Below are 144,179 nucleotides of genomic sequence, written 5' to 3' on the forward strand. Positions count from 1 at the left end.
ACAGCAAAGAAAAGAGACCTAATGCTTAGGTGGGTTGGGGGAGCGCCGTCACAGAAGCAGAGTGGGATGGGGGTTTGAGGAGGGGAAACAAGAAAGGGGGATAACATTTGAAATGTAAATAAATAAAATTACCAATAAAAAATTTAAAAAGAGAAAGAAAAGAGACCTAGTAAGACAAGGGAACAGGAAACACTCTGGAGCACAGTGGGGGAGGGGGGCAATTAGGAACAAAGTGTGGTGACACGTATGGGTGAAAATGCCACCATGAAAACCATTGCTTTGTGTGCTAACTCAAAAATAAAGTTTGAAAGATATGAAAACCTAAAAAGCAAGTCAGTGACTTATAAAATTCTTGAAGCGACTGAGGAGTTAGGTACAGGGTCTTCTAAGTGTCTAGTAACATTTTATTAATTCTGAGTGGTACACACACAGATATTTCTATCACTGCTGTTTAACCAAACAAATACATATTAATGTATAAATGTAAGAAAACTATAGAGTTTACAGTATTCAATTATTGATATAATCCACAGGAGAAAATGCTCACAGCACATTATCAAGATGAAGATGTGCATGTCAGAAAGGAAAATTTTGATTGACATAGTACAGTATATAAGTTGAGTAGAAGGAAGTTAGTTCAAATACACAGATATTAAGTCCCCAACCAGGGGACTCCGGGCAAGATCCCTGTGAACTGGCAGTCAAGCTCAGTGGTAAAGCACTTGCGGAACAAAAGCAAAAGAGAGAAAGGAGAAAGAGAGAGAGAAAGGAAGAGGAAGAAAAGGAAAGGGGAGGGGAAGACAGAAAGAACATATCTACAGTGACATTCTTTTCTGATTGAGACAGTTGACTGACAATCCCAGCAGGAATAAGCTTAGTAATCTGACCGAGAATTACATAAGGCATAACAGCCAACAGTTTTTTGAGGGCAACACGCCAGCCACTGAAAACATGATTTCCCTGTATCAATTCCATGAATTTCAAAATTATTATTTTCATTTTAAATGTATTTATTATGCCAAATTTTAAAGGTATTTAACCCACAAGGAAAGAGGTTGAATAACTGTATGTAAGGTCACACAAGTGTGGGTGACAACCTGACAAGAGATTGTGCACAGAACCCTTACGTGATATTGTCACAACAATACGCAGGCCTAAAAACATAGTATGGGTCATGCCATTCTACTCATAGTGCAACCAGTAACCATGGGAGCCAGCCAAGTGAAAGAAATCAAAACAAGGAGACAGACGGAAGGCTTAGGGGCAAACCTAAGAGCAAAGGACCAGCAGACTTCAAAATGTACAACACGATGAGACAGGAAGAACCAAATTTTCAGTATCTTCGGGTCAGCTCTTAAGAAACAACAAAGCCTTTGGCAGGAAATAAGCGAGCTGTCTAGTCAGCTGGTCATCCATCGGGACATCCTCCGCAGACAGGACTACGCAGGATGCTACACTCGAGGAAGGAGATACAGATCCACAATGCTGCTCAGCAACTTTGAGAAAAGGCCTAAAGGATAATTAATCACTTGCACAGGAACCCCAAATAATTTAGAGCTCTGCCTCAGGCCCCACCTGGAGCCAACCTCTGAGTGTGACAGCCTGGCCATACTAATGTGGGCTGGGTCTGTGGATGGGCACTGAGTTCCTGGTACAGATGGGTGCAGCTGTACACATGCTGTCTACTGCATTACCTGCATCTATGGGCAGAAAAGGAGCCCGAGACCCCAGCCCAGAGGATTATTTTGAGGCAGATCTAGAGCGCTAAGTAATTACCCTGACTTCCGGTTCCTGACAACTGGATTATCCAATCCAGATTCGTGCACACAGACTCAAAGCACCGTACCTACTTGGTTAGCACACAGGTTTGCAGTTCTACGTCAAGCTAGCAAGCATTACCTGACCTTTGGACATTCACCCACCACCTTTATGCGCTTGCCCCATTTACATATTATTTCTAATGGCATTTACATTACATTTAATATATATCTACTTTTTGACATATATTAGGTCCATCCCAAGCAACAAAATCCACGAAAGTGTAAATGAGACATATATTTTGTTAATGCATCCGAACCAGTATCTGTCTCCTAAAATGACGGCCTCTATCTGCCTGAGAAAAGTAAAGTATCCTTCGCCGTGTTTGCAAAGATATGCTCTGTGTGTCCCAGGGAATTGTCCTGATTGCTACCTACCTGTTGGTAGGTGTCATCAAAGAAAGAGAGCATGAGCAAATAAACCTGGGATATGCTAACGGAAGCAAACTTTAAAGTGTTGCTGCCTAAAAATGTTAAATTCCCTGGAGCCTTCAGTCGCTTTGTCTCGCAATGAGATTCTTTAACAGAACTTATGAAGTTGATCTGGCCTTGACATTCTCTTTTTTGAGACATTCCCATTGAAATGATGCTCAGAGCTGCATTAATTTCAAAACGATACAAGCTCTTTTTCGAGCCCTTAAATGAGAAAAAACAGTTGTTCTTTTTAATAATTTATTATTCCTAGTATTTGTGAATAAAAGAAGTAGAAGGAAAGAATAACTTCTTTCTAGCATTTCCAAAGAGTTCGCTTCTTGTAGTAAGGTAACTCACTTCATTCGTGATAAAACATCTTACAAACTTGGGACTTCCAGAAATACATAAATTCTATCGATAAATTTGAACGACCCTTGAAATGAGCAGCGAGACTATTAATTAGCAAAGTCTCTGATATAAAATGCATAATACAAAAACTTAGATGCTGTGTCCCATCTTCCACAGGACCCCAAGTTGATGCTAATCCCTCACGCCCATTCTTAATCTGCCCTCATAGAAGAGATGCACAAGGGGCTGAGTGCCTAAGGGTCTTTAATGCCCTTAGCATACTGTGGCCCAGAGTTTGGTTCCCTGCACCCACACAACAGCTCATAATCCCCTATAATCCAGTTCCAGAGGATCTGGCATCATCTTCTCTCCTCTGCAGGCTCCTACACATACCTGGTGCACATAAACTCACACAGGGTCACGCTATATGCATAAATAAAATTAAATAACTTGATTTTAATTTTAAAAAGAATACATGAAAATTTTCTTACTTCATTTTCATCTCAATGGAAATTCATCTGCTTTCTTGAAGAATCTAAGGAAGTCTAACAGTGTGTGCACTAACACATACCCAATGTACGTATTAAAGTCATGAATAAGCAAACTCCTGGGGTGTGGCTCCTCTAAGTTCTTGCCTAACATGTACAAGGTTTTGGTTTTCATCCCCAACACCACATAAACTAGCGGTAATGGTAGACACCTGTAATCGCAGGAGTTGAGCAGTGAAATCAAGAGAAGCAAGAGTTCAAAGTCATCCTTGGTAACAATGTAGCAAGTTGGGAGGCAAGCCTGGGAGAACAGAGACGGAGAGAGAGAACCAAGCACAGAGGAGGGGGGGGGAATTACGTTATTGTTATTAGAGGTAACCATAGCAATGACATTTGTTGACAGAGCAAAGAACCTAGATCCTATGCCCAGTAAAAACTCACAGCACAAGACTTTCAGGAAGTCACACACTTAAGAATGGCTGAGGCTAGGTTGCTCCCCCACACCCCTTTTCTTCCTACTACAAATGCCTTCCTATAACAGAGTATTAGGAAACCACTCTCCTCCCATCTCCTCCCACTGCCATCCTGAAGAACTTTCAGAAAGTCTTTCTAAGGCTCAGTATACATTTCTGTAAATTACTGCTGTTTACTCCCCTTGTAGAGTTAATAAAGATAAAATGAAGGTCAAAATGCAGTCCCCGAGTATAGGCTGCACATGTTCAATGATTTTCCACATTAACATGAACAACACAGGTAACACATACGTCTTTGCCATTATGCACCGGCCCAACCTATGCTGGAGAGTTGATTTGGACTGTGTTTGTGAACCGAACAAACCCAAGAGTCACAAGGAAGTTCAATGGTTTAACTGTCACAGAAATCAATATCAGCCCCATCAGCAATTTCACAACTGGTCGCCGTCTATGCATACCACAGCAAATTAAAATACAGGCCATCGTATCAAGTTGAGGACTTTGTGCTTCCTGCTTCCAGCAACAGTTTCTTGGGGGTATAGAGAGGGACAGTGGGTAGATAAGACAAATATGCCACTGCTGGTCACAAAAGTGTCACCTGTATTCAGTTTGGTGAGATGTGGTGCTTTTCAGTTGCTGGTGGTGGTGGTGGTGGTGGTGGTGGTGGTGGTGGTGGTGGTGGCGGCGGGGTGGCTTGATTTATTTTTTAGGGTGAGGTACTTAGGAGTAGAATAGTCCTGTCATCCAGTGATCAGTAACACATGCTCCCTGTCACAGAACGATTGATCTCTGTGACCTTAGAATAATGACTTTGGTCTGCTTTGTCACGGCAGCCTCACTTGCTCGCTGTGAAATGAGGAGGGGGGAGAGAAGAGGAATTACTCAGTAAGTACTTTGCACATTTCCTTGTGTTCTTCCTTGTGCTCTAACATGATCTAGTGTTCACTAACGGTCAGTTGTGAAGACCGTTAAGGAACGGTGAGAAAGGAAAGCAAAACAGGGAAGAGGCAATGAGAGAGGAGAAGAGAACAAAGATGCTGTAAAACTCGGCCAGCTTGTCTCTGAAAAATACTGTTAACCACTGTTTAAAACCCTGGCTGTCTGAGTTCCTAGGCAGCTGACTCACAGTTCACTCCACAAATGCTCTGATACTGGAGCATGATGGGAACATCCCTGCTGCAGAGCATTTTCTCCAGGGGAATAGCAGCATTGTGGGTAAGCTTCCAGAGCAAACTTATCTTGAATTTTCAGAAAGGCAAACAGGAGATGTGAGACAGCCGACTTCTCTACACGAAAAATGTCACACAAACTTACATAACAGCTCAAGGATCATAGGTTGGTACCAGCTCTGCAAAGAAAATTATTCTCCAAGGACCCTGTCTTAGTCAGGGTTTCTATTCCTGCACAAACATCATGACCAGGAAGCAAGCTGGGGAGGAAAGGGTTTATTCAGCTTATGCCCACGTTGTTGTTCATCACAAAAGGAAGTCAGGACTGGAACTCAAGCAGGTCAGGAAGCAGGAGCTGATGCAGAGGCCATGGAGGGATGTTACTTACTGGCTTGCTTCCCCTGGCTTGCTCAGCTTGCTTTCTTATAGAACCCAGGACCACCAGCCCAGGGATGGCCCCACCCACCATGGGCTGGGTCCTTCCCCCCTTGATCACTAGTTGAGAAAATGCCTTACAGCTGGGTTTCATGAAGGCATTTCCACAAGGGAGGCTCCTTTCTCTGTGATAACTCCAGCTTGTGTCACGTTGACAACCAAAACCAGCCAGTACAGATCCTAAAAGCAAGCCTCCTCACAGCTCATTTGGGATTACCTGCAAAGAGCATACACGTTCTGATAAGAAAAACATTCTTGAAGTCACTGAATCATAAATCTTTCTCTAAAGGTGAAAGTGTGGGTAAATCTACAAAAGGGGAAGTTGTAACTTGTAACAAGCAAGCTGTAACCTGTAATAAACAAGTATAACTTGTAGCAAGCAAGCCGTAACTTGTAACCTGTAACTCTTCTCATAAATACCGCGGTAGAAAAGTGAGGTAACAGACTAGTGGAGCTAGCTCTCAGCCCTGGGCAGAGAAACCTCTTTTTGCAGCAACCATTAACTAATGCAAAAAAAAAGTAAGTGATCCTTGAGCACTCAGCCCTCCACAGGCATCTGTGTCACCCCTTTAAGGATGATCAAGAAAGAACAGAAAATGTAAGAGCTGAATGATCTGGAGGAGAGTCTTGAACCATTGTCTCTTGGTATAAGAAAGTCGCTGCACTCAGATTCCCAGCAGCCAGGGTTGTCTGCACAGAGCCTGACTGCATCTGTTAACATTTGTTTATGGAAGATCTCATGGGAGTCCATCAATGAAAGTAAATTTTCTCACCAAAATAAATAAAAGATATGGGTGCCAAAATTATCTGAATAATCACTTAAATTTCTCTTTGTAATTTTCATATTTAACTATTCCTAGCATATTTATGATTAGGCCCAGAGAAAAATATGGATACCCACAGATGATAATAACTCTAATAGTGGGTTATTAGATATTGTTTTAGAATTTTTTTATTTTAATGAGATAAACTTGTTTTTAAAATGACTATGGGTTACAGGAGTGATCTACAACCTTAAGCCCAGATTTTAGTTATTTAAACCTAGTGAGGATGGGAGACTGAACAAAAAGAGAGAGCTAAGTGGTATATTTGAAGGTGCAGCTTGGGCTAGGAAATACAGAGGTTGTGAGTATAAGTTTGGGGACCAGGGAAGCCTATAATAAAATCTTTGCTATGCTATTATCAGTACTGTAATCCTTAGTAATTTGTTCAACCTCTCTATACTCGGTAAATCTATGCATGTATATACACATACCCATATTCCTTCCTAAATATAACCTGTTTAGACCTATGATATTATTTGCATATCTGTTTGCTACTAGACGATGTCACAGTGGACTGTGCCACCAGACAGAAAACCTGGTAAGGTCGAGCAGATTCAGGAACCCCGGCAGTTCTCATAATTGAGAAAGGTAGGCATTTAAATCTACTCCCGACCATTTTCCTGTCCTAGAACACGTGACCATGAAACCTATTGAGAAGACTGTAGAAAGCAGTCACATAGGGACAGCACCAGAAGTCCTTCCACATGCAGATGAGGCATCCCTAACAGATAAGACCAAGCCAATAGAAAGGATCTGCCGCTCGATGCCACTCCACCCCCAAATGTTTATAAGGTCCCATCCACAAGGTATAAAGTGCACAAGTTATTTGTGATCGTCTGAGACTGCCTGTCTAACTGAGCTGTAACACTCCAGGGAAGAGTCTTCTCTCCAGAAGATTTAAGTCACTGGACCTCTACCTGGCCCAAACAGCTGGGTATGCGAGTCACTTCCTGCTCCATGGCCCTGACTTTGGCCCCTAGCTGCCCATTGCCTTCTCACCGCCTACTAGCCTACTACAGAGTCCAGAACAGCGCCCTTCCCACCCCCACCCGCCATCCCCAGTCCCCAAGCAAACAAACCACAGACTACTAATTGTTGCGCCCTTCCTTGAGAACGCCCACCTCTCCTGCTCCCAGCTTTCCTCAGTTTCTTCTGGTTCTTTGTGTAGGATTGAGGCTTCTTGGGCTTTTTCCGTCCCCTCTATGGTGTCATCCTTGTTCAGCTCATGTCTGGGCACATAATTTTATGTGTAAATATTTAGTTTTAATAAATTCTTTTCATCTATGTCAACAGTGCTTGCTGCAAGAGCCAAAGACCCCATGATAAACCCCAATGCCAGACATGAAAAGCCCTCTTTTGAGTTGTTGGCCAAGTCTGTCCAAGAATCTCCCAAAACATGCAGCTTCTTACTGTTTAATTTTGTTACTCCCAGGAAGTGGAAGGTAAACCCTCATTGCTGTGTATCTTTTAACGTGTTATAAAACAGAGATTTGGGTGAAGAGAAACTGAAATCGAATTCAAAGATCCTCCCTCCTCTGGAAGAGATTATTATTATCTGAAATAATAATGTAGTATCTGTATTATCATCCCCCCCATATTTTGAATTAAAACAATAAAAGAGGAGAAAGCCATTCCTTCGCAAAGTGCAGCTGTTGGAGCAGGAGGCAGCCTGAAGCAATCACTTGTGGAGAGCTGCCCTCCCAGCAGGAGTTGGTTGACACATAAAGACAGTGAGGGAGTCAGTCACAGCACTGACATGTGTCACAACTCCAGGCAATAAACTCAGCCTGAAGCTCACACTTAGGAAATGAAGGCATTGAGAGGAGCCCACACTTGCACCACTAAAAAGGTTGGGGCACCATTAGGATTACAACTGTGTACGCCTCTTTCCAGACCCAGTATCAGGTCAGCGTCCTGTCTGTAATCCACTGAACCCACTGGAAGGCAAATGTGTCTAAGGTTACTTTATTATTGAGGAAGATAGATGCATTTGTCCTGTTTTGAGTCATGAAAGACAACTGGCTTCCTGTTATTTTTACCTGCGTGAATGTTAGTGCATGGGGAATGCCCTAAGATCTCAGGAAAGGGTTAAAGCCACAGGCTGCAGAGATGGCTCAGCAGATAAGAGCTCTTGCTTCTCTTCCAGTGGACCAGAGTTCGGATCCTAGCACCTTCACCAGATGGCTCACACTGGCTCCAGAAACACTGAAAGCCTCTAACCTCCTCAGGCACCAGCGCGTGCCCATAGTCCTCACACAGATGCACACAGACAGGTAGCTAAAAGTTAATAATAAAATAAATTTTAAAAGAGGTTGTGGCCTGATCTGATTCATCTTCCTGATCATCCCTTTCATCCAAGGAAGATCCAAACCTGTTCAAGCTCGGGCCAGGTGAAGTGCGTGTGGGTGGCAGCCTGCCTCACACAGTCTTCGGTTTTAAATGGCTTCTTACTTCAAGTTATTGACTTGAAAGAGTAGCCAAACAACTGACTAGAAAAGGACAATCAAACCATCAGTTCTTGAACTATTTCATCCTCCAGGGAGGGATGAATGACAGTTTCAAAGGACAGAACCTTCAATGCAGAGAGGTAGGGAGAAGACAGAAACTGCCAGGGAGAAGAAAGAACACAGATTAGAATAAAGATCTCTTCATTGAAATATACAAACAATAACAAGAGTTGCCCACAGGATTATGGCAAGTCTCTCCTTTTGCAATGTGGATTCCTGGCAGAATGTGAAGGAAACTGGACTCCACTGCCCCAGTTTTCCAAACCAAGGAAATAAAATGTTTCCCAAACTTTCAATGCTCCCTTCCAAGTATTAACCCTGCCTGACCCTGCTTAGCTTCCTAGCCAGAAACATGCTGAAGACAATATGCCTGAAGATGAAACTTTCAACTTTTACTTCCGAAGACTTGCTTTAAGTTTTAAGGATGCTGAACCAGGGCAGGAGAGATAGTCAAAAGCACTTGCTGCTCTTGCAGAGGATCCAACTTTGATTCCCAGCTTCCACAGCCTTCTTTCTGGGACACCAGGTCCAGGGGGGTCCAACTACCTCTTCTGGCCTCTACAGGCAGCAGGCACACATGTGGTGCACAGGCAGAGGTGCAAGCAAAACACCCATGCCCATCCGCGTTGAAAATAAATACATCTTAAGGAGAAAGAGGAGGCAACTTCTTACGGTACATAAGAAGGGACACTGTGTTTTTTAAAATGGTCAACCAAAAGAAGGTATAGGTAAGCTTCATTGCATTTTGTTTTAGCTTTGTAAACTGGATTCTCATTTTCTGTTAGCTGAAAGCTATTGGGAAGAAAGTTTAAAAGGCCTCAGTTGATAACACAACCAATAATAGACACTGATTTATCTCAACAGTATACCTCAAGATACTTAATAATCTTGCTTTTTGGGCACGTTTTAAACAAGATCTCACAACAAAGCCCAGACTAGCCTTGAACTCAATCTTGCCACCTCAGTCTTTCAAATGTTGTGAATACAGGTCTAAACCTCTATGTCCAGCTTAGTATACTCCCCATCATGAAAAATTAACACCACCAACTTTTAACTAAAATTTTCTCTGAAATTTCATAACTGTACACAACGTGTTGTTATTCTCTTTCCATGCCCTCTCTTACTTACCTCCTGGATCTCTGTCTCCCTCTCAACCAATCCCTTTTCCCTTCCCAACCAATCCCTTTCCAAGATTTATATCTAGTTTAGCCAAGGCCATCTGTATGAACTGAAACTATTTCCTGTAGCCTGAACTACACAGATCTTAACTTGTTCATTTCAGGAGCTTCAAGAGGAAAGAAACTGGAAAGAATATGTTAGCAGGCTATGGGAAATGCTACCTTGTCCCTTCACCTTTTTTCCGGACAGCCAGTTAACATGAGTAACAATCATGCAATATGGCTAGTGAGGAATGGGGTGTAGGGTAGTTTTTGGTTTTATTTTTCTGTTATTGATTTGTGTCCTATGCTGACACCATTCTAGAGATTACTACCTAAAGGACATACAGACACCAAAAAAAAAAAAAAAAAAAAAAAAGAAAAAGAAAAGAAAAAGAAAAGAAAGAAAGAAAAAGAAAGAAGGAAAAACCCTACGACATTAGTGGTAACAGTAGACTCAAAAAATGAACAATCAACACCCCCTTTTTTAATCGGGTAAGAATACTTTCCTTTGTGATGTTCATGAAGAAAAGGTTTGCACACGGAATGTATTACTATGCCCACATATTCCCTTATGCAAGTAAACACAATTCTGAGTACTTTTCTAGCTGAAATCGGGTTCTCTCATTACTTGTTTGTTTCTGAGACTTGCTGAAGAATCAGATAAATTCTTAGCAGATTTTTTTTATTCATAAAGTAACACTAGAGGGGTACCTACTTGTCTCATACAAGATTCAAGCCACCTAGTTACCCTGTAAGATGATGCTAACCGTGAGTGTTTCCGATGGAGTGAGGTTTTTCAAAGAATTTGAATTGTTTGGAAAACCATAGTACACTCTCTTGTGTAGTGTTTAAAGGATCTAATGACACGGTTTTAATTGCCCCCTGGTGTTTTCCGATCTTAAATTCTGTTTTTTAGGACAATAGTCGATAATTAAGAAATGATCGTTTCTCATCAAAGAAACTGAACAAACTATAAACCAAAGCGTGGGGAAAGGCAAATAGACCTTTTCTGAGTTAACAAAGAGGCAACGCCTGGAAAAATCCGTTTATTTGCTTGAGTTTCAAACCCCTTCTCATCCTGCAGGTGAACGCGGCCAGCAGAAACCTAACCAAGAAAGGGGAAGGTGTTGCCAGCTTGTTTCAGCTCAGAAGCCCTCCTGAGGAAGAATGCTCTCTACAGTTGAACAGTCCCCTCAACTAAATCTCAGGTGTAGCTGAGGGCCACGAGTCTCCAAAAGAAAGCCCTAAAACTGCCACCTAAGCGAGAAGTTGCAGTTCCGTGTCGCTCGCCTTTCTCCCCGCCCGCTTTGGTGCCCTATTGAACGCAGCTAGGGCACTGCCAAGTAACTCCTTTTATGGTGAGAGGATGGATTCTTCGTCTTCTCCCCGCCCAAGCCTGGTACCTACTCACCCGTCCACCCATGCCTCTGCCAAGTCCCACCCGGAGCGCTCGGGCGTACACACCCATGGACAACCACACACCCACTTCTCTCCGCTCTGGGACTCCCGGGTAGAGCCCTAAAGCAATCGTCCCTACATCCCAAGAACCATCTGCGGGTGGAAGGTGCGAGAATAAACACACTCCACCCAGCAGAGCAACGTAGATCAGACACCGGTCCCAGCATCATTCAACTAAATGCCCAGCTCGGAGTGACAAAGCTCGAGCTGGGGTTTCCTGGGGAATCGGTCCGCAGGATCTCCGTACCTCCGAGGGAGGGAAGGCAACTGAAGCTGCACCCACAGCCCGGTGGCACCCCTGCAGGTCCCTGCAGCCCTCTCCAGCCTCTCCGCCCCGCCCTCCATCACCCGGCTCCCGGGCGGTGCTAGAGGAAGTCTCGCTCCGCCCCCTTTCCATGTCAACCAATGGAAGCCCGGGCCGCGCGCTGACTGTCTCCGCCCCCTCCAGGGAAACTTGCGGGTGGAGAAAAGTTTGTTCAGAGGCTGGAAACGCGGAGAGCGAAGCTCGAAACCCGGCAGCGGGAGAGGAAGATGAACAGCTCCAGGTCAGAGCCCCAGGCCCAGTGGACCCCGTGCCGCCCCCAGAGCACAAGGAGCGGCCTCAGCGGTAGCCGCCTTCTCCGGTAGCTGTCCGTTCTGCCCGCGGCTGGGGAGGAGGGAGCCGGGACCTACGCTCCGTTCCACCTGCACGCGTGGCGACACACCTGGACGCTGACCTCCCGCGCTAGACCTGCGGGCTCTGCAAGCAGAGACTGGTCTTTGAAAGAAGAAGGGGTTCGTAAATCAAACAAGAAACCCCAGACCGGTCTTCACTGACCCATCCCCGCTAGCCTCTCTTGCTTTCCAAGCTTTTTTGAAAGCGAGATACTCTGACCTCAGTTCCGGAAAGTTGGCAGCCTTCGATCCCCGGTTCCGAGAGCGGCAAAGGCTTGACAAGTTCCGCACTGCGTGAGAAGAGACTGATGGCTGAGGTTGGTGGTAGGTCCAGAACGACTGAGGCCTGAACCGTGGGGCGCACCCCACCCTACAGGTAAGTCTGGATGGAGGTCTTTGCGTGGTCAGGCGCTCTTCCGGGAAACCAAAGAACAGAATGTCCCATAATGTCCCAAAATGTCCGTAACTTGTTTCGATGAGAATTTTATCCACTCTGTGGGGAATATCACTAGAGAGTCACTTTTCCCTTGAGAAGGGTCTTGCTCATCTTGACGAGGGAAATGAGCTGAGTATGGGGGTGGGGGTGGGAAAGGCAGTTACCAGCTTATAAATATTAATGTCAGCAGAGTGGTGCTCTTGACAGAACGGATCCAGAGCTTAGGGATTTAAGTAGCTACAGTTAAGTGAGTCGCTACGGATGAGGAAGTCGGATCTGGTTGCTCTCCTTGTCCGCGACACAGCATTTTTGGCCAAGGGTCGAACACCTTGCAAGTTGTAAATGGCTCATCTTTCCTTCTCCTCTCTCTAGATACCATCCCTAGATCGATCCGTGAGCTCCAAAGCTGTGTACTACTGACCACCATCATGTCCATCCCCGGAGTCAACGCGTCCTTCTCCTCCACTCCGGAGAGGTTGAACAGCCCAGTGACCATTCCCGCAGTGATGTTTATCTTCGGGGTGGTGGGCAACCTGGTGGCCATCGTAGTATTGTGCAAGTCGCGCAAGGAGCAGAAGGAGACTACCTTTTACACTCTGGTATGTGGGCTGGCTGTCACTGACCTACTGGGCACATTGTTGGTAAGCCCAGTGACCATCGCCACATACATGAAGGGCCAGTGGCCCGGAGACCAGGCATTGTGTGACTACAGCACCTTCATCCTACTTTTCTTCGGCCTGTCGGGTCTCAGCATCATCTGTGCCATGAGCATTGAGCGCTACCTGGCCATCAACCACGCCTACTTCTACAGCCACTACGTGGACAAGCGGCTGGCCGGCCTCACGCTCTTCGCCGTCTATGCATCTAACGTGCTCTTCTGCGCACTGCCCAACATGGGCCTGGGTAGGTCCGAGCGGCAGTACCCGGGGACCTGGTGCTTCATCGACTGGACCACCAACGTAACGGCCTACGCCGCCTTCTCTTACATGTACGCGGGCTTCAGCTCCTTCCTCATCCTCGCCACCGTGCTCTGCAATGTGCTGGTGTGCGGCGCGCTGCTCCGCATGCACCGCCAGTTCATGCGCCGCACCTCGCTGGGCACGGAGCAGCACCACGCGGCCGCTGCAGCAGCGGTGGCTTCGGTGGCCTGTCGGGGTCACGCGGCCGCCTCCCCAGCCCTGCAGCGCCTCAGTGACTTTCGCCGCCGCAGGAGCTTCCGGCGCATCGCGGGTGCAGAGATCCAGATGGTCATCTTACTCATCGCCACCTCTCTGGTGGTGCTCATCTGCTCCATTCCGCTCGTGGTAAGTGTTTGGGGCTGGGGCCCACTGGACCTTTCTCCCGCGTCCATCCGCCTTCCTGCTCCCCTCCTTTCCCCTGAATCCTTGGGGATTCCGTTTTCTCCAGTTCTGGGCTGAGAACAACCACTTCAAGGCTTCTCTAAGCAGACCCAGGTTTTTCCTTCTAAGCCCTGACCTTTAAGAGACTCAGCAGGTGATTTCCCCCTACGTCCCCCGAATTTATTTCCCCCGAAAGCATGAGTTCTGAGGTCCCCTGGACAACCCCCTACCCAGGTTCCCCGATTGACCCATGTTTTTCTTTGTATCTTCCCTGAACCTTCAGGCAGGATCAGCTAGATGGGGGGTGGGGACGACACACTAGCGTTACTTACTCTAGCGCTCCACTCTGTGGCCCAGAGTCAGCAAACTAAGGGAGATAAAACTCAGTTGAATTCATTTCCGTAGGAGAGTGTGGGTTCAAGCGTTTTGATTTCTGCAACCCTTTTACTTTTTCCTAGATTATGCAGCATTTTAAAGTTAGAATAGACGAGATGCTTTTCCGTTTAAAAAGCCTAAGGACTCACTTCACAGAAGAGTCCTTAGAATAATCTTGCAGACACATTCATGCTGCTCCCTGCCCCCACCCAGCCCCCGCCTCCCTTAACCCCTCCACCACCTACCCACCCAAAACCTTGAACAGACTCTTGAACTGGGTATGGTCCAAATTCAAGTTCCTTATTCTTTTTGCTAGCTAAGAAAGCATGACGGACTAGTTGGTGTGCATTGTGCTCTAATTCTCAATGACCAGGAGCGGTGCAGTTTCTCCGTGTTGGAACTCCAGTCCCCACCACTGTAGTATTAGTGTCTTGCTGGAACACTTCTAATTTGGACCTTTGTGGTGCATCTGTTGGTGTCTTGGTGTGCTTCATCTCTGAGGAACACACTCTTTAACGCTGCCTTCAGTAATGTCTAAAATATTATAAGCAGAGAGGAGCAAAACCTAAAAGTTCTCTGCTTTTACATGTTACTGACAGAACGCACCAGAAACAAATCAATGGTCAAGCATTATTCTTCATCTAGAATTTATCTTGCTCTGAGCTCTATCTCTCAAAAGACTGCATTCCTAGAAATTCTAAACCACCTATTCAAAAAGAGATTGTTGTCTATGTCTGGGGGGGGGGCAAGTAGCAATAGAGGTAAAGGCTCCTGTTCTTTACTTTCTCTTATTAACACCACCAGGTATCTTTGATATAGAAATATTTTTATCTCTTACAAAGGTGACTGTAAATGGAAGAAAACTTAGTGGCGACTGAGAGCCAGCATACAGTAGCTTCTTGCCAATGTGTATAAACAGACGTAAATAGGACTGGTCAGAAGAGCCTCGAGGCTATCTCGGAAACTAATGTAATTTACAGAGTTAAGTTACACTCAAAATGCATAAATATATTTTACTGTCTGTAATGGCAGCTCAGAATAAAGGGAGATCTGGAAGGGAAGAGCTGGGGCCTCTAGTCTCTACCTTCTATTTTATGGGACAGTAAAGGACAAAGTAAGTAGCTGTGATTTACAGGAGGTCCACTTCACAGAACAGAGGACTCGGAGCTAGGCCATTAGTAACCGTGCACAGGCTCTCCAAATGTTTTGGTTAGAAGTGAGCATGTGACGCTACAATTCACACGAAGCTACCAATAAAGTATCCCCCTGTGTCATCTGGGGAGGCGTACAAAACCAATTCTATGGGCTAGCCTGGCCCTCGGGTTCAGGGACATTTATGACAAAGCCTGAGTGTGTGAAGACCCAGAGCTGTATCTACAGCTGCCGTGTCCATCACATTTTAACTGAAAAATACTGTGGAAAGTCACTGCTGGGTAGAGGATATTAAGTAACAATCTCTGAGCACCAAAACTGACTCAGCTAAGGGGGGAATCCTGCTGGTCAGAACCCTGCTTGCTTTCCTGAGAAATAAGTAATCAAATAAATAAGAGTAGCTTCTGATTGCTAACCTTGAGTTTGGGCTAGGCAAATCTACTCTTTCCGAGACAGTTTAAGTAAAAACAGTTTGTGACAAGTACTGAGGAGCTATGGAGCCCATGTGGTCACCCGCAATGCAACGCTTACTGAGAGGACCGAAAGAAACTGTCACAGTTAACAGTCTTTCTTGGCTGTTTTTACAGCCCCGCCCCCATATTCTGGGAATGCGCGAGATTGAAGCTTTGCAAACTCTCTGTCAGTTAGAGCAGTTGGGCGCACATGTTTTCAGTTCAGAGGGAACTGGTGAAATGTCTGCTTTGACATTATAGAATGAGACCGAGCGCTCATCCCACCGGAGGGAAATGGAAGCCTCCGGGTCACTTCCAATGCTTTAGGATGGCCACCCGGCAGAGCAAATACAGCTGACTTGGACTCAGAGAGCCACATCCAGTGTATGTACCAACAGGCGGCCACTGCAAAGCACTCGAGTGTGTGTCTAATGGAGGTGTGGGGAGAAGAGGCTAGATGAGGTCTTAAAGAACAGTCGATACTTTAGTATGGAAAGTGAATTTTAGTTTGTTATGCAAAGTAGAGCTGAGCTTGAAAACTAGAGCTGAGAGAGACTAATGAAAGTGTCAGATCTGCAAAATTCTCCAAGTGGGTCCTAACCAATGGATAGAGAAAGTGGAAGCATACACTGTAGCCCAGGCAGCGTTTGGTAGGAACATGGTTCTTGTCGCCGTGTCCTTTCTGCTATTAATAACCGGTCTCAGGGTTGGGTGGCTATTGCTGTTGCTGAATGCAGGAGATGGTGAAGAAATGAAAGACAAGAAATTAAAGCATGCTTAATATAATATCCTGCATCCTTTAGAAACATGAAATGAACAAACTCCTAAGGTCATCATGTTAAGTACTGTAGCTAGATCAATTTCTGGTACTTAAGGTTGCGGTTATAATGCTAATGTTGAGACAACAGTCATAATCAGACCTTTTGCCTCGGGGCTAAAGAGCCAGGCTGTCAGATTTGGAAAGGCATTTTCCCCCACATGCAGGAAGCCGGGGACGTATTTATTGCTTATTTGTTTTTTCTTTTATTTTTTCTTCTTGCTTGGAGCAAGCAGGAGTACGGCAAGCTAATTAATCTTCTGCCTCAGTCAGGTGAATTTTCCATCCTTAGGGAAATAGTTCCCTGCGTTTCTCTGGCTGCTTACTGGAAAGTCTATAAAGGCATCACCAACAGCCTATAAAAGCAGATGAAAACCGTAAACAGGAACACTTTTTGTAGGAGGCAAACTGGCAGCGGGCCCATTAAACGATCGCATGAGCGAAAAGCACACGCGCAGGTAACAGGAATGTGATTAATTTAGATGCCACTGCAGCAAGACCCATGAGATCCATCGCTTTTCTAAAAAATGCGACTACGTTTTTAAAAGAACTGCACTTCCTAGAAGCAATGTTTGAGTCAGAGAGTGAAATGGCAGGACCTTTAGGAGCACTCGGAGGACTGCCGAGCAGTACAGAAAAACATGGTTTGCCCAAACCCAGCAGCTTGTTGGAATCGACTCAGAGGGCTGGGCTCCTGTCCCTGCCGGCTCCACCTCAGTTTCCCCAGCAACAGAGAAAGAACTGTGTCTAACTGGATGGCCCTGAAACGGATCTGTCTTCAGTTCTTCTCATCCTCTTTACTGATATCTCAAGCTTTGCTTCTATTGAACATCTCTAAGAGGACCTTTTCTCCCTTAGAGCTGAAGTGCTGAAGCTGTGAATTAGGGGACCAAACAAACTTTTAAAATAGGCTCGCAATGCAGATATTAACCAGTAGGGACTGAGTAACTTGCATGCAACGAATGGCCAGTTAGTGGCCTAGAAGGAACAAGGAATACAGACTCATACCTGCACTCAGTTAAGAGCATGAACATTTGTTTTACAGGGGTGTGGTAAGAACTTCTAGTAACAGCTGTGTTAATTCTAGGCTCTTCACAAGGCAGTGAGAGATAACAGAGCACACAGAGATAATCCCTTTCCTGTGCTTGCAACAGAACAAGTAGCCCCATGCTCAAATCCAGTTAGAGCCTGCCATTTACTGGACCGTGTTTCAATTCAGACAATCGATTATTCCATTAGTCAAGAGTTCAATATTTCGATTCAACATTCCCTTCAAGCAGGTTATTCTTAAGTATGTTTTTAATGCCAGCCACCAGCTGTACCCCAAAGCTGTGTTTTACCTGCAGTCATCAGTAGTCCATGTTTCCACACATGGGTTAAAAAGAAAATAGTAAGTGATGAAATATGTGTTAGTCTAGGTGTTGTTCCAAGCACTTTAAGAATTTATGCTCAGCTCAGAGTTTTAAACCCAGCCCTAGGGAGACAAAGGTAGCCAGAGCTCTGTGGGTTCCAGGCCAGCCTAATCTGCAGAGCAAGTTTCAGGCCAGTAAGGGGTACATAGAGGCCCTGTCTGAAAACAAAACCAACAACAAACAACAACAAAAAACCCCAAGCCACTTAAGTATAAATGGTAAACACCTACACATCACAGCCAAACTACGGAAAAGTTTGTCCAGTGTCAAATCTTAGGCCTTTCTACCACAGTATCCTACATCCTCCCATTAACTTTCCTGCAGTCATACCTTCTAGTTTTTATTGGATCCTCTCCAAGCTCTATTCCAGCGCTCCTAGGCTTAATGTCTAATCAGTCTTAAGACGTTCAGACCCGTAGAATTGCTGCCAACATCAGGCACAAGTTACATTCGCAAGGTCTGCAGCTGCTCGTGGTCTAAAGTGGGAGAACGGAGCCTTGTTTACATCCAGCGAGGTTTTCAGGATTTTCTCCCCTTTCCAACTCAAAGGTTCTATTCTATCAGCAACAAATGCTTCCATAACTGCAGACCGCCTGGACTTCTGCATTTATATAACATCTAGGGCTTGCTGGAGAAGGGGTGTGAAAAGTATCCTTACCTCCCCACAGGGCACTGCTGTAGATGATTCTACCAACCCTGTCACTGCTCTTCAGGGACAGGAAAGCAACTGGCCCTTTGGAGTTGGTTTCTTGTTGTTGTTATTCTTTGGTTTTTCGGTTGGTCGGTTGGTTGGTTGCGCAAGACAGGGTTTCTCTGTAGCCCTGGCTGTCCTGGAGCTCACTCTGTAGAGTAAGTGGACCTTAAAGTGAAGCCAGAGATGCTATACTTCTTCAAGTGCTATAAAACGCACAAAGGTTCTGGGTTTGTCTCTTTTTCTTTCCTCTTTCTTGACACCACACTGAGCATTGGAGGCAAAGTCAAGCTTGTTCCATTTGATTCCCTGAAAACAATTCGAAGGACTTTGAGAAATTTTTATATGAATTTAGAATTTGGAAGTACTTATTGAATTTATTCTGCAGTTTTGGGAATTAGGCCTCAGGCTTTATGCATGCTAGGCAAGTGCTGTATCCTATCCTAGCCCAGAAAGCTATATTTTATACTCATCCGTATGCTACCCTTAGGAGCGCTCATTTACTGAAAGACACTAAATGACCAGACCCTGGGGCCTGTGCCAATGATAAGCTCCCCTTACCCCCAGCCCCAGTGGAACTCCACAATAGAACTTTAAATGTATACTTTGTTTACATTCCCTTCTGTAGTGGTCTGATTTAATTATGGCTGGAGATAAAATTAAATGCTACATCACTCATTTTTGTTTTACAACAGTGACTTTTTAAAATATCACAGAAACTTGAAAACAAAATGTGAATTCCTCCTGCATTCCTTTAAGTGACTACAGCTTTTTGTTTTACCTGTTCAGAAATTTCCTCTTCTCGGAGGTAACCGTGTGTCCGTTGAGGTTTCGGTGGAGAAGCTACCAATATAAAAACATATTAATATACATAATTCAAAGTCGAAACTTAACCAAGCCTCTGTTCTGAAAGCTTCTTGGAAAGAAAGTATTGGAAAGTCTCTGCAAAGACCAGTCCAGGAGACACAGCAGTAGCCGCTCCGGGGTAGAGCAACACTGCCCTCTAGAGGCTTAGGATGTCAGGTTCCCGCAAACCCTGCCACAGACAGTGCTAACCAGTGGGTTCCAGCCCAACACTTCTTTGACCTTTAGAAACATAATGTGGAGTGTGAATAAAATAGAGACCACATTGCTTCCTAGCAATGACTCCATTACTAAGGATAAATTTTCAGACATAAATCCAGACTGGTAGAACAAGAAAACAAGATGAAGCTTGTCTGGAAAATAGAGCCCAGACCAGACCTGATTATCAGGAAGATAGAGAGCTTGCAGAGTTCCTCAGCACCTTCAGGTCTCTAGTTTATACCTCCTCATCCCAGCCCTTGGGAAGATGTGAGAGGAAGATTTCCAAGAGATTGAGGCCAGCCTGGTAAAGATCACACACACGCACACATGCGCACGCACGCACGTACGCACGCACGCACGCACGCACGCACACATGCGCACGCACGCACAGCCTTTCAGGAAATCTGAGAAAAGAGGGGAAATTTGCTCAGCTGCTGAGTAGCACCAAGGACTTTTTTGTTTGTATGCTTGTCTTTGAGGCACTGGAGAACAAATCAAGGGTCTTGTGTGTGCTTCACAAGCATTGTCCTAACGAGCACCATCGCAAGTCCAGGTTTTTACTAGTATTTGTAAAGATTTTGTTCAACTAAGAATGCTTTTCAGTTGTTCCGGCAGAGACTCTAAGACCATTTTAAGACAAATCATCATATCCTGCTATTTAGTTTACATCCTTTTTTCTTTTACTTAGCCGCCTTCAAGAGAACAAGATATGAATGTCATCTGAAGTCCAGTTGACTCTTTTATTCTACAAGACTTGCAGTCCATAATCCTTTCTCCCAAATCTTTAGAACTCACCATTTCTTGGCTCCTTGCAGAGTAGTTGTTAACATATTGGAGCAGACAGAAGTTTAGGTTAGGTCAAGTTTTACAACCAAATAAATATATTTCCAAAACCAGTGAGAAAAAACAATGACAAAGAAAATTACTGAGAACGTTCTGACCAAGGGCAGATGGGCAGTTGCCAAATTGGGATTAACAAAAGAGACAGAAACTGTACCATTGGCTTAGATCACCAAGAAATAAGATGTATCTAAACAGAGTTTTACAAATTAATTTAAAATGTCTTTAATTTTTTAAGCTTTTACCCAAATTGCTATTTTTCTTAACATATCCATGCTCTTTCCTGGTAAGCAATACAGTCTGAATCATTTATTATTATTATTATTATTATTATTATTATTATTATTATTATTATTTTATTGTTACTAAACCTCAAGCCCACAACAGTGAAATCATCAAATCTTGTCACAAGCATTTGTTTCTAACTGATATAGGCTCTTCATGAGTATTCTTTCTCCCTTTATAACATTTATTCCTCTTCCCTAACTACGAGAGTTATCCTTACCTAAAATAATTCCCACAAACGGGCAATGATTATGATCTCAAAGCTTCCTTTTACCTGGGTTACAAGTAGGTTTTACCACATACATTAGGAACAAACTCAAGAGTAGTGACAAGCACTTTCTCCACTAAAGAATTAGATAACATTCCCTAGGCTTACGATAGCCTTGCTCATTTCCGTGAATCATCTGGCTTTCGAAGATGACGTATCACTTCACTCTTCCGTGACTCTGCATAGGGAGCTTTCTCTCTGCTGAATCTTATTTCCTTCCTTGGGAAGCTGGCAGATTGCCCCTCCTCCATCAAAACCCAATGTTGTTGCTTCTCCAAAAGGACTCTTCCCATGCCTGCTCACCTGCAGTAGCTGTGCCCTGTGTGCACTTTTCCTGGTCCTGTTGGTTGCTGTGTGGTGATGGCTGATCTTCTCTCCCTGTCCTCTGCACTACATACATTGCTATCTGCCTCCAAGTGGCGTGGGGCATCTCATACAACTGTTGCTTCCCAGAAACTGTCATAATACCTCAAACATTGTACGTGTTCATCGTTAAATGATGAGATATGTAAACAAATATTGTTGAGTCAGTGCACGATTTTAAGAGTAGTTTTTTTAACTGTTCCAATTAAGGTTCCCAAATAGCAAAGCTTCTAGGGTGTTCTGGTATGTAGTCCGTCTATTTATACCATGCCTAGTACATGGTAGGCTGCTAAACATGGCTCTTGCCTTCATAGCTTAAGCTGCACCACAGCAAGTTGACATCCTTACTAACCTGTTTGCACACTGGTCTCCGAGTACTTGCCTACTAGCTAAAAGGCTTTAGAAACCCAGAGGAGGGTTGCTTCTCATTGGAGTTGTGGAATGTCAGTGAATTCAGCTGAACCCTATCTTTTATTTTTTTTTTTTAATTGGGTATTTCTTATTTACATTTCAAATGTTATTCCCTTTCCAGGTTTCCTGTCCATAAGCCCCCTAACCCTCCCCCCCCTCTATAAGGCTGTAACCCTCCCCATCCACCTCTCCCTACCCCCCTACACTGGAGGTCCAACCTTGGCAGGACCAAGGGCTTCTCCTTCCATTGGTGCCCAGCAAGGCCATCCTTTGCTACCTATGCAACTGGAGCCATGGGTCAGTCCATGTGTAGTCTTCGGGTAGTGGTTTAGTCCCTGGAAGCTCTGGTCGGTTGGCATTGTTTCTCTTATGGGGTTGAACCCTATCTTGAAAAGGTTTTAGCAGCTGAACTGCACAACAGGACATCGACTTCAGAAATACTGTTCTGGGACAGTCTGGAGGAGGGATAGGAGAGATGGCGGATGGAGGCATTTGGAGTTTGCTGTGATGTTATCTCCAGTGAGAAATGCTGATAAAGACAAGGTTAGAGAAAGCTCTGGGTTCAGAGACAAGAATACCAGGTAGCTATTAGGGAGAGCAAGGAGAGCCAGGCCTGACTCCAAGCAGATACCACCTCACTGGAAACATACGATTCTCCAGTGATTCTGGGTGACAGGAGATACTGACGGTGGGTCAAAAGTACAAAGTATTTTCTCTTAGGGTAAAGCATAAGCAACTCGGCCTTTTGTAATGGTTACACCGTTGACCGGCTTACAGAATTAGTCTCTTAAAATACAGTAACTGGCTTGTTGTGTAGACCGCTGTTGCAAAGCAGGCATTGCCACCTAAGAGCTGCTACATCACGTCACGTTGCAAAGGTAAATTCAGCACTTAAGTATTTTGCCAAATTGCCTAATTATAAAAGCTCAACATGGTTCTCTCGTCTACGCAGGTGCGAGTGTTCATCAACCAGTTATATCAGCCAAGTGTGGTGAAAGACATCAGCAGAAACCCGGATTTGCAGGCCATCAGAATTGCTTCTGTGAACCCCATCCTGGACCCTTGGATCTACATCCTTCTTCGGAAGACTGTGCTCAGTAAAGCCATAGAGAAGATCAAGTGTCTCTTCTGCCGCATTGGTGGTTCTGGCAGAGACGGCTCAGCACAGCACTGCTCAGAGAGTCGGAGGACATCTTCTGCCATGTCTGGCCACTCCCGCTCCTTCCTCTCGCGGGAGTTGAGGGAGATCAGCAGCACCTCTCAGACCCTCCTGTACCTGCCAGACCTAACTGAAAGCAGCCTCGGAGGCAAGAATTTGCTTCCAGGTACGCATGGCATGGGCCTGACCCAAGCAGACACCACCTCGCTGAGAACTTTGCGAATTTCAGAGACCTCAGACTCCTCCCAGGGCCAGGACTCTGAGAGTGTCCTGTTGGTGGATGAGGTTAGCGGGAGCCAGAGAGAGGAGCCTGCCTCTAAGGGGAACTCTCTGCAAGTCACGTTCCCCAGTGAAACGCTGAAATTATCTGAAAAATGTATATAGTAGCTTAAAGGGGGGAGAAAGCACTGTTTTTGGAATCTTATAAAATCCTGTGCAATAGACATACACGTGTTTAGCTGTACTCAGAAGGGCTGTCTTCATCTGGGACTCCTAGAGAACATTCGAGCTCCTGAGGACCCTTCAAGGCTGCACATTGAGGCCCTTGAGTGCCCAGGCCTGAAGCACATTGGCTGTCGTTCTGATGTGACTCAAGATTATGGTTGCAACTTGACAGCATTTTCTACTGGACAGGAAGATGGCAGAAGCTATGCTATTTTCATAGCAAAAGAGCTTCAATTTGGCACATACCAGGGGTCCAGCTACTGGAAGGGCTCTACCCCATACTCTGAGGACTACCTTACAGCTGACTTAAGTGTCTCACTAAAGCATGAAATGTGAATTTTTATTGTTGGAAATATAATTTAAGGTATTTATGTTCTTCTCTGTGAGAAGGTTTATTGTTAATACAAGGTATAAAAAAACATATGATACGCCCTCTCCTGCCAATATAACCAGCTAATATTGTTGATGTTAATTTTTTTCCATAAACAAGTTGAAGCCAAGGTGTTGAAAACAGAGTGAAACTAATATCTATAAAATAGATATAAATTTTTAAAATAGTTTAGTATCATCAAAGAAAAATATTAAGATGTGAAAAATAAACATCCTAAAATATATTTTCCAAGCTATATATAATAATGAAAAGGTAAAAACATAATATTACATTTATTTATCCAGGAAACTGTGATTTCAGGAGCACCTAACATTGCTGGTAAATATTTTCACCCTTTGTCCCCACAAATTGGTATTTTTAAAGATGTAACATACTATTTTTAAAAGTCTCTAGCTACCCATTAGGAAAGTGTATAGTATAAAACGTCTAAGTAGCTTATTCTGTCCTGAAAGCCTGTGTAGTTACTCTCTAGTGTGGTTCCCTCTCTGGTGTTGGTGTGTGTGTGTGTGTGTGTGTGTGTGTGTGTGTGTGTGAAGACACACTGACAGTTTCGTGTAACTCCCAGTAATACTGTACCTGTGTTTGGAGGAGCTTTCTCAGAGAAATATCAAGCATGTTTTGTTGCTTAACGTGTCCTTGTGAACTGCTTGGCTGTGATTAAATTCTGAGCCTGACACTGATATGGTTTTAAAGAGTAGCTGAACAGACTGAAATTATTATGGAGATTACAATAAACAATTGCGTTCAATCTGAGTTCCATAGTCTCAATCTGGAAAACATCAACAGATCTTTTCCTTGCTGTTTTGTTTTGGGACACCTACATCATTTTAAACTTAAAGGGTTTGGGGTTGGCTGGTTGGCTGGGTAGCTGGTTTGTTGGTTTTGTTTTGCTTGAATTTGGAAGACCCTTTTATTAGATTTTAAAGAAAAACTCCAAGGCAGCAAATTGTAAATCTCACCGGCTGCCCAGGAAGGAAGGGAGAGTAAAGGCTGTGCCATTCAGTCCAGTGGGCATGGATGTCAGCCACATCACACACAAGCAGCTGCATGGGAGGAAGAGGCACTTTAGGAAATAAGGAACCCCTAAGCATACCCAGGCTCTAGCCAGCATCTGAAAAAATAAAAAAGGAAAAAGTCACGCTTTTCTGGGTGAGAACTCCAACAGATGGGCAGACCCAAAAGGAGTTTGTGGCAGCCATGAAGCGACTGAATAGACAGAGGGAATTCTGGAAAAGTACACGGAGAATGGATATTGTCTCCTGAGTTAATCCTGTTGGCCCGATCAGTCACCCGATCAAGGGACCATATATATCCTCAGGAAGTAAGGTCCACCTTAAACTGTGCTAAAGAGATAGGAGGGATTGATTATCCCCTTAACGAGGTAAATTAAATTTTTTAAACTGATTTTTAAACATAATTTTAAAATATTATTAAATTGTCAAGCACAGTATAAAAAGCCTTCGGTCTACTTACTTAGGAACCACGATCCAAGTGACAGACTAGTACTCCATTTCACCAGTTTATGTCACTGGTGGGAGAACCAATGTCGGGCTTAACTAGCTTCATGTTCAAGATCCAAACAATTATCACCAACTATTGACATTAGTACTTCCTATTTGCTTCCTCTATATCAGTGTTCCTAAGACGTTTGCCTGCATACGTCACCTATAGAACCTGTTTTTTTTTTTTTCTTCCTCACTTCCTGCTCTCCCCGCCTCCCTCCCACCCTACCCCCATTGCTCCAGAATCCTTCTCTATGGTTCAGGCTGGCCGATAACTCAGGTGGTGTGCTGAGATTACAGAACTGCACCAGCACACCCAACACGGTTCCAATTCAGTAGGTGTGGGGATCTACATTTCTAAATCATTCCCAGGGCACACCGATGCTGCCAGTTTTAGGAGGTACTTTTAACGATTGTCTTTTTTTGTTTTGTTTTGTTTTTTCCGGAGCTGAGGACCAAATCCAGGGCCTTGCTCTTGCTAGGCAAGTTCTCTACCACTGAGCTAAATCCCCAACCCTTTAGGAGATACTTTAACAACAATCAACCTAGAGGCTTGAAGTCACAGTTTACTATTTGCACATGCTCAGAGACATCTCTAGAGAGTAGCAGAAAAGAAAGACATTATCTTTGCAGGCCTTGCCTCAGGGATTTTAAGGTAAGAACGGCTCAAGAAAGGAACGTGAAGCTTAAACTTCCAAAGTTCTGTTACCATCTGAACCAATGCCTAATTGGTTTCAAAAAATGTGTGTTAAACTGGATTTTGTTTTGCCTCCACGAACATGATCCATAGAGGCCATCCATCCCTAGATTTATATATAAACTAATGTGTATATAACTTCACCTATGTCCATGGAGCAAGCAAAAATCTCATTCATGAATTAATATTACTAATAAGCAAGATATATCTCACTCATGTTTACCTCAGATTCGCTCTCCAGAACACTGATTTGGCTTACTCTTGTTTACTGAAACATCATATACTATGACATTTATTCTTTAATAGATACATCCTTTAAAACGTTTCAGTATGTCCAACTAAAAAAGCGCATCGATCACTGATGTCCAATTCCCAAACATTTTCATCATCCCAAGAAGGAATCACATGCCCCTTGCAATCAACAGCCATTATTCTCAGCCCCTTCTTGAAAATCTGTATATGTCTATTGATTTCTCTATTGTGAACATTTTCTACAAAAAAAATAATGTAATAGCTGGCATTTCTGTTGTCCACTTTTATGGTAGAATAACATTTTCATGAGTCGCTAATATGACATTAATCAGTACTTTAGCCCTCTTTATGTCTGAGTAACAGCCCATGAGATGGATACGCCATTTTTCTAATTGATCAGTTTTCACTGATCTCATTCTTCGGCTATTGTAAAAATGCTAAGAACTTTTCTGTGTATAAATGTTTTTAATCCTTTTGGGCTCATAACTGAATGAAAGTGCTGGGACAAACAGTAATTCTAAGTTCAGTGTTTTGAGGCAATGTTGAACTGTTTTCCACATGACTATACAATTTCACATTCCCACCAGCAACATATAAGACCCCGATTTTTCAGTAACCTTGTCAACATTACTGTCCCCATTGATTGATATTTTGAAAGCATATACATATAGAAATTGGCTACTTTTCTATTTCAGAGAAATGTCCATTGAAGAATTTTAATTTTTAGTGGTTTATCTGGGTACAATAATCTTCCAAGGCTGCCACAATAAATACTATAGGGTATGGCTTAACCAACAGGAATTTATTTTCTCGAAGTTCTATTGGCAGGGTGTTGGCAGGGTTGATTTCTCTTGAGGTTTCTCTTGTTGGTTTGACAACTTTACCAATATATTCCCACATGGCCTTTGTGTGTATTTCCATTTGTATGAAAATCTCCACTCATCCCACCCCACCCCATTATAAAAAGATCAGGCACCCTGGAAAGGATCTCATGTTGATATCCTTCCTGTAAACACTTAATCTACAAATATAGTCATATTAAGGACGTTGAGAGTCAACAAATGAACTTGAGAGATATACAATTTCATTTATTGTTGAATTTAGTATATACTTTTAAGAGCAGCCAAGGGAAAGAAAACCATCATTGTTCCGTCTCTAGTCCATGGTGGACTGTAAGACTTAACAGCTACATGGTAAAGACTGTTGTGTTGCTCTGTTCCTTGCTGTAGAACCCTTGCTCAGACTACTTGGTTTTAGATTTCTACGTGAGAAAATTCTGATGGCCTAACTGTCTGGTACAGAGTCCTGTCTTGTCTAGTATGACACAGTGAACAAGAGGGTAAATGCAATCACCGGGTCAAGTTTGAGAAAGAAATGTGATCGCTAAAACTGTTGAAATGCAATGGGCCAGGAGTCTTGGATCATTGGTATTTCCCAAATGGCACACATTTCTCTCCACGGGCTTCCTTGTGGAGACACAACACAAAGGGCCATGGTAAAATCCAGGCACAACAGTATTTACTGTTAGCTATACTTTTTAGCTTTGAATATGAAGTTAGAAAAATTCATGCAATACTAAACACTTATTTTCTATAAACTACCTGAACTAGTCTCAGGACAAAAATTAATGAAATGATCTCTACCATCCCCCTGCATCATACCTTCTGACTACCAGATCCAAGCCTGAGCCTGACTCTGAAGTTTCGATCACATGATTGCTTTCCAGGTCCAGGAGAACAGGAACTAGACAACAAAGCTTTACAGCAAGAGAGACCATCTAGCAACACTGGACATGCAGCTGCCATGGTCCACAGTTGGACCACTTTAGAGCCAAGCAAGTATCACATTGGGTAAAGGAAAAGAGCTCGACCTCTAGTTCTCAAATCAGCATCAACATCTCTGCCATTCATTCACTCATTCACTCACTCAATACTTTGCTGTGGCACTCTCTCCAGTCCTACCATGGAAAAGGGGGACAGAAGAGAACGTGGAACTTACCTGTGTCTTACAACGTGCAGTCACAATGTCAACAATTACGTGAGTACTTTGCTTTCTCCAGAAGCATAAAACAGAATCTAATTCAAATGAGAACAGAATTCCATGCATGGGGAGAGCAGTCAATGACCACTGTGCAGCAGACCAAGGACAAAATGTAGCCACATAGAGGGAGAGAACACTAAGCCATGCCTAAGTTTTTGTTTTTAAGATAGATAGTTTGATATTTAACATTACTAAATTATAAATTTATTAAAGTTAGAGAGGTTTTGTAATATATACATAGAAATCAAAAAATGCTTACTGATTCCAGGAAAAACAAGGAGGAATGCAGGAATGAAAAGATAAGTATGATATACCTCAGTCCACTACACGTAGCAATTATATACATAGTCATTAAACAATGAATATAGACTGAAGCAAATGACAATGGATTACATGGAGACAGGTAGTGAATAAGCATGCCACAAGCTAGACCTATGTACAACAAGAAAAATTAATAATGTCTTACTTATAAACATTAATAAAAAGACAGTAAAACCATAAAAAGTTTGAGAATACCAAGTACACTAGAGATTTTTCCACAGTTGGTAGAAGTGCAAGATTAATATAACTACCTTGAAAATTAAATTGCATAGTAATTTGGGAAACAAAACATACCAAAATATGTCTTAATGCAGGGCAGTATAAGATACAGCAAAACTAAACAGTTCATTGGTCTCCACTGGAGAATGCTAGGGAACCAACACACTGTTTTTCAAATGCTAAACCATAGGAAGACTTGTTTGTGGGAACATGGACAGAACCAAAGATCACTCCATTAAGTGAGGAAGCTAGATTCGGAAAGATAAATGCTGTTCTTATTTCCTTTAATATGTAGGACGGAGAGGGAGAAAGAGAGGGAGAGAAAGAGGGAGAGGGAGAGAGTGAGTGTGGTTTGGGGGTATCTGTGTGCAGAAGGTGTGAAATATAAAATTAGAGGACCATGGGAGGAAGAGATCTGAGGGAGGCCATGTGAGTACAACAGTTCATGGACTGTATATGACAAGAAAACAGAAAGGGGGACTACCTGGGCTGAGGGAAGGAGGAGCAAGGCGGTCCATGAGGAGGAATGAAGAACAAGAACGAAGTACAATGGCATATGTGTGACAGGGTCATAATCATACCAACCATGTTGTGTGCTAACTTCACATTTGAAATTTTAATGAGGAAAAAAAAAAAGAACCAGGTCTTTACTCCTAAATGGCTTCACTAAATAAATTGTTTCCCAGAGAAAGAAAATAGAGTTGATTTAGGGAGTCTGTTCTCAGTTTTTTCTGGGAACAAAAGACAATCAGAATTATTACTGAGATTATGATCTCTAGTGAAATAACGACCTAGATTGGATGGTTAATCTCATCAACTTGATGCTATCTGCAATCACCTGGGACACAGACTTCTGGGGTGTTTGTAGAAGCACCCACTCTAAATGGAGGTGGCACTGCCCCCTAGGCTGTAGTCCTAGACTGAGCAAAGAGGAGAAAGTGAGCTGAGCACCAGAACTCAGCTCTTTCTGCTTCCTGACAACAGATGCGATGTGACCTTAAGCTCCTGCCACCTTGCGTTCCACTCCAAGGTGGACTCCATCTTCAAACGAGAAGCCAAAGCAAGCCCTTCCTTCAGGTTTGTTTGTGAGGTGTTTCACCTCTGCAACAAGGAAAGTACACCAGAAAAGGGCAATCGGTACATGCTGGTATTTAACTACCACCCTCCTCCCTGACTACTGCTCCCACTAAGAAATGAACTGACCAAACCTCTAGATCTAACAACCAATGTATAAGCAAAATGACACCCTCACAGACATTCATGCAAGCAAAACACCAATGCACATAAAGTAACCAAAAAAAAGAACGAAAAGATCAAGGGATTTGTTGCAAGATTGTGTCTCCTAGAAACATTAGACGCTACATTTATAAAGCCCCACCAACATGACTGACCAAACCTAGAACAGGGATGACACCGATGGACATGCCGTACTGGACAGGGGAAAAGCCGCAGGTCTCACTCCTCCATAGGCAAATACAGGCAACTGAGGAAAGCTAGGAGCAGATAACTGTGTATCCAGAGTCAAATGCACTAAAAACACACAAGTAACACATACAATTAACATTATACAGCCTGGACAGACTATATGAAAGAATGTGTGTGTGAAAGTCAGTGAAAGAGCCCACAGATTGAAAGAAAATGGGAAGGGGTATCTGAGAGGGTTAGAGAGAGGAAGGGAAAGGAAGAAATGATGTTGTGTGCTATAATCTCAAAAATCTTTTTAAAGTAGTAGGGGACAGGAATGAGACTTTAAAATAACAAAGGACTGTAAGGCATATCAACGTGGCCATGAAAGGGCTCTTTCAGAACTTTAACAGTATCATTCAATATCACATAATACCTGCACTATAGCTATTTTTAAAACTAAATTTGTAATTAAACATCTCCCAATGAAAAATCCAGGCCTAAGTGACTTCGTGTGAAATTTCTATTAAGTATACAGAAAAATAATTACACCTAGAAATGTTCTGAGAAGAGAGGGTAGAGGTGCTTCTCATCTTAGGGTAATGCAGCATAATTCCTATTTGAAAATGAACACAGACATTAAAAAAAGACTACAAGCCACTATCCCGTTATGAACAGATATAAAATCCTTAATGTGATATTACCAAATTGAATTGAGCAATACTTAAAATGGATAATCCATCATGACTCAGAAAATTTATCCCAGATGTAACTGATTTAACATTTGTAAAATAAATATACTTTATCACAAAAAGACATAATTTACTTTATTTATTTATTTATTTATTTATTTATTTATTTACATATATACTTGCTTATTATTTGAGCTGTCCTGGAAGCCACAATGGTGCCTCTGCTCCCAAGTACTGAGAAGACAAGCCTATGTCAGGTAGAGACAAATTGTTTTTCTATGAGCAGTGCTAGACATCAAAAACTGAACCTCAATTTTTACTATGTATTATATATAAATACATATAAAATGAACTTAACAAACAACAAAACTAGCAACAAAAAGCTAAAACTAAAAATATATAGTAGAAAATATAGAAATTCTTTGTGACTTAGAGGATCTCTCACCACATAAGTACAACTGAAAAAGGAAAAGAAAAATGTATATACTGGACTTCATCAAAGTCTAAAGTGTCTACTTTCTGAATAGTGTTTGAAGAAAACTACGGGAGAGAAAATATTCACAACAGTAACTCATAAGGAATTCTTATCCAGTGTTAGTTATACAACTGAGTAAGGAAATCAAAATTTAAAATGGGGAAATTTGGATCTATACTTCTCCCCAAAAGATAATGCCAAGAACATTCACAAAAAACAGCACCAGGCACTGGGATGCAGGCCAACCGGAAGTGCTGACCGACCCCGGGGCTCAATCCCCAGCATCGTATGAACCCGGTGTGATGGTCCACACCACCTATAATCTCAAAACCTGAAGGGAGGAAAAAAGGGAGATCAGTAGTTCAAGTTCATCGCCACCTACACTGCAAGTTCAAAGCTGGCTTAGCAGAACATGACCCTGTGTCAAAAAGGGAAAAAAGGAAGAAATGAAGCCCCACATCCCCAGAACACAACATCCATGAGCCCGGCTAACCGAGAAAGATGGACAATGCCAAGACCGACAGAGGTGTGAGAAAATGAGCACGGCTCCAGCAACTGCTGAACACAAAGGAAGGGTAACTTTGGAAAACAGTTAGGGAGATTAATAAAGCAAAACAGCAGAATGCCCATCGTGACCAACAGCTAAGCGGTTGTACACTGCTACAAGAGAATACTAAGGAGCAGGAGACATCACTGACACGAGCAACGACACGGATCAACTGAGCATGAAGAACTTCGAACACGCATGAGTACATAGTGTATGTCCTTTTATTTATTTATTTATAGTTCTATAAAAGTAACGTCTAACGTACAGCCACAGGAAGCAGAGAGCGTACCAGGGTGGAGGTGAACCGGAGAGCTTAAAATGTGTGCAGACTTTGGGTGGATATGGAACTCCTCGTGGTGGCAGTGCCGGTGGAGATGTGACAACCCTCAATCGTCACATAAGAAAATACAAAAGTGAGCACAGGATACTGTACCTCGCTGCACATTCCTCCCTTCGCCTTTCTGGCTTCCTACCATTCCAAGCAGTAGACCTTCCGCAAAGGTAGGCAAGTCATCCTGTTGTTCATTTTCAATAAAATTTCCACAACTTAAAAAAAAAGCAAAAATTAGGATTTCTACATTTTGGTTTTTTTTTTCTAAAATTCATGCTTACTTTAAAATATACTCAATCTTTATTAGTATTTAAGGGGGTCCTAAAGGATCCTAAATGAGTCCAAAGCAAATACTAGCATTTAAAGGTGTCCTTGTGGCCTCTGAACTACCTAAGAGAAGACCTGGGGACCACCCAACGACTGCATATAACGGCCAGGTAATACTGAACCTAAGGTTATAACGAGAGACCTCACAGACCTACTGGCAGCTCTGAAGCTCAGGCGTCATCCTCCCCACACCCACCAGCTCTTCACTGCTCCCCTTCACAAAGCAGATAGAAGAGACATGACCAACCCAGAGAACAGGAGAAAGGGACTGACCAGTACATCCTGTCCTTCATCTCCCCAGGAGGTGGGGGGCAGACCAGGATTCCTTGGTTAGTGGACTTTCTAAGAAGCAGGATGAAAGGAATTCATTCCTACCTAACCTGCCTTACCCAACAAAGTCCGTTCACATTGATCAGTCCCCCACCACCCTCCAATACAACACAGTAACACTTACTAAGGAACTGTGTACTAGCCAAAGGGCCAGCACAGCTCCTGCATTCATTCAAATAGTCCTATCAATTCTGCATGTGGCTAGGGGACACAACTTCAGATAAAAAAATCTTCATTTCACTTAAATTGACTTCGTAAAAAGGTAATTTATAAACTGCCATGCTTTATTACTGGGGGTAGAAGTGAGTTTCTCTAGCCTACAATGTACAATCATAAACTCATCTCATCTCAGAAAATGCCATTGCAGCACACACACTGAAGGAAGACGATAATCACGGTTCTTGTGTTAACTCCTAACTCATTTAGACGCATGCCGTGTCATGAAACCCCAGCCTAGAATGTCTGTCACCGAGTGCGGTTTGAAGGGTTTCTGACTGAAGGAAATGTAAGAGCTGATTAATAATTAATTCTCTTAGTGCTGGGAAAGTGAAGTCGGCCTGTGAGTCACCATGCAAAGTATAACCTGCAAACTGACAGAGCTGAGCTGTCCGGCTACAATCATGAAAATACCAGTTTTCCGAGATAACTCCTTTTAACCCCTCATTAGTTTGAGCTAACAGCAATTTAAAATATTTACACGTTTATGCCATCAGCAGCCTGTTTTGTCCAGCTGCACAGATGTGAGTTATGTCTCCCTCATAACTTTCCCATACTGTTAGATATTTAAGATACAATGTTTTATACCCTAGGCACCTGCATCCGAGAGATTAACATGAGTCTCAAGTTTTCCGGCATGGTCTCAATGTGTAATGCTCGAGTAAGTATCTACACCATACAATTTGACGCCAGAACAACACAAATCCATAGTCAATATAATTCTATCACTGATGCTATTGTTTATGATCATTTATTAAACATAATTATTGCTATGAGTATCATTTTCTCCAGATTCATAAAATTTGAGTTTTATTAGAATTAACGTCTTAGTGAACTTTTATATATTGTTGCTCATACCACAGCAAATTAACGGATGTGTGTCTCTTCCTGCATGGAAGGTTCTTTACCTTTTGGGGTCTGGAGAAATGAACCTTTCCTTCTTCTTCATAACTCATTCTCCCTTTGCCCCGTCTCACATCTATTTTGTGTCTTATACCTGGATAGTAGAGGACTAGCATGGCCCACCAATACCAGCCAGTACAGTTGAACAACAGGCTCATCAGTGCGGAGCGGCATGCAGGCCATGTGGGGACTTGGCTCTTCTGAGGTTGAGGCATAGACTCTATGCCAAGAACAATCTCCAACTGACAACCATCTTTCAGTATCACAAGCAGTAACTTCAGATAAAAGACTAACTATAAAGATCTTTTCAAAATTCAGAAGAAGTGAGAAGAAATATTCCTAACTAAGACAAGCTCTTCCTGGAACTAGCTAGCATGTATGAGGAAACGTGCAAAGTGTCTAAAAAAAAGGTACAAATGTAATTTTCAAAATCTAAGAGGAAACTCTCCAAGACACGGATGGAAAACTAGTCACAAATCATATAGCAAACAGACATTTGTATGTAACATATCAAATGTGACATATTCAATTCTCTAGGCATCTAGCTATTCTCTGATAATATCCCTTGTTATTTAACAAAATATTTTTTTAATCATTCTAAAACTCTCTGCTATCCTGGGGCTAATTATCTGAAGATATAATTAGGGGGGTGAATATAATACTTAAGGAAACTGCTGATTCTCTAACTTTGGAAGAAAAACTAGAGAACATTCCATTAAAATACTTTCAAAAATATCATCCTCATAAAAATACAGACAATATTTATATGTCTCAACAGTTTTTGCTAAGATTACATAATACAACAGAGATAATTTTTATCTCTAAAAGAAAATGTTACATCAATCATAACTGCCTGAGTATCAGAGTGAACAGCACCTGACAGTCGCATATGTTTGTACTATAATATATGAAATAAAAACAGTAATTCATAGCAATAGTATTGGTTTGTGACCGTGACTCAGAATTTCTAATAAACTTTTTCTTGAGTTGTTTTATTTTTCGACTGTTTTTGCTTTGTTCTGAGGCAAGGGGCTTGCTATGTTGCCCAGGCTGGCCTTGAACTTACAACTCTCCTGCCTTAGCCTCTTCAGTGCTGGGATTATAGGCATTAGCTACCACACCACGCACTGAACTCTTCCTTACCGTATCCACCTCATACTTGTGGGATTATACATTAATCCATTCCCGCTCCTTGCTTGTCAGTCACATACTGACACTTTAATAACTTTGTCTTTTTACTTTTAAAGAGATTTGATACTGATTTGAACTTGTAACTATTTTTTTCATTTCACTGAATAGTTCCCCAAAAAGCTATTTAGAAAGATGTTTTTAAATTGTGCACTATAAAGTTGCAAGCAAGAGGTATTAGTCAGCTCTGGTAGATCATACTTGTATCCCCAGCAGTCTAGATGCTGAGTCAGGAAGATAACCTTGAGCTAAAGATAACCATGGGCTAAAAGTAAGAACTTGTCACTAAAAAACAAAAGCCAAAAAGGGAAAAAAGGTTTTCAAGGTTCTTCATACTTTCAAAAATAAGAACAAAAGGTATGAGGATCTAGCTCAGTGGTGGGTGCTAATCCAGCGGGCTAGTTTAGGTTAACCTCCCCACTAAAAGAAAAAGGAAAAGAAACTCTTTTTTGATCAGGATAATGCAGGAGTAGACTTTACTGACAGATAATCTGCAAATGCCATCCATCTTTACAAAGGACTGACTTATGGTAAAGATGACTCCATCTTGAAGAGGAAAGCGAGTCCATCGCTGACACACAGTATCCAGTTACCAAGTACTGAGGGACTTACCACTCCTTAACTTCAGTCAAAATGGAAGCACAAATCAGAACATTAGGACAACAAGAACAAAATCTTCAAAGAAATGTTCAGGACATATACATTTGCATGCATTTTTAGGCAAACTTCAAATATTTCAAATATTCACATATAACATATTCAGTGATAACTTTGAATCCAAATGAATGTCAGAAATATTCATCTTGATGAAAACTTACACCAGTGAAGCAAGAAAAATGGGGGGATGACAGCAGCAGATTCACAGGAGGGGAAGAAGCCGCACACTTCCTCTATCACAAAGCAGTCTCCATGTGGGCACTGCAGTAATGGCCTGTCTAGTTACACTATTCAAGAACATCCTTTCCAAACTGCGGCTTTAAGGAAACTCCCATACGGTCAAGTCAAATGCTTCTCATCAAAACACATTTCACCTAAGATGCTAACCTTAAGTATATAACACAGTCCACTCACTGAGAATAATTCCACAACTTGATTCTGGTATGTTTCATCTAAAAAACTCATTTTAAAACAGGATCGTTTTTCCCTTTTCCTCCAGAGTACATATGCCTATGTCATTCATCTAAGCATTAAGTAGCAACCAAAAAAAAAACAAAGAAAGAAAAGGTTCAAACACCTTTTCATTGTGTATGGCTTCATCGGGCTTTGATAAAGACAGAGCCATCTGGGGCGGAAGAGCCCTCTTCCTTCTCGTTTACTATCTCCACTGTCCCAGAAGCTGACACAATAACCATTGTTTTATTTGCAGACGCTGACTTCTGTTTTTCCGCCACAGCGGCACAAACAGCAACAATCTCATCGCTCTCAAAGTCATAGTCAGGGATCGCCCCTGGTGAGAGGTCTGGTCCTTCCGGTGGAATTTCCTTTTTTTCAATCCTCTGTGCTACCTTCTGCTGTTCCTGGAGCTTTCTCGCCCAAGAAAGGTCTTCCTTCCATATTTCAGGGTTCATTGGATATATGTGCAGGGCTACTTGAAAACTTCGAATTGCCTGGGAGAAGAGATTTTTTCATTTGGGTTATTTCTAAAAACCAACAAGTTAGGTAGAATTATATACCTTCAAGTAAGTATGGTTATATATGTGTACGTACACACACACAAATATAATTTTTACAATTAATCTTTTTAAAAAGACAGGCTGTCATAATAACTAGATAATTATGGTACAGAAAACACATACAAGTGTAAGGGAAAAGACAAACAAAATGCTGGTGTTTAAAAGCCCCTAAATCGAGGGCACTGCTACAAGGGTTTGAGCTTCTTTTTTTTTTTTTTTTGGTTCTTTTTTTCGGAGCTAGGGACCGAACCCAGGGCCTTGCGCTTCCTAGGTAAGCGCTCTACCACTGAGCTAAATCCCCAGCCCCAGGTTTGAGCGTCTTAAAAGCATCATTAACTATGGCCACATGAGATTTATCCCTCGGATGCTAATCACACAGTTCAGTATGGGACAACTAGTATAATATACCACATAATAAAAGATAAAAAAACATACAGTTTGTACCAATATATGAAGAAATGCCATTTGACAAAATTCAGTATCTCTTTAATGATTAAAATGGTAATGATATCTAAGAACAGAGAGAAGTAAAAGCCATACACAGAACACCCAAATCCAACACCACACTCACCAGTGAAAGACTTTCCAGCAAGATCAAGAATGAGTCCAGCTCTTCCTAGCTCTTTTTTTTTCTTTTTACTTTTAGAGACTATAATATAATCACATCATCTCTCTCTTCCCTGGAAATGCTCTCATATGCACCTCCCTGTTCACTTTCAAGTTCAAGGTCTCTTTTTTCATTAATTGATATTACATGTACATATGTATGCATTTATTCCTAAATGTAACCTGCTCAGTCTATATAATGTTACTTTTATGTTTGTTTTCAGGGATGACCTTTTAGCATTAGACAACCATTTCTTCCCATTTCTACTCATGACTAAACTCTAAGTCCTAGCCAGAGAATTAGGAAAGAAAAATAGATAGATCATTCAAAACTGGGGTGTGGGGAGTAAAACTGTTCCTGTTTGCTGATGATACAATCTTACAGACTCTACCCTGCACAAAACTGAACTCCAAGTGGATCAAAGACCTCAAAGTAAAACCAGATACACTAAATCTAGTAGAACAGAAAGTGGAGAATAGCCTTGGCCTCACTGGTACAGGAGTCAACTTCTTGAACAGAACACCAATGGCTCGGGCTCCAAGATCAAGGATTGATGAACAAGACCTCCTGAAACTGATAAGCTTCTGGAAGGCAAAGAACACTGTCATTAGGACAAAACAGCAGCCCACAGATTAAGAAAAGATCTTCACCAACCCTGACAATAGACAACCCTGACAATAGTTCAACCTGACCTAGAACTAATAATCCAAAATTTATAAAGCACTCAGAAAGTTAGACACCAACAGCCCAAATAACCCAATTTAAAAATGGAGGAGAGCTAAACAGAGTTCTGAATGGAGAAATCTTGACTGGCTGAGAAACAAAGAAATATTGAAAGTCCTTAGTCATGGGGGAAATGCAAATCAAAATGACTCTGATATTCAATCTTACCTCTATCAGAACGGTTAAAATAAAAACTCAAGTGCCAGCACGTGCTGGTGAGAGAGTGGAGCAAGGTGAACACTCCTCCACTTCTGCTGGAAGTTCAAACTTGTCCAGCCACTTTGGAAATCAATTTGGCCGTTTCTCCAAACACTGGGAATAGTTCTACCTCAAGACCCAGCTAAACCACTCCTGGACATATACCCAAAAGATGTCCCACCATACCACAAGGACACTTGCTCAACTCTGTTCACACAGCTTTATTCAAAATAGTCAGAAACTGGAAACAACCTAGATGTTCCCCAACTGAAGAATGGATAAAGAAAATGTGGTACATCTACACAATGGAATACTATTCAGCTATTAAAAATAAATACATCATGAATTTTGCAGGCAAATGGGTGAAACTTGAGTATATCATCTTGAGTGAGGTAACCTAAATCCAAAAGGGCATACATAGTACAGGCTCACTCATCAGTGGGTATTAGCCATAAAATACAGGATACTCACGCCACATCCCACAGACCCAAAGAAGCTAAACAAGGAAGGCACAAACAAGGATACTTGAATCCCACTTAGAAAGAAGAATAAAATAGTCATAGGAGTCAGAGGGAGGGAGAGAACTGGTTGGAAATGGGGGAGAAGTTAGGTTCAGGACCAGGTGCAGAGAGAGGTGGGGGAGATAGCCAGACGGCCATGAGAATGAATGGAAATCTGCAGCTGGTGGGAAGTTGGGGGTAAGTATATTGAGGATATACCAGAGACCTGGGATAGGGAAGGTTCCCAAGAATCAATGAGGCATGACCTTAGCTGAGATTCACAGTAGTGGGAATATGAAACCTAAAGAGGCCACCTCCTGTAACCAGCCAAGAATCCAAGTGGAGCAATAGGGACACCAACCCAATCTACAAAACTTTCGACCCAAAATTTACCCTGTCTACAAGAAATTCAGGCACAGGGGATAGAGCAGAGACTGAGGAAAATAGCCAACCAATAACTGGCCCAACTTGAGATCCATCCCATGGGCAAACACCAATACCTGTGACCTGATCCTAGGCCTCCCTACACATATGTAACAGATGTACAGCTTGGTCTTCATGGGGGTCATGAACAACTAGAGTGGGGGCTATCCCTAAAGCTGTTACACATCTGTACTGGCTGGTTTCGTGTGTCAACTTGACACAAGCTGGAATTATTACAAAGAAAGGAGCCTTAGTTGAGGAAATGCCTCGATGAGACCCAATTGTAAGGCATTTTCTCAACTAGTGATCAGGGGGGTAAGGCTCAACCCATTGTAGGTGGTGTGGTCCCTGGGCTGGTAGTCCCGGGTTCTATAAGAAAGCAAGCTGAGCAAGCCAGGGGAAGCAAGCCAGTAAGTAACATCCGTCCATGGCCTCTGCATCAGCTCCTGCTTCCTGCCCTATGTGAGTTCCAGTCCTGACTTCCTTTTGTGATGAACAGCAATGTGACTGTGTAAGCTGAATAAACCCTTTCCTCTGCAACTTGCTTCTTGATCATGATGTTTGTGCAGGAATAGAAACCCTGACTAAGACAACGTCTGTGGAATCTGTTCCCTTAACCCAGCTGTCTTGTTTGGCGTTAGTGGGAGAAGAGCCTAGTCCTGCAGAGACTTGATGTGGCAGTGTGAGGAGATACCCGGGGAGGGCCTCCACTCTCTCACCTGGGAGAGGGACTGTAGCAGGGGGGGAACCGGGAGGGGGATAGAGTTCAGGGTATAAAGTGAATAGAATAAAATAATAAAAATAGTTACTGTTCACAAAACAGTAGTACAGTGATGCAAAGAAATACCAAATTATGCAAATGAAACACCTATTACAAAAATTGTCACAGTATTAAAACCACTAAGTAAAATGAGACTGGGGAAAATAGGGAAAACATCAGGAATTGAGACTTTTAGGCAGTGTGTATAACAAACAGCCACCAAGAAAATCAAAAGGTGACAATGACCTATGCCACAGTTAGCAAGGCAGACCCAAGCTAATTTCAGCACTGGAGGCTAAGGGCCACAAGAGTGAGCAGAACCGATGTTCATGAACAACTACTACTCGTTTCCCTGCTCTCCTTTCCCTTCCAACTTCTCCAGGAAATCGTAAATATTTTTCAGTGATCCAATTCTTTGTTGTTGTCGTTGTTGACCCACTTTCCTCCATGTTCTTACTTTCTCAATCCTGTCACCCTAAACTAGAGTTCTCCTAACCAGCCTTTCCTCCTCTGCATTGCTAGTCCTGTTTGCTCAGTCTGGATGGATGCATTCCATGCAAGTCTTTCCTAGAAAGCAGGAAGACGCACTGATGTGAAGGGGAACGGGGGAAAGGATGGAGGGAGAAGAAGGTGGGGAAGACAGCACTAAAGATATGTGAAGGATGTCCTCAAGGGCCATTCTATTTCATGAACCTACAATTACAGACAATGCGGGCTGGAGAGACGGCTCACAGGTTAAGATCACTGACTGCTCTTCCTGGGTCCTAAATTCCATTCCCAGCAACCACATGGTGGCTCACAACCATCTGTAATGAGATCTGATGCCCTTTTCTGGTGTGTCTGAAGACAACCACAGTGTACTTATATATAACAAATAAATGTCTTTAAAAAGAATTACAGACAATGCATATTCGTGTCTCTGTACACATGTGCATACATGGCTTAAATACCATTATGCCACTCGGACTAATAATGTTCCCCTCAAGAGCCATAGACTAAGAAAAACTCCAGTACCAGGCATGAGAAACTCATGGTGTTGGTCAGAGTAGTCCAAGAGACTCCCAGAACATTATAGGGTATTGCTATTGCTTTTGGTTGCCTCTCAGAGGTGGAACATTAACTCCCTATTGCTGAAGAAATCATAAACTTCAGAGAGAAGACTCAGAAGAGCTGAGCTAGATCTGACCCAAAAGTCCCCTCCTGAGGATGAGCTTCACAGCACTGGAGGGGAGTATGTAAACTACCAGTGGACGGGAAGCAACCAAAAGTCCTATTTGCTGTGATGCCTCGGAAGCACTACAACCATTAGCATGGCCAAATATTCCTATGGTTACAATAATGATATTCGTATCTTGGTGGTAACTAATGGTGATCTCATAGGATTTATTGCCTGCTCAATGATGCTTGGTACCGGAAACCTAGCCAACTTCCTGAGGCTACTGAGGTCACTGGTCTCAGAGGAAACCTTGTCCTGCCACTTTAACAAGTCAGCACAATTATAACTGCACTGTAGATACTTATCCTTATACCCACAAGTAAGTGTAGCTCTCACCACTCATTAAAGAAACTCCTCTTTGCAACAGATGGAAACCACTACAGAAAACCACAAGCAGCCACAATACATGAACAACTGATCAGCAGGCGCCCAGCCTCAATTCAAATCCACAACTCGACTTCTGAATCTCAGGCCCAGGGGCCATCAAGGAAGAGGGGGACAAAAGACTAAGAACCGGAGGACTAGGAAATCTACCTGGAGACTATTTCCCAGAAAGAACAGAACAGCTTCACCCATTAAACCTCAACAATCTGGGTGCCTCAACAAGACCAAGTACACCTCCACCAGACACAGTGATGTGGAAGGGGTAAAGCACACAGGACCCACCACTACCAAAGGAACTACAGACACATAAGGAATCCTGAGAGGAGGAGAAACAGTCATCCAGGGATCAGCATCTTGACTGGCTATCCAACACCAAGTGCTCAGTCCTGAAATCACACCAAGCAATGAACACCAAGCGAATTATATACAAGTAGATTTATATACGTGTAGATTTACATATACTATTTATGTGTGTTTATATGCAGAAACAATATAATAAAAAAAGATCATGAATTTGAGAAAGAGCAAGGGGAAGGACATGGGAATGGTTGGCTTCAAGAAAGAAAAGGGGAAAACAATGTAATTAAACTTTAACTTTAAAATGTCAAACTAGAAAAGGATGAAATACAAATGGCCAATAAACACAAGAATGTTATTCCTCATTAGCTATCAGAGAACATAAACCAAAACTCGGTGAGATTCCATCATGAAAAGCATAGAGGTTTTTAGGAAAAACAAAGTAACTTACTCGACACTGATCTATCATCTGACCCAGCTTTGATCCAGCTACACCACTCTGGGTATTTACTCAAAGGACACCAAGGAGACATGTCACAGAGATTCTTACACATCAATATCTATGCAACACCTCTCCCAACAGCTAAGTAGGGAACAACCCGGGTGTCCAACATCAGAGCAGATGAGGAAAAGGTGGAAGAAGAATGATGTCATACTGTTCTCAGGAAAATGAATGCAACCATAGACAATCATATTAAGTGTATCAAGCTGAGCTCAGAAAGACAAACATCATATACGTTCTCTCATCTAATGTTCCTAGATTGTATACAGTCTCATAAAGTCATCTATGCATATATTAAATGACACAAAAGTAAGTCAGTCTAAGGGAAGAAAGTGCACTCGCAGGGTAGGGTAAGGGAGACACAAGAGGGTAGGGAGAATCCAGGAGAGCAGGGTGAGGCAGTAAACAGTAACATGCACCTGTAAAAATTTTATTTTGAAAATTAAAATATACTTCAATTTGAGTATTATAACAATCTAATTTCCTTACCAGGACTATCTCTCCTAATCCAAGCTGAGCTCGACCTAAAGTTTGCCAAGACTCCCATGAGTGTGGGTTACGCTTGACAGCCATTTCCGCCGCATGTACTGCTGGAAACATTTCATGAAGAGACATCAGGACCTGTGTGCCAACCAGAAGACGTATAAACAAAACCTGCCATAGCGCTTTAAGATAAACCGACAAATCCTGGCTGACGATCACACACAGATGATGATTTTCCTTTACAAAGTGTATTGTAATCTGACACCCAGCATTTCCACGACTTACTCCCTGCTTTACATCCATTACCGGAAAGTCTACACTTTTCTTCACTCCCAAAATAAATGAAAATATAAACCGTCTCTATGTCCATGTGGTCAAAACCAAGATGTACTATGTACATGTACTTTTTAGGGAACACAGGAGTCTTGCTACTAAAACTAGAAAACAACGTTTGTCTACCCAGCACCCCGTCCCAAGCACATATCTACCTGTTGAGAAGATGAGACAGCCTGTAGACCTCAGAACTGAGGTTTTCAAGTCATGGAAACCAGAAAATGTACAGAACTGGAGCTCGGTGCTTCACTTCAACCCATGGAAAACAGCTTACCTCACTTAATCTTTGGGTCCATGAACGTTTTGGAACATTCTTGACACCATTCTTAGGTTCTAAATTAAACTCTTCATATATTTCACTATAAATCTTACCTTAATCTGCACATATTTTATCCGTGAACCTGAAAGCACGCAAGAGAAGGCTTCACAGATCTGCTTTAGTGGACCTACTTTATTTGGATTCTTCGTCTGTGAAAGAACTCGAAGCTGGTAGAGCGGTTACTCTCGTTCCGGAGTATTGTGGGATAACACTTGTTAACACTTGTTAACAGAGATGAAGGCTCGATTGCAATAATTCACTGTTTGCCAAAGATTATACTTAATGCTCTTTTAGAGACTTTGCTATTTTAACTTTGAGTTTCTCTGTGGAGCTCAAGCTGGCCTGGAAGTCCCCATTCTCCTTGTGTTAGTCTAAGTGCTGGGATCACAGGCATGTGCCACCACACCCAGCTGTTTGAGACTTAAATACTTCTTAGATACCTAATTCAGGGGCTCGGAGGCTTTCTGTATAGAATTTTTCCACAAAATATTAGAAGTGTATGTCTAATATGTCAGTTTTACTGGTGGTAACTATGCTGGCCTTCACCACTTCATCTGTACGCTTGTTTTTCATCTGTCTGTATTTACTTTTTGGGCAGATGTGACGTGAGAAGTCCATGTCCACTCATAAGCCTCACTTAAGTTACTGTGCCATTGGTTTTTCGAGGCCTAGGGAGGTTTAAAGGTTTGTCCCTTGGTACTTCTTTTGGGCAACAAGCCCTGGTGGGGATTCCTTCTCTCAAGCAGATTCAGCTACGCACTTACTTCTAAGATTAGCGCATGAAGAAATAACTAGCGTGGGTGGGAACTCTGGAAGGAAACCCTAGTACACTAACTCACTGCATCTTAACATTTGTGCTTCTTTTAAACGATATATCCCAGAAACCCTCAGTGCAAGATCTGGTCTACCAAGAAATCCAGCTTGAGATCAATCACAAAGTTGGATTGGGTTTTTTGTTTTTGATTTGTTTGTTTGTTTTTTATCATCCTGGCTTTTGTAGTTACTTGTTGCTTATTTTGAGACAGGGCCTCATGTAGCCCAGGCTGACCTTGAACTCAGGGTGAGACTAACCTCTGGTCTTCCTGCCTCCACCTCTTGAGAGCTGGGTTTTTGGGCCATGTACCACCAAACTACATTTATAGGGTACAGGGAATCAAACCCAGAGCCTTGTGCCTCATAGACAAGCACTCCGTCTACTGAGCTCCACCATCAGTTCTGATATTAATCACAAAGTTAACATAGTTACATGACTTCCTATAGCAAATGTTCTAATAACCTATTCAAGTAAGCCAAGATTAAACCAGAAAAGGCATTTCTAGCTTTTCTTTAAATGACTAAGTAGAAAGAACCATTATGTAGTCTTTATCAGGTCACAAAAATTATTTTTAAAATGTTAACAAGAATAAACCAAAAGAAAAATCCTGGAAAATAGAAGAAATGAATTTAGTTACTGAAAATGTAACGACTAGTTCTTCCGATGAAGCTGGTCTCCTTCATCTCCTTCTAGGAGCGTCTTCTCTTCAGTCTCAGCGGCAGGAATATCGTGGGTAAGTGGTCCTTCATCTTCAACAATACCTAGACCAAGTCGGAGGACCCTGGAAATCCTGTTGGCATGTGTCTGAAGCCACAAGTACAGTTTCGGGCAGAAGATGACCAGATCCTTCAGCGCTGTGTCATATCCAAGTAACTCACTGTTGAACTGTCTCTTTAAGGCTTGGTCTTTCTGTATTCACTGTCCACTCATGTACTTGGGACAGACATTCTGGAGAAGTTACCAATAAGTTTGATATGACTACCTTTTCCAACTTTATTTCCAAGGGTTCTTTCTATAATTTTACAGAAATTTTGTCTTTTTCTCTCCCTATTTTTTTCCTCTTATTTTCTGGAAGTTCCATGCTCTCCCTCTTGGTGGCTGACACTAAAACCCCCTGCTCAGATTCCCTCAACTGTTGGATATAGTATTCATCAACAGGCTTTACTGTTCGTATCATTCCCCAAAGGCCAAAGTAACCACAAGTTCTTGGTGACGGAGTAGATGTCTTTCTGGCTTTCCTTTACTCTGGTACAGCAGTCCTAGACAACCATCGCATCCCCAGAGCAGATGGAGTTCTACAACAGCTCTGGAAAGTTCTTGCAGTTTTGAGTCTTCAACCATTTCCAAGTTATATTTTTCAAGAACTGCTCATAAAACTTTATCTTCTGCCAGTTTAGTGGACAGTTCTAAGCAATTCTTGACCAAATTCATTTTGATAACATTCAAAATATTGCTTTGTTACAACTTATCATAGGAACTGCTTGGAGGGAGATCTTTGGAATATGCCTCCCCTGTAATGACAATCATATACTCAGGGATTAACTTCTTCAGGTACCCATGATAGAAACAGTAGGCATACAACTTAATGTGATTCTTTTTCCTTTTTCTTTTTTTCCTCTGCTTTCAAAGAGACCAAAACCATGTCTTGGGATAAAAACAAGCAAATGCCCTTCAACAGAAAAGTGCTTCCCTGCCAAGCGTGCTTCCCAACCACTGGCCAAGCACTTGTAGACCTGTCCACATTCATTACTAATATCCTCAGGATTTCTGCCCCAAACAGGATTGGTTTTGCTGAGTGATTTTTGATCGATGTACCTTTCCTTAGTCTTCTTTTTCTTGTCACCATTTGTCTTAGTTAAAGGTTTCTATTGTTGTGAAGAGACACCATGATCACAGCAACTCTTGTAAAGGCAAACATTTAATTGGAGCTAGCTTACATTTCCAAGATTTAGTCCACTGTCACCAAAACAGGAAGCATGACAGGATGCCAGCAAAAATGGTGCTAAAGAGGTAGCTGAGAATTCTACAACTGGATCGATCAGCAGACAGCAGAAAGGGAGTATCACACTGGGCCTGGCTTGAGCACTTGAGACTTCAAAGCCTCCCCCCAGTGACACACTTCCTCCAACAATGCCTACTCCAACGAGGCAACACTTCCTAATAGTGCCACTCCTAGGAGCCCATGGGACCATATTCTTTCAAATCACCACACCATTCTCCTACCCTCCCTCTTCTTCACTCCTACCCTCCTCCTTCTTGTCTTTTTCCTCCTCCTCCTCCTTCTGAATGAACAACTTCTATTTAAGGTTTGTCACCAGACTTTTCTTGTCTTCAGTCTCATTGATCACTGATTTTCTCTACCATACTCCTCTACAAAGGAGTAATAGGTTAGCCAATAAACAGAGACTACTTCTTCTTATTTTTTTTTTATTTTTCCTCCAAGTACTCAGTTTGGTCTTCTTTTGGAGGTACAATAGCCTTTGTTCCAAGGTCCATGGAGTCCCCGTGACAGTCTGCACTGTAAATGATCACTGCGATGAGGATTCCCAGGTATACTGGTCACCATTCTTACTGTGGGTGCTCACAGTCACTTTCTCAGCAACCAAATACACAGTAAAAAACTAACACCAAAGTGGCCAACCTCAGAGATATCTGCATCAGCCTCAAAGCCGCCATGAAGGCTCCAGTCCCAACCTGGCACAGTACCAAAGCTGTTGATCAAGTCATCCCTGGTCATTCTCATTCCAGCATCCACAACAGTCAGAGCTTAATCCTGTGTGCAGAAGTAGAAACGGATACAGAGCCCCTTCCCAAAGTCTTGTTTCTGTTAAGCTCTCACATTTAATTTATCCAAAGCACCTGAAATTTTTGAAATGAGCCCCCTAAAAAGATCTCTTTGAGAAATTATTAATAATCGAGTGACATTAACTGGGCAATTTGTACAGGAAAGCAGTCTCTTCCTCTTCCACTAGTCAGGCTTAGGTCTGGGTCTCCTCAGGCATCTTCGCTGAGTGACTAATACATGTTCAGTAGCAGCTCGGGATGCTGAAGCAATGGACCCATAACACTTTTTAAGTATCTTCGAAAACACAATGAATTTTCATTTTGAAAAAACAAAAAGAGGTAGAGAATTAATTTATAAGCAATGTAGAAAGTTTGCATCTATTTAAAAAGTAACTAGTAATTTTATCTATATGTTATATCTTCTTAAAGTTAGGTTGAAATAATAGTTGAGCTCATTGCAAAAGCAAATGCATTTCTAATTTTATACACAAAACAAAGCTATATATAATATGCTAAAATTTTTAAAAACACTTGTATTAGAATGGAGAATGAGAGCGCAGACAAATGTCCATCGCTGCTCACTGAACAGTCGCAGAACAATCACATAGTAAAAGTCAGATTCCTTAGCATTATTACCTGTGACTTCATCTCATAAAGGGTGGCGTCCTCGGGGGTTAGCTGGAGTGCTTCATCCCACTTCCGAATCGCCTCCTGATACCTGTAGTTGTTAACGTTACATCAGCATCATGTTTTAACTCTTTCAGAGTACACGGTAAATTTGAAAATAATCACTAAGAAAACTTTCTATTAAAGATTGCTAATAATGCTGTTTAAAAAGCATAGGGAAATTAAAGAAATGAAAGGAGAAAAAAACAAGAGAAAAGGGCAAAATATAAATAAGAGATCTTACAAACTGCCTTCTAAGATTCCGGAGCCTTACCTAGCACAAGGAGTCAGTCACCTGAGTCAATCCCTGGATCCACCTAAAGGTGGAAGTAGAGAACTAACTCTACAAACATGTCCTCTGACCTACACACACACACCCTAGCATCAACATCATCATCGTCATCGTCATCATTATTATTATCTGAAAGATTTATGGGCTGAGAAGTTAAATGTCTTTCTTTTTTAATTGGCTTCAATGATAGGATATATACTCCTAAGGATTTGTCTTAAAAGCTTGCAACCCAGTTTCACACCTAGGTTCACACCTATACTTATGCATAGACACTTGGTCCAGATGGTGGCACTATTTGGAAAAGTTGTGAAACCTTTACGACATAGCACCTCAGTGGGGAATGGATCACTGAGCAGGCTGACCTAAAAAAAACCCCTTTCCTCCCCAAATTTTTTTTTCAAATATCTATTTTGTTCATAAATAAGCACCTACCAAGCTTAAGAGATGGGTAAAATGTGCCCAAAGTATGCAGATAACTTCTAGTATGTTGTGGTTTGATGGTGTCATGTCCCTTAAAGGGACATATACTTATGCATAGACACTTGGTCCAGATGGTGGCACTATTTGGAAAAGTTGTGAAACCTTTACGACATAGCACCTCAGTGGGGAATGGATCACTGGAGGCTGACCTAAAAAAAAAATTTTTTTTTTTCAGAGCTAAAAATTTTTAAATACCAGCCCTGCTTCCTGCCTCCCCTCTTTGTTGTGTTCCACCAGGGTATGAGACATGAGGAGTCCCAACCGCACACTCCTGCCTCAGTGGAACCACTCCCGCCATGCCTTCTCTACGACGATGGGCAGCATTCCATCAAACTGGGAGCTAAAATAAGCTCTTCCTCCCTAAAGTAGCTTCTTGTCAAGTCTTTGGTCACAGCAACAAGACTAAGTATGAATGCATACTACCACCTTCTATCTTAAGATTGATAGCCAGGTATTCAATTAATATCTTCAACTGTAGTCTCAAACAACAAAACTAACTCAGCAACTCTAAAATTGTCCTTAGTACACTTAATGCAAAGTCTTCAGAGGGAGAGCACTGCTCCCTCTGCTCCCTAGGCAATGTTAATGAGCACTGCTCCTATTTCCAAGTACTTGAACACGTCTGCAGTCCCAGGCCTGTGAGTAAATGACAATCTCTGTCATGTAATATCACGAACTATCTTCTTTTAAATCATTCTTGTTGTTTTTCAGACCCTTCATTTTCTTAGTATTTATATGTATGTACAATACACAGTACTCAATAATAACTGCAACTGATACATATTCTCTAAAATAAATTATAATCATATAACGTGTGTGTGTGTGTGTGTGTGTGTGTGTGTGTTTACTTGTGCAGTTGTGTGTTTAGGCATTAGGACAGCATCTTCCTTTATTGGTCTCAAATTTATTTTCTTGAGACAGGTCTTTTGAGCCTGAAAAATCCAGGTTTTGTAAGGCTAGCTGGCCAGTGAGCTCCTGGGATCCACTATGTCTCAGCCAACAATGCTGCAGGCACACAAGTACAGCTTTTAAGCAAGAGCTGGAGATTCAGTCAAAGGTCCTTATGCTTATTCTTATCAACTGAATTGTCTCCCCATCTAACCCACTAACTTTTTAGTGCTATTCTAGAGTTCATTTCTTGTACTTAGGAGAACAAGTTTACTGTACAAGATATTGTACATACACCAGAAGTGAAACTCCATACTCCCTGTTCTCACTGACTCGCTTAACCGCATCAAAGCCAACTCAAGGGACTGACCTAAATCACCTAGGTTGTTATTTAGTCCAATTATTTTTCTTTATACCACTTGCATAATTGCATGGGCCTTAAACATATTTCTCATTTTTACACTGCACTTGGAAACAGCAAAGAGATCTGTGAATTGTATATTAGCAAACGCTAACGGTCACTGAGCGCGGAGTACAATGCTATTACTTTACATTCGTTACTGTACTTAACCCTCACCAGAACCCCGGGTGGCCTTAGTTATTATCTTCATTTCGGAAGAGAGCCGAAGACTGAAGAAGCTAACTGCCCAAGGAGTTAGTGCTGCAGCTACAAGGGTGGGGGAGGATTCGAAGGCTTCAAGTGCAACATCAGGCACTTCTGAGCCCACTGAATAGTCACCATGAGCAAAGTCCACCCTCTGGAACTGAAGTTTATGGACAGGAAGTTATCATTGAAGTTAAACGGCGGCAGGCAAGTACAAGGACTACTGTGGGGCTGTGATCCCTTTATGAACCTCGTGATTGATGAGTGTGTGGTGATGGCAACCAGTGGGCAACAGAACAAATTGGGATGGTGGTCTTCTGAGGAAACAGCATCATCATGTTAGACGCCTTGGAAAGTCTAACCAGTGTTCAGCAGTGTGTCCACATCCCTCTCCAAAAGCCTGTTTAACTGTGATGTAGAATTAGGCCATGTAAATTTCCATATGAAACTTTTTGCTAAATAAATTTTGTGATACTCAGGGGGAAAAAGTGCAACATGAGAGCCTCAGGCTAAGCCACACTTGGTCCTATTTCCTCTCTGGGCATCCTTCTCAACAGCCATGTAAGTTTTTGTAAGTATACTCCCTAGGGTTCACCCACAGATCTACCCAATGAGCCAAACCTCAGAACATGTCCACTATACTGCAGAAAGTCCGCTATACATAAAGACCAAACTCCCAAAGGCAGGGAGGTGTCCATTGGGAAAGTCCTTGCTGCATACATATGAAGACCTGAGTATAGTTCCTCTGCACTCACGTAAACACCCAAGCATGGCAGCAAGCTTTGAAATATCACTACTGTGGAGACAGACAGGACGATCCCTCAGGTGGGCTGGCCAGCAAGGCTATCAGCAAACTCCACATTAAGTCTCACACCATCTTGACAAACCAGCCACAGAATACATAGAGGGAGTATGCTTTACAAAGTTTGCCTTTATAGTCATTAAAGGTGTGGCAGTCAACCTATAGTTACAATGATCAACTTTGCTGCGGTGCTCGAAGCTTAACTACAAGTTAAATGTTCAGCTCAGAGAAGGTGGCAACCTCTGACTCCAGACAAATCATACAGAAATAAGTAAGCCTAAACTACTGCTACAGCCTTTTTGGGCTTTGAGAGGCTTTTGTGACCAGTTCTTACTATGTAGCCTTGGCTGGCCTGGAACTTACTACATAGACCAGGCTGGCCTCAAACTCAGATCCACCTGCCTCTGACTCCTGGGTGCTGGGATTAAAAGAATGTTCCACCAAGCTCAGTTCCTTCATAGTCTTTAGCTCACAGAATTCCTCAATAAGAAGACATCTGCCTGAACACTTTAATTCTAGGTGAAAGGCTGCAGGAATTACTTTCTAACAATGAGAACACAGTGCGGCTATCTTGTTCCTCATTACTCAGACCTCTGCATTATTCATCTCAGCTTTTTACCAAGTTTTCTATTCTTGAGAGTTTCTTGCATGAAATACAGTCACATCTACCCCGTTGCCCTCTGGCAGCAACCCTCTCTCACTAACATGTTCCCTCCCATTTCTCCTTCCTTCTCTTCTCCGTAGCCCATTAAGTCCACATGAGCACGGTGGCTGGGCTGCACAGGACGGTGGGCAACATGCCAGTTCCACCTAACTTCATAGCTTTTGTATGTCAGCACAATTCTGGGTATTTTCCCAAGAAATCACAAATTTCAGTTTTTAAATGCATTGTACTTTTTATACACACATGAAACATTTCTTCATGCCTTTACACCACAGGATTCTCTCTATAGCATACTTGCTTAAAGGCTGAATATCATACAGTTCTAAGAAACAATACAGTTACTCAGTAATACCGTTCTTTATTGGTAGATCTTAAATATGGGGTTTTTAACCACTCCTTTTTTGAAGGGAAAGCAACCACAAGTTCTTTCACCCAGGTCATAGCTAACTAGAACAAAGAAAAAATGCAATCCAAATAAGCCAATCCGCTGTCTAGCTGACTTTGTATAATTTCTCTGACCTGGTCCAACTAGTATAAGCCTATCAGATTCCTCTTTGTGGAATCTGAAAATAGGAAACTGAAGAGCTGAAACTGTATAGAGGAGCAAACTGATAAAATAAGGAAAGGAAGTAGGGCACAGCACAGAAACTCAACAGGAAGCCGTTGATTGAGAAAATCAACCTTACTGAGAAAATATGGCTGTGCTACTTGGAATAAAGAGGCCCCCAGCCTCCCATTCTCAGAGGAGAAGAGGGAGCGTATGTGAGGAGGGAACTGGGAAGGAAGGGGGACTGCACTTGGGATGTAAAGTGAGTAAGTAAATAATGGGAAAAATGGCTCCCAAAGGCTCATATATTTGAATGCTTAGTCACAAGAGAGTGGCATTATTTGAAAATATTAGAAGGATTAGGAGGCATGGCCTTGTTGGAGTAGGTGTGGCCTTGCTGAAAGAAATGTGTCACTGGGAGGTGGGCTTTGAAGATTCAAAAATACCATGGAAGGCCCTTGCACATACATAGTGTTCTCGTTCTCATTCTCAATCTCTTGCTGCCCCCACCCCTGCAACTCCTCCCCTGTTCGTTCTTTGTGCCTAGGGATCAGAAGGTAGCTCTCAGTTACTGCTCCAGCAACCTGCCTACATGGTACCATCCTCTCTGCCATGACGGTAATGAACTGAACCTCTGAGATGTAAGAAAGCCCCAAAGCAATGCTTTCTCTCATTAGAGGCACATTGGTCTCTTCAGCCAAATCGACAGTGAACGCACACTCGGAGGTACAGGTTGGATATACAGTAATGAAGGACACAAAATGTCTACTTACACAGAACGTACATTCTAGTAGAAAAACAGACATGAAAGGAGTACTTGAATAAAGATGACTGCTGTAAAGAAAATACAGAGGACAGAAGGCTAAAAGTGCCAGGGGAAATTCACCCACACTGTTCTAGTAGCTACAAAAGGCTTGTCTGAAATAGTATTATTTGGGCCATCACTGAAAATAAAAATCAACTTTCCATATGAAAATCTGGAAAAATCTAAGTAGAGAATGCAAGAACAGAGATGAACAAATTTGATACTATTTAGGGAAAAACATAAAATCTAGCCTGAATTTAGCACAGTAGTGAAGGGATAAAGTGAAAAGAAAGAAATACACATGGCCCTAAAATTTAAAAATAGCACTTTAATTCTACTTAATCTTAGTGTTAAGTTGATGCTGGTACTAAACTTTGAAACAATTATAGGCATACTATAACATCAGGAAAATTTTGTTAAATCCACTAAGAATCCTTTTAAGAATAAGAAGAAATAGAAGTATCAAATGCTTACATTTTAAGTTAAGACTAGCTTTAAATAATTTCTCATTAACAAAGTATTTTCTAGAGCTAGGAAAATACCCTGTTTGATGAATTACCTGCCACACAAGCGTGAAGCCCTGAGTCAGAACCTTGAAATATGACTCTATCTGTTCTCGTCAACTTCCGGCTTCGGTGCTCGCTCCTCAGGCATTGTTTTTATGTGATCCAATGCACCCTCTTAATAGAGCAGTCCAACACTAGAACTAGGGGTAATTTTAAATAACATAATCAACAGAAAGCACAGAACTATAAAAAAGTATCCAATACCACAAAGAGGGTAAAAATTATAGTAGTATCAGCTGGAACAAGGGTAGACCTCAGCTGAGAATATGGTGATTATCCACTAACAAGGACTGACTGTAGTTAAAATACATTTTAGTGAAAGGGAGTGGGATTCACATGGGGCTGGAGGGCAGATGTAGTGAATGATATAACTGATCTAAATACACTGTACACGGATGTGGAAAATACATTTTACTAAGCAGGTAAAGTTAATATGCAGCTAAGACAAGCACATATAGGAGACAGGAAACTGGTCAGTGGTAGTGCTGACTGAAAGGTCTAGTATGGTGTACTAGACAACGGAAACGGTGTGCCCTAAAGTAAACCCTAACCTGCTCAGAGGTTCAGCAGCATCGAGGCTTGAACATGCTTGGCCCAGGGAGTGCCACTAGTAGGAGGTGTGGCCTTGTTGGAGTAGATGTGGCCTTGTTAAAGGAAGTGTGTCACTGTTGAGATGGGCAATGAGACCCTCCTTCTAACCACATAGAAGCCAATCTTCTAGCTGCCTTCAGACAAGAGGTAGAATTCTCAGCTCCTCCAGCGCCATGGCTGCCTAGAGGCTGCCATGGTTTCAACCGTAATAACAGACTGAACCTTTGAAACTCTAAGCTAGTACCAACTAAAGATTGTCCTTCATGAGAGTGCCATAGTAGTCATCTCTTCACAGCAATGAAACCCTAAGACAAGCAGATGTCGCTTATTGAAATTATACAGTTATGGGAATTAAACCACAAACCCACTCCAGCATGTGAGCTGCTTATTTACACAAATGGGCAAATGCCTTCAGAAGTTCCTAATTAAGCAGGACGGAACCAAACCATCTCTCTACATAAGACTGACTGTGACACTGCACAAAGGTGTACACAACACTGGATAAAGGGAGTTTCCAAAGCAACTTAAACAATGCTGCAGCATCCACCAGTACAAGAAACGTGTAGGGTTTTACTGTACTGACCACAACTAGCTACTTCTCACATCCTCTGTACACCTACTAGAGCGGTGGTTCTTAAAACGCTGTGACTCTAATACACTTGCTCAGGGTGTGGTGACCCCAACCCCAAAATTATTTCATTGATACTACATAACTATAATTTACTCTTGTTTAAATAGTAATGTAAATATCTGCTATGTCACTTCTGTGAAAGGGTCATTCAAACCCCCACAAGGGGTCAAGACCCACAGGTTAAGAACCTCTGTATTACAGAATGTATTTTTCTGAAATATGTACAAAATCCCAGTTTTAATCTCCTAAGTTTGGCTTCTAATAGAGGGATAATTAAATATATGCAGTACTACATTTTCATTCATTTCATACATGTCAAAAAATTGTAAGTCAACAGAAATTAACATCAATGTCACAGAATAATTTTGACCAAATAAAAAAAGATAAGAAATAAACCTCATGATCACAGCAAGTTGTCCTGTCTTATTTTTTTAACTTTTCATTGATTTGTTGTGAATTTTACATCATGCAGTCCAACTCTTCTCGTCTCCCCATCCCTTCGTAACTACCCTCCACTCAAAATAAGCTAAAATTAAAAAAAAAATCTTGTCATGGGAACTGTAGTGTGTCACAGTGTGTCTCACAGTATATCCTTTTGTCCATATATATTTACTTGCATGAGTGCATTGCAATGAGTCATTGGTCTGTTTCGAGGCCTCTGGCTTCTGCTACATTATTAACACTAGATCCTCACTGGGAACCTCTCAGATGTCCTGTTGTTGCCCTGTGTCATGGAGGTCCTGGTGCCTTAGATCTGCAGGACAGGACACTTCACATGCTGCAGCAGATTACAGGTGGGGTAGATGCTGGGGTAGCCAACTCAAATCCCTGGATCTGGACCCGGTGTGCAGCTTACGTGGTCAGTCCACCAGCTCTCCTGAGCCAGCACCACTAGGACAAACTCTCCAGCACTGCCCTGGCTAGCCCAATGCCACAGCTGGCAAAGGGTAGGGAAGGGTCAGCGCTTCCCACTATCATGCCCAAAGGGCTGGGGCTGGCTCACCAGGACCAGCTCTACTGTGAGGCCCAGGGGAGATGCAGGGCAAGCTCTCCTGAGTGCTGCAGCCAGTGAGGGGAAGGGTTAGCTCTTCTGCTCTAATGACTCACGCCTCAAGTAGAGAAAGAAGAGGCAGAAGAGGGTATCTCTCCCTCAACCATGCACTTTGTCTTATTTTTAATGATAAATCTGCTTATTTTAATGATAAATCCATAAAATATGCAAATGGCAAAACATAAATAGAATCACTCCTTCCCTTGAATTAAACCCAACCCCTTTTTCATCAGAAAAGCCCCCTGATCAAATTGGAACAGGAACATACTGGCAAGATGGCTCTGCAGTAACAGTGCTTTCCCCAAGCCGGATGATCTGACTTTGATCCCCAAAACCTATAGGGTGAAAAGAAAAAACAAAATCCCTCATACTGTCCTCTGACATCTACATGTGAACAATGGCATGTGCCCACCATGCACATGTATAATAAATAAAAATGAATGTGTACAAAGTTATTCTGGTAATATCTGTAATAGCACTCTCTAAATAACTGGTTAAACTGGAACTGTGAATTTGTTCAGTGTCTGTTACAAGCGCTGTGCATGCAGTGGGATGGGTACTAAGCTCCCTAACAGGGACCCACATTTCTAGAGGAGTAAAGTAGACAGAGTAGTTAGAGTAAAAACACAGGATGACATACAACAGGACATGACTAGAAAATTGCTGCGTCTATCTAATCTGAAGCATTAAATTTCACGATTAAAATTTAACGTGGGCTAGGAATGGAGCTCACTGTCCTGACATCACTTCACCCTATCTGGAGAATTTAAAAATGTAAGAGAGAATCCATCCTTGTGATTTCTGAAGACTTTGACATCTATCAGATGAATATGCAAATCGTAGATTAACAAATTACATCCAGAAACTTACAATACAAAATCTATATACAAAAATGTAAAGTGCATCTCAGGAGAATATTAGAAATGTGACTTTATGAAATGGATAACAGAGGAAAAATACATGAGCCATTCAAAAGCCAGAAATGTGCCGATTTCTGGTTGTGTATACATACTTTATATAAAACTCTCACAAATGTTACACAGAGTATCAAACAGTCGGTGACAACTATTCTGTCCTAAGTTTTTGTGACTTATCCACCAGGCAGTAACCATGTATCGCATGAAAAGCAAGTGCTCTCCCTCTTTAGTAGACTGTGAGTACTCCCAAACCTCTAAACAGTGTTCCCAGTGTAACAGGAAAAGCTGGGAACTGCACAGTTCTAGTTCTTCTCTGGAATTCACAGTAATCCTCCCATTCACAATTTCCTTACAAATATTATAGCAATACACTTTCTAATACAGGGGTAGCAAATGTGTTTCCCTTAGCACTTGCATTTCTGCCCAATCTTCTGTCTACACAGCTCAGCACACCTCTGCTCTGTTCAGCTGGCTTTACCCCGAGTCCAGTCATTTACCATGCCTGTTGGATGGAGCTCCTAGCGAAAACACACCCGATATCAGGACTGTCTTTTCTACCTTGTCATCTTTCAATGCACGAGGATGTTCTCTAGTGAGTTAAAACACCCTGGTCTTCCCGCTGCTATTCTTTGCTGATGGTTCCACACTAGCCGCCATACCACTTGACTGACCTCAGAGGAACTCTTTCATTTCTTAAGAACATTATGGGTTGTCTGAACAGCTACAGTGTAATATAAATATAATAAATAAAAAAAGAATATTATGGGTTATTTTTTATCTTTTTAATGTGTGTTTTATGACTTTTTGAAATGGCAAGAGATAATAGAATTATTTAACATACAATGGTTGGTAGTACTCAAAGTCCTATAAAATTGGCATGACTTGCTCTGCTTTTACAAAGCAAAGCAAAGAGCAGCTACAGGACCAGTCCCAAGCTTCCTGGCATCAATCCTCCCAAGGTAGTATAGTATGTAACGTAGCCCTGACAAGGCCACAGTCCGTCTGCAACGACATCAACAATGTCTGACTTAATTTTCCTCCAGTCCTTCTGTGTCCTTTCTTCTGAACTTGGAAATCAAAGTAAGTTTGGTTTTTTGGGGTCGTTTTTCAACAGGGTCTCACTCTGCAGCCCTGGCTGGCTTAGAATTATTGTAGCCCAGGTTGGCCTTAAACTCAGAAATCTACCTGCCTCTGCCTCCTGACTATGCCACAATAGTTACAACAACTGGCCTGAGCTGGTGTTTGGGTTTGGGTGTGTGTGTGTGGTGTGTGTGTGTGTGTGTGTGTGTGTGTGTGTGTGTGTGTGTGTGTGTGTTCTAATTCTTTTAAGCCCATAGAAAATGTCAGCACTTAAAAGACACTAATATCACAGTTTCTACCCACTCCAGTTGTCCTACCTGCTCCATGAGACTTCTGCAAAGAGAGATAATCATGGAAGATATGCTAAGAGGGAACAGGAAGTAACACCATGGTGTGCAGGGGCTGTAAAAACAAGCTCTTCCCAGAAACGCAAGTAGTCACCATTCTTACTTTAGTCCATTCATCATTTCAGCAATAGGAACTAGAAAACTCCTAAGACAGAGGATTGTGAGTAGGGGAAGAAAGAACACAGAATAGAAAAGGGTGGGGGAGGAGAAAAGAAGAGAGGAGGGGACAGGAGGACAGGGAATTCTAGGAGCACAGAGAGGCCTTAGTTCTGAGATGTTTAATGTTTCAAACATCTCTGCAGCTTTTAAGGCCCTTGGAGGGCTTTGGTCTCTAAAGCAAAGGATGACACGTTGATAGCCCATCTAGTGCGTGTTTTAGATTTTGTGAGCAGTATAGTTTCTGTCACCACTACTTAGCTCTACCATTGTATCATAAATCAGCCATTGACGTGACATAAGCAGATGACCATGGCTGTCACTATAAAACATTTACTTTCTTTTTTTTTTTTTCTTTACTTTTTTTCGGAGCTGGGGACTGAACCCAGGGCCTTGTGCTTTCTAGGCAAGCGCTCTACCACTGAGCTAAATCCCCAACCCCAACATTTACTTTCTAAAGCAAGCAATGGTTTAGTCACCGATCTCCGCCTGGCCTAGGTAATGATGGAAGTTTGTTGTGTTAGCCAAATGTCCTTAACTCACATGTTATGCTCTGCCTAAAGAAACTAGAAGCAGTTATTACAATGTAGTAATCATTTATGGAAATTCATGGAGGTTTTTTTGTTCAACTGTCACATGTGTTTAAGGAATTAGTGGCAAGGGCCATACAGGGCCAGGGATGTTAAGATCCTTTGAGGAAAACAGCTGTCAAAAGGTTGTACTATTCAAAATGTCACTGCCCCCACTGCTGCAAAGGAAGAAGGCTTACCATATCTCCACCCAACAAAGCTGTTCATATACAAAGAACAAGATAAACTAGGAAATTCACCGCATAGTAACGATCACTCTATTTACTCTTTGCATTAGGCAGCTATGCATGCATACACATTGAGACATGCACACATGTACAAACATACTTCACACAGATTTGTATGGAACACAAGAGTAAAGCAAAAAGAGAAGCATGCCTTCTCACCCACCACTTCTATTTTCAAATTACACTCCATGCTGCCAGCTGAGGCCTTTCTTGCCTAGATATACAGATATTTCAGGAGCAAATGAGCTACTGTCCGATAGTTAGGGTGAAGCAAGCAACACAGAGCTTCACTCCTAACAGAACCTGGGCTGCCCCACCCGCTCTGGCTCTCATTCATGCCCTGGTTCACTTCATAGGCGATCCTTCCTACAGCTCAACAGAGGCACCACTTAGTTCCTCCATGAGGGGAGCACAGGACACTTGGCACCTAATAAGTCGGTCTGTGATCTCTCCCAACTCCCGCAGCCTATCTCCTAATTCAACTTTAGTCTGGAACAGATTGAAGAGACACAGCCCTACTGCAGCTGCTGGATAGGAAACATTAAAAGATAAAAACTTGGTTTAAAGTCACTGTGGTTAATAAATGACCAAAGTCTGATTCAGCCAGTTTAAAGGCAGCCTTAACAACATGGAACTAAACTAGCACAAGGAAGGAAGCAAGGTGAATAGCTCAGGGATTACACAGGGCAGGGTGAGATAATGTGGACAATGAGACAAAGAACAGCTGGTGACCAAGCCAAGTAAGTTAGATAGCAGGCTCACTCACCAGATGAGACGTCACCTGCTCAGTTACTTTCCTCCCAATCGTACTTCTCATTTACTGCTGCTCAAATCTAATGAGCTATTTAATTAATAGCATATTTAATAAATATTTATAGGTCACTTTCTCTGGGTGAGGATGGAAAAGGTCTCTACTATTCTTCTAGAACTTTCTAAAGTACTTTATGGGCATGAGAAAAGGACATGAGAAAAAGACTCAAACGTAAATTCCATGATTTAAAGAAGGATGTGACAGGTAAGGATCAAGTATCTTCTCACAGTGGGTGATAGGCAAGCAGGAGAGTCTTCTGAGGAATGTATATGACCTGAGTGACAAGATAGGACAAACATCTGAATATCTGAAGAAAGTCCATTCCAGACAAAGACAAGAGTCCAAGGCAAGACTAAGCACTTCATGTTCAGAGGACAGAAAGTCAAACCAGTGTGATTATAGCACAGGGAGAAAGGAAGTGATTATACTGGAGAAGTAGCCAAGCCATGGGCACAGGAAACCTAACAGGCTAGGGCTGGGGGTGTTGGCTTAATGCAGTTGTGGTGGAGAATCCATAGGCTTTATCAACACTGACATGATTTACATTTCTAAAAGATGTCCAGATCAAGGGAGTGGAATAACTATCAGGATATAACAACATGCCCAAGGAGACCAATACAGGTTTATTAAGAAATTCAGGTATGAGATAACTCCCAGTAAGACCAGGGTAAGTGCAGTGAAAACTTAAAGTGGATATAAGAGCATACACAGTATAAGTGACTCAACTTGGGCCAGGCCTGAGGAATGAAACAAAGAAAGGCATCTAGAATGATGTCCATTGGTTACCTGGACAACAGAGCAGGAGGTGAAAGCTTCCTGGCTAACTCTACTGGGATCTCAAGTAAACAACATGAGGTCAGAGGCAAAAGGGGAGGAGGAAAATACAGGCCTATGGGAAGCTGCCAACAGCTCTACAAATAAATTTAGATGACCACTATCTTGAGAAACTTCTTCAGTGGTACCTACGAAATCAGGGTGCCTGGGGAGCAGCCCATAAATGGGGGTTTGGGTGAGGGGTAATCTACGCTCTTTCCTATGTGCTGTTCTCCCACAAGTCAAAGCTTGCTGCACACACCCTTAACCTTCATCACTCTCTCCAGAACTTCGCCAAGTCTCATCTGGTCAGTGTCAAGGGGTAAGAGCCTTTCTATCAACATTACAAATGGGGTCTCACTAGTCTATTACAATAGTAGCAGCCAGAAATGCATGGCTACAGAAACAGAGTGAGCTACCAGACAGGCAGTGACTTACAAGCAAGTGGGCAGAACAGCTCTGAGAAGGTGAGTAAGCCCTAGAGCTGACTCATGGTGTGGGACTAAAGTAACTAGGGGAAATGGCAGTGCCTTTCACCTATATGGGAAGGCAGCAGATGTCTAGGTAAAAACACAGATGTCCTGCTTGGTAAGTTTGATGCTTTTTATGCATCCAAGTAGGTGCAAAGAGAAACTTAAAAGAGCTGAGATCGGATGGTAGGGCAACGCAAGTTATCAAGCATCCCAGCATGTTAGAGCAAGGACAAGTGGGAGGAACAGGTAACACAGACACCGGGAGATAGGAAAAATGACGGAAGTGAGAATGGATGAGTCCCCTTGTATAAGTGGAGGGGGAAATCTTTCATGAGAATTTGATACTCATTACAACCTCAAGATGTGGAGCATTCCAAGGGCATGAGAGTAAGGAAATGCACGTACTACACTGACTGCAGCCACTCTTTCCTAAGATGTGGGCATAACCACTGGCTTCAAATACACTGAACTTGGAATCAAAGGATACGCATCGCACTGTGAAAACATACTCAAATTCACTGTCACTGTTATACTTTCCTAAATAACTCTCATGATAAACTCCAATTACACTTGGCCTTTCACACACCCACGCCACAAGAACAAAGCTACTTAGCTATGCAAGTGTCACCATCTAGTGGTTGAAATTATATACCAATTTTAAAATGTTGGGAACTGTTATACCTTAGGAAGACAAATCCTAGTCAGAAATAAGTCTACAAAAATAGTATTTGGGGACATGAATTTCTTAAAAGCTTAGCATTATTATAAACCAGTACCATAAAGTCCTAATACATAATATCTAGCACACATTTATTTATTTATTCATGCTACATTTTCTTTACATGTACTTGTTCTGAAATCTTTCAATAATCTTTAAGACGTATGTCATCATTTATATATGAGGAAACCTGAAACTGGTAGAGAAGCTAACAGCCTGCCCAAAATTTATACAGAAAGAAATGATAATTAGGATAAGATCTGAACAGAGCTAAATTTACTTCAAAATCCACACTCATAACCGTTATATTCAATTGCCCATATTAAAAGCACCAAGCTTCCGCAAGGCTGGACATGGAAGTAAGTCTTCTTTTGTGAAGAATCAATAACAAGAAGAGAAAACCCAAACTGCAAAGTGAGTCTAAGGTAATCTTGCTACCATCAAGCAGGCAGTAGACAACCATGCCAAAGAAGGAAGCCGCCTATCTGGACAGGACCATGGTCATGTGTCTAAATAATTCTACATGCTCAATAAAGCTCTGTGAGAAAATCTGAATTTAGAACAAGTCACAGGGACATATAAACAAGTAATTTATTATGTAAAGTAACTTGAAAATAGTAGAAATACAAAAAGTAAAAGCAAACTGCTGTGAAGGGGAAATAAAGAACAAAGGGAGGGAGGGAGGGACAGGGAGGAGGGAGGGAGGAGGGACGGAGGGAGGGAGGGAGGAAGGGAGGGAGGGAGGGAGGAAGGGAGGGAGGGAGGGAGGGAGGGAGGGAGGGAGGGAGGGAGGGAGGGACGGAGGGAGGGAGGGACGGAGGAGGGACGGAAGGAGGGATGGAGGGAGGGACAGAGGGAGGGACGGAGAGGAGGGACGGAGGAGGGAGGGAGGGGAGGGAGGGAGGAGGGACGGAGGGAGGGAGGGCCTCAGGAGTGCTACTGCACAGCAGCCTGCCTATCAGAGAGAACTGAGAACAACCCACAGCAGGAAAACACAGCAGAGAAGCGCCTCACACATTACAAAGAACTACAGGGATGAGAGGCTGGGAGACAGCTCAGTTGGGAAAATGCCTGTTGTGTAAGTCTGGTTCCACACTCATACAACAAACACGTATGCACAGCCACACAGAAGCATGTATGTGTATACACACACTGTTGGACGGAAAAAAAGGCCAATGTGCCTAAAGGCCATGACAACGATAAAGCTGATCTGACAAGGAGAACTGGGTTGCTTCTAATTTAAATTTCACTGCTACTCCTTACATTGCTGCTGTCAAACTTCAATATTTTCAGGCATTTTCAAACCATTATATATTTTCTACCTTTGTTTGGTTTTAAATAGCCAAATTACTTAATTCTACTTGATCCCTTTAATCCTGTTTACTTTCCAAAAGCTATGTATACATTATTCTGAAACAAATGCTAAACAGAAAAAAACAAAACAAAACAAAAAATACTTCATGATCCTAAACTTAGCTTCTGACCGAGCTGATTTTAGTGACATGACTCAATGTTTTTAAAACGTAGGCAGAAATCTTGAGCTATTTTTTTTATCTCTGAAGTTGTTATCTTTCCTTGACCACAGAAAATCCTAAGGGAATGTCCTGACAGGAACCAATGGCTTTTTCCTCTTCATACTAGTGTAGTCTTGAAAAAAGGCAACACAACAATGCAAGTGAACAGGAGCTTACTGAAAGTTCTAGAGATGTTTTATATATATATATAAAATGAGGCCCTGTCTCAAAAAAACAACAAAAAAAACAAAAACAAAAAAAGTTAACCAATGTTGACTGCTATTTGGGGTGGAGGGGGTTCATGAGGGCTCACACTTCCATAAGGATCTATAGGTAACTAATGCTTGCTAGAAGAGGTAAAGACATTTTCTTTAGTAATGTAAACACTAAAATGATCCATGTGCCTATAAGTAGCCACTCACCCCATGCACCTATGGGCAACCCTAATGAAATTCACTGGCTCATCAAAAAAAAGAAAAAGAACAAAAAAATCAAGGGATTCAGCAATGTTGGGGTGAGGGAGGGTAAGAGAGGCTTGCAGGAAGAAGACTATGCCCACAATACATTATATATGCTATATACACATAAGACAATGAAGCCAATGAACCCATTAATTATGTATAGTTAATGCATGATAATAAAAACTTTAATCTAGGCATACAGAATATATCAACTTAATACAGACAGGACCTTTTTCAAAGTAAAAAAGCTGCACTGGAACAGTGGATGGTGGCACCTGCCTATGACCCCCAGCACTCAGGAGGGACAACCAAGATCATAAGTCCCAAGCAGCCTGAGCTCTTTAAGACCTTGACATCTTGTTTCAAACACTGAAAAGGCAAAAATATAAAAAATAAAAAAATCTTTCTTACTCGAGATTTCTTCTATTAACTGTATATTTTATACTTAGACTTTTCTAGGCTAGGGTGTAGTTCAGTTAAGGAAGGGCTTGACATTGCTAGCACCAGATAAAGCTAGATACAATGGCTCACACCTGTAATCCTAGTACTTGGGAGGTAGAGACAGGAGGGTCAAAAGGTCAAGGGCAACCCGGGTTATAGGAACCAGTTGCAAAGGGCCTGACTCTTACAGGCATCATTAATTAATTAATTAATTAAGGTCCATTTTTATTTTCTTCTGATCTTGTTTTCCATCCCATACTATGAAACATTTGTCTGTTCTCTATTGACTTGTGAAGAAATTTCATTCCCATTGAAAGATCTAAGCAAGATAAAGAGAAAGGAAATAGGAAATCCAGGGGAAAATAAAAGAAGAAACAGATACATATGTAGAAATTCAGCTAGGAAAGGGCTACAAATAAAAGATGCTATTATCAAGGTCCTGTGTACCCACCACATTTACAAAGCACTTAAGAATCAAAGCAAGTAGTAAGGCAGCATGGCTCTGTAATCCTAGCACTACAGATACTGGTGGAGGGACGGGGTGGGCTCAGCTAGGCTACACAGCAAGACTGTCTCAGAACAAAAGCCAATGAGAAAGTGAGAGGACAGTAAGTGAGAACGTTTCCTGCTGTGGGCACACTGTGCTATGCTGCCCTAACACCTCTCTAGACGAACAACAGAGGGTAAAATAAAGCAGTGTATAGATCTTCATATGACTATAAATGGCAATTTTGCAGGTGACTCTGAAACCTGTCTTTTTAAGAAATGAAATCAGATATTTAAAACATGAATTTGTGCTGACTAGTTTTATATCAACTTGACCCGACAGTAGTTTTGAAAAAGGGACCCTCAATTGAGGACATGTACCCATCAGATGACCGGTGGGCAAGCCTGTGGTGCATCTTTTCTTGACTGATGTCTGATGTGGGAGGGCCCAGATCACTGTGGGCACCCCTACATTGATGGCCCTAAGTAATACAAGAAGGCATGCTGGGCAAGCCACAAGGAGCAAGCCAGTAAGAGCACCCTCATGATGTCTGCCTCAGCCATGCCCCCAGGCTCCTGCTTGGAGCTGTTGCCCTGACTTTCCTCAGTGATGGACTGCTACCTGGAAGAGCAAGAAGAAATAGACCCGTTCCTTCCAAAGTTGCTTTAGCCACGGTGTTTTGTCATAGTAACAGAAAGCCTACCTAAGACAACAGTTGATTCCATTAGAGACCACGAACCAGAAAAAGTAAACTGTCCTCCATTTTAAAAAAAAAGAAAGAAAGAAAGAAAAGAAAAGAAAAATTTCTGGGGCTGGAGAGATGGCTCAGCAGTTAAGAGAACTGTGAGTTCAATTCCCAGCAACCACGAGGTGGCTCTCAACCATCTATACTGGAATCTGATGCCCTCTTTTGGCAGGCAAGTGTACATGCAGATAAAGCACTCATACATAAAATAAATCTGTTTTAAAAATCCAAAACCATACCGTTTGTTTTCGGCCAGATGAGCCCCTTCGTCCTTCAGCTGCTTACTCCTCTGTTTACAGCCTTCCTGCAGGGTTTCCTTCCTCCGTTTGCTGGCGTGGAGCCAGTTCCCATCCTCACTCTCAGCTGCGCCCTTCTCATCAGCTGCTTCAGCTTCAAACTGCTGGGACGTGGCCTTGGACACCTTCTCGCCAATTTTCCTCTTCCACCCAAAGGAAGCCATTCTGTAAAATCCCAGAAACATAAACTGCTATGAACGTATTCTAGTGAGTGACAGACACAGACTACCAGGAGACTATAGCCTCTTACAGCCTACTTGTGGACTGAGGGAATAGTCACCAAGGACTACTAATTTCAAAGGTGACATCTGGACACTACTGCAAACCTCCTCTCCTAATGGGAGTGCTGTGCTCTTACAGACTAACCCTGAATCCCAACAGGCCTCTGCCAGTTCATACAGAACACACAATACGGTGAAGCATGCTCAATAACACCTCAGATGTGGGTAGGAGGAAGCAGACAGCGTAGAAAAACAAAGCAGTTTCCTCAAGAAATGAACAAATTGGAGAAGGGATGGGAAGGAGAAAAAGAAAGATGCCAACCCTTAGGTTAAGAGACTGATGAGACAATTGAGCCTCGTGTGCATATCTGCTTTTACTCCTGACTTAAAAAAAAATTAAAAGGACATTTAGGAATGCACACTAGACATATGACAGTATGAATAAGTCACTCCTGTATTTTAGTTGTCTTAATAACAGTATGAATTTCAATAAGCCTTTTCCTTTAACAACAGCAATGTATTTGCTATGAAATTATATGATACCTAGAAATTCTTTCAAAGTCACTAATGGTGAGAAATGGCATGGAGTTGGTGACACAGATCATTTCGAAGGTCCCTGATGAATTTGGGAGACAAGCATGGACGACTCATTGCTCCTCTCCCCCTTTTATAAATATTGAAATTCTCCTTAATACAAATTTTTATGCTTTGAGTGGTTTTTGTTTTCTTTCTGAAACAAGACTCACTATATATACAGCTGTCCTGAAACTCAGAATAATAGCTCAGGATGAACTCAAGCTCATTAGCCTCCTACCTCACATATGCTAACTTACAAATGGGCACCACTACACCTGACTACAGGAGAGTTTTACAAGGTTTACATATTTAATGGCTCAACAAAACTATTGGGAAAGTCAAAAATAAAAAAGTTTAAAAACAATATAAAATGGCGGGCTAGATTTACATCAAAGGTTAAGGGAAGGAACCTAGGGATAGAACAAGGTTCTGGAAGTCCCCAGCTCCAAAAAAAAGGAACTAAAAAAAAATATATATATATATATAAAAATGGCTGTTTTAAGATAGCATGACATACAAAGGTTGGGAAGGAAGAGTCAGTACAATAAGCAGTTGCCTAGGAAGTCTTCGATAGCGCCTTTAGCCCGGGACTAAGAAACCCAGCTCAAAAAAGAACACAAAAAAAAAAAAAGATACAGTAATCCTACAACTGGGTATAGAGATCTTAGACAGGGGTTGGGGATTTAGCTCAGTAGTAGAGCGCTTGCCTAGCAATGCAAGGCCATGGGTTTGGTCCTCAGCTCCGGGGCGGGGATGGGGGGATCTTAGATACTGTGTGCATTCAGGAGCATGTAAGATTTTATCCATTCTTGGAGGAATCTGTAACCCTAAGGAGAAAGCAATGAACTCAGGTCTTTTTGAAATTATCAAACAACGAACATTATGAGAGGGAGGGAGGAGGAGAGACAACAGAAGTAAGTATCTGGCAATACCAAGGTCACTGATGTACATGACTGCAGTGGAATATAAGGAACAGGAAGAGAACAGCAACAAAGTGAGGGTGGCTATCAGAGGAAATTATAGGTCACAGGCCTGTTACTGAACAAGAGAAAATGTAACAGGTCACAGCAATCACATACATAGTGAGTACATAGTCTGATATAGTTGAACCAGGTACTATGGGAAATCCTGGATACATAATGGAGTCCTAGGGAATTAGGACTATGGAAGCCTCCTCCTTGGACTCATCATCACATGGGGAAATGCATTTCCTCTGTCTGAAACATCACTTTATATACATCCATCCCAGGGGAAAACAAGGACATGTGTACAAATGAAAGTGTGGCTACTATAGATAGCAAATCCAGAGGCACAGAGTGAACAGGCTGGGAAAATGGATGCTTAAGACTGCCTTCAAAGGATACGAGAATACAAGAGGAGGAGGAAGAGGAGGAGGAAGAGGTGGTGGTGGTGGTGGTGGTAGCTCTCTTGTATTTAAGGCTGTCCCTAAAGGTAATGAGAATTTGGAACTTGCTTTCTACATTACCAATGCAGAGCACCAGACAGTGTAACAGATATATTAATGACAAAACCTAGTGTGTTTACTGAAGGCAACTTCACTTTAAATACTGGTCAAATCTGTTAGGAGAGGGGGAGGATGAGGATGAGAACAATGAGAAAACCAAAGTTAACAAATCACTGAGATTCCAACCACCCTCCCCATCTCCCAACCTAAGCTACTATTGTTAAGTGCTGAGGTCAGATTCGGGTTAGGTCCCAGAGGGAGGCTCTCTGTCACACACCCTGTTGCCTCTGGAGCATGTGTCCTTCTTCCCCACAGACACCTTGAATAGAAGGCTATAGAAATCAAAAGAGAAATGAAGCTGTTAGAGTATGGAGGCAGAGACCATCAGAAATTGACAAGTTCCAACTTGAAGAGGGACAAGGAGACACTTCTAAAGTTCAGGAGCAGATAGGGATTTCATGTCCCCAGATTTCACACTACTCAGGGAAGTAAGTTATAGCCATCTACTCAGCATAAAGGAAAAGTAAATAAACAAACAAATGTATGCATACGGGAAAGATGAAAAATCTAACGCAGTCCTTATAGAGAGTAGAAAAGACATAATAATGAAGAAACAGCAAGCAGCATCACGGACAGCATACCATGACAGGGACTGCCAGCATGGAGACATCTCAGAAGCCTGCAGCAGCTCCTTGTAAAAAAGGATAGTGTCTGGGATCCTGAGAAGCAGGAGACACATCCCTCCAGGGCACCCGCTATCTGAGATAAGGTACTGCCTACAGTAGCAACATCTCAAGTATAGAACAGAAACATCTCAAGTAGCCTACAGTAGCTCTTTGTAAAAAAAGGTAGTACCCATTTCTCCTAACCTCAGCCCTGCACAACGGCTGTATAGATTTCATCTGTGCATGAGTGCCTTTCAGTTGGCCTTGGTATGCATAATTGTTTTGTTATATCTGACTTTCCTACTTCTTTCTCCTTCTGCTCTGGTAAGTTCTATGAAACTAGATGTTCCTTGATGTAATGATTCTTAAACAATTGGAAATTGAGGCATAGGGGCACAGCACAGCACAGCCCTAATGGCCCAGGTGCATGCTCTGTGTTCTCATCTTGGAAACAATGTAATAACTGCACGACAGATTAATGCTTGACTTGCAAAGAAAGTTTAAAGAAATTATTAGAAAATGAATCAGAGCCAACATTGGGACCCTAAGAAAGAAAAAAAAAGCTATTAAAGTTATGAAATAAGTTTTCTACACATTTGAGAGTGGTTCCTGAATAAGCAAGTATAGAATACATAAAACCTTACACTAGTAAAACTGAGTCAAAACACTGGGACTCTGAGGAGTTATTGTGTACAATGTGCAGAAGCAAAAAGCTAGCAGAACTGCTGAGTTAAGGGTTAACTTGATTCTTTGTGGCCACTGCCTGATAGCTTTGCCCATGTCATTTATCATTAGAGCTTCACAGTAGAACTTGCAAGTAGAACTTGGAGCTCTGAGATCTGAAGTATAGTAAGTCAAAAGTTAAAGTTGAAATAATGATAAGTTTGCAATTATTATTATTTTGGTCACAGGCCTGGGAATAGGGGAAGCTTGAAACTTTCATAATTCTTAATTCTTCGTGGGATGTAATTATTTTTTTTTAATCTGATTTGGCAATGATTATACAATGTCTTTTTTTCTACCTGCTTTTGTGGTATCAATAAAAGACTGGGGCAAGAAAAAGACAAGAGAGCATGTGAGGTGGATATAAAGAGCATGTGGGAGCATAAGAGAGTATGAGAGAACATGTGTGAGCATGTGTGAGCATGTGCGAGCATGTGAAGAGCAAGTGGAGATTGAGTGGAGAGAATGAGGTGCCTGCCCATGAGATGTGTGTGTGTGTGTGTGTGTGTGTGTGTGTGTGTGTGTGTGTGTGAGAGAGAGAGAGAGAGAGAGAGAGAGAGAGAGAGAGAGAGAGAGAACAAAGAGTGAGAGAGAAGAGAGAGAAACTTTAAGCCTTGAAAACCTGCCTGTCAGTTTGTACCCCAAAAGTAGTCTGTGTATATTTATTATGCGCCTTCCAGATATCCCTGCTTCCGGTTGAGAACTCCCCAAACCTGTGTCGAGGCTGGACCCCCCCATACCTACTAAGGTGAAAAGCACGAATGTGTTACCAGGACAATACCAAGTTTATATTTTCTCCCAAACTGCCTGTGGATGAGGAGACTGAATTCAAATACAATACAGGTAAGTGCTACCAAGTGCGATCCAATGACCTGTCAGACAATGCACACTGGAGGCTTCAGGAAAGTGAGCTTTAAAGAATAGAAGTTGACCAGGCTTACAGGAGGGAAGGCATGTATGAACATCTTCCCCAAGGAAAATGTAATGCTGACTCGATTCTGAATCTTAAAGCTGCTGGGGAGAAAATACAGACAATTGTCGATTAATGTTTCTGGGTTCCTCTTTTAAGTGATTAAAACGTCCTAAAATCAACTGGCATAATGGCATAATTTTGTGAACAACAACCAGGGCTACTGAGTTATACAATCTACCGGGAGGAATTGTATAACACGCCACTTACATCTCAACTAAACTGTTTTCATCTTACGTATGAGCTTCTTGCGCCTAGGTTGTGTTTTTAATTAACTTATCACTAAAACTGCTTACAGAAGGAGCTTTGGTTGATCTGTATTTGGACAGGTAAGGCGCCAAGCTTCTAAATACTTTCCACCGGGATAACATACCAAGTGAGTAAATCACAACTGTACAGGTTTGATGTTAATTCTCATCTGGAGTTAAAGTCTAAGTGCTCTACAGAATTGATGCGTGGCATTAAAATTCTAAACACCTGTATTCTAAAGATCCCATACAATGATCTCCACAGCAATCGCTCGACTTGACACTTTACCCGGGCACAAGCCGGGTGCTTGCGACAGAGTCAACGTCCTCTCGTACTGACTGCGTGAGAGGATGCGGCACCCAAGATGGAAAAACACCGGCGGGAGGTAGAGAGTCACAACGACTCTCAGAACAGGAGAGATGAATCCGGAGGTGAAGAATTAAGAGACCCGGATACCTCAAAATGCTACCAAAGGAAAATCCAGTATCCAAAACTCGCACCCTGCGTCCGCTGCACTAAAAATGAGCGCCCGCTATAACAGCACCTCAGGCCGCCGGGCCAGCACACAGAACCCTGCCACGGCGCCCTGTGCTCAGGACAGAGGCACCCCTGAGGGCTCTGCGGACCTCACCCGGCCACCTCGTCCCTCTCTCCCTCGTGCAGCACCCTCACCCCTTGTTTCCCTCTCCCCTGCCGTCTACCGCCTACCCGTAGCGAGTTACCTGAAAGCCACTCCGCGGTCCGTGTTTACATTCCACTTGCCCTATGGCACCGGAAGCGGAAATTATCCTGTCTGGCGTCTAATCTGCCTTACCTGCCTATGCTTCCTAATTCTTTATAAAAACGCATGAAATCATCCTGGGACGTTCTAACAGTTCAGCAAAGCGAACAGAAGAAAAAAAGAATTTCTTACCTGCCAGCGCCCTTCTACAAGACCACTGATCCCAGAAGTCACTGCGGCACCCTCGGAACTATGGGATTTGTAGTAAAGACACCAGACCCTAGCACCCTCTAAGTGCAGCCGGGAGTGGACTCCAGGCTTGAGAGTCAAAAGTATGCAACTGTTCTTTGCAATACACACAGTCCTCGGATAAATGGCTTACAGCCTAGCCTAGACAGGCCTAGCCGCTGAAGGTCCGTGAGATGCAGAAGAGGAAAAAAACTGAGCTAAAATAAGTGCAAAGGGGGCTGTGCTAGTTTGCTTTTGTCAACTTAACACAAACATAGACATAGCTATGGTAGAGGGTATCTTAATTGAGAAAATGCCTCCATAGGTTGGCCTACGGAGAAATCTATGTGAGCATTGTCATGATTAACGATTGATGTGGGAGGACCCAACCCATTATAGGCGGTGCCACACCTAGGCAGGTGGTCTGGCCGTATAAGGAAGCAACTGAGCAAGCCTAAAGGACCAATGACTGCCCTGCCAGAGTTCCTACCTTGATTTCCTACCAGACTGAGGAACTAGAAGCTGAACCTTTTCCTCCCGAAGTTGACTTTGGTCATAGTGTTTTATCCCAGCCACAGAAACCTTAACTAAGGGTTGGTCAAGGAGGATCAGGCTGAAGGGCAAACTTCCTGTAGGAATCAACAGCAGAGCCTGAAAGTAACACCTGTCCCCTCCTTACAAGAAAATTAGCAGGCAGATGCTAACACCGGTACACACTGAGGAAACTAAAAACTCGGCAAATTTATCCACATAGCTGTGCTACACAAAGCAAGGTCCATTGATAGAGACACCCTTTTTCAACTCACCACAGCAGTTCTTACTGGTTAGTTATTTATCGAGGTAAACTGATAACTTATTTCTCCACTGGTAGAATGAGCCAATTCAAGCCAGATTAAAATATATAAAAATGCAGGTTTATTGAGAAGCTGCTCTTGGGCAGGTGAGTTCACTGACCCCAAGGAAGGAGACCAGAAAAGGGAGAGAGAAGAGGAAGATAAAAAGAGAAAGCTCTCAGGCAGAGAGAAGGGGGTGGGGTGGGGGGCAAGAAAACAAAATGTCTGGGTTATATAGTGAACATCCTCTGGGGGAAGGGCAGCCCAGGCCCTATGCTGGAAAATTCAGGTTTGGGAGGCAGTGTATACTACGTAGGGACTGAGGGATTCTGAAAGAACCTGGAAGCAGGTCTGCTTTTGGTATGTAAAATATGCACCTAAGCCATTTGTTCCTGGGTCTGAAACCAAACAAAAACACTCCTTACATACAACTCATCAAAAGGACCACCAACTTGTTTCTCTCCAAACTGTCAAATATTCCCTGGAAGAAAACTCTTACCCAACACTGGCATTAAAGTCACTGATGGCTATGATGCCCTGAGCGATGGCTTACTGCTCTAGCAGAGGACCTGGGTTCAGTTCCCTACACTCAACATAAAGACTCAAAACAATCTGTAACTCCAGTTACAGGGGAACTGTTGCCCTCTTCTGGTGTTCACCGGAAACCAAGCATTAGGAGGCCCTTCCATACCCAAAGTTCGTACATATTGCCATTTTTCACAAAAGTGAGCATTGGTACCAACTGTTAAAACGCCACAGTGATAGAACTGCTACGTCGATTTGAGGTAATTGACGACAAACTCTAATGGTAGTGATGTAGTCCTCTATCCCACCCCTACAGGTGAAGCTCTGAAGTACAAGTTCTTCCTGAAATGAGGCCTGGCTATGTTACCTGGCAAGACTCCTGATTCCCAGGCTCACTGTAATAAGCCAAATATCAGTGCTTCATCAACGGTATTTATTTTTAAATAATGGCATTCATTTTTCTACGATACCAAGGTGCTTTTGCTGCCACTGAAGTGTGATGTCTTGAAGAAGTGAGTAAAGATTCCATTATGACGACTGGACAGAGAGTTGAGCAGTTAAGAGCACTGGCCACTGCTCTTCCACAGGACTAAAAAAAGTTCAGTTCCCAACACCAACATCTGGCAGCTCACAGCCTTCATGTAATTACAGCTCTGGGCATTTCCAACACCGCATTCCGGCCTCTGCAAGTGCCTGCACACACACGCCCATCAGAATAAAGTCAATTCTCTCTTTTTCTTTCATTTTTTTAAAATTATGTATGAGCACACTGTGCCTGCTTCAGACATACTAGAAGAGGGCATTGGATCTCTTTACAGATGGTTTGAAGCCACCAAGTGGTTGCTGGAAACTGAACTCTGGATCTCTGGAAGAGCAGTCAATGCCATCTCTCTAATCCCAATAAAATCAGTTCTTTAAGGCTATTATAAAGTTCCACGATTTTGTGGAACACAACTTTTTTTTTTTTTGAACTGCTGACAATCTGATTATCCATGTCTTTGACCTTTTCTTTTTTTTTTTTTTTAAGATTTATTTATTTATTTTTCTATGTACCATTCTGTCATATTTGCAGGCCAGAAGAAGGCACCAGATCTCATTTGGTTTGAAATGACCTCTGGAAGAGCAGTCAGTGCTCTTAACTGAAAGACCTTTTCTTGAAATGAAAAGCAAGGGGGCTTGTGAAATGGCTAGCAGGTAAGGATGCTTGCTGCTGAGCCCCATGACATGACTTCCGCCCCTACAACCTATTGCTTGGAAAGACAGTTGTCATCTATCCTCAGGGAGTGTGCTATATGCACCCCACACACACACACACACACACACACACACACACACACACACACACACACACACACACTCTTTATTAGAAAAGAACCTCATTTAAAAAAAAAGTTGACAATGTCTGTTACCAACGACAAAAATTGTACTCCTTATAGAATAATCTTGATAGCTTCCCGGTGTGCCTAGACTTTGAGATCAATGGTGACTTCAGATGCAATGTTTATTTATAATTTGATTGCATTCATTAATGTTTGTAAGAGTTGCCAAGTAAGTCAGTCTATTCAAAATAATCAATGCATGACTTTAGGAGCCAGCTTCTAAAACGGGCTTCAGTGTTTTCTACCCTTAGTGTTCACACCTCTGTGGAGGTCTTCCCATGTCAGAGTTGGTTTGTGGCCCCTCGTGCTCATATTAATCAGAACAGACATTCTGTGGGAGGTGATGATCCTTAATCTGGATGGAGGTTCATGTAGTCACATTCACTGTAACTCTGAAAAACTGAGTATCTACCCGGTCCATTCTTACATTTTTGTTCTTTTGGTGTCTATGTGTATCTCCATCCATCCCTAACAAGATGGTTGGAGCAGGACATGTATCTCTCTGTCCTGGTGACATATGTCATGAATTACTCATGGTGACCATATGATTGAATACATAGTGCTTGAGGCTCTGTTCCTCTTCCTAGTCTCTTAGGGTAGCTTAACTATGGTGCACTCTACTCTGGTAAAGGCTTGGCAATGACCCCAAGTCACTGAGCAGCCTCTAAATTTTTGGCACTATTGACTGGCCTTTACAACAAACCCAGGCTTACTCATTCGTAACAGGACAGTTTAATGGATGGCCGTTTTCACATACCAGTTTCTTGTGTAAAGTTGTAGAGAATGTCTAGAAAAATGAGCTCTCCAAAAGAACTTTACATGCTGTTCATAACATCCTGAATGAAGCTTTTCTGATTAAATATTTAGAAAGCTAGCAATCTAGCGAAAGCCTCTAGAACTCTTGAGTTCTAGATTAAATAGTAACTGAATTCTAGCAGCGATGGACTTCAAGTCCTGTGTTTGTGATTGGTCTGTGACAGCCGCTTCCTCAACTTCACTGTCTGCATCCTAATATTTTGTTTCCATCATTGATTTCTAGATGAAATCTATACAAATTCATGAGACAAAAATCAGCATTTTGAATACGAAAATATAACCAAGCACTATTCTATATTTCAGTACATGAAAGAGCCCAGATACTCAGCGATGAACAAGTGCCCACACCCACCCCAAATCTTGATTAAATAAGAAAAGACAGTGTAACAGATAAAAAAATGAATGTTTTCTTTATTATGCCATCTTTCTAAATCAGGTTACTCTGGGCAAACATACATAGACCACAATGATTGACTCCTCCCAACAACCGACTTACAGTTAGGCTGTGTGTGGAATTTCATTCATGTCAGAGCCCACAATGAACGGTGGAGGGGAGGAGTTAAGAAGAATTTAGACAACATGGTTTTCTTTCCCAAGATGCCACTTGGAATACAGATCTTACACACCCAGCCACTTTAGTTCATAGGTGAATGGTATCAAATATCCAAAGGATGGTGCAAGGCAGGGAGAGAATTTATATAAAATTATCTAAAACTCCAAAACACTACAAAAGCATCTTAAGAAAAAATATAATCAAAGTAAAAGCAATGGTGTTTATTTCGGTGAAATTATTTTAAATTAGATATATTAAGCTCTCGTGTCTCCCAACTTGATAGAAAAGTTCCTTTCATGAGAAATCAACTTTAATGGCAAAATTTTTACATATCAGCAAAATCTGTTATATTTAAAACTATGTATACAGTACTTTTCTGGCAAAAACATCATACAGCTTTCAGTTGTCAAGACGAAGTAAAAATATGATTGCATAAAATCACAAAAAAAATATAAATTGCTGAAAAGATAAAAAAAAGATTAAAAATCATTTGCATTGACTCCCCTTACATTTTCAGTATAAGAATTTGCAAACTACAATACATTTGTGAAAATTCTGTCCTGGCTTGACATACTGAACTGAAAGTTGTCATTTCAGATATCCTAGCTTTAAAAAAAATTTTGACTGCAACAGTCTGCATTTATCATACTTTTTATACAAGTGCAATATTTAAATATCTTCAAAATAAAACTCAGTAACTAAAAGGAATCACAGAATAACTTATAAAAGAAGCAAAGTTTACAAAATTAACAAATTTTAGAAGGTCCTATTTAATTGGCTCCTCCTTTTGTGCCCCGTCCCCCCAAAACAGTTTATAGAGATATTACTTAGTTCTATTTACAAATCTGTAACTTTAAAAATGCAGTCGTCTGTTCTACACATTGGGAACACAGCACTGCACTCAGACAGCATAAGTGACATCCGTGAGCCCCACGCAGAGGGCACACACACAGGTATGAATACAGTTGGGAACTCATGTAAACGGAGTCTCCAGCACTTTATACAGCATTCAAATCAGAATAAAACAAGCTCCGAACAAAAAGAAGCGCCATTTTTTTTGTCCGGAAATCAGTGCATAAACTGTAGCGTAATCTTTTATGCAGCTATCGTGTCCTCCAAATTTGTTCCCATCTGTTTACATAAGTGCTAAACAGATTTGAGATTGGGGCAACGTATTTTAAAATGAATGCAGTGGGGGAGGGGTCTCTCTTACATGGCGGGGGGGGGGGCAGTGATTAATGTTTAAAGGAAACCTATTTTCGCAATGCCTTTCACTCAGCCTTTCCAATGAGCTGGAGCCTCTGACCAATTTCTTAAACTTAAAAGAAACGAAATACGGTCAATATGACATGAATTATTAGCTCATACAATACCAGCTGACTTTTGTGACTTTAAATCTCCACTTACACCTATTACGCTATGCTATCACTGAAAGAGGAGGCATAAAACTCAGAGATCGAAGAAAGATCAAACTTCTTTAGCCACTCACTTTTCTTAATTAAAACCTGGAATAAGTTTGACCATTTTGAAGAAAGGATTTCTTCTACATCTTTTCAAAAGAGTGTTATTAACCTGATCAAAGAACTACAAATGAAATCAGGCTGTAACTTTAATGGGATTCTGGGCAGTTACAGTTAAATCTGGAGACCAGGCACTATCTGGAAATTATTGATTTTATAATGGATTCAGGAGATTTTTTTTTTTAAAGGACATTATCACTATTTTTAGAAGATGCTGAAGTATTTAGGGTATATGTATCTTAACATCTCAAAGGTTAATAATAAAAGCAAACATACACTCAAATATATGTGCATATCTGTATTTCATACACATGTGGCTCTAGAGAGCAAATATGGCCAAAGAGTGGTTGTAGGAGCCTAGTAGTAGATATACATGCAGTCACTGTATTCTTTCAACTTTTCTTTCTTTAGAAATTGTTCAGAATAAAATCAGGGGTTAAAAACCCAATCCCGGCATTCAGAGCTTTTAAACAATGTCCGTTCTATGCGCTGGATTGACTTAAAAAAATACACAATCAAATGACATTCAATACTGGCTGACATGATAGCATGTCTGTGCACTGACAGAAGCAACATGATTCGGTACAGTGTGAGCAACTCGGCTCTTGGATCCAAAGCAGCACTTCATACACAAAACGTTTAAGGGGGAAACTGTAAAAGCAAGTTCAGGGCTTGGAGGGTCTGAACATATAAATTCTGGTGGGTTGGGGGCTTACAAGCCAAAGAAAAATTTTAAATTAGACTGTTATCTGAAATGACTTGCTACATAAAAATAGCATTTTAAGAGGAATATGGAAATAGTTCATAATGTTACCCAAAATGGGAAACAGTAACTATTTCGAAATTTAAGGAGCCCAGAAAACAGCATCGCCTAGGTCTTGCATCACCTAGGAAGGTCTGTGGGGATTCTAGGCAAACTCACTCAATAAATTCATGAAGCTAATATAAAACACATCAACATGTACTGATATGTAAAGGCTTTATGGTAAATTTATGGTCAACAGAGACCTGTTACAGCAAATTCAAATGGCCAAAAATCGAGTGAGCCTGAGGCCTACAGTCCACTGTGTATACTATGCGATGTGTGCCTACTGAATAAGGGCTAACAGAATGATCCTGATTCCTTTCTGCACATTAGGCTTTAACAATCGATCATTTTCCAGTCCCTGTGCAAGCTGCATTGCAGAAGGCCAGTCCTTAGTTATATATACACACATATATAACTCGGTAAGTGGAAGTATTTGGCTATTATTTAGTAAGCATGCTTATTGCATCAAAGAAATAAGCAAAGTTTTAGGTTTACTGTGCAAGAATTTTAATTAGATTTGCACACATTTCAAAAAATTCTATTGTGTGACTTCCTGGTCTTGGAGCTACGTCAACAGGAGAGGAGTCGAGGGAGGTCACGGATGAGGTAAGAGAGACTTCTGAGGGCTTTCCTTGAGCCTCGGCATCGGAGTCGCTCCTTTGGCAAGATCGATAGTTGCTGATGGATCCCGATCTCTGTGGAGTAGCAGTCCCTGATTTGGCTTCTGTAATCTCATCTGGGTGAAAAGAATTTCAATGTTTTATTATCTGTTTCTCCCTCAAGTGTTTAAATCAGCACCTGAGTGAGACTGCTAACCAGCTCTCCAAGCAATGGCTGGTCAACACAGGGTGCATCATAGACTTTGACGCCAAGAACCAGTAAAGTAATAACACGGGTTCTAATAAACATGTCACAGACTCACTGGACAGTGGCAAGCATGCCTTTAATCCCATCGCTCAGGAGGCAGAGGTAACTCTGTGAGCTTGAGGCCAGCCTGGTCTATGGAGTAAGTTCCGAGACAGCCAGGACTATACAAAGAAACCCTGTCTCAAAAAGCAAACCAAAACAAAAGATACAAAATCGATCACTTGCAATACGGAAGGTGTCTTAAACTTAATCTCACCCAGGAATTGTTTTACTGAAATAAAGCAGCCTGGGAAGCGAGGGGTTTGTCCAAGGAGCCGAGTGGGCAGTGAGCTCCCACGACTCAAGCTCCGCCACTCAAGCGCTTCACCCTCCCTACTCAGGTCAGTGCTCTTACCCTGCACTCTCTCAAATGTCACTTAGAGCAGGAGAGAAAAACAAACCTATATACTTTTAAAGATTTTACAGAACAATAGTCATTTTCTACCTTGGGAATAATGGTAATGGTGATTGAAGCCAGTGAGGCAAGAACTTCAGTACTGAACTAAACCCCTAGCCCCAAGATAATAATCTATAAAGCATATACTACATGGAGCAGGAATGACAAGTTTCACAAATGTCCCTCTTGCAGGACATAGGAAGTCACATTTCCTGCTGAATTAGCAGGAAAAGCCAGGAAGCGTCATGAGACAAGGTGAAGAGGGCAGAGAGGAGGGCGGTGAGGACAGAGGACACGTATGATAGTGCACACTGGGGGCCGGGGAGAAGCCTCAGTAGATAGAGAGACTGCCGCACAGCATACAGACCTGCCTGATGCTGATCCCCAGACCCATGTCAACGTCAGGCCAGCAAGGGCATACCCATAATGTCAACACTGGAAGTCGGAAATGAAAGGAACCCTGGAGCTTGCTGGCCAGTAAGTGTATCCTAAAGGGCAACCTCCTGTTTGCAGAGAGACCTTGTCTCCAAAGGGAGAAGGAAGATGAAGAACGGAGACACCTGACATTGACCTCTGTAGCCCCTCCAAGATACAAGCAAAGGGCGGGAAAGACTAAAGATAGAAAGAGAGGAAGAGAAGAAGGTGCCATAGTGAAGCTTACTACTTTGCATGCTTAGTTTTTATTAAAAAAAAAAAAAAAACAAAAACAAAAAACAAAGACTATAAACCAAATTAGGTAACCAGGCCAAACACATCACCTCCATGGTTTTACGTGTACATACCATCAATACTTCGGAAATCCAATAAGTAAGTCCTACTATCCACTTGGTATAGCTGTAGACTCATTTTGGAAAATGTGCTTGTCACAGGGTTCTTCCTTCGCACACGCAAATAATAGGGGTTTACAACCTAGCGTTTGATGCGGACGGAAACAAAGGCATATCAAATCAGTTCCTCTACAAAGGCCTTTTGTCTACAATGCTCGCTAAATGTGTTAGAGCACCTGCCTTCTTACCTTCCATTCATAGTCCAACTGCTTGATTGCTCTACACACTTCTGCCATGATGTCGTTGGGTCGGCTTTGACTTCGAATCCCCAAATGCCACTTTGCCTTCCGTACACCTTGGTGTTTGGATTTCTGTGGGTTTAATTCATCTAGGGTGTGTCGGGCCCTTGGTGTTTCGGCAACCAAGAATGGTACTCTCTCAGGGTGAGGCCGAGTTAAATGGTGATCATCGAGGAAAGAATCGGGTGGGCTTGTTGCCAAGTAGAAATCTTTGGCTTCGTTCATTATTCTCCTGTTGTCTATGATGAGGTGGTAGGCAACTGCCAGTGGGTCCTGGTGGTTTCTGTTGTACAGGCAGCTGAGGACCTCCTCCTCCGAGCACTCGAACTTCTCACACACTTCTTTTAAGGCTTCATCATCAATCATGGTTGAACTATAAGACGGGTCTTCAGGAAAGAGATATTTTGGAAGGTCCTGCTTAAACCATTCATGTTCCCTAAGAGAGACAGCAATGTTGAAAGAAGAATTTTCAGTAAAACCAGGAATATAAAAGTAGTAGTTTCAAGAGTTTAGGATACGAGTTAATACTCACCTACGTTACTACAGCTTTTCTCTTTAAACTGTTTCCCTTCTAGCTCATACTTCATTGAATATGCTGAGAAAAACATTAAAACCTGCCACTAATTTTTTATTTATGTACTTTTATGTGTATGGGTACTTTGTACAATTTGCATAGCAGAAGACATTGGATCCCATGGGACTACAATTATAGATGGGTGTGAGCCACCATGTGGGTGCTAGGAATTGAACTCAGGACCTCTGGAGGAGCAGCCAGTGGTATTAATCGCTGAGCCATCCCTCCAGCCCTGCCACTGATGTTTAAGGATCGAGGCAGCCAAATGAAAAGGTATGTATGTCCACCCAAATGACAATGACAGAGTACAGTCTTTTTCCAGCCCACAAAGAAACTGTGTTGTGTGGCTTCACTGTTTATACTGTTTCATGTTATACAAAAAGAACTTACTAACAAAAAGTGTGCAATATCCTATGGGTTCTTATGCAAGCTTAGCTTTACAATAAACCATTCACCCGTGTAAAATCTATCCTCATCCTTACAACCCAGCTGCATATGACTCAAAAGACCATCCTCTGGACGATTTGTATTATATAATTGTATATATAAAAGGATATGGAACCATAACAAGAACTATACTAAAACTTAAACTTTTAACAAAAAATAAAAACAGAGTTGGAGAGATGGCTCAGTGGTTAAGAGCACTCACTGCTCTTCCAGAGGTCCTGAGTTCAATTCCCAGCAACCACACGGTGGCTCATGAACATCTGTAATGGGATCTGATGCCCTCTTCCGGTGTGTATAAAAACAGCTACAGTGTACCCACATACAATAAATAAATAAACAAACAAACATTAAAAACAAAAACAAAGGAAACAGAAAAGAATAATAATTTGTTTCCAAATGGTGACTGGTTTTTTGAGACAGAATCCTCACTGTAGCCCAGGGTGGAATCAGACTCATTGTCATTCTCTTTCAGCTTCTCAAGTACTGGGATCATGGGTGTGCACCACCATGTACAGCATTTTATCGATTTAATAGCCTGAGTTCCCCTTCCCATCTGCCATGTGCTGCTGCTTCGGGTCTCCTTTTCAGCAGGTCTTTCTGTGTTTGTTTTTTGAGACAAAGTCTCTCTTTACATTGTAGATTGCTGTCTAAATGCAGGTGAGTTCAGGCAACATCACATAGCTCTGATTGTCCTGAACTATGTAGGCCATGTTGGCTTTGAACTCGCAGGGATCTCCCTGGCTCTGCCTCCCAAGTGCTGGGGTTAAAGGTGTGCACCACCATACCCAGCTTCAACAGGACTTCTAGCATAAGAAGTAAGTGGGAAAGACCAACTGAAAGTTCCATGTGCCTTAAGGCTTCCTACTTCCAATATCAGGAAAATGTATAGTCTAGCTGTGATGGTTTGTATAAGCTTAGCCCAGGGAGTGGCACTATTAGAAGCTGTGGCCTTGTTGGAGGAAGTGTGTCACTGTGAGGTGGGCTTGGAGACCTTTCTCCTAGCTGCCTGGAGATGCTCAGTCTGTTTCTGGCTTCCTTCCAGTGAAGATGTAGAGCTCAGCTCCTCCTGCACCATGCCTGCTTGGATGCTGCCATTGTGCCATGCTCCCACCTTGATGATAATGGACTGAACCTCTGAACCTATAGGCCAGCCCCAATTACATGTTGTCCTTTATAAAACTTACACTGGTCATAGTGTCTGTTCACAGCAATAAGACCCTAACTAAGGTACTAGCCATCAGAAGATCAAAGAATTAAGGAAAATAAAAACATCAAAAGATGAAAGAATTAAGAAAAAAAAACAAAGGTATATTGGTGACAAAATAAGGTGTCCAGGGAGTACTGAGTGTTCATGAGATGTGACTTACCTCAACCTGAGCAGCACAGCGGCCACCATCAGCCCTGCCTTATTTAAACTATTAGGCTAAACCATCATACACAATGCAGCATGGGCTGTAAAACTCAATCTCCTATGACTCAATGTGTATTGCTACAAGAAAAACATCTCATTAATAAAATGAAATTTTTCTCGTGTCTTGAGATTTGAAAAGGTAGAAAAATACATTGGTTTAAAATTATCTGATACTGCTGGGCAGTGGTGACAGCACATGCCTTTAATCCCAGCTCTCAAAAGGCAAAGGCAGACAGAGCCAGCCTTGTCTATAGAGTGAGCTCCAGGACAGCCAGGGCTACATAGTCTCAACAGAACTATGGATGGAAGGATGGATGGGTGGATGGATGGGTGGGTGGATGGGTGGATGGGTAGATAGGTGGATAGGTAAAGTGAGTTACCTGATATCTTTTATTGTGGCCCTCTTCATAGGATCTACCTGCAGCATATGCTTCAAAAGGCTTATTACAGAGGGATTCAAATACTGAGGGGTATAAAATATCCCGTCACATATCTTCTTAAAAAGAGTTGGCACGTGGTCATCATCAAAAGGGAGAGTTCCACACAGCAAAGCATAGAGAATGACCCCGCTGCTCCAGATGTCCACTTCAGGGCCTGCGTACAATCTGCATAGAGAATGCTAACTATTAATCACAATAACAACGCCATCCATCAACGGTCTTCAATACAAATACTTTATGAGGAATACAAGAAAATAATTTTTAAAGAAACCAGTGGTCAGAATATGGTATCTATAGTGACCACTGAACACAGCACATAAAGATTCTAGTCTTACCAGTATTAGCTTTTTAAAAATAAGCTGTTTTACAACTTGTGACCCACGGGTCAAATTGTTGCACTACCTTACTATGACCCTCAAAGTTCCTACCAATAAGCTCAAACCTTGAGCCATCATGATCAGTGCTGAATTAGAGCCACAGAAATAATTTTTTTTTAAGTAAATGCTATTGTGGATGTGTGCATGTGCATGTGTGTGTGCATGGTGTGCGTGTGCCGCCGTGGGTGTGGAGCTGAGAGGACAGCCTTGTGGACTCAGTTCTCCTCCCTTTACACAGGCTTCAGGGGTCAGACTCTGGTCACTTGGCAGCAAACGTTTTACCAGCAGAGCCGTCTGGCTGGGCCCAAGACTCAAGTCTGCAGATACACTCTGAGGCCATGTCTCCTAAAACCCTCACATCAAAGTTCAAGAAGCTGGAGCTGCAGAAGCGAGGCAAGGGAAGTGGAGTTCACAGAATACTCTACGTGAGTGCTTCTACACGAGGCACTCTAGATAAGAATCTTAACTAGCTGCAAACAAGATGAATCATCCAGAGTCTGCCTTCAGGGGGCAAACGGACCCTTAAAGTGATGAAGGTGCTTCCTATGGACAGCAGTAAACACTGTTTTCGAAACCAGAGCTCCTACTCACGCAGACCTCAATGAACCACTATCCAAGCCGGACAAATTACATTTCTGTAAGGGCCCATTTTGTGCATGCTAGAGAGTAATCTCTTTTCTTCTTGATTTTTTTTCATACCAAAAGAATTTTGATAGAAAACACAAATGAATTCTCAAAATTACCTTTTTCTTTATTACCTTTTCTTTGAACAGTCTGTTAAAATGTGATTGTGAACATTGGTGAGCACAGGCTTTCCCGGTAATGATGAAGCGTTGTCTTTTTAAGTTTGCTTTGATTTCTGCTTGTTTTTTATTTCTTTGTCTGCTTGTTTGTTTTGCAACTGCATTTTGCTTTTTAGCCAAGCCGGCCCTGTCTCACGATGTGGCCTGAGCTCACATCAGCCTGCTGTCTAACCTCCTGGGTAAAGAGATTACAGAGGTGCATCACCCAGGCTCGCCATGGCATTGATTTTAAAAAACAAATCCTTTGGGCTGGAGGATGCCCCAGCCACTGAGGCCCTGGGCTGTTCTAACAGAGGTGCCTGCAGCACTGCCTCTGAGGGGTGGGGTGGGGTGGCTGTGACCTCTGTCAGCACCAACACTAATGTCCACATACCCTCACACAAACACCATACATATATGACCTCACGTCTGCTTTTTAAATTAAATTTTACAACTTCTGAGCAAATATCTTTTCCGAGACTGCTACCCAACTTCCAAATTTAGGCATGCTTTTCTCTTTGTTAATAAACGGTCTCTATTTCTATCGCTAAAATAGAAGGAAAAAAAAAAAAACCAAAAGAACAAACTTGAGCCAGCAAAACAAGGAAACAAAACAAAAATTAAATTGTGTTTTCGCACGATTTAAAAAGCTAACTGGTGAGAATAGATCCCTACTTCAGTGCTAGAGAGTAGTTCAGAGTTCAAGTCTTACACTGCAGTCTCTAGCAGATCTAGGCCAAGACTGAACATAAATAAGGCTCTCTCTCTCCGTCTCCCTTGTTAAAACCCTCTTCCCTCCCCCACCTCGCTTTTCCTCCATATCAGGTCTACCTATGTGGCTCTGCCTCAGCATCCATGTGCGGCTCAGGCCACAGGCATGAGACACATTTAACCTTTAGAGAAACACATCTTTAATTCAGTTTCTAAGACACTTTCCTTCCTCATAAAACATGAAGCCGATGAAGGAATCTTAGAAAGGACTAAAAGAGCTTGAAGGGGCTCGAGACCCCATATGGACAACAATGCCAAGCAACCAGAGCTTCCAGGGACTAAGCCACTACCCAAAGACTACACATGGACTGACCCTGGACTCCAACCTCATAGGTAGCAATGAACAGCCTAGTAAGAGCACCAGTGGAAGGGGAAGCCCTTGGTCCTGCCAAGACTGAATCCCCAGTGAACGTGACTGTTGGGGGAGGGGCAATTGGGGGGGTGGATGGGGAGGAAGCCCATATAGAAGGGAGGGAAGGGAGATGTTGGCGGAAACCAGGGAAAGGGAATAACAAGCAAATGTAAATAAGAAATACCCAAGTTAATAAAGATGGGGAAAAAAAAAAAACACGAAGCCACCACATGAATGCCATCTATTTGTGATGACACTACACATTGTTACACTTGTGACTGTTCTGCTTTCTGTGTGGTTTGGTTTGGTTTGGTTTGGTTTTTTGAGATGGTGTCTTGAGAGATAGCAGAGTGACCTGAGCCTCTCAAGGTCTAGAATTACAAGCAAGCAATGCCCATCACGTTACATTTTTTTATTGGATATTTTATTTATTTACATTTCAAATGTTATTCCCTTTCCTGGTTTCCCCTCGGCAAACCCCCTATCCCATCCTCCCTTGCCTTGCTTCTATGAGTGTGCTCCCCCAACCACCCACCCACTCCTGCCTCCCAGCCCTGGCATTCCCTACATTGGAGATGACCAAGAGTCTCTCATCTCATTGATGCTCAACAAGGCCATTTTCTGCCACATACACGGTTAGAGCCATGGGTCACTCCATGTGTACTCTTTGGTAGGTGGTTTAGTCTCTGGGAGCTCTGGTTGGTTGATACTATTGTACTTCCACTGGGGTTGCAAATCCCTTCAGCTCCTTCAGTCCTTTCTCTAACTCCTCCATTGCGGACCCCACTCTCAGTTCAATGGTTGGCTGTTAGCATTCACCTCTGTATACTTGTCAGACTCTGGCAGTCTCTCAGGGGACAGCTATACCATGCTCCTGTCAGCAAGCACTTCTTGGCATTCACAATAGTGTCTGGATCTGGTGTACGTATATGGGATGGATGCCCAGGTGGGGCAGTCTCTGCTATACACTTTGTCTCATATTTCCTCCCTTGAGTATTTTGTTCCCCCTTCTAAGAAGGACTAAAGCATCCACGCTTTGGTCTTCTTCTTCTTCTTCTTGAACTTCATGTGGTCTGTGAATTGTATCTTGGGTAATCTGGGCTTTTGGGCTAATATCCACTCATCAGTGAGTGCATACCATGTATGGTCTTTTGTGACTGGATTACCTCATGCAGGACGATATTTTCTAATCTTCTCCATTTGCCTATGAATTTCATGAAGTCATTGTTTTTAATAGCTGAGTAGTACTCCACTGTGTAGATGTACCACATTATTGTAATCCATTCCTCTGTTGAAAGGCATCCGGGTTCTTTCCAACTGCTGGCTATTATAAATAAGGCTGCTATGAACATAGTGGAACATGTGTCTTTGTTGTATGTTGGAGCATCTTTTGGGTATATGCCCAGGAGTAGTATAGATGGCTCCTCAGGTAGTACTATGTCCAATTTTCTGAGGAACCGCGAGACTGATTTCTACAGCGGTTGTACCACAACAGTGGAGGAGTGTTCCTCTTTTTCCACATCCTCCTCAGCATCTGCTGTCATCACTGAGTTTTTGATCTCAGTCATTCTGACTGGTGTGAGGTGGAATCTCAGGGTTGTTTTGGTTTGCATTTCGCTGATGACTAAGGATGTTCAACATTTCTTTAGAAGCTTCTCAGCCATTCGGTATTCCTCAGTTGAGAATTCTTTGTTTAGCTCTGTACCCCAGTATTAATAGGGTTGTCTCTCTGGAGTCTAACTTGTTGAGTTCTTTGTATATCTTGGATATTAGCCCTCTATTGGATGTAGGATTAGTAAAGATCTTTTCCAATCTGTTGGTTGCCGGTTTGTCCTATTGACAGTGTCTTCTTCCTAAAAAAGCTTTGCAGTTTTATGAGGTCCCATTTGTTGATTCTTGATCTTTGAGCATGAGCCATTGGTGTTCTGTTCAGGAAATTCTTCCCTGTGCCCATGTGTTCCAGGCTCTTCCCCTCATATCAAGTGGCCATAGGTGTGTGGGTTCATTTCTGGGTCTTTAATTCTATTCCATTGATCTATCTGCCTGACTCTGTACCAATACAGTACAGTTTTTTTATCACTATTGCTCTGTAATACTGCTTGAGATCAGGGATGGTGACTTCCTCAGAAGTTCTTTTATTGTTAAGAATAGATTTCGCTATCCTGGGTTTTTTGTTATTCCAAATGAATTTGCAAATTGCTCTTTCTAACTCTTTGAAGAATTGAGTTGGAATTTTGATGGGGATTGCATTGAATCTTTAGATTGCTTTAGGCAAGATGGCCACTTTTACTATATTAATCCTGCCAATCTATGAGCATGGGAGATCTTATCATCTTCTGAGATCTTATTTGGTTTTTTTCTTCAGAGACTTGAAGTTCTTAAGATCAAATGTCACTTAAATACTCAGTCCTTTGAGTATTAACTTGTACATTAATTGGAACCATGCAAAGTAGATGTAAGTCAATAATTTAAAAATTCACTTAGGGGTTGGGGATTTAGCTCAGTGGTAGAGCGCTTGCCTAGCAAGCTCAAGGCCCTGGGTTCAGTCCTCAGCTCCAGGAAAAAAAAAAAAAAGACAAAATAACAAAAATCCACTTATTTTAGTTAATGCTTTACATTTTACTTTAATAAAAGAAAGATCAAAAAACACATAAAAATCTCATTAAAATTTCAGGTTAAATTAATAAAAAGTAGAAATAATGAATTATACTCATTTGTGATAGAGGAGATGATTTTTTGTCTAAGTTCACCATTTATCGAGAGTATGTCAATAGTCAGGTTTCCAATGAGTTACCTATCTACTTTACAACTGATTAGCTTTAAATTCTAACTACTTTAACATAACTTACAAACCAACATTCTCCTCTCTCTATATGGATTTCTTAGTTTATACCCTTGTTTTTCTATTCTATTCTATTATTATTATTATTATTATTATTATTATTATTATTATTATTATTATTTGTGTGCATGTGCGTGTGCGTTGGGGTAGTTATGCACGCATCTGTGTATGCAATTGCTTGCAGAAACCAAGAGTGTTGGGTCTCCTGAAGGGAAAGCTACAGACAACTGTGAATCACCCAAATGTTATTGCTGGGTCTCAAACCCCAGTCCTCCACAAGAGCAGCAAGTACTCTTAACCATCGCTCCAGCTCCTTGTGTATTATTCTTGAAACAGACAATCTGCAAGTACGAAAATACGTTCCCTTCTTTCCGTTGCAAGGTATTTTATCACATTGTGAACCCCAAGATTGTGTTCTCTCCTGGAAATAAGCTGCTTCCAGCTGTGGCATGGCCCAGCCTCAGCGCACACCTTTACTTCCCGTGGCTGGAATTCAGGCATGCCCTTAGTACACAGCTTTAATCCCAAACAACGACGGCAAAGTTAGTTTATGGAAGGAAGCACCCGTGTTTAAAAGTAACTTCTAATTAAGTGGCAGACAAAATAACAAATCAGAGAAAGAACTGACAAAATAAGATATGCCCAACTCTCACAAGTAGGGAGAGGAAGTACTTAAGGACAGTGCAGAGAGAGGAGGCCATTTTACCAGGACAGTTGAACAGAGACGGGGTGCAGAGGGGAACGAGCCAGAGCCTGAGAAGGAACCAGAAGATTAGAACAGATGGACAGAGCTAGTTTGAGGTCATACAGCGCAATTCAGGAGAAGCCCAGAGAAGCCAGGTTGAATCAGTTATTGTGGAAAGGAGTTTGAGCCAGAACGGCTGAGCTGAACCAGCCATAGATCAGAAGGAACAAGGAAGGGGTGAGCTTATTCAGCAGTAAGTCTCAGAAGCTGAGGCTAGAGGCTTCCAGGACTGGGGCTAGGTTGGCCGACTGAGGCAGGAAGCAGTGGAGATGACAGTTAATGCAGGCACACAAAAGTTCCTTTTACATCCTCGTTGGTATTCCAGATGACCGTACAGACTATCAAACGCTGAGAGAAATAAGCATAAATGCATCACAAGTAGCATAATGTCAAACACTACCTTCCTGAAATCACTTCTGGTGCAGCATAATTGGGCGAGCCACAGCTCGTTCTTAAAAATTCACCATCTGACATCATGTTTGAAAGACCTGAAATGACAAAACATGGCCACTCAAGATTTCCCAAGAACAAAAAGGAAGTCCATTAAACAACACAACTAAGTTTGTATTAACAAGATCAGCCATCATTTTTCTGTTAAAGAAAAAAACAAAACAAAAACGTTAACGTGACCAGTCTTTATTTCCAAAATAGTCTAACTTATAAAAAAAATGTACAACGTATTTCAATATCTACAGTTTAATATGTAGGTACCAAACTAGTGGTGGTTTTGAATACTAGCATAACCTTGAAATGTTTACATTTTAATACAGACATTGTTAGGCTAAATACACTCAGATGAACATAAAGATGTCTACCGGCCTCCATCTCTGGGATTCTTAGACTAAAGGCATGTGCTGCCACATCTGAAAACCAACTTTACAGCATTTAAACGTTAAATTTTTTAAAAATAATTTCCTCATAGAATTCATCTTTCTAGATTTCAATTTTATCTCAGTAATTCCATCCCGCTTCCCATTTTCACCATACTTGACCAAAAAGAATATATTAGAAATTAAGTTGCCACCTTCTTGACAAATAACAGTCACTTCTTCTCAAGTGATCTCTCTAATGTTTACAGGTTGAAATATTTATGACCACAACACTGAATTCCATGGCTGGCAGGTAAAGGTGCCTGCCAACCTGAATTCAACCCTAAGACCCACGTGGTGGAAGAACAAAAACATCCCCCAAAAGCTATCCTCTGACGTGTGTGTGCGTGTGCGAGCATGCACGCAGGTGTACGTGTGTGCACACACAAAATAATTAAATCTCTTTATGATCAGCTTTGAAGACATAAGATTAAGTGCATACCTTACTGTTTTCCCTTTTGAATGCTCATTTGCAGAGTGGGTTTCTGGTCTACCCCATAAACACTATCAGAAGACTGTTACTCATTAAATAGATTACGACCGTCCTTACCGAAGTCGGCTATCTTTGCATTCATGTGTGCATCAAGCAGGACGTTTTCAGGTTTCAAATCTCTGTGGACCACCATATGCCTGTGACAATAGTCCACACCAGAAAGGATCTGCTGGAACAGACGTCGACTCTCCTTTTCGTCCAACTAGGAAAAGCAGAAAAGCACTCTAAGCTGTGCCTCTCACTGGAAACATTCTCACTTATAATTCTCCAGCCTACAATCTGTCAAAGCATGGAAGCTTCCAGGCGAACTCCACCCAGGAGGTACTTTTGAAATGGGCAAGTAAGGCACAGGACACTACACTAAACACCAAGGGCTCAGGGGATCAATCAGCAACTCAGCTTTCTGACCCTATGTGTATAAACTACACTGAGAAACCCATCTTCTTCTGTAGCTCATGGGCTATTCTAGTACTTTCAACTTCTACCTGAATCTGGGCGTGTTTTCCAGTTAGTGATGTTTAATCCTTCCCTCCTTCAATAAATATTTATTGAGCACATTCGATATGCTATACAGGTGAGACATTCCCAATACAGAAATGAATGAAAGGAAGGTCCTACTCCTGTAGACAAAAATGAGCCCCTCCCAAAAGCAAAAAAAAACAAAAACAAACAAACAAAAAAACCTATCAGTCTAACAGTGGGGAGAAAGTCACAAAGTAATACAGAAAGTGCTCCAACGGGCAGATCCAAACCCACGGTCAAGCAGAGGCTCCTCGTCAACCTCAGTGGGCCACAGAGCAGAACAAAGTGATGCAGGTAAAGAGGGATCTGTGAGGAGGAGGGAAGGCAGGAGTGGGAAACAAGAGGGGACAGGGAGGGAGAGTAAAGAGAGGGCGCGGAATACATGGGTGAAGCTGTCAAAGAGCCAATCTAATCGGTGAGAAGGGAAAGAAAAAGAGGATACAGAAAGTGACGCTAGGATGGGGGACAGCTACAGACTGTGAACAAGTGACAGTAAGTACTGTAATTGAACCACAACGCAATGATGGCCTGTGCTCTGAAATTTAAGCTATTTTTTAAGTTTTGTGCATGTGTGTGTGTGTGTGCATGTGCATATGTGCATGTGTGTACGTGTGTGTGTGTGTGTGTGTGTGTGTGTGTGTGTGTGTGTGTGTGTGTGTGTGCATATGCATGCAGGTACCCACAAAGGCAAGAATGCTGAGGACACTGGATCCTCTGGACCCGGAGTTGGAGGCATTTGTGAGCCCCCTAACATGGGTGCCAGGAACCAAACCCCAGCCCTCTGGAAAAAAAAAACAAAACAGCAGACTCTCTAAGCCATCTCTCTAGGCCCAAGATGCTTTCATTTAAACAAAAGCACATTTACATTTTGCCTGTTTACTGAATGGGGGGGGTATAAAAAGCTTATACTACAATTAAAAATTTTAAGTATAATCTTTTAAAAATAATCTTCAAATCTCTGTATTTTCTGATGTTTGCTCAACAAGGGATGAGTGGCACGGCTTTACACATGCTCCAGGACAGAGTATTTAATAGGTAAACTACGGATTCCATAGGCAAGGACTCTCCCATGCGCTCCTCAGGTAGGTCATGAGTGAGCATTCTAGACCCGGAATGCTCCACCTTTGATGGATAACATGGAGACAGGAGGAAGCAGTCACTGCTCTGAGTACAGAGTGAAACCTGCTGCTGAAGGGTAGCAGCCCCTTACACTGAAGTCTCACATGCCCTTCCTGAAGAAAAGTACATTGATACTTTGGAAATCTCACACCTTTATTTGCTCTATAGGTGTTTATTTTTTTTTTAATTATGCAAGAGGAAGAGAAAATTTAACCAACGATAAGAAGTAACAGAGGGGCTGCAAAGGTGGAGAGAATTTTCTTTACTAAAATAAAGAATGGCAGGGACTGAAGGAAGATGGGCCAAGGCAGAGCATACTCCCAGCTGACAAGCAGCACACACTGTGTCACTCCCGGAAACAGCACTAGGGTGCTGTCAGCAGCACACAGGGCCCATAAAACAAAGGATGGAGAGAGACAGTGGCCATCAAGAGGAGTGTGTGGACAGCAGATGAAAACTCAGCAAAAACAGAAAAGCAAAACCAAGTCCTAGATGAAAATAAACACATCTGCACGTAGAACCCTGGGAAAGCTGAGGAAGTAGGAGGGCCTCAACTCTTTGAGGCAGAGTAAGGGGCGGGCCAGAAACAAGCCAGCAGGCCTCTGCAGGAAGCTTTAGATTCCTCACCAACGGGGAGTGAGACCTCTGGCTACAAAGGCGAGGCAAAGCCAAGTCGGTGTCAAGGCCTCCGTGGCAGGAATAGGGCACTGTAAGGAAGATGTAGACTCTGTGCACACAAACAGAAGAGACCTGACCCCACCTCCCAACTCAGTTCCAACAGCTAAACCAATAGGAAATAGGAAAGAAAATAGGAAAATGCAGATGTTAAAGAAGTTGCTTGTTCTCGTTAGCAAAAAATTTACCCTACCAAATTGGGAAAAACATAAATGGCACACATACATGAGCTTGACATTTGGAACTTTGTTCTGAAATTGAAGTCGACAGCTAAGAATCACCAGGAAGAGTGAGTCGGGGGGCCGGGGGTGATAAAATGAGCAGAAGAAAGAGTGAGGTGAGCAGAAGCACGGAAAACAGAGCAGTGCAGGAACCAAAAGACATTTAAAACCAAAATGTCGTCTCAAGAAATTAAGGCTATGTCTGTGGAGCCAAACAGCAGGTATCCAAAGAGAATTTCAGAAAATATGGCAGAAGTCTGAAATATAAACACGTGACAGCTCAAAATTCAGCATTCAAAAGGTAACACTAAAGACACCCCCACAATGCATAGCAAATGACTAGAAATGACAAACAGGAGGGGAAAAGAGAGAGACGCAGGTACTGACTAATTCAGGAAGAATTCCTTCCGTGCAGAGGAATGGGGCCTGGGAGAATGGGAAAGGGAAAACTAAACAGAAATTAACCACATTGAAAAATTAAAGATTAACGGGTTAAGAGCACTGACTGCTCTTCCAGAGGTGAGTTCAATTCCCCAGCAACCACATGGTGGCTCACAACCATCTGTAATGGGGTCTAATGCTCTCTTCTGGTGTGTCTGAAGACAGCTACAGTGTACTCATATATAATAAATAAATAAAATCTTTTAAAAAAAAAAAAAAAAGAAAGAAAAATAAAGATTAACGTGCTCGGTGAGTCTGATCTGACTGATTAAAGAGATTAATTTAAGAGAGTCTGATTAAAGAGACACACTACATAATATGTAAGAATGAACAGTGCAAATAACGTAGACTGAAATCCAGGGGAGCTCTTTCCTCCGCCAGATGCGGGTCTTTTGGAAGGGCCTTTGCCCGTCAGATAACTTGGGAGTCAAGGTGGGCGGAGACAGTGCTCAGGATTTGTATTTATAACTTCAGTGTCTCCAAGGTTCCTTTAAACACTAAACTCTTTAGGTCTAATTTCTAGCTCCTTCAGAATCCCTATTTCTTACTACTCCAGGTACATCAGAGTTCACAGACCAAAACATAATGCAACTTAAATGTGACCAGGGTTGAACAACAAAGCCTACATCTTTTAAATACTCAATGAGATATGGCATAAGGAACACTTAGGAAAGCATATTAAGAGTGTGCACAGGGACGGAGAGATGGCTCAGAGGTTAAGAGCACTTCCAGAGGTCCTAAGTTCAAATCCCAGCAACCACATGGTGGCTCACAACCCTCTGTAATGAGCTCTGAAGCCCTCTTCTGGTGTGTCTGAAGATAGCAACAGTGTACTTATATATAGTAAATAAATAAATCTTTAAAAAAAAAAAAAAAAAAAAAAGGAGTGTGCACAGGCCAGGAACACCTTTAATCCCAGCACTCGGGAGGAAGAGGCAGGGAGATCTCTATGCATTCATTGGAGGCAAGCCTGAGCTACATGGCAGCCGCAGTGGCATAGTGTGACCTGTCTCCAAAAAAAAAAAGTTGATATAGCCAGAAACATAAATCTAAGGATTTGTGAGTTTTAGGGACTTAATTGAACTCTGTGTGGGACTGATGAGTCATGTGATCTTGAAGAACTACTTAACAGGTGGGCTTGATATCCATGTCTATGTAAATGGGCTCAGGGACCATCTTTGAGATCCTTTCCCTGTGAGTCTGCACAAATCCATGCTAAGGGAACTGCTTACTAAACAGACCTCTGAAAATTGCTCGCTGACATTTTAGTGCGATAAGGGTTACTGAGGAGTCACCAAAATATGTACAGGATTAAACAAGAACCGCTTACCCTTCCATTTTTACAGATATAATCAAATAGCTCTCCTCCTGAGACATATTCCATCACCATGAAAATATCAGACGGTGTACTGATGACCTGGTACCTGGCGAGAGAAAACATTATCTACTAACGTTAAAACGTGTGTTCATCCATTCAGTACAGAGTTACTAACACCTACAATACACCAGGCGCTGTGCTGGCTGCTACAAGTCTGTAGGGAGCAAAGCCAATCTCCTGGTTTTGTTATGGTCTTGAACCTGGTGCCAGCAGACAGACAGACAGATAGTAAGTGGCAGAGCATGCGATGAAGCAAAGAAAGCAACCCCTTCTTCTATACGGAGTACACCAGAGCGGAGCCCGAAGGAAGGAAGGAGCAGACCACCTTTCCAGGGAAGAAGGTGGAATGGGCAGAGGGACCAGAGAGCAAGGGCCAGGGCCCAGCTGGGAGCCTGCCCGGTGCACTCGTGGTAAGGAAGAGCCAAAGAAGCTGGAGAGAAACAGGATGTGAAGCCAGTTGTTAGAGACCAAAGATGCAGAACCCCACAAGCTGGGGAGAAACCTTCGTTTTTTATTTACAGGAAAGCAAAGGGTGTTCTTATGCTAGCAGTCACGCCATCTGCATAGTCAAAGCGTAAGCAGTGGTGGCATGGAGCGCGGAGTGGACGCTCAGAAGAAGCCGGTGAGACGTGCGGTACTTCAGGCCAGTGTGATGGTGATAAAGGAGCAAAGGTCAGAGACACATTCTGGTGGAAGAGACGGAGGGGCGAGGATTATTAACAATGCCCCTACTCCCCCGGGATTTAGTGACAACTGACTGGACAGTGTGGCAAGCAGAGCTGAGGAGATGGTGGGGAGATGAGACCTGACAGGGTTCTTTGAGAGACCTCATGGAGAGCCCCATGAGTAAGGAGCAGGCATGGGGCCGAGAGTTCAGAGAATGGGTCTCAAGCAAGGAGTGTACAGTTAGGGGCCATCACTAGGTATGATATATTAAAACATTTCAATAAATGAGAGATAAAAGCGAAACAATTTTTGAGCCAGCTGGTTCAATAGAGAGGTCCCAGCAGGTTTACATTATAGCCTACACGGTAACACAGGGGGTAAGAAATAAGTTACCTGTAAGCCTAACTGGAGCTTCCTCCAAACAACCGTTAGGATTACTATCCTTCTGAGATACTGGATTCCTCAACGTCTGGTGTGAGTATGGTCAAGTACAAGCAGGGTAGGGGGAAAAGCATTGCTAGTGTACAGTCTCTCGTGAGCCTAATTCCCAGCAAGTAAAAAAAAATTGAAATTTGTAGCTCAAGAATTTTTTGACTTTTTTTTTTTCCTTTCCAGGTAGTACTGGAGACCAAACAGGGCCTGGCACCTGGTACAGAAACTTTTATTAGAAACCCAACAGTTGGTACTGTCCATAAAAACAGTAGCACAGGGCTGGAGAGATGGCTCAGAGGTTAAGGGCACTGTCCGCTCTTCCAGAGGTCCTGAGTTCAGTTCCTAGCAACCACATGGTTCACAAGCATCTGTAATGGGATCTGATGGCCTCTTCTGGCCTACAGGCACACACATGTCTGTATACATAATAAATAAATCTTTAGAAAAAAAAAACAAAACACGGTAGCCCAGAGTACTGTCAGAAGGACCTCAGAAGGGCCTCTTTCCAGACAACAGGAAGAACAGGAATAGGGGAGATATGAACCTTGTTAAAACAGGAGGGCGGGCTCTGTAACTGTTGTGAACCGGGGTCAGATATGGGAGCAGAAAGAAACCTCCAGCCTCGGAAACAGGAAGAAGGCCAGGCCCCTGTCTGTTTGCCAGGTCAGGCAGGTGAACTAAAGGGCTGAGCGGAGGCAGGACCAGGCTAACGAGCTGGGCTGGTTAACTAAAGGGCTGAGCGGTAGCAGGACCAGGCTAACGAGCCGGGCTTACAGTTTGATTATATGAGGGTGCCTGAAAAGCTTCAGGTTCTGGATCTCTCTGCGGATTTTCCCGACCACGTCCAGGCTTCGAATCTTCTGCCGGTTGAGTATCTTCACAGCAACTTTATGTCCAGTCAACTCGTGCTTGCCCACTGCAGAAGGAATAATTTTAAACTGTTAGTACCAGTTCTGACTGATAATACCCTCTGTGTGTTATAATAGTAAGCTAACATTCAGAAAATACTGGAGCACGTTTGCTGCCCCCCTCCCCAATTATACCCTTGAAAGTTTAGCCTTAAGTTAGGAGGAGACACAGGCAGGGAACTGCTCACTAGAAGTAGATTTGAGGAAAAGGGAATTTAGAACAGTTATTATAAGAGAGAGAAAGAAAAATTTCTTCGTTCTTCCTGTATGCCCTTCAGGTATTCAAACCCTTTTAACTTAGTATTAATGTTTAAACTACTGTACACATAAGGTCAAACTAGCTTTTGTTTGGAAACTTTCTATAGGTGTTCACACTCAGAGAAAGTAATACGCCACCACTGAAATCACATGGTAAGGATCCAGACATGGCATCTTATGCTTGCAATAGTCAGAAGCAGAGGCAGGGGGACTAAGAACTAAGGGAAGACCTGGGCTATGGGGTAACACTGGGTCTCAAAACAAGAAAATCAAGGAAAAGCCATGACATAGAGTAGGTGCCCTGCAGGGCCAAAGGGGATGATGGTTCACCGAGTAAGAGCTACACAAGCAGGAAGCCCTACATTCAAATCCCCACAGCCCACGCTTTGAAAACATAAAAAGGAAAAGAACCTAGCACGAGCCATCCTATGTGCCCAACGCTGGGAGAGAGAGGGCAGGTGGGCAGAGACGGGGACTACTGTGCTTACTGGCTCACTACCTAGTTTCAGAAAGAGATCTCGTCTCGGGGAAACAAGGCAGAGAATGGTAAAGCACGCAACACACACATGCACAAGACTACATACATGAACTCCCCTGTGACACCCACACGATTCCTTATCATTAGCAGCCCCTGTGATTGGCTGCTGTTGTTTTGGTCTGCTTTCAGTTTTGGATCAATGGAAACTGCGTTTCCATTTTCAAACAGCAAATTTAAAAATAAGCGATTTTAGGCTAAAGAGACGGCTCAGTGGTATCAGCTGCGCTTCGAGAGGGCCCAGGTTAGATTCCTGGCACTCACATGGTGGCCTTTGATCATCTGTAACCAGTCCCAGGGGAGACAAGAACCTCCTCTAGCCTTCTTGGATACTAAGTACATGCATAGTGCACAGATATAGAGAGAGAGACAAAACACCCATGCAACATAGTAATAAATAAATCATGTCTAAAGGGATTCCATCTTGCCCATGGCCACCCAGACAGTTGATGGGCACAGAAGAATTCAGACACTGCCACTGAGGCAAAGGCCCCAAAAGTCTAGAATCTGTGTGCCCTTTCTCAGGGACCTATGGGAAAACACAGAGCCTATCAAAATCAGAACGGACACCAGAGCACCAACAGAGAGGCTTCACGTCTGAGTGGCCAGCTCAGACTTCTTTTCCTGGTCTTGGGAACACTGCTGCTAGCTAACTCCAGGCCAGCAAGGGCTGCAGCACGGGGTAGGGACGCTGCCTCAACAGTGTCTACAGCAAACAAAGCCAGCTGTGGTACTGAGTGCCTGGACTGCCAGCATGTGAGAGGGGACAGGGAGCTTCAGGTCAGTTTGAACACAACGGTAGCTCATGACCAGCCTTGGTGACACAGACTGTGACACCAAAAGAGCCCACCCCACCCCACCCCCCTAAAAAAGCAGGAATCCAATGCAGGAGGAAAATTAAGAAACCTCCCAAAAGTGACAGATGTACTGGTCAGGACAGCAGCAAGTGTAGGCACAACATATAAAGGAGGCAACGTGGTTATTTTGAGAGAACAGAGATAATCCTGTACCTTTCAGAGTATGGGGTCCATACAGTGGAAGAAGAGAAATTACTCCCTAAGGCCATCCTCTCACAAGCACACTGTGGCACACATGCCCCTACATACACACACATATACACACACATTAATAAATGTTTTTCAAAAACACTTGAGGTTTGTCCAGAACTGTAGATATGATTTCTTTCATCAAGTAAGGAAGAAGGGTAGGAGGCTCTGAACATTCTCTTTGACTCATGTGAGATTACGTACTTAGCATTTAATATATAAAACCAGCCAATCTAGCCTAGTCCATGAGTTCCAGGCCCGTGAGAAACCCTATCTCAAAAAACTAGGTGGACATCTTTAATCTCAGCAACTCAGAGACAGAGGCAGGCCAGCCTGGTCTACACAGTGAGTCTAAGCTGACCCAGGCTAGACACTTTGCTGGCCTGCCTTCCTCCTTCAACTACCTTGGAGCCCCAGGCTACGCTTGTATCTGTCAGCCTGGATTCACAGACAGGAGCCTAGCATAACTGTCCTCTGAGAGGCTCCACCCAGCAGCTGACAGAAACAGATGCAGAGAGCCACAGCCAAACATTAGACAGAGCTTTCGAAGTCTTACGGAAGAGTTATGGGAAGAACTGAGGAAATCAGAGGGCATAGGGACTCCACAAGAAAACCAGCAGAGTCAACTAACCTGGACCATGGGGGATCCCAGAGACTGAATCATGAATCAAAGAGCAAACAGCGGTTAGACTTAGGGCCGCTGCACATATGTAGCAGATGTGTCGCTTGGTCTTCAAGCAGGTCCCCCCAAAACTGGGGCAGGAGCTTATCCTGAATCCGTTGCCTGACTGCGGATCCTGTTCCCCTAAGTAGGCTGCCTTGTCTGGCCTCAGTGGAAGAGGATGTACCTAGTCCTGCAGCAATGAGAGGTACCAGGTTCGGTTGGTTCCCCAGGAGGAACTTCCCCCTTCTCGGAGGTGAAGGGAAGCAGGGCTGAGAGAAGGCAATGCTGTGATAGGATGTAAAGTGGATAAACAAACTAATAAAGAGGGGGAAAGCAACCAGAGTGTTGGCAGACACCTGTAATTCTCGAGCTAGGGGCTGAGGTAAGAAGACTGCCAAGGATTTGAGGCTACTCTGGGCTACAGGGCAAGACCCTGTCTCAAAGTAACGAAGCAGAGTTGCAGGTGTAGCTCAGTTGGTAAAGTATTTGCACAACACAGACCAAAGCACTGGGTTTGAACCCCAGTACTGTGTAACTGAGTGTGATGGTGCACCCCTGAAGCACCAGCCCACAGAAGGTAGAGGCAGGAGGATCACAAGTTCTGAGTCATCCTCCAATATATAGTCAGTTCAAGGTCAGCCTGGGATACATAAGACTTCAACATTTAGAAGTCTGAGACAGGAGGATTGCCCATGAGTTTAAGGCCAACTGAGGCTAACAGGTAAGACTCTTTCTCAAAAAAAAAAAAAAAAATCTAGCTAGACTCAGCCTGATGACCTAAGTTTAATTCCTGGGACCAACAAAGTGGAAGGAAAAAAAAAAAACCAACTGCTCAAAATTGTCCTCTGATCTGCACTAACACAACATGGTGTGCATACCCATATACATGCACACATCCATACACACATACCCATGTGCACACCCATATACATACATACCCACAAACATACACTGTTTTTTGAAGAATACACGAATACAAAGGGTACAATAAAAATTCTACAATATGGGCTGGAGAGATGGTTCAGTGGTTAAGAGCACTGACTGCTCTTCCAGAGGTCCTGAGTTCAATTCCCAGCAACAACATGGTGGCTCACAACCATCTGTAATGAGATCTGATGTCCTCTTCTGGTGTGTCTGAAGACAGCTACAGTGTACTCATATAAATAAAATAAGTCTTAAAAAAAATTCTACAACGGAATAGTTCACATCACTTAAAAGTCAGTGCTACTCAGCAGTAATGTGGCATGTTTCATGGTAGGATACTAAAAACTGAGAATGTAACAATAAAGGGTGCCACGGGAGAGGAATCAAGCAAGGAGTATTTCAGTATTTTGCCTGCAAACACTAGAAGTCCCTCGGTTAAAAAGGCAAAATGAATGAGGCCAACGACCAATCAAGCTCACCACAGTTCGTTCTCATACTTGAATATTTGACCAAACTACAAATAGTTAGGAGCGCTTAGATGTAAGTTCTCACTTTGAAAACAACTCCTGAGAGCCTTCCGTGGGCAAACCGCTGCCTCCTGAGGCCTCCAAGCACGAGGACCTTTGCTCAACCCCTGTTCTCACATACGTGGGCAGGGAGAAAGGCTTCTGCAGCACGCACAAAGTTGTCCTCTCCATTCCATAAGTCCATGTATACATACATCAACGAAAATGGAGGGTGGGTCTACTGATTTAAATGCCAAAAAAAAATAAATAAATAAAAATCAAGTTAAACTGTTCAAACAAAAACTAAGGACAGTTAACTGGGGGATGGAAGGAAGCTACATTAGCAATCATAAAGCAAGTCAGCAAGTCACTCAAACCTCCCAGCACACAGAACTAAACAGTCAGGAAACAACAAAGAAAGAGTGATATGATTGGTTTTCCTGTTTGCTTAACAGAAAATTAACATACTAATTCCTTTCGTTGTTGTTTGTGAGGGGCTGGCAGAAAGAACCAATGGAACACTTTAGGGAAAAAAAAAAAAAAAAAAAAAAAAAAAGTCTTGAGTTAAAGGTGACACCGCACTTAAAAAGAAAAATACCAGGTCTCCAAATTGAACTAGGAAGTAAACTGAAAACATGCATAAATGTGTCTCTGTTTACTACAGCTTATTATGTAAGAACAAAAGACTGTATCTCCTAATTAATTCAATTGAAAAAAGGTAGGGAAGGGAGGTTCCTTCCTATCAACATGGAGAATAAACTTACACAGGCTTCCACAGTGCCGGGAAAGAATAAGAAGGAGTACTGTCTTTCAAATTGGGAGTTTAAAGAAATAAAGAAAGGAGAAAGGGAGGGAGGGAGGGAGGGAGGGAGACAGCCCGAGGAGAGGGCATCAATACTAGGCACTGGCAGATCCAGCCGTTCACAGGAGCAGACTGAACACCCAGATACCTTCCAACCCAGAAGGCAGTGTGTCCCAGGTGTTGTTCCCTTAGCAGACTTCAGACTTGCAAGTTTACAACCCTCTGTAAATGCAATCTCCTGCTCTATAAGAGTAGCCATAGGATACATGAAACAGTGTTTGTAAAAGATTTTCTACCCTGCCAGCACATAGTAAGTGACCAGATAATGTAGCTATTGGTACTGAGGTTTAAGTTTCCATTATTCCCAAACCAGTCAATCCCTCATCCCTATTTAATCAGCCCTGAACTACCCATTTGGATGCCAGGATAGCCATTTTGGATCTTAACTCTTCAAACAGTGCCTTCTCTTCACTTGTATTCAATAGCCTGCCCTTATCAAGAGCCTTGGACATCACCCTCTCCTCAGCATAAATCCCACCATCCCAACCCACCACTCCAAGCACCAAGCCTACAACTTCTGGATTCCAAAGTTCAGCCCACTTCCTCGTCAGTTAATATTCAACAGGTCACTCATACACACGGCAGCAAGTCCTTTACAACGGGGCTGCTTTCCATCTAAAATTGTCAAAAACGTTCCTATGGCCACAGTTGGGAAAGGTCCACTTCTGTGTTTCACAGCACAGCCATTTGACTATAGTTTAAATCACACACGTTCTTCTTAAACAAATACTGTTTGCTATAATATGAGTCTAGCTGATTTATATTGTGTAACACAATGAAGCCGTAAACCTCTTAAGTCAATGGCACATCCACTTTGCACACAAACACCAACCTTGGAAGACTGGCATTCTGAACACCATTCTACAAGGCACTGAGGCACACAAAGACACAACTTATCCACAAGTACACGGCTGGTGAGTAGCACAGCCAAAAGCTCAACTCAGACTGGGTTAAAAACTTGATGCTCCTTCCAGGAGAGGAAACGTGACAACATTCTTTAGACGTTCTAAAATTCTTTATTTTGTGTATCATTACTGTATGCATGGTATCCAGGTGTGCGTGTGGGGACCCTTGTGCCGCAGCACACAGGCAGGCTCCAGGGATGGAATTCAGGATCAATGAGCTTGCACTGCACAGCAAGGGTTGGTACCCACTGAGCCCTCTTGTCAGACTGTAATGTTATATTTTTATAAACACTCTGGGAGCTGGAGAGATCACTCAGGAGTTAGGAACTCAGAATGCTTCTGCAAAAGATCTGAGTTCAGTTCCCAGCACCCACAACAGCTTTTTCCTAGCGCCTACACTGGGCTGCTTCACGACTCCCAGTAGCTCCAGCTCCAGAGAGACCCAAGACTTGAGGCCTCTGCAGGCACCAGCGCTCACAAGTACAGGCCCACACACGGACCCACACACATGTACATGAATTAAAAATAATAAAATAACCAGGCGCGTAATGCCCACCTTCAGTCCCACGACCCAGAAGGCAGGGGCAGGTGGATCTCTGAGTTCAAGGCCTCCTGAACAGAATGAAATCCTAACTCAAATAATGGTGATAATAATAAAATTAACCTTTAAAACAAGATAAATCAAAGCAGAACTTGCATAGCATAACGTATATGTATACATCCTTCTACTAAAACATATAAAAGTTGAACATATCAGAAACGTCTTCTCATGCTTTATGGTGAAAATTTGAAAACAAGAGATTGAATTTTTCCATAATTAAAAAAAGAAAATCACTCTAAAATTTTACTCTTTCATTTGATCATTTTCCTATATTAGAACATAAGCCTGATCTTGGGATAATCAATTTCAAATCTTTTATTCTAGTTTTTTCAATTTCAAATTTTTTTTTTTTTTTTTTTGTTTTTTTTTTTTTTTGGTTCTTTTTTTTTTTTGGAAAAAACTGGGAAAAAAAAAAAAGAACATAAGCTTCTACTAAAACGCTCAACCATTTCAAATCTTTTTAATTCCCAACCCCAATTTCAAATCTTTTTATTCTAGCTTTTTAAGCTTAAAAATCTTAAGACATATTATAGAGACATTTGGTTAATACATTCTCTCAAATCAACTTAAAAGTTACCCTCAAGGTATGCCTTTGCAACATGATGATATAACGTTTGGTTGACATCCCTGGATGACCGGCCCTTTCTGAAGGGAAACCTGATGGGGGAGAGGACATCTGGGGAAGACGGGAGGTAAGGAGGAGAGGAGGGACTGGGAAGAAAGAAGGGAAAGTACAGTGGGATATAATGTATGAGAAAAGAATAAATTTTAAAAATTAGCATTAAATAATGATAATCTTAAATGTATTTTTAAAAAAGTTATCCTAAAATTTAGAAAAGGGGCATGAAGGCACACAATTTTAATCCCAGAATTTGAGATTAAAGGCAGTTGATCTCTATGAGTTCAAGGACAATTTGATCTTTACTGAATAAGCTCCAAGGCATTCAGATCTGTATAGAAAGCCCTTTCCCCTAACACCCCTCCCAAAAAGTCAACACAATAAATTAACTAAATCCTTTCAAGAATCCTTTGAAAAAGCATACAACTTAAAAAGTGAGAGAGAGACCTTCCTGATAAAGAAGTGAGAGAACCTGAATTCAAAGCCTCAGCTCACGCCTGTAACCTCAGCATCCAGAGGGCGGAGGCAGGCAGATCCCAGGACGCCAGTCAGCCTAGCCCCAAGAGTGACTTAGCTTCAGGTTCAGTGGGGACCCTGAACAACAGACAGCAATATAGGAAAACGCCCGACACTGATGCCTGTGTCCACAAATAAATAATGAAACATGAAACAGTACAGCGAGTCTGGCGAGCTGAAATCCATGTCAATCTGAAACCTCAGAACATATCTCACTTATAAACAGTTCTTTAAAAGTAGAATTAGTAAGGGCTGGAGAGAGGGCTCAGTGGTTAAGAGGCGCCCTGCTCTTCCAGAGGTCTTGAGTTCAAATCTCACAACCATCTGTAATGGGATCCGAGGCCCTCTTCTGGTGTGTCTGAAGACAGGGACAGTGTACACATATACATAAAAATAAAAAAAAATTTCAAATAGAATTAGTAAAGGGTCTCAAAATGGTATGATGGTAGATTCAGGGTGAGCATAATCATCTAAGGGCTTGCTTTCTTATGAGGAGCACAGAAACAGGTGACTAGTCATACGGCATGCGGCAGCGGCAGCAGCAACAGCAGCAGCAGCAGCAGCAGCAGCAGCAGCAAGCAGCGAGTGGAGTTATGCTACAAGCCAGGCAAAACCAGGAATAATCAGAAACTAAGAGGTAAGGGACACATATGCCACTGACTATCAAAAGGAGCACAGCCGTAAGGACCCCAGTTTTCACTCCTCTGACCTCCAGATTGTAAGAGAACTTTCTCTTGTTTTAAGCCACCAATCTTTAGTGCTGCCGCAGTAGCCCCAGCAAGGTGATGATAGGCTTATTGACTGAAAAAGCCAGCGTTCTGGAAGAGGAGCCAAAAGAACTGGGAGGCCAAGGCCAAACCAAGCTATAGGACGCAAGGGGGATAGTTAGAGAGATGGCTCGGCAGTTCAGAGCACAAACTGCTCCTCCATAGGACCACTGACAACAGGAGGCATACAGCCGTCTGTTCCTCCAGCTTCAGCAGGATCAGCCCAACACCACTGACCGTCACGGGCACCTTCAGTCAGATGCATATATACAAACACTACACAAACATACCTTAAAAAATAATAAGTTTTAAAAATCGCATTAATAACAACAGTCAGATTAAAAAGGCTTTCTACACTGGATTATATACTTCCAAGGTTTCAAAAATATAGCATTCATGAAGACAGGGATGCAAATGTTCCTCTTAAGTAAAGACATACAAGGCGCCTGCATATGATTCTTCTCAGGGAGCTGTTTCACCCACAGGATTTCCTATGGAAGTGGATGATCCTGTGGTGTTTTGCTTTTGAGGTTAATTTGCATCCTTCACAGCCTATCAGGAGTCACCTTCCACAGCCCCTTTTCTGGTGCTCTAAGTACTTCCTATTGGCTGAAAAAAGTCATACAGCTAAAAGTACTGGAACTGAGTTTCTCTAGTCACATTGTTCAAGTATACAATATATTGCTTTTTATGTACAATATATGTATACAATACGTGGAGGATTAGAGCCTCCATAGAGATTTCCCAAACCCAGGAAAAGTTGTGCATTCTCCCTTCTATAGACTAACAAGGCTCTGAGAAACCCTATAGTTTATTTTTAAAAAAACAAAAACAGTATTTCTTTGTGATAGTTTGAATGTTTAGTTCCTGGTGGATGGTTTCGGAAGGATTAATAGATATGGCTTTGTTAGTGAAGGTGTGTCACTGGGTTGGGCTTTAAGGTTTCAAAAGCCCATAACAGGCCCAGCATGTCTGTCTGTCTGTCTTTGTCTCTGTCCCTGCCTCCTTACCTCTTGCTTATAATCAAATATAAGCTCTCAGCTATTGCTCCAGTGCCCTGCCTGCCTGCTGCCATGCTCCCCACCACCATGGTCGTGGATCATCCTCTCATCTGAGTCTCAAACTCAATAAAATATTTCCTTTATTAACTGCCTTGGTCTTGGTGTCTCTGATAGAGAGTAGACAGTAACTAAGCCACTCCTACTTCCCCATCCTAGCCACTAAGGCATTTGATCTGGGTGTGAGCATTGACCCCCCTGGAAAGAATTGCAGCATTTTCCCTCTGGTTTGTTCTCATTTTACCCCTTCATGGTTTATCAGAGAGAACAAAACTAGACTAATGGGATGGCATTTGCTAGACCTCAACTCGCACACTAGTTAGCCAAGTGTGGAGTAAGTCCTCCTACACTTGTTTTGACTGGCTTTGATCCCCTAGAGCAAGCTGGTTAGCTACACAAGCCAAAGGTGTGAGCTCTGACTTATAAGGTGAGAGATCCTGCCTCCCCCCCAAAAGGTGCACTAACATACACAGATAGACAGACAGACAGATAGAAGTAATAAAACAATGTCTCAACCTTGATGATCATAAAATATTTTCTCTTTCAGCATAGGCCTTATCTCGGCTGGTGCATGCCTTTAATCCCAGCACTCAGAGGCAGAGTTCAAGGCTACCTTTGTCTGCAGAGAATTCCTGGACAGCCAGGCCTACACCACAGAGAAATCCTGTTTCAAAAATCAAACAAACAACGTCTAGATATTATCTCCTTCCATTTACCCATCCTTCCCACCTTCCTTCTTCCCAGTTAACTCAGTCATTTAAAGCTACGGTGTTACAATGTTGCCAATGTTAACCTGTAGGAACACAGAAATGTTTGCTTTGAACATGATTGGCAACATTAACATTTCAACAGTGTAACACTTTTAAAACATAGTATCCCAGGCCTCAAGAAATGTCTTCAAAGTCTGTTATTTTAAGGATGAAGAAATCGGGAACTCTCAGGGTCTGTAATTTGTCAAGGTACAGATAGCTATTCTGATCAAGTTCTACAGCTCTTCTGACTGTTAAGTCTTTTAACCTATCCACTCTTTCCTACCAACCATATGCAGTGAGAAGAGGGGAGGGAATGGCATCATGTCAGAATCAGAAACTGTTTTTTTCAAAACTGGGCTAAAGATTCTCTATTGAGCAAACTTAGGCGGAGTCAAAGTAATTGCTGCTCCCCAGAATTGCTGTTCCCATCAATCAGTGAATGTAATAAAAGGACTTTGCCAAGAGTATATATTCCCTAAGGGCCCTGCCCTTTATCAAAGCTTAAGTGGTATTTTTCAGACTGTTACTATGTTTTCAACAGTGCTAAAACGTTGCTTTTAAGCAAATTGCAACACCCGCTTTAACCACATCTACAAGGTCCACCTCCAAAAAGCAGCAGGTTACTCAACTAAAGATGAGCTAACTAGAAACTCACTGTTCTCTCTACCTTGGCCTCTGTTTAACTACAAAACATTGTCAACAAATGATCTAACCATATACAGAGTGCAACAAGATCCTATTTTTAAACAAAGGATTTTAACAGGCTAGAGATGCCACAGAGACGGAAATATCCCCTGAAAGCATTCTGGTTGCCGAGCCATTTCCGTCTCCTTTCTAAAATTAGAAGAAAATTCCACTAATAAAAGTGTAAGGAAATAGCTTAATCCTATTGAGATGGGAGCTTAAAGGATTTCTTTTAGGCATACCAAAACATACAAGGGCCGGTGAGAAAACACCAGGCTGCTCTGTAAGGCAGCAGACTTCAAACCTGGTTCCCTGAGTTCACACCTCAGGACCCACAGGGTAGAAGCAAAGAAAACCATCTCCAGCAACAAGTTCTGCTCTAAGATCTATGCAAGACAGACAGACAGACACACACACACACACACACACACACACACACACATACACACTAAATTAAAAGGCAAAGTTGTTTTTTTTTTTAACCATACAAAATACTCAATACCAACCGCTTAAGCAACACATTACAGACATACGTGGTCTTAGATGATTCCTCCCAGAGCATCTCTCCTCAGAGGTGACAACTAACTCTCATTACAGTGTCCCTCTCCCACACACTAACATATTTCTATTATGTATGCATAAATCTATAAAACTACAGTAGTACCTCATACTTTTCATAAAACTTAGGTACTTAAAAACGACTATGACGGGGCTGGAGAGATGGCTCAGCGGTTAAGAGCACTGACTGCTCTTCCAGAGGTCCTGAGTTCAATTCCCAGCAACCACATGGTGGCTCACAACCATCTGTAATGGGGTCTAATGCTTCTTTTGGTGTGTCCAAAGAAAGTGACAGGGAACTCACAAACATGGAATAAATAAAATCTTTAAAAAAAAAAAAAAAAAGTGATTGACAAGCTGGAGGATGGCTTAGTGATTAGGAGCACTAGATACTCTTCCAGAGGGAGAGAAAATTATCTATTCGCCTGAAATAATGGCTTAAAGTAGAAATGCTCACCAACTAACATGTTATATGTAGAAGTGACTCATTTGCTTCACGAAGTCACAATTTCACTGTACTATTACGGGAGCATGACTGTCTTTGTCCATGCTTCTGTAACTGTTTATGGGGGATGGGAGACAGCAAGGGGGAGAGACTAACACCTTAATAAACACAGAAAAGGATACCTCAGAAATAATTCAAGCACAATCCCAACCCTTAGTTTTCTGCTTAAACTTTCCCCTCCAAATGCTATCTATCATTAAGTTACCCAATTATTTTCATTACTGTTTATTTCATAACAAGACAACCACTATCAATTTAGCCCCAAAATTAATTAATTTCTAAGACTGGGGATGTGGTTCAGTTGGTAGAACATTTGGCTTAGCAGAATGAAGCCCTGGGTTCAATCCTTAACGCTATGTAAAACCAGGCATGTTAGCACGTAGGCTGGTAGTCCCAGCACCAGGGTGGTAGAAACAGAAGGATCCGAAGAAGCCCAAAGCTGTTCTCAGTTACACAGCAAGTTTGAGAACAATCTGGCTAAATGAGACACTATCTTAAAAAAATAAAAATAAATTAAAAAAAAAGAAAACCAAACGCACGTCTATCCCCCAGAAGCACTAAATATCATATGGGTGATTTATCCATCTATAAGTATCACATTTCTGTTAAATTCTCTTATGTTAAATTTACCAATATACATAATTGAAAAATATTTTTTCAATAAAATTTTTTCAATAAAATAAGTACATTTTCTCAATTAGAATTTAAGGCTAGGGTGGTGGTGGCGGCACACACCTTTCGAGCCAGGCAGAGGCAGATAGATCTTTGAGTGTAAGTGTAGCCTGGTCTACAGAGTGAGTTCAGGACAGCAGGGCTACCAAGAAAACTCTGTCTCAAAAAAAAAAAAAAAAAAAAAAAAAAAAGATCGATACATACATACATACATACATACATACATAAAATTTATGGCTGATGCAATTATCTCCAAAAATTCTTAGAGATGGGGGTGTTGGAGAGGTGGCTCCGTGGTTAAGAGCACTGGCTGTTCTTCCAGAGGTCCTGAGTTCAATTCCCAGCACCCAAATGGCGGCTCACAGCTGTATCTCCAGCTTCAGGGGATCTGACACCTTCACACAGACACACATGCTGGCAAATACCAATGCACATAAAATAAAACTAATTTTAAAAAATGTCTTGTCAATTTCCAATATGACCAGACACCGTGGTTATTTTTACCCACTTTCTGCACTTTCCAGCCTTCTGCTTCCTCTCCTACCTAACAGCACTCCTTCTTTATAGTGTCGCAACAGGAAGAACAAGCACACACATAACTGTGCACTGTAGCCAGAGACTAAAAAAAGGAAAATGCCCCTCCTTCCCCACACACATACACATCCAAACCTGGGTCATCCTATGGTCATTAAGATGGTTTGTATATCCTTGGCCCAGGGAGTGGCACTAACAGAAAGTGTGGCCCCGTTGGAGTAGGTGTGTCACTGTGGGTGTGGACTTTAGGACCCTTATCCTAGCTACCTGGAAGCCAGTATTCTGCTAGCAGCCTTCAGATGAAGATGTAGAACTCTCAGCTCCTCCTGCACATTGCCTGCCGCCGTGTTCCCACCTTAATGACAAGGGACTGAACCTCTGTACCGGTAAGCCAGCCCCAATTAAATGTTGTCCTTATAAGAGTTGCCTTGGTCGGGGTTGGGGATTTAGCTCAGTGGTAGAGCTGCTTTAGGAAGCTTTAAGGCCCTGGGTTGGTCCCAAGCTCGAAAAAAGAACCAAAAAAAAAAAAAAAAAAAAAAAAAAAGAGTTGCCTTGGTCATGGAGTCTCTTCAGAGAAGTAAAACCCTAACTAAGACAGTCATGCTAACCCCTTTCTGATGCAATAAAATGACATATGGCAATCCAGCCATTCCTTAGTAAAGAGAGGATCATAGCAAAAATCATGGTTTCTATTACTAATGTAAAAAAAAAAAAATCATCCCGTTTAACAGTTTTAAAATGAAATGGCTGAATATTTAGACCCACATCAACTAACAGGTTCAAGGACAAGTTTAATTATAACCATGAATATAACCTCTGACTCACACTGGCCCTCTGTGTTTGAGGAGGTTTATGACTGACAGTATAGTATTTCAAGAGAAGACTGTGTGGGTGGGTGGAGCGGTGAAGGTTAGGGAAAAGCAGAGTCACTGGGAGGGAGATTCGAGTCACTGCTACTTCACAGGTCAAGGCCCAGAACTGAAAACAATCTCTTCTTCCTTTCCTTTCTGCTTGATCCACTCTCATCCATGTCAAAGGAATGGCAGACGGGACGCCACATTCCAAGCAGGACCTTCGGAAGGAGACTTCTGAGTCCAAGCCTGCCTTATCATTTCAATCAGAGCCTTAATAAGCTTTTCTTACCGGCACGTGTCAACTAAAAAGCACTATGATGGCAAACAAGGAACATGCCTAGTTAAAGCTAAACAAAACACTGGAAGAGAAGCTGAGGCAGGAAGAATGACAAGTTCAAAGCCAGCCTGGACAGCATTGTAACAGTCTCTCGAATGCATGCATACATACATACAAAGAAACAAAGCCGAAACTTCAAAGTGTTCACAAACATCTCACTGGCTTACAGTGATCAGTGCTCCTGCCCCTCCTCACTCACACTGTCTATCTTACTGATTTTCCTTAGGAAGATTTATGCATTTGCTCCGCTAAGAGTTACACAGCATCTTTCAGTTCTAGGACTGGGAAAGAGAAGGAAGGTCTTCTGCTCCTCCTGGGAGAACAGAGCTCAGTTAGCTTGCTGTGTAATTTGACAAACTTCATTTCAATCAAATATCTACTAAGAGCTTAGTATGTGCAGGTCTTAGTCTATTATTTCTCCAAAACCAATGCATGAATTATTTCTTATCGGCTCCAAACTTCCGTCCTCTAAATACTTAATAGCAGGCTTAAATATTTTAAAGGGGAAAAAAAATCCACTCACAAAGGTTGTAATCAGAAATGTCCTTGTCACAGACGGTGGGCTAGACTATAAGTTTGAAGACAATACTTGTGCTTTTGCTAAGGCAGGGGATTCTACCAAAACAAACAAAAAGTTCAAAACATGGGCACTGAATTACTAAAATATAAATATATTTGAGAATGAACGGAAACTGTACCTATAAGCTAATAAATACCATCTGGGCTAACATAAGCCCTACCTACCAGGTACGGCTCTCAGAAACCGCAAAACTTCCGAAAACGAAAACACTTAAAGCAGAGTCTGCATCCAACTGTAAACCACGCATAGGAAACACAGCGCCAGTTCGCATGCATAGCCATCAAAAGTCCTGGTGGAGATCAATAGTCCTTACAAGGGCATTATTATTTCTGAAAGATATCTCCACAGCTACCTTACTTTTGGAAGAACACATTTCGATTCAGGAAAATGAAGAAGCACATAAGTCGACAACCTCCTAAAAGCAAGGCAGCGACAACTCCGAGGACCGCCAGGGCGCGATGGGCTGGCTCTGCGCCGAGGGCGCACAGGGGATCCGAAGAAGAGACCCTCTCGTCCGCGCCGGGCGCCCCCGCGCGCAGTGCCCAACTCCCTCGCCTGGGAAAGTTGCACCCAGAGTCATCCCCGCCCCTCGGGCGCCGCGCCGTCGCCATGGCGACCGCCCCCACCCCACCGCGACGGACCCCATAGCTCTGCAGCCCGCGGTGGCCTCGGGCTCCGCTCCCAGCGCCGCCGGGATCGGGAATACGGAGCCCAGACACCCGGAAGGCGGGCGCGGGGGAGGATGCGGAGTGCGAAAAGGCGCGGTCGCCCGCGGTTCGCGGGGTCCGCGCTGGCCCGGGCGTCCTCACCCTTCACTTTCCCGAAGGTGCCGACGCCCAGCGTGTCCCCCAGGATGTAGTGGCCGATCTTCACCCGCCCGTCGTGCTTCTGCTTCTCGGCCGTCGCCATCTTTCTCCAGGAACTGAGTCTGCGCATGGCGCCGCGGGAGGGGGCGGAGGGGGCGGGCAGGGCCGCGCCGGGGGCGGGCGGGCGCCGAGGGGGTGGGGACGCGGGTGCGCCGCGGTGGGGCGCAGTCGCCGGCCGCCGCCCGCGCAGGCCCTGCAGTCCCCCGCAGCCGGCCGCCGAGCGCACTCGCTCCCCTGGCGGGCTAGGGCGGCGGGGCGGCGGGAGCGGCGCCGGTACTCGCCTCGGCGCCCCGCATCCCTCTGCGCGCGCCTGCCCACCTGCGCGCGGGAGGGCTTCCCCTGCAGCGGAGCGGGCCGCCGTCTCCCCTAGTTCACTCGCGGGTCTGCGGGTGAAGAAGATACAGCCCCTCTGTAGTTCCCAGGAGGACCATGCGTACTCTTGCCCGGGGATAGTGCGGCGTGCTTTGAAACAAGACAGGGGACACCGCCCTACCACTGTCTTCTAATCTTGATTTTCATCTCCCTGTCATCTGGAAGACAAGGATGTTTCCACTTGCACTTTTAATACTTCCCGCTGTTTAAAAAAAGAAAACTCTGAGCCAGTAAATTACTATTGGACACCGCACAGCTCAAGCAGCCTAGAGGGTCTTCCTAGGAAATTTACTACCCTCAAATTTCCGCGGTGGAATGTGTGTGAGTTATGTGTACTCCGGAAAGAGGCGTGTTATCCCGAAATTATGGTGTATCGAAATTAATATTGTTACATTTTCAATAAAATGTATATTTTCAGTGCACTAAAAAAAGAGAGTATGTTGTTTTTATAAATGGGGCCATAGCATATCACCGAAAAGTATGTTTATTTGAAATAGGACTTTGAAGTGAATCTGTTACTCGGTTCTAACAATAGGCAAAATAAGGGTATTATCATAAACGTATATAAACAGATGCCACCCTGAAAGATTTTTCAGTTTGAATTTCTATCATTGCCAATGGAGAGAAAGGTCAGTCTCCATGACGGTGTACTTTTTTTAAGAGCCTAGAAATGTCATTTTTCTTTGGGATGCAAATTACCAACTCTCCCAGTTTTCCCATCTTCTGGCTTATGACATTAAAGCAATGTAATATTAAGCACTTTGTTCCAAGGAAAGCTCTTCAGGGGAAAGAAATCCACTTTAAGCTTAGAGCAGTGAGTGGTTCTCAACCTTCTTAATGCTATGACCCTTTAATGCGGTGGTGGTGACCCCTCTCCCACCATAAAATTATTTTCAACGCTACTTCATAACAATTTTTGCTACTTTTAGTAATCACAATGTAAACATCTGTGTTTTCTGATGATCTAAGGGAATTGATACAGTAGGGAGTCGCGACCCACGGGTTGAGAAACAACTTCTTCTAAGTAGAAACCAGTAACTGAGAACAGTCGTGGCTAATCAACTCCCTATTTTACACGTATTACTATTAGGCAGAAATAGCTCTGGATTCTCTTAAGGAGGGGGAAACCCTTTAAATTCTCCCACCCCATGAACTGACATTTTAAATTACTTCACATTTGCATCCTGGATAAGATTTAACCCAGGAAGGTTCTACTGTTTATTTTAATCTACAAGAAATAAGTGGTCTCAGGCTGTAGCTTTTGGTAGGGTGCTGGCCTGGCATGGGCTAAGCCCTGGGTTTGATTCCCCAGTAGCATAGAAAAGTGAGCATGATAGCTCATGCCTGCAATTCCAGCACTCTGGAGATTATCACCAGTGAGATCAAATGTTCAAGGTCATCCCCTGCTACCTAGGGACATTGAGGCTGATTTGAACTACATGAGATTCCCAAAACGAACACAAACTAAGGCAGGATAAGTGGCTCAGTAGTTACAGGAACACACCATCGAGCCTGAAGACCTGAATTGGAACCTGGAATTCACATGGCTGAAGGTGAAAATGGACTCCCAGTTAGGTTATCCTCTGACGTCCACATGTGTGCCTACGATACACTTGCGCACATTAAGTAAATGCTTAAAAAGAGAAATAATCACAAAACAGTCCAGTTACATCAACAGGATGGTGTCAAGGAGCAGAAGGACGTTTTTGGTAAAACCACTTGCCAATTTTTCCTGAAACTGTGAAGCCTTAGGCTCTGCTACTGCATCAAGCACAGAGGCACACTTGTTTAGCTCCAGCACTGCGGAGCAGAAGCAGATGTAAGGGCTGGGACTACGTGGAGAGCTCCGGGTTAGCAGGACTGAGACTGTCTCAAGGAAAAAACAAGCTTCCGGGGAGTCTGGATTTAGATTTTGGTTTTAGATTTGGTTTGGTTTGGTTTTTTTACAAAATGTTATTATCAGACACAATAACACTTAACACATAGAGTACAAAGTCTCAAAAATTCTAGGATCAAAATAAAATACTCTGAGAAAGTATAAAAACAAATGTTTATCTAAAACCTTTGACTTTCCTTCGAAACATCTTACGTCAATTTGACATTTTGATTTGCCTTTCCATAGTCTCAGTTACAAAAATGAATCTAATAAATAATACATTTTAAAATTTGTAATTCAATAACATTTTGTTGTTTAATCTGTCTAAGTAAAAGATACTTAAGTTAAAATAAATTAATAAATGTATCCTGGTATTATTTTCACGTTTGGATTATTGCTTTTATTGCTGAAACACAGTCTTGTGGTTTATTTTTATTTTCATTTATTATTTTTTATTGTAATCTAATTTTATGCTCGTTCTTAGTTTGGGTTTTTTCTTTAAGATTTATTTATTTTTATTTTATGTGCATTGGTGTTTTGCCTGCATGTATGTCTGTGAGAGGGTACCAGGTCCTGGAACTGGAGTTATAGACAGTTGTGAGCTGCCATGAAGGTGTTGGGGATTGAACATAGGCTCTCTTGGAAGAGTAGCCAGTACTCTTAACCTCTGAGCCATCTCTCCAGACCCTACTTTTTAAAATAATGTCTTCAATCAAGCCTACATTTTCCAATTGTGTAGAAGGTCTGAAATAGTAAGTCAGACAGTTAGGCAGGAACGTAGAGATTGTGTTATCTATTCACCACAGCTCAGACTTAAGCAGCTCTACATGCTCAGGGTTTTGAAGGTTTTGTTTGGAGGGACTTTGTTGTTGTTAGGGTTCTCTCTCCCTCCCCACCTCCCTCTCTCTCTCTGTGTGTATGTGTTGTTTTGTTTCTCTTCTTCTGGGTTAAAACTTGCATCCAACTAAGTGTCTGAAATAGTAAATAAGCCTTCTATAACTTCTTTCTTCTTCTCTTTCCTTTCTGGTTTAAAAAAAAGTTATTAACACCTTCATCTACCTTCCTTTCACTCATTCTTTCGCCAATCCATCTCCAAAGCTTCACTTTCTTTCAACTCTTTTTAATTCCAGTCACTATGAAGATTAACACTTTTCAATGATATGAAAAGCCATGGTCCCTACCGTTGAAGATGGTGAACGGTATGATATTTTACTGAAAGAGTGCTTTGTATTTCCCTGCCTTCAACCATGAGGGCTTCTGCCACCCAGCTCAACAGTCTTCCAGCTTGAAGGCAAAGATAAGTTAGCCAGTGGCTAACATCCAGCTGCTGAGCTATCAGTTTAACTCCAGCCCATTTCAGCAAAGCATATTGGAGTATAAGCTAGCAGGAATTACATAGAAGTGGCTTGAATCCACTCTAGTTTAAGAGAAGATGCTATAAAATGCAAGCCTGCTTTAGTACTATGGCATTTATTAACTCAAATGAGATGGGTCCTGATGAAAACACACAGGGATGACCCAGCACTGGGGGAGCATAGTGGAAGAGCACAGAGACTGGCTGCTTACTCGACGGCTTCCCTCTCTTACTCTCGAACCTATTGGTGCTTCTAAGACATCCTGCCTCTTCCAGGTCTTTTCTTAATCACTCTGTAGTTAGTAAACTTATAGTTAACAACAATAAATATTAAGACTCTATAGTATGTTGCTTTTTATATTACCTCAGTGTCTGTCAGTAACTGTGGTAGCTCAGACAGGATAGTAAGATAGGAAAAGGGACGGTAGAGATGGCTCCCTGATGAGGGCATTAGCGACCTAAGCCTGATAACCCAAGTTTGATAAAAAGCAGGATGTGCCTGAGAGATGGTTCCTTGTTAAAAGTCCTTATTGTCTGTCAGAGTAGAGAGCCAGCTGACAGCAACATCCAACCCTCTCTGCTAATCGTGGACACAATGTAACCAGCTGCCTGGTGCTCCTGCTACCTTGCCATCAAAGCCGAGTAGGCTGTACCTCCAACATGAGAACCAAAATGAACTCCTTCTTCCCTAAGATGCTTGTCTTGGGTATTTTGTCTCAACAATGAGAACAGTCACTAAGGCTGCTTCCTACCTTTGTTGTCAGATAAGCCCCGGGATGTTTCACTGCATTTAGATATTACTGACTAAATGTATGTATGCCTAAATTTTATCTTTTGAAATTCTACCTTTACTGTGATTATAATTCAAGAAGCAATTAGGCCATGGGGATAAATTCCACAGTAATAGGATCCATGCCCATAAAGCCCACAGAGGGCCCTCGTTCCACCATGTAAGATGACTACACAATCTTACAGTCTACTTTTTAGCAGTGGGTCCTTACCAGAACTTGGATGTCAGACCTCTAGTCTCCAGAACAGTAAAAGATAAATTTCTGTTGTTCATAAGCAACCTGACCTAGTGATATTTGCTTATAAAAATGAATTTCTTCAACTTGTTTTGTTCCCTGCATCAAACAGTTTTGACTAGATTCTCCAGCATACGCCAACTGGCGCCTTATAAGTTAATTCAATTTTTCACCATTTCTTTTTGAAAATAGTATCAGATACCATAAGTAAAAAGCTCAGTCTCATTGGACCACCTCCATTCCCAGTTGCCAGCCATACAACTTAGGTTAGGGCTTGTATTTCTATACATTATGACCATAGCCTACAACCCCTTCCTCTAGTTGTTAGTTTTCCACAGCTCACCAAAGAAAGCAGTTTACTTAGCAGTTAATTATAAATGATATCACAAAGGATCCATTCAGATGCAAGCGACCGATCCGGCAAAGAATTCAGGAAGGGTACCCAGGCCCGCTCCTGGCATACTGCCTCAGGGAAACCATAAATGTTCAGCAATCCAAACCATGTGCTTTACACTTTCATGGATTACATGGGCAGGAGCAATGGGTTCAACTGCCATCTCTTTGTGCTCCACGGAGGCTGGGAGAAGGGTGGATAGTGTCAATTTTCTGATCGTAGGGTTTGTTCCTTTGGTTAGCATGCTCCATCATTAGGTTATCCCAAAATCCTTTTATTAGAACAAAAAACTGTTAAGATCATATACATGGAGATTGTGGAGGTGACGGGAGCTCAGTAAGGAACGGGGTTCATAACCAAATATTAGACAGAAGATTTTTCTGGTGCCTTTTTCTACAGAAGGATTAGAAGCTGTGAGCCAGGAACTAAGTGCAAATACCAAATACCTCCTAGTTCACCATTGCAGTAGCCCCACACCACGGAGCTGGCTGTGCCCCCTTAGTCTTCTCTCTGTTGTGATGCTCTCTCAGGCATTTCCTAGTTTTGGTATCCTTGCCAGTGTTGTGGACTCTGGTATGTTTAGAATATCTAACTAAAATTCACCTGGCGCTCTTCTCACAGCTAAACTGCTGAAAAGCTTGGAGGAACGTGTTTTGCCTCATCGCACATGTTAAAATCACATCTTGTCAGCAGGATTTATCCTGTTAACCTTGACCTTGGTTACCTGGCTTTGTCACATTCCTTCTTATAAAATTACTCTGTTTCCTCTTTCCAATGTCTGGAAGGAAATCATTAATTAAAGTTCATACTCAAGAACTGGAAACAGAGGGCTGGAGGAATGGCTCAGCAAATAATTGGATAAGGAAGCAAACTGGTCTTCCAGAGGACTCAAGTTCAGTTCCTAACACCCATAGCAGGATGGTATGCCCGGTGATTAAGAGCATTTGCTGCAAAAAAAAAAAAAAAAAAAAGAAAAAAAAAATAGAGGGGTTAGATTTGCTCAGTGGTGAGCGCTTCCAGGTCCTGGGTTCGGTCCCCAGCCCGAGCATTTTGCTCTTCCAGGCGACTTGAATTCAGGACCCAGTACACTCACAAGGTTGCTCAGACCTGTACCTGTATTGCAATTTCAAGGAATCTGATGCCTTCTTCTGGTCTTTGAGAGCACCTAAGTTTACACACACACACACACACACACACACACACACACACACACACACACACACACACTAAAATATTCAAAAATTGGAAACTTGTACTCTTTCTTGTGCAGCTTTTAGTATCCACTGAGCATGTGGGAGGCTGAATGGGAAAGATCACAAGCAGGACTCAGACCAGTTTGGATTACACAAAATGGTTTTTTTGAGATGGCATCTTAAAAAAAAAAAAAAAAGGTGGATTATCATACATAAATTGTTTTGGAATTCTTTCTCTCCTCTCTCCCATCTACTTACTACTTAAGCAAGCACTCTCCTGACCCACTATTGAAGCAGAGTCCCACTGTGTGACTTTGATTGTCCTTGAACCCAGTTTGTTCCCTAGTGTAGTGGTTTAAATGGGGATGGCCCCCAGAAGCTCATATATTTGAATACTTGTTACCCAGATGGTGGAATTGTTAGGGGAAGATTAGGAGGTGTGGCCTGGTTGGAGTAGGTGTGTCACTGGGAGTTGTCAGCTCTCAGCCACTGCTCTAGCACCATACCTGCCTGCCATGCTCCCCAACATGATGGTCACGGCCTCTAACCCTCCAGAGCCATGGGACCTGAAATCAAATGTTGTCTTTTAGAAGTTGCTGTGGTCATGATGTTTTGTCACAGCGATGGAGAAGTAACTAAGACAACCAAGCTGGCCTTGATGTGGCAGTGGTCCTCCTGCCTCTGCCTCCTAGTCCCAGTATGACACTTGTGCATCACCGTGCCTCTCTAGTTATTTATTGACAACAGTGTGAATTGGTGGTTATTTAAATTCAATATTATTTTTTGTTGCTCAGATTGTTTCAGCTTTCACTGGAGACTTTTATATCCTTTTTATGTCCTTCACTAGTTTTAATAGTTTCCCACTTTTTCACTTTCTGCTGTTCCGGGATGCTTCAGACTCATCTTTTGTAGTTCTTCAATTGGCTTAGAATCATCTATTTCTTGGACAGTCTTAGTCACTTCTTTTGTTGACTGGTATTTGGTACTGAGCATGCTCATTGCCACTAGATCCTCTCAGCTAAAAGAACAGGGAAATAGGCATATAATAAGTATATTAACTCATAAATCTACCCATATCTCAAGTAGTCTATGTAGATACCCATTGTCTTCAGACATGAAGGCAAATTGCTGTTACCAAACCACTACAAACTAGGTGACTAACAAGTATCAAAAGTTCATTGTTCATGGCCCTAGAACACCAGACATTCACTGTGTGGCAAGAGCCTGTTTCCTGATTCTCAGTTGATGACTTCTTGCTATTGTTTCACACGGTAGAAATGGCCAAGAGCCCTCTGGAACTTCCATAGAGGCAGGGATACCATTCTTAAGGACTTCACTCTCATGGCCCAACCACTCCCTCCAAATCACTGGAGCACTGGTCATTAGACTTCAACATGTAAGTTTTAGAGAGATCCAAATATTCAGCATATATGACATTACGGTAGTTACTTTTCTTTTGTTGTAACAAAATACCCCAACAAAAAGTAACTCATGGAAGAAAGGGGTTCTTTGCCTCATGGTTCCAGGAGAATAGAGTATTCTATGGCAGAGATGACATAGCAATAGGCAAGGAAGTCATGGCAAAGGGAACAGGAAGCTCCCGTGTTTCATCATCTGCACATAAGAAGCAAAAGGAACAGAAGTAGGGCCAGGCTACAAATAAACCTCAAGGCCTGCCCCAAGTCATACACTTCCACTAGCTAGGCTCCAGCTCCTCCTGTTGCCCTCGCCTTAGGAAACAGTGGCACTAATGGGAATCACGTATTCAAATATGGGAGCCTATGAGGGACATATCTCTTTCAGAGACCACAATCCTTATCTGTTGGGTTTGGTCTGTTGCTATGTATTCAAATGCTAAATTCTGTATCCCAAGATCTGGTTGCGTCAAGATGAGCAGATTCTCACCATGCCAGCCTTTGTCGTGTAAACCTTGCCCCGCAAATTATCCCTGATTGGTTAATAAAAGTGGCTGACAGCCTGTAGCTGGACAGAAAAGTGGTACATGGGGCAAAGACTCCTAGGCTCAGGGTTGGAGGTAGGGACCACAGGGGAGAGGGAGGAGAAGAAGGAAGTCAGTCACATGAGGTGATATGACCATAAGGGTTGGTCTGAAGCAGGAGCAGTGCAAACGAAATATATGGCAAGTGACATATTGGGGTCCGAGGCATGAAAACAGAGAGAAATAGCGTAGAGGGTTGATATCTGCCTAGCTCCTGTGCATTAAACCTTATTATAATTCTAAAGGTTTCCGTGTCTTTTATTTGGGAAATAGCTGGTTAAAAAGGAACTGCCGCCATGCCATATTGATTTCCACAATTAGTTATTAACCTCAGGATATTTAAATCAAATTCCATTTGCCTTCCGACCACTACACCTATTCACAGCAATCTAATTGACATATTACAATGGTGTAATTCATCAAAGTTACACTAAATACCTCTTCCAAGAAAAAGTATTCTAAGGATCTGAAAAATGACACAATTTGCGTCCTGCCAGTGTGGCTAACACCTTGACCAACTGGGGAAGGAAGGAGTTGGTTTAGTTTCTGCTTCCAGGACACAATCCATCATTGAGAGAACTTAGGGCAGAGAGTCAAACAGGGGCTGAAGCAGAATCATGGAGGAATAATTCCTATTACCCTACGGCTTGCTGCTTATGCTTACCTAGTTTTTTTTTAATTTGTTTTTTTGTTTTGTTTTGTTTTGTTTTGTTTTGTTTTGGCACAGCCCAGGACTACCTCCCTAGAGATGGCCCTCTGTGACTGGGCCCTCTTGCAATACTTACTAATCAAGAGACTCTGCCCACATACATATGCACAGGCCAACTTGATATGGGCAGTTCTTCAACTAAAGTTTCTTCTTCATAGCTTGAAGGGGCTCGAGACCCCATATGTACAACAATGCCAACCAACCAAAGCTTCCAGGGACTAAGCCACTACCCAAAGGCTATACATGGACTGACCCTGGGCTCCAACCTCATAGGTAGCAATGAATATCCTAGTAAGAGCACCAGTGAAAGGGGAAGCCCTGGGTCCTGCTAAGACGGAACCCCCAGGGAAGGTGATTGTGGGGGGGGGGCAGTAATGGGGGGAGGATGGGGAGGGGAACACCCATATAGAAGGGGAGGGGGAGGGGTTAGGGGGATGTTGGCCCGGAAACCGGGAAAGGGAATAACATTCAAAATGTAAATAAGAAATACTCAAGTTAATAAAGATGAAAAAAAAAGGCCATTGTAAAATTGAAAAAACCTTCATGATGGAGGATTGTTACTCTCTGATCGGTCAATAACGCTGATTAGTCAATGACTGGGTGGTGAAGAGAATAGGGCTGGACTTCCTCCCAGCCAGGGGGAGGAAGGAAGGAGAGTAAACTAGGTGGAGATTCCCCAAAGGGAGAGAGTCCGGGAGACACCTGGAGTCCAAAGAGCCAGATCAGTCCTAAAATGCAAATATCACTGGGATTTTGACTAGGAAGAAGCCAGATTAATTTAGAGGATTAAAATGGGGGTAATACTGCTCAGTTGTTGTGTCCTTAAAGCTTGTTAAATAAATATACTAGTCTCAATTATTTGGGTGCTAACATGGTTAAGAGGAAAACTGCAACACTACAGCCACTAGCAAGTCCAGAGTTTTCCTTTTCCTCTGAAATCCACAGTGTACAGCCTAGTGGGCATCATCTGTATTGAACTCAACATTCTTAATTCTTTTTTTTTGGAGCTGGGGACCAAACCCAGGGCCTTGCGCTTTCTAGGCAAGTACTCTACCGCTGAGCTAAATCCCCAACCCCCAATTTTTTTTTTTATTTTGTTTTTTAGTTTTTAAAGATTTATCCCGGGGTTGGGGATTTAGCTCAGTGGTAGAGCACTTGCCTAGCAAGCGCAAGGCCCTGGGTTTGGTCCCCAGCTCCAAAAAGAAAAAGAAAAAAGAAAAAGAAAAAAAAATTTATTTATTATATGAGTACACTGTAGCTGTCTTCAGACACACCAGAAGAGAGCATCAGATCTCATTACAGATGGTTGTGAGCCATCATGTGGTTGCTGGGAATTGAACTCAGGACGTCTGGAAGAGCAGTCGGGTGCTCTTAACCGCTGAGCCATCTCTCCAGCCCTTTGAACTCAACATTCTTATCTTCCAAGCTCCCACACAAACAACCCATTACTCCCTGAGCACTCAATGACTTTTCCAACTTAAGATTCTAAATATTTTTACATCCCCACCACCCCCACAAATAACATAGTCAGTTCCATCAATCAACACTCCACTCTGGGTGCCAATTTTTGTCTTAGTTACTTTTCTGTTGTTCTAATAATATAGCCCAACAAAAGCAACTTAAAGATCAAAGGGTTTGGTTTGAATTACAGTACCATCCTGGTGGGGAAGGTGGGGCAACAGGAGGGAAAAGAATGGTGGCAAGGCTATACATCTTTAAATCCTGCCTCCAGTGATGGACTTTCTCCAGCAATATTGCACCTCCTAAAGGTTCCATACCCTTCCCATAGAGTGAAACCAACTGTGGGTCAGGAAATATGTTTCTAATATTATATGTCATATATACATATTCATAGTTAGGGTTTCTTTTGCTGCAACAAAAGCACCATGATCAAAAAGCAAGTTGGGAAAAGGCTTATTTGGTTTATACTTCCAGATCATAGTCCCCACCTGAGGAAGTCAGGGCAGGAAATCAAGTAGGGCCGGAACCCGGAGGCAGGAGCTGATGCAGAGTCATGGAGGGCTGCCACTTACTGGCTTACTTTTCATGGTTGACTCGGTCTGCTTTCTTGGAGAAATCAAGATTACCAGCTCAGCGAGGGAGCCACCCACCATGGGCTGAGCTCTCCCCATCAATCACTAATGGACAAAATGCCTTACAGCAGGATCTCATGGAGGCATTTCCTCCACTGAGGCTCCTTCCTCTCTGTGACGCCAGCTTATGTCAAATTGACACACAGAACCAGCCAGTGCACATAGTTTTGATTTCATAGGTAGCTCACACAGTTTGTATGAAAAACAAAGCAACACAAAACAAAAACCCTAAATACATAAAGATTTAATGACTTTCATTTTTCCATCAGGAACATCCTTTTCATTCAGTATTCACGTATAAAAACCTAACTCACAATGACACCTTTGTAAGGTGATTAGGCCACAAGTCCCCAGACAGCTACTTTTTTCTTCTGTTATGTGAGAACAAGAAGGTGCTGGTTTTCTGAAGTAGTAAACTCTTATCACCATTATGCTCTCTGGATCTTGGCTTTTCCAGCCTCTGCAATGCCGATAATACATTTCTCCTGTCTGTAAAATGCAGTGTGTGTTAGCCATCATTCTTGAGAGGAACAGAACCTATAGAGTGTACATGAACATATTGTAAAAGGTTATAATACTAGGTTGGTTTATAGGATAGGGGCTGGGTAGTCAGATAGTGGCTATCTACATTCCAGAGAGTAAGAGAACTGGCAAGCTTTATAGTCTATGAGGCAGTTCTAATCTGTCACTGAAGGCCTGGAGATCTCTGGAGAGTTGTTGGGATTGATCCCATGTTGGAAAGTCAAATAACCTGAAGTCTGGTCTCAGCAGAAGATGCTGGCAGTACTGATGCACTGCTTTTACCCCTTATAACTAGGCCTTCTGCACAACACTCAATCTTGCCTTAGAAGCACCTTGACCAACCCACAGCTCTGGGTGTGTCTCCTGATTCTAAATTCCATCAAGTCAACAAGACCAGCTCCCAGACAGACTAAATTCACTAGTTACAGCAGTGTGAATGGAAAGGAACATTTGTAATCAGTGGATAGAATTGCTAACTTTCACATTTTCTTGTATTATCAACTTTTGAATTCCTGCAGTAAAATACCATAATAAACGTAGTTTATAGAAGAAAGACTTGTTTGGGGCTCATGGTTCCAGAGGGTTAGAGTCCATGATGTGCCAGAAGCAGCAAGCAGACATGCAGCTGAAGAGCAGCTGAGAGGTCACATCTTTAACTCAAACAGGAGGCGAGGGAGCTAGTTCAAAATGGCAGCGGTCTTCTGACAACAAGAAAAGCTTGCCATACTTCCTCCGGCAAGGCTGCCCCACTCAGTCCTTCAATGCACATCCTGCACAGCTTGGTCCGAGAAACCTGACTAGCATGAAAAGGGAATGAAGGAAGGACTGCTCTACATCCAGAAAAGCTGGGATCACATGGGATGTACTTGCTCTGACGGAGCTATGTCAACTATGTAACAACTCAGAACCTTGGTGAGTTTATTTAATTTTAAGATTTATTTATTTTATTTTTAAATATAATAATATAATGTAGTATGTTTTAATTATATAATTAAAATATATTATATTCCCTTCTCCCTCAAAATCCTCCCATATACTCCTCCTTGCTTTTTTAAAAATTCATAGCCTTTGAAAAATATTGTTGTTACATGCATATACATATATATGTATATAAATATATGTATAATACATACATATGTACATATTTACTACACATATACACATATATGTGTATAGTGGTTTGAATACACTTTGCCAATGGGAAGTGACACTATTAGGAGGTGTAGCCTTGTTAGAGGAAGTGTGTCACTGTAGGGGTGGGCTTTGAGGCTCCTAAAGCTGAAACTCCACCCAGTGGGGAAGAGAGATTCAGTCTGCTCCTGGATTCCTTTGGATGAGGATATAGAACTCTCAGCTCCTCCAGCACCATGACTTCCTGGACCATGCTGTGATTCCTGACATGATGCTAGTAGACTGAACCTCAGGACCTGTAAGCCCGCCCCAATTAAGTGCTGTCCTTTATAAGAGTTGCCTTGGTCATGGTGTCTCCTCATAGCAATGAAAACCCTAAGACAATGTGAATATACATATATACATATATATGTGTATGCCTGTTACATGTGTGTATATATTCTGAAATACATAAATACACTCTGCTCAGTCTGTATAATGTTACTTGTACGTATGCTTGCAGGGCTATTTGGTATTAGATCATCAGTTGATGTGCTTTCCTGGTGAAGACTATTTTTCCCCCTCTGAGCATTCCTTAGTTGCCTTTGGTAGGGTTGAGGCCTTTGGGGCTTTTCCTCTTCCAAATTAGAGTGTCTACTGTCTGGATTCAGCTCATGCTTAGGCAGTCATGTTGGTGAAACTTTACCTGTACAGCTTCTGACATTATTAGGAGACACTATCTCACAGCAAACTCCCCACTCCTCTGGTTCTTGCAGCCTTCCTGCCCCTCTTCTGCAATGATCCCTGAGCCTTAGGTGCAGGAGCTGTGTTGTAGATACATCAGCAAGTACTGGGCTCCACAACTCTGCATTCTAATTGGTTGTAATGTTTTTATAATGGTCTCCGTCTGCTGCAAAGAAAAGTTCCTTTGATGTGGCATGAAAACACTTGTCTGGGTATAAGGAACAACATTTAGAATGTTTTAGAGATTGTTCAGTAAATTTATTACGTACAGTACCAGTGGAGGAGTGAGCTATGAATATAGAGTACTTTCGTCACTCATCCAAATTCTCAGTTTTAAAAAGCTCTGTTGTTACAGTCTTGCCTCTTTCAGAATGTCTTTTCCTTTAGTATAACTTTAGAACATGTTGTGTAACAGTTTCTTCTGAAATTGAAACATTCTATTCTATAGGTGTGTTTCTTAAGCAGAAAGGTACACAACATAAAACAGCTTCAGGCTTCTCAGAAGAGAAGAGGAAGGAGAGATGAGGAGAAGGTCTGTGTGAAGGAGGACTAGGAGGAAGGTTGATAGGAATGCAAAGTGAATTAATTAACTAATGGAAAGAGAAAAAGAAAGGAAGAAAAGGAAAGAAAGAAAGGAAGAAGGAAAGAAAGAAAGGAAGAAAGAAAGGAAGGAAGGAAGGAAGGAAGGAAGAAAGAAAGAAAGAAAGAAAGGAAGAAAGGAAGGAAGGAAGGAAGGAAGAAAGAAAGAAAGAAAGAAAGAAAGAAAGAAAAGAGCGAGCTTTAAGAAGTCCATGAAACTGACCAGATTCACTAGGCCCCCTCCCTGCCAGAGTAAGTCATAAAAACTGAGAATCCTTTAGCCAAGCTACAGAGATTTCTCTCAAACAAGCCCAACTACAAAGAAGACTCTGAGACCATATCAGCTGCCCGAGAGAAGCAGAAAGTATTTGAGTTGCTTGGAAAAAGGTTAGAGCAGAGTCACTTGGAATCATCAACTCTCCAACCTATTGAGGTGCACATGTGCTGTGCACTATGCTCCAAGTTCCCAGCTTTTGTGAGCTGTCTCCGGTGCAGGAGTGGGTCTTGGTGATGCAACTGTGTTTGAGTCATTTCTGCTCCTGTGCACCTGTGAGTAACCCCTCATCCATAGTCCTGTGAGTAACCCCAATAAAACTGGCTCACCAAGTTGAACTTTGATCTGTAGTGGGCTCCCTATCTGGGGACAGTAGTCATGGGTGTAGCATCTCTCAGGAAAAGTTTTGTGATACAACATAATTGGTGCAAGAACAGGCACAGGACAGAACCAAAGATGATTTGGGAAGAAGCAAGGCACACAGCGGAGGCTGGGAAGCCTGCGCGGGGAGCATTGGCACAGAGGTAATTCTGATACAGGAATCTTTCCTGTGTGCTGTGTGCCTTTGTGCTGTGGCAGAGCCGCTGCTGTCGCATGGTTCTTGCTATGAGTAGTGACAGGCAACTACGACTGAGCCATCAAAATGAGGGGTGTCTGTGGGAGGAATCTCGGGCTGGCAGTCTGTGTATGTGGTGTGGGCTAGCATGCCTGCTTGATAAGTGAGGTCTACCATGTAAATATGGGGTCACCCTGAATGTAGTTAAAGGTTTACGGAAAATGTTTAGTGTTTGAGATGAGTGAAGGAGCCGCAGAGGTTGCCTGGCCAAGGCTGTGCAGTTAGAAATGTATCTGAGGTTGAGATGCTGGCCAAGCAGGAACTTGTTTGTGTAAAGGAGCAATTGCAATAAGAGAGGCAGATGTGCCTAGCATGTTCCGTGTTAGCCTCTGAGTTGGAAAGTAAATTAGATAAATGAGAGGATTGGGTAGTGGGAGGGGGGTGGTAAAGCAATAGAGCCCTCAAGTCCAATCCTTTGTAGAAAAAGATCAAGCCTGTAATCCAGTGTACAGATGGGGCCTGTGGTGGTTTGTGAAGGGACTCCAGCCAGCCCAAGCACGGTAAACATGGCTCTGGCAGGCCTTGCCTTCTCCTGCATCCCCTCTTCCTCACCAGAAACCATTAGAACGCATTCCTAAAGCTAGCCTCCAAAGTCTATTTCCTTGTTTGGCCACTTCCTCCTCCTGAGGCTGATTATCAAGGTCTAGCTATCAAAGTGTTGGAGTCCAGCAATCAAAAGCCCCCTTGAGGCTATCTTATTTAATGTGCCCAATCAAAATGAATCACCTCATTCTAACTTGGGGGTGGGGGTCCCCTTTCATCTTTATAAACTGCCATTTGCCTATGGGCCACATCTGTCTCCTTTCTCTCCAGAAGCAGTCTCTTGTTTCCCCACTGGGACAAATACGCCTTCCCCTTCTCTGATGTCTCTTCCCTCTTCTCCCCCTTATCCTCTATCTCCAATCTTTGTCCCTTATCCCTTGCTCTTGGTCCCTCTGAGGCAAATAAGTGTGTCCTTTGTGCTGAAAAATTTGGCTTTGGAGTGTCTTGAGCTAGTAATGGTTCCTTCAGTTTGAATAAGAATGGCCTCAACAGGCTCATCTTTAAAATGCTTAGTCCTCGGAGAGCCGCACTATTTGAGAGGGTTTAGGAGGCGCACCCTTGTTGGAGTAGTGTGGGCTTGGAGGAAGCGTGTCAGAGTGTGTTGTATATTTGATCACACTGTGAACCCTGAGATTGTGTTGTTTACTGGGAACTATTTCTAGTTGTGGTGTGGCTCAGTTCTTAGCACATACCTTTAATTCCTCTGGCTGTAATACACACATGCCCTTAGTACACACCTTTACAACCTTCCCAGAAAAACAAAAGTAAAGTCAGTGTGTAGAAGGAAGCAGCCATGTTTGAAAGTGATGTCTAATTGAGAGGCAGAAAAAGTGATGAATTAAGAGAAAGATTATTTGACAATAGGATATGTCTAACTTCCATGAGGAAAGGAAAGCTACTTAATAGAGCAATGCAGAGAGAGAGAGAGAGAGAGAGAGAGAGAGAGAGAGAGAGAGAGAGAGAGAGAGAGAGAACACAGTTTTACTGGGACAGTTGTACAGAGATAGGTTACAGAGAGACAAGCTAGCCACAGGTGAAGACAGAACGAGCCAGAGCATGAGGAGCAGAAGATTGACAGAGTTAATATGAGGCCAAGCAGAGCAATTCAGGAGAAACTGAGAGAAGCCAGATTGAATCAGTCAGCTTGAGTAGTTTCAGTCAGAACAACAGCTGAGTTAAACTAGCCAGCCAGAGTTCAGAAAGAACTAGAAAGGGTGAGCTCATACAGCAGTAAGTCTCAAAGGCTGAAAGCATTCTAGGCCTAGATTAGTTTGTATGGAGGCTAGAAGCTTCCAGGACTAGGCCTAGGTTAGCAGATGGAGGCAGTAAGCCTCAGAGATGAAAATTACTTCAGTTGGACAAAAGATACTTTTATAACTGGGGATAGGTTTTAAGGTTTAAAAAGCCTCACTAGGTCCAGTTTCTCTTTTAGCCTACAAATCAGGTTGTAGATCTTAGTTACTTCTCCAGCGCCATGCCTGCCTGCCACCACATTCCCTCTGTAGAGGATAATGAACTAAGACTCTGAAATTGTAATCAAGTCCCCAATTAAATGCTTTCCTTCATAATAGTTCCCTTGGTCATGGTGTTTCTTCATAGCAATAGAATCATGACTAAGACTGGACGTTTACAATAGTCCAGTTAAGAAACCACAGTGATTGGGGAATAGTGCTTAAACTGCTGTAACTAGGAAGACTTTTAAACAAGCCATGAGAGAGTCTGTCACAGCAGGTCTGCTGCATAAAAGGGAGTTCACTTCTGGTATTGTAAGCCAGGACAGAAACCTGTGGCTGGGATGTCATAGGACCCACTGAGGAAGGAACTTCTATTGTTTTCCTAGATGGATGTGGTGTGCTTGTCAAACTGCTTTCTAAGCATATGTGTTTGCACTCATAGATCACTGTTGGTATCAACCTCAACCTAAAATCATCAATGTTCTTGAGAACAACTGACTTGGGCCTATGGTGCAGTGGCCTAATTTTTAGCCATAGGTGGACATATTTAGTCACCCCCTCCAAGGCTTAGGGATCATTGTGGTAGAGGGCACAAATACAATGTAAAGAGCCAAAGGAAGGGGTGGGGTGTTATGGGACAGGTTTCTCCCAGAATGAAATAATCCATCCTACAGGAAAACTCTTTAAGCACAGAGGTAAACAACTCAAAATAGCATCAGGAAGTCCCTAAAACTGACTAGATTCATTAGGCTCCTGTCTGTGTAAACTATAAAAGGTGAGAGTCCCTATCAGAATAGCCAAGCAAACTGCAGACTGAAACCACATGAGCTGTCTAGAAGAGCTTTTGACTATAGTCACTTGGAAAGGACAACTTCCAACCTCTTAACCTTCCTACAGGCTGCAGTTTTTTCCAAATCCTTAGCTTTTGTGAGCTGGAGTGTGCCTTAGTGATGCAGCTGAGTCATTTCTGTACCTGTCAGTAACTAACCCCTCACCACTACTCCTGTAACTAACCCCTATAAAACTCACTAAGTTGGATTTTGCTGATACATGTACTTTTGTCTGTTGTGGGTTTCCTATCAAGGGTGAGTAGACATGTGTGTTGTGCCTCCCTCAGAAAAGTTTTGTAACACAACAGAGCAGAAGCAAAAACAGCCTGCAATAAAATTCCACATACAGGTTTTAGTTTTACCATTTTTTGATAGCTTAGGAACTGCTAGGGTCTATGTGTTTACCTGTATAAACTGGGGTCAGTCCTTTTCACTGAGTATCCCAGTTGTTCCTCATTAGCACTTACTATGATAATGAAGATGATGATCCCATTCTCTGTAATACTACTTCATTGTGGTTTAATTTACATTTCCGTAAAATGTCACGTGGTGGTTTGAAAGACCCACTTAGGCTCATATATTTGCATACTCCGTCCTCGGTTGATACAACTGTTTGGGAAGGATTAAAAGGTGTGGTCTTACTAGAGGAAGTGTGTTACTGGATGCCAACTTGGAGTTTTCAAAGGCCTAGGCCATTCCCAGATAGCTTTGTACTTTCCTCCTGCAGGCTCTCATCTGCTGCTCCAGTACTATACCTGCCTGGCTATTGCCATGTTCCCACTTATGATGGTCAAGGACTCATCGTCTGAAACTGTCAGCCTCCAATAACTCTTCTATAAGTTGCTGTGATCATGGTGTCTCTTCCCAGCAATAGAAGAACAGAAAAGTAACTAAGCTGTGCATGGTGGCACACACCTTTAACTCAGGAGGCAGAAGCAGGTGGATCTCTGAGTTTAACGCCAGGTTGGTCTACATAGTGAGTTGTGGAACAATCAGGGCTTTATAGATCCTGTATCAAAAAACCATATACACACACACACATATATGGTTACATGTTATAAAATATGTGATATATCACATACATATATTGTATATACAAACAAAAATATATGTATATTGTTTTTGTATATTTATATAACATATAGCTATATAGGTTGGTTTGCTTGTTTTTATCAGGGTTTTATGTATCTCAGGCTGGCCTCAAACTTGCTAGGTTAAGACTGGCCTTATTATTCATCCTGGTTCTCCTACCTCCTCTACCAATTGTGGGACTAATGATCTGTGCTACATTATCTAGCAGTTATTTCTTTTAATTTATAAATTTTAGTTTTAACCAGTTTTGTTGACTATAATTGTTTTATATGGGTTTACCCATAACTTTTCTCACTTCCTTTGACTTTTGGTTCATTAATATATCCCAATCTCACATCAGCATTCAATATGTACATAGCATTCAATATATATCTACGATAGATCTTATTCACTGAATATACATTTATTCAGGGACTCGGTTAACATAAACTCCTCTGGAGAGCTAAGCTGCTCTAACTGTTCTGATCATGACAATCTTGTGAGCCCACAGTGCCATGGTTTGTTATATATATATATATGTATGTATGTATGTATGTATGTGTGTTCAGCCTCTGGACCCTGGGCCACGTGTCCCAGGATAGTTATGAAAGCAGCAGAACACTTATATTCATGTTGTCATGGGACAATGTCAAAAGGTTGAATACTCATGGACCGCAGATAGCCTAGAGTGACTAGTGACTTCACCAAGTTAAATGATACCTTTCTACAGTGAGTTCCAGGGTAGCCAAGGCTGTACAGAGACCTTGTCTTGATAAACTAAAACAATAAGAAACAGTAACTCAGCATTCCTGCTGAGCTTCCTGCTATTATCAAAATACTTATTTTCCAGAGTACTATATAATTGCTAATACATACAAACTGTTGAAGAAAGCCAGTGTGCCTTATTCTCACAGCAACGTTTTGTAAGTGTATGAGGTATAACAAAAGTTCTCTACCACTCTACAAAAGTACCAAGACCCCTGGGCTTAACACGAATTGATCCAGAAGTTAGTAATTTTTGTATTTTAACTATTTATAATCTTCTATGCTTTACATAGTATTCTTTGTTGTTTTTCCAAACAGGTCTTTCCAGTCCTTACTGTGTGCTCGGATTCAGGCATGTGTGCTAACACATCTACTGCAACATTACTCTTGTTGAAGGAAGTGTCATCAACTGGCCAAACGCCGCTAATGTTGAGGTTCACGTCCCTTGTTCAGGTAGCAGGTAGCACATGAGCATGGAACTCTAGTCAGAAGTGAGACATGCTGATGGTGTCAAGTATATTATGGTTTTGGCACCCAGTAGGAAGAAACAAATCTAAGATACCTAAGATGATGACACACATTGGCTATATTAGATTAAGTAATATTTTAGAATTTTACATTTTTAATGTGTCTACAAAAACTAAAAACTACATACTTGATTTGCATTTGTAACTCATTACATTGAAGTGTAGATATGTACAGTCACGTTTGTGCTCAGAGCAGTCTGAGGGTCTGCTGCTGCCTTCCTCCTTGTTGAAGCAAGGCTCCTCGTTTCTTCCACACTATATACTAGGCCTAGAGCTTCCTGGCAACTCTCACCTCAGCTCTCAGTCTCCCTGTAGGGATGCCACGATTACAGATGTGTGCCACTGAATCTGGCTTTTGACTGACTTGGGTTGCTAGTTATGGCCTCTGCTGGGTAGGGGTCTCCTCTACTTGCACCATCTCCCTGACCCTCACATTATATTGCTACTAGACAATGCTCGCACAATACTGTCAGGTTTTACTCAGGTTAAATTAGACAGAGTGCTCGCTTTGGGAGCACATATACTAAATTTGACAAAGAGCCCTGTTGTATACTACTGGGAATCTGTTTCTCACATCTTCAGTCCAAGATGGAACTCCTGGTAGGCTATGTCAGGTGAGGGCCCAGTTTCTTCTTTCAAGGCACCATACCTTGACACTGCATCTCCATGAAGGTTATATTCAGAAATTAAGGTTGTTTTCTACTATTTTTTTATACAAGGTGATCAAGAAATGTTAAGTTTGCTGTGACCTTAATTATTTTGAAATGGCTTTTTTATGTTTTGCATCGTCCAGACTGGCTTTAACTTTCCTGCCTCTAACTCATAAGTACTTGGACTTTAAGCATGTGCCACCATGGCCCCCTTTGCTCACTAAAATTACATGTGAATGGTGTCTTTCATCCGTTTTGTGGCATATGGTGGCACTGTAGTTCTACATCCTAAGTATGGATTTCATCCTCTAAGACAGACTTGGTACCAAACATTTCATGTGCAGAAGCACTCCAATACTCAACTGCTAACAGACTCTTTATTAGTATGGGGAAAACATACTTTAAAAGCAGCAAGCCATCTCAGGACTCTCGTGATTACAAATCACCCTGCCATGCTGTTGTCTCACAAGAGTTCTCTCAAGAGCCATCTCTAATAGAATAGCACGTAGGCAGTCTTCTGCTCTCCTCCCTTGGGGATCTGCTTGTCCTCTGAGGGCTGCTGCTCTCACTATGCCTTCTCCACTCCCAGAAGGCAGATTATAAACTGCTTTCCGCTAGTTAACTCTTTGCTACCAGGCCAGTTCCTCAGGGAACTGCTCTGACTGGAGAATGGTTCATGCCCACAATTCCACTCCCAGAAAGGCAAGCCAATCTGTGGAGATCCAGGCCAGCTATGACTAGTGAGACCTTGTTTGGAAAAAGTAAAATTAAAAAAAGCCATATGCTGGAGAGATGATGGCTCAGAGGTCTAAGACCATTGACTGCTTTTCCTGAGGTCCTGAGTTCAATTTCCAACAACCACATGGTGGTTCACAACCATCTGTAATGGGATCTGATAACTTCTTCTGGTGTGCCTAAAGACAGGTACAGTATACCCATATATAATAAATATTTAAAAAAGAGAGACAGAAAAGAATAATGGTTTCTAACTTGTGACAATAGTAGGGCCAAGAGTTCCAATTTAGCTCCAGCTAATTTGTTCGTAATTTAGTGCCAGGCATGTGCAACCTGGGACTAAACCTGGGCTTCATATACCCCACATGCTATGAAGGATACCCAATGTTTGTTGTTAAGTGTCACAATTCCAGACTTGAAGTTATACAACCAGACATGCTGAGTCTCTGTAGCCTATGCTTGATTTAGCTGTCTTGTTCTTATTGCCTAGCTTTGTGGCTGCAATCTTCCCCAATGCCATCACATACTAAAACCGCCATCACAAACACCCAAATTCCCCCACAGGCACTGGCTTGACAAAGAGGAGCTCACTGTTTCTTTTGAGACAGGATCTTCTGTAGGTCTGGCAACTAACCAGGCTGGCCTCAAACTCAAGATTTTGGGAGGCAGTCTGCTTCTGCCTTCCAAGCGCTGGGATTAAGGCCTGAGCCACCACCACCACCACCACCAGGCTTGAGGTCACCTTGCACCAAGCATTTCTTCAAGCTCCACATATCTTGTGGAAGTTGTATTAACCTTTTCCATCTCTAGATTCCAGCAAGTCCAGACACCCAGAGCCCAATTCCCACTTGTCTTGAGATCTGATTTACCCCTTGTTAGAAATTACCTAGAAGTCTATCTATTCAACCCATTAATAAAGGTAGAAACCAATCTTAAGTCTATAGACCGAGTTTTAGTAAGATGAACTATAAATTGTCAAAAGCAACTTCACGCACCTTTGAAGGATAGTAGTCTCAAATTACTAGGACAAAGTGCACCAAACACTTACATTAGCAGCTTACATACAATAAACAGCATTAAAAATTTTTACCGTGTGGCTCTGGCTGACCTCCAACTCGGAGACCCTCCTGCTGCCAAGTGCTGGGAATAAAGGCTTATCTTTCTTGGCTTTATCCACATAAATGTTAAAAATAGGGAATTTCAGGATGAATAAGAACTCAAATGTGCAGGCACCCATGAGATTTGTTTTTGTCCAAGCCTCTTATAGATTCCAAGTATTTCAAGACACCTCAGGCTTAGAGAAAGACTGTCCTCTTTCCCAGCAAGCCTGCCCATTCACCTCCATGCCCAGGGCCAAGCAAACACGATGGGGGACCTACGGCGGGCTTAAGAGTATCTTCCCAGAGAATTCATCCAGCCCCTACCAACTTCACTCACATGAACTAACCTCATTTACAAAGGGCCAGTTCTCAGCTTTCTCAGTTCTCCTCAGTTCTCGCTGCTTCCAAAGCAATCACACAACCAAACACCAAACCGCCATTAAAATACCTTACAACACCAGTTTTTGAAACCAGAACATTTATTTTATGATCGATTGAAATCCTCAAGATGAACTGGATGCTGCAACAGCTGCCCTCTTGGGTTTAGGTGTTGTTCCTTCACGGAATCCATGTCTGTGCCATGTTAAAGACAAGAGAAGTTAATGCAGCAACACCAAACATTACTTCCAAATTGATCAGACAGACCTTCATGAGCTTATCTCAGTTAAATGCTGAAATCAGTATAGCATTCATATGTTCAGACATTTATTTTTAGGACATCATCGATAAGCTAGTATTTTACCCCAATCAAAACACACGCATTATATTACAGTTAACTGTCTCAACAATTTTGAGCTTAACTTTCTAATTTCCACAAGAACTATTTATGAAGCTATTCTTTATGCTATAAAGGACAGGCCCTGGCATCCTTTTTTAGTAACAGAAAAACACTGACCAAGTTTAACAGAACCTTTGAAACTGCTCAACTTAGAAGTCTAAATGGTAAGAAACACTCATTTCTACAGAAGATGAGCGATATGAAGCACATAAGGTTAATTGGACTTAAAACACGCCACTAGCCTAATAAACACTAGCAAATCACCACAGAGCAAGCCCACAAAACAAAGTGTAAATACAAAGACAAATACAAAATAGCAACTGTCAAAATACAGACCACAGCACAATCTGAGAGGGGGCTGAGATTCCTGGATTTTTAAGGAACACCAAGGCCCAGTCTCCCATGTTGTTAGGACTGATGACTAGTATCCAGAACATTTGAGCAAAATCTGAAGAAGTGGGGGCTGAACCAAATAATCTGCCTCCCAGATACCATTCATACAGTCTGGACGAATGTGGGTGTTTCAGGCCAAAAACCAACCCCAGAAGGATTCCTTATTCACCAAGAGTGGGAAGTGACAAGTAAACAGAACTCTCATCCCACCAAGGACCAATGACTCGGAAACAAAACTGTACCTGAATCTGCGGTAGACGATCTTTAGGTGCCTCATCCGACCAGTCCCGGTAGTGTTTCGCCTCTTAGCCTTGGCACTCCAGTTATCTAATTAGAAAGTACGATTCCAAATGTTTTTTTTTCTCCAAGCATCCAGCATAGCCCGTTTTCTCAGTACTGTCATTACTATGTTTTAACCACTTAATCAACATACCAACCACCGAATGTGTTTTGTTACATCCCTACCTCAGGTCAAGGTCAAAACCAGCCCTAAGATGCCACTACTTACACTTTCTCTTGCGCTTGGCAGGGTAGCCACATTTGCCACAGGTCGACTTCTGAAGGTGGTAGGCCTTGGAGCCACAGCGGCGGCACAGCGTGTGCGTCTTATTGCGACGCTTTCCAAAGGATGACGTTCCTTTCGTCTGCACATTAAAAAAGAAAAGCAACTTTGAAATCTGTTTTCTCAACGCACTCTGGCATTTTCTCGGAAAACGAGAACTGATGCCGACATGACAAAGTTTACATGGGACAAAACGGGGTAAAGATTTAAACTTTTCACACTCAAGTAAGGTAAAAATCACTACCGGTTATTCACACGATCTAATGTTCTACTCTGCACGGACGTCAGTGCTCTGAAGCCTCCTTGGTTTTTCAGCGGTAAGGATGACCACATTCTGCCCGCCTCTCAGTCCCAGGTACTGCCAACAAGCACCCAGTTTCTCGGCGGTTGGGGCCAAATGTTCCCAAACCTGTCCTCTAAGCATCCACCCGGGGCAGCAACATGTTTGCTGCACACCCCAAAGAGACCCACAGCGGCACTAGAACTGCGGGCTCAGTTCTCCACAGGACAGCCATCCTTCTAGTTCCTGCGGATCACAGCATGCAGTCTTCTTGCCCATCAGCCTCCTTTACTCGGAACCTTGTCACCCACGCATCGGCGACAGGCAAGACAGCCCAGGGAAGAAGGATGGAAAGAGATTTACAGAGCCCAGAAACAACACTCACCATCTTGCTTCCACCGGCGAGGCCAAAGAGACCGGAAGAGAAAGTACGCCTGCCACTTCCTGTGGATAAGCTTCCGCCCAGTCAACTACTTCCGGTGAGTGCGGTGCAGCACTATCAGGCCTCCGGCGCAGTGGTGTAGTTGGAGCGAGAGAGCCAGGGAACCAATTTGACTGTGACACCGATAGGAGGCGTGGCTGGCGCCTGTGGCTCCACCCTCCCGGGCGCCAGAAACTCCTAGGTCAGGAGGCTTTTCGCCCAAGTTCGGTGTTTTTGTTGCGCTCTCGGTCTCCGCAGCCGTCTCGCTCCGCTGTAGTATTTGCAGTCGTGTCTGAATTCCCGTCTTGGGGCTCGAGGGAAGTCGGACACCCTGTGCGTGGCGGCGCCCCTGGCCGTGTGTGCAGCGAGCGGCTGGGACGGGGTTGCCGAGCCTGGAAAGCCAGACTTCCCAGGTTCATCTTGATTTGGCCGCTGGCTTGCCTTTAAAGAGAGTTTGTGAGAGTGCGGAGTCACGGAGTGACGACTTGTTTTCACAATTCAGAGGCCAATTGTGTGATCCCATAGGCTGAACTTGTTAAGTAACAGTTTCCAGGGCTCTGCCATCTGGAAATCTGACGCTTTAAGGCTTGAGTACAGCTTGGAAGTCTGTACTGTAAAACCGTTTTCTAGATCGTTTTTGAAATAATGCATTTATCTGTCCACAATCCCAGTATGAAACATGAGAAACATAATACAACCATTGATGAATAGGGGAAATAATTCGGTCATATCATCTACATACTTTCTAAAACGAATGTGACAACAGAACAAAGCAAACACTAAGGCAGTTTTTGTTTTTTATTTTTGTTTGCTTGTTTGTTTGTTTTTAACAAATCATACCAGTGTCTTCTAGGGACAGGGAGTTGAAAGGAAAATGCATAATCCTTTCCACTCAGAAGTAGTAAGCTGGAATCAGAGGAGATAGGGCACACCCAAGAGAAAGAAAACAAGCATTCAAATGGTTAACTGAACTATAAATAAATCTCAGGAGACTGGATGACAAGTTGCTATAAATTTAGTGGCATGAAGCTACACAGGTTTAGTCAATGGGTGCAAAGTTTCAGTTACGGGAAATAAATTTTAGAGATCCACTCGTGCTGTTGTACCTACAGATAACAAAAATGTGTTGCATATAAAAATCTTTTGACTCTCATAAGTGTTTTTAACATAATTTTTAAACCATTGACAGTTAAAACGTAGTGCTGAAGTGAGCTCTGTCCCGGTCTCCGTTTAATTTCTGTCTTCCATCTTGCAGGGCAGTAATAACCTCCCTCACATTGTATATTACCCTTTTCTGAGTCCTTCTCCATTTAAGACCCCTTGTTATTACATCCACTCCACCTAGATAATTTCTCCATCTCAAGGTTAGCTAATCTGAAACCTTAATGCTATCTGCGACCTCACTATTTATCATGTAACCTAACACATGCTGTGAGTATTAAACAGCTCTTTTGGGGTGGGGTCATGGAGTCGCTGAGTCTACAGCACGGACTATGACCAATGAGATTACTGAAGAAAGGGTGGGATGGGCGTTAACCACCAACGAGCCCACCCCTGAGAGGTATGATGTCACTGTCCTTATCCAAAGACAAACCTACAGCTGAAGACATCAGACAGTGAAATAATTTTTTCTTCCTGCTAATGTGAGATAGTTCTTTTTGGTGTGCTGGATACCACATCAATTTTTGTCCTGAAATTCATGCTCCAGGGGTCTAGGAAGCCCCTTCAAAGTTTCCAGGTTTCTACCCAACTGTTAAGTTTAGGTAGGTCAGCAGCAGCGGAACATTACTTTTTCTTTTTTTGTTTTCTTTTACATTTTTAAGACAGGGTTTATGCAGGTTTATGCCCAGGGTGACCTCAACTCTTGAAGCCAAGTAATCCTCCTGCCTCAGCCTCCCAGGTGCTGGCAGGTAGTACAGACATAAGCTAACCACACCCAGTTTGTCAGTTTCTGAAACAGTGAACCATTTTTGTTTTGTTTTTTAGAGACAAGGTCTCTATCATTGATTGGCCTGGAACTAGCTTTGAAAACTGGGCTCATGGAGATCTCATAGAGATCTGTGTGCCTCTGCTTCTGGAGCCAAGGGATTAAAGGAGTGTGCCACCACACCCAGCTTCAGATGAAGAATTTCAGCCTAGGTACTCACCCGCTACCATTTTACTTTTTGGCAGCTATAAAGAGCAGGTTAATCCTGTATCCTGCACTTATGGTCCTGCTAAGGTCCTGCTCGAAAAAAGAATCTTTTCTGTGGGTTTCTCTCTTCTCTCTCCTCTCTCTCTCTCTCTCTCTCTCTCTCTCTCTCTCTCTCTCTCTCTCTCTCTCTCTCTCTCTCTCTCTCTCTCTCTCTCTCTCTCTCTCTCTCTCTCTCTCTTTGTGAAACAGTGTTTCTTCTTGTAGCCCTGGCTGTCCTGGAACTCACTCTGTAGACCAGGTTGGCCTCCAATTCAGAAATCTGCCAGCCTCTGCCTCCCATGTGCTGGGATTAAACGCCTGCACCACCACTACCATCACCTGGCTAAAAACCATCAAGTTTGACCAACAACAGTTGGCAGTAGGTCGGATTTCATTTTCCTCCTCGTTCTTTCTTGAAGAAATACATTTTTTAACTGAAAAATATTTTAATGTGATATCTTTTGATTCTGTTTTTCTCCTCCAATTTCTCTCATATTCTCCCCAACTCCCTACCCATCAAAGTTTATGTTTTTCTCTCTCCTTTAAAAATAAACAAACAAAAAACAAGCAAGAAACAAAACCCTCATCTACCCCCACTCCTGCCACAAAAACACAAAAATGAAAACCAAGACAAACAAATAAAAGATCAAAAATAAAAGATCAAAAGATCTCCTGGGCATGGGGCCTGCCCTGAAATGTTGTTGATATATGCAGTGAGACTCTTTTGGAGGAAACCAGTTTCTCCTTTTGCCAGCAATGTTCACTCCCCTCTCTCATGGCCATGCCCCCTGTCTGGCTTGAACCTGTGCAAGTTTTGTAGGTGCTACCCTACCCCAGCCTCTGTGAGTTCAAACATGCATCAGTCCTATTGTATCTGAAAGTCACTGTTTCCTTGGAAGTCATCCATCACTTCTGGTACTTTCCATCTCCCCTTCCACATAGGGCCCTGAGCCTGGAAAGGAGGGAGGGGTATGATGAAGACATCCCATTTAGGAAGGTATGCTCCAAAATCTCTCATTCTTTGTCCAACTGTGGGTCTCTGTTAGCGCCCAACTGCAGAAAGAAGTTTGTCTGATGTGGGTTGAGCCAGGTGCTCATCTATGGGTATAGCAACATGTCACTAGGAATTGTGACATTCTTGTGCTCTTTTAGCAGAGTAAAAGAAGTCAATGCCCCCTAAGCCTGTGACCGATCTAGTCTCAGGTTCTTGGCCACCCATGCACGTCAGGTATGGTGCCATCTCATGGAGTGGGCCTTAAGTTCCATCAGAAAGTTGGTTATGCCCATATTTATGTCACTGTTATACCATTATATCTTTCCAGGAGGTTAGTGTAGTAACTCATAGGCTTAGTGCTGTTGATGACTGCTTCTTACCTCTGCTTCTGTGCAAAACACATTCTGTACCACGAGTATTAGTCAGTAAGGGTGAAGCTTCTGGTTGGGCACCAGCTCAACTCCTCTGTTTGATGGCATAAGAGAGTGTTGTCTTTAATAATAGAGTCTCGCCATCATATTTGAATGCTTGGCCTTCAGGGAGTGACACCACTTAAGAGGGATTAGAGGTGTGGCCTTTATTAGAGGAAGTGTATCCCTGGTGGTTTGGGGGCTCTGAGGTTTCAAAGACACAAGGTAGAGCCTAGTGTCTGTTTTGCTGCTTGCAGATCTGGATCTAGAACTCTCAGCTACTTTAGCACCGTGTCTGCCCGCATGCTGCCATGCTCCCCTCCATGTTGACAACAGACTAAACTCCTGAAGCTGCAAGTCCCAATTAAATGCTTTCTTTTGTCAGAGTTGCTGCGGTCACAGTGTCTCTACACAGCAATAAAAGACTGACTAAGAGACAAGCAACAAAATCTCTTTATTAAACTTGTGAGCATCGGAAACTAGGGAGCAGTTAGAGGACCAGACCTTGCAGCTAGACAAGAAAAATAAGTAAATAAGCAAGGCGTTGAATATGTTAATTACCTTGATTCTGTCTGCCTACCTTTGTTTACGTATCACTTCTTTCTAATAAAAACAGTAACTTATCCCAAGAAACCTTGCATCAAACTACATAGGCTCCTCTACTCATCTCATTTTGTACCTGTCCTGTCTTCCCCCCACTTGAATAAGTATAATTCTGAACCGTATATTTATCATATTTATTATTTCTTTGCACATGTTTGTATGTGTGTGTGTGTTTTCTCTGTGGAGGGTTGAAACAGGACCTCACTGTGTAGCCTTCATTGGCTAGGAAGTTGTTATGTAGACCAGGGAAGCCTTCAATACATAGATAGCATTTAGCCTGCCTTTGCCTCCCAAGTGCTGGGATTAAAGGTGTGGGCCACCGTGCCTGGCTAGTGATGGGTTTTCTGAGGTGGGCCAGGCTGCCTTGCAATTGTTGCAATTGAGTAATTCATCCTTCTGTCTACTTTGCCCATCTAATAACATCTTAATGACTTCATGAATATTCCTAGAGCTGGGGGTTTGCATGTGTACTTGCATACACATGCATGTGAGGTACACACACACACACACACACACACACACACACACACACACACACACACATTCAGTTTTAATGTTTTAAAAGGATGCCATGCTGGGTGTGATCCTTGGGGACCTTTAGCTTTTCCTTCATACTCCAATGATTTTTCTACATTGTAGGGGATTGAACTTTTTCCTGTTGAGTGCTGTATAGTATATTAAATAAAGGGGCAGAGGGCTGGAGAGATGGCTCAGCGGTTAAGAGCACTGACTGCTCTTCCAGAGGTCCTGAGTTCAATTCCCAGCAACCACATGGTGGCTCACAACCATCCGTAATGGGATCTGGCGCCCTCTTCTGGTGTGACTGAAGACAGTGACAGTGTACTCACATACATAAAATAAATAAATAAATCGTTTTTTAAAAAAATAAATAAATAAAGGGGCAGAGAGATAGTTCAGCAATTAACTTCACTTGCTGCTCTTCCAGAGGATTCAAGTTTGATTTCCCAACACACACACATACATCAGGCAACTTATAACTACCTGAAACTCCAGGAATCTAATGCCTTCTGCCCTTGGGTGTTCCTGCACACGTATGAAAGACAGACAGACATGTCTGTCATGTTGTTTAGTTTTGTTTTTGCTTCTTGAGACAGGGTTTTTCTTTGTAGCCCTAGCTGTCCTGGAACTCACTCCATAGGCCAAGCTGGCCTCCACCTCAGATTTGTTTGCCCCCCAAATGCTGGGAATAAAGGCATGTGCCACCACCACCTGGCCGTAATAAAAGTCTTAAAAAATATTTTAATGAAATTCCACAGTTTATCTATTTTCATACTGATATTTAGGTTGTTTTCATTCCCACGAACTACATAATTATAGTTAAAGACCAATGATATGATTTTAATAAAAATGAGAAAATGTCTGCTAATAAAAACAATTACAATTTTTGCTGTGTGTTGTGGCACATGCCTCTAATTACAGAAACTTGGGAGGCAGAGGTAAGTGTGTCTTTGTAAGTCTCAGGCTAGCCTGGTCTACATAATGAGTTCCTGGACCGCAGGGCTACATGAGAGAGATCCTATCTCAAAAAAATTAATATAAATTAAAAAATTATTCTATGTGCATGAGTGTTTTGCCTCCATGTGTGCATGTGCAGTACACGTTTGCCTGGTGCCAGAAGAGAGCACTGGACTTCCTGGAAGTGGAGTCAACAGCAGGTTGGGAGCCATCATGAGGATGCTGGGAATCAAACCAAGGTCCTCTGTGGGAGCCGCAAGTGCTCATAACTGTCGAGCCTTCTCTCCAGCACTAAAATGTATTAGTGCTTAAAGTACAAAATATAAACCTGTTCATAATCTGATCCTCAGAAGTAGCCAGTATTAAAATCTGGACTGTCTTGATTATCTTCTTATAAAAATGTTTGCTATGTGTGCTGTAGACATTCGCCGTGCGCAGACTGTCTTCGTTTTGTTTTTCTGAGACAGGGTCTCACTGCGCTACTCTAGCTAACCTGAAACTTGGTATGTAGAACAGTCTCCAATTCACAGGTATCTCTCTGCTTCCGCCTCCCCAGAGCTAAAGGCGTATGCCACCATGCCTAGCTTACGTACTGCTTGTTTTTGTTGTTTGTTTGTTTGTTTGTCTAATTTTGAGATGATACTATATGTATCATACTATATATCCCTGGATGGTCTGGAGCTATGTAGACCAGGCTGGCCATGAACCACCTGCCTCTGCCTCCCAGAAATCCACCTGCCTCTGCCTCCCAGAGCTGGGCTTAAAGGTATGTGTTATCTTGCCCTGTTTCTTTTTTTAAATGGGATCGGTACCTTGCTATGTTCCAAAATAATACTATGTGTTTATCATCACTGTTAGGCTCCACTTTATCCTTTGAAAGAGTCTAGCAGGAAGCTGGAGAAATGGCTCAGCAGTTAAGAACACTGGCTTCTCTCCCAGGGGGAATCGGGTCAGTTCCGAGCACCCGCACGATGTCTCACAAATTAGTAAAACCTTTTACCAGTTTAATAGTTCTTTGGTATTTTACTGTTATTTATTTCACAGATCTCCGATTTATGGAAATTTAGGTTATTTTTGCTTTTCTGTTATTATAC

General features: G+C 42.5%; 4 protein-coding genes, 1 non-coding gene and 1 pseudogene across 6 annotated transcripts; 2 read left to right on the plus strand and 4 right to left on the minus strand.

The window, feature by feature from the left end:
- Positions 1 to 11,546: 11,546 nt before the first annotated feature.
- Positions 11,547 to 24,401, plus strand: Ptger4 (prostaglandin E receptor 4). The gene is made up of 3 exons (XM_032898818.1): positions 11,547 to 12,123; positions 12,556 to 13,487; positions 22,607 to 24,401. Exons 2-3 carry the CDS (start codon positions 12,612 to 12,614, stop codon positions 23,195 to 23,197), a joined length of 1,467 nt encoding a protein of 488 aa, XP_032754709.1. The 5' UTR covers positions 11,547 to 12,123; positions 12,556 to 12,611; the 3' UTR covers positions 23,198 to 24,401.
- Positions 24,402 to 33,738: 9,337 nt separating this feature from the next.
- On the minus strand, positions 33,739 to 71,549 carry Ttc33 (tetratricopeptide repeat domain 33). Its single transcript, XM_032898819.1, has 5 exons — positions 71,363 to 71,549; positions 65,715 to 65,936; positions 47,745 to 47,826; positions 42,865 to 42,996; positions 33,739 to 36,699 (listed from the first exon to the last, which is right to left on the minus strand). The coding sequence occupies exons 2-5, from the start codon at positions 65,933 to 65,935 to the stop codon at positions 36,346 to 36,348; spliced, it is 789 nt and encodes a 262-aa protein (XP_032754710.1). The 5' UTR covers position 65,936; positions 71,363 to 71,549; the 3' UTR covers positions 33,739 to 36,345.
- Positions 50,175 to 50,446, plus strand: LOC116895186 (annotated as a pseudogene).
- A 3,977-nt stretch (positions 71,550 to 75,526) lies between the features above and the next one.
- Prkaa1 (protein kinase AMP-activated catalytic subunit alpha 1) lies at positions 75,527 to 112,538 on the minus strand. 2 transcript variants are annotated; one of them, XM_032898820.1, is made up of 9 exons: positions 112,404 to 112,538; positions 96,724 to 96,865; positions 94,804 to 94,897; positions 90,553 to 90,697; positions 89,534 to 89,621; positions 83,205 to 83,429; positions 80,342 to 80,828; positions 80,109 to 80,235; positions 75,527 to 78,759 (listed from the first exon to the last, which is right to left on the minus strand). In XM_032898820.1, the coding sequence occupies exons 1-9, from the start codon at positions 112,528 to 112,530 to the stop codon at positions 78,515 to 78,517; spliced, it is 1,680 nt and encodes a 559-aa protein (XP_032754711.1). In that variant the 5' UTR covers positions 112,531 to 112,538; the 3' UTR covers positions 75,527 to 78,514. The 2 variants fall into 2 exon arrangements, with proteins under 2 accessions (XP_032754711.1, XP_032754712.1); XM_032898821.1 differs by lacking the exons at positions 94,804 to 94,897; positions 112,404 to 112,538 and having other exon boundaries at positions 96,724 to 96,830.
- A 22,918-nt stretch (positions 112,539 to 135,456) lies between these two features.
- On the minus strand, positions 135,457 to 137,501 carry Rpl37 (ribosomal protein L37). Its single transcript, XM_032898823.1, has 4 exons — positions 137,394 to 137,501; positions 136,675 to 136,810; positions 136,409 to 136,493; positions 135,457 to 135,568 (listed from the first exon to the last, which is right to left on the minus strand). The coding sequence occupies exons 1-4, from the start codon at positions 137,394 to 137,396 to the stop codon at positions 135,499 to 135,501; spliced, it is 294 nt and encodes a 97-aa protein (XP_032754714.1). The 5' UTR covers positions 137,397 to 137,501; the 3' UTR covers positions 135,457 to 135,498.
- On the minus strand, positions 135,648 to 135,727 carry LOC116897623. Its single transcript, XR_004387604.1, has one exon. It is a non-coding gene; the product is annotated as a small nucleolar RNA SNORD72 (small nucleolar RNA).
- Positions 137,502 to 144,179: the final 6,678 nt, after the last annotated feature.

Source organism: Rattus rattus, chromosome 3 (assembly GCF_011064425.1).
Source record: "Rattus rattus isolate New Zealand chromosome 3, Rrattus_CSIRO_v1, whole genome shotgun sequence".
NCBI classification, from domain to species: Eukaryota; Metazoa; Chordata; class Mammalia; order Rodentia; family Muridae; genus Rattus; species Rattus rattus.

Coding starts and splice junctions, on each gene's coding strand:
- Ttc33 (XM_032898819.1), bottom strand. CDS start 65,935: ATGGCTTCCTTTGGGTGGAAGAGGAAAATTGGCGAGAAGGTGTCCAAG. Junction 42,997..47,744: donor TTTATGAGATGAAGTCACAG/GTAATAATGCTA, acceptor GTTGGCACACAG/GTCCTGATGTCTCTTCATGA. Junction 36,700..42,864: donor GATTAGGAGAGATAGTCCTG/GTAAGGAAATTA, acceptor CTCTTCTCCCAG/GCAATTCGAAGTTTTCAAGT.
- Ptger4 (XM_032898818.1), top strand. CDS start 12,612: ATGTCCATCCCCGGAGTCAACGCGTCCTTCTCCTCCACTCCGGAGAGG. Junction 13,488..22,606: donor TCTGCTCCATTCCGCTCGTG/GTAAGTGTTTGG, acceptor TCGTCTACGCAG/GTGCGAGTGTTCATCAACCA.
- Rpl37 (XM_032898823.1), bottom strand. Junction 136,494..136,674: donor TGCCAAGCGCAAGAGAAAGT/GTAAGTAGTGGC, acceptor CTTTCTAATTAG/ATAACTGGAGTGCCAAGGCT. Junction 135,569..136,408: donor ATCGTCTACCGCAGATTCAG/GTACAGTTTTGT, acceptor AACATGGCACAG/ACATGGATTCCGTGAAGGAA.
- Prkaa1 (XM_032898820.1), bottom strand. CDS start 112,530: ATGCGCAGACTCAGTTCCTGGAGAAAGATGGCGACGGCCGAGAAGCAG. Junction 96,866..112,403: donor CACCTTCGGGAAAGTGAAGG/GTGAGGACGCCC, acceptor TTCCTTCTGCAG/TGGGCAAGCACGAGTTGACT. Junction 83,430..89,533: donor CCAGAAGTGATTTCAGGAAG/GTAGTGTTTGAC, acceptor TTCTCTATGCAG/ATTGTACGCAGGCCCTGAAG.